This window comes from Neoarius graeffei, chromosome 1 (genome assembly GCF_027579695.1).
Source record: "Neoarius graeffei isolate fNeoGra1 chromosome 1, fNeoGra1.pri, whole genome shotgun sequence".
Taxonomy (NCBI): Eukaryota; Metazoa; Chordata; class Actinopteri; order Siluriformes; family Ariidae; genus Neoarius; species Neoarius graeffei.
Window position 1 is genome coordinate 83,929,662 of NC_083569.1, and position 133,097 is coordinate 84,062,758.

General features: G+C 45.2%; 3 protein-coding genes across 4 annotated transcripts; 2 read left to right on the forward strand and 1 right to left on the reverse strand.

Annotated features, from left to right (window-relative positions):
• Positions 1–3,152: 3,152 nt before the first annotated feature.
• LOC132885317 (copper chaperone for superoxide dismutase-like) lies at positions 3,153–107,206 on the reverse strand. Its single transcript, XM_060919855.1, has 7 exons — positions 107,187–107,206; positions 106,812–106,851; positions 105,531–105,603; positions 9,786–9,923; positions 9,408–9,582; positions 3,422–3,482; positions 3,153–3,161 (listed from the first exon to the last, which is right to left on the reverse strand). Exons 1-7 carry the CDS (start codon positions 107,204–107,206, stop codon positions 3,153–3,155), a joined length of 516 nt encoding a protein of 171 aa, XP_060775838.1.
• LOC132889171 (E3 ubiquitin-protein ligase TRIM21-like) lies at positions 44,429–51,717 on the forward strand. 2 transcript variants are annotated; one of them, XM_060925416.1, is made up of 9 exons: positions 44,429–44,536; positions 45,849–46,108; positions 46,754–46,838; positions 48,139–48,695; positions 49,274–49,369; positions 49,511–49,744; positions 49,841–50,003; positions 50,111–50,137; positions 50,880–51,717. In XM_060925416.1, exons 3-9 carry the CDS (start codon positions 46,775–46,777, stop codon positions 51,425–51,427), a joined length of 1,689 nt encoding a protein of 562 aa, XP_060781399.1. In that variant the 5' UTR covers positions 44,429–44,536; positions 45,849–46,108; positions 46,754–46,774; the 3' UTR covers positions 51,428–51,717. The 2 variants fall into 2 exon arrangements, with proteins under 2 accessions (XP_060781399.1, XP_060781408.1); XM_060925425.1 differs by having other exon boundaries at positions 45,849–46,093.
• On the forward strand, positions 65,563–83,440 carry LOC132889180 (E3 ubiquitin-protein ligase TRIM39-like). Its single transcript, XM_060925438.1, has 9 exons — positions 65,563–65,692; positions 68,804–68,881; positions 74,412–74,498; positions 80,237–80,793; positions 81,015–81,110; positions 81,242–81,475; positions 81,569–81,707; positions 81,819–81,845; positions 82,521–83,440. Exons 3-9 carry the CDS (start codon positions 74,480–74,482, stop codon positions 83,066–83,068), a joined length of 1,620 nt encoding a protein of 539 aa, XP_060781421.1. The 5' UTR covers positions 65,563–65,692; positions 68,804–68,881; positions 74,412–74,479; the 3' UTR covers positions 83,069–83,440.
• Positions 107,207–133,097: the final 25,891 nt, after the last annotated feature.

Here is a 133,097-nt window from a genome sequence, read left to right on the forward strand (position 1 = left end):
AAGGTTCTGTCTTGGGTCCACTGCTTTTTTCTCTATATATGTTACCTCTGGGTGATATTATTCATAAACATTGTATTAGTTTCCACTGTTATGCTGATGACACAAAGTTGTATGTCTCTGCAAAACCTGATGAGAGACACCAGCTTTATAGAATTGAGGAATGTGTTAAGGACACTAGACACTGGATGCTTATTAATTTCCTTCTGCTTAACTCTGACAAGACTGAAGTACTTGTACTAGGACCACATACAGCTAGAAGTAAGTTTTCTGATTACACAGTGACTCTGGATGGCCTTTCTGTTTCTTCACGTGCAGCAGTAAAAGACCTCGGAGTGATTATTGACCCCAGTCTTTCATTCAAAACTTACATTGACAACATCACCCGGATAGCTTTCTTTCATCTCAGAAATATTGCAAAGATAAGAAATTTAATGTCATTACATGATGCGGAAAACTAGTCCATGCTTTCGTTACCTCCAGGTTGGATTATTGTAATGCCTTACTGTCTGGATGTTCCAATAAGTGCATAAACAAGCTCCAGTTAGTTCAAAATGCAGCAGCAAGATTCCTTACTAGAACTAGAAAATATGACCACATCACGCCTGTCTTATCCACACTGCATTGGCTCCCAATCAAATTTTGTATTGATTATAAAATACTACTATTGACCTTTAAAGCACTAAATGGTCTCGCACCACAGTACCTGAGTGAACTTCTGCTCCTCTATGACCCACCACGCCTACTTAGATCAAAAGGTGCAGGCTATCTGCTGGTACCTCGTATAGTGAAGGCTACATCAGGAGGCAGAGCCTTTTCTTACAAAGCTCCACAGTTATGGAACAGCCTTCCAAGTAATGTTCGGGAATCAGACACAGTCTCAGCATTTAAGTCTAGGCTGAAAACATATCTGTTTAGTCAAGTCTTTTGTTAATGGTGTTTATGAGGTAAAGGAGTAGATCTGGAGGGCCCTCAGACATAGAGTGTTTTGGTAAACTGGGATGTATGGATGCTGTCAGTCGCCACTCGCTTGCTCACTCAAGTTTGTTGATGGTGTAGTGGCTGGCTGCTTTATGTCCCAGGGCTCCCTCATGCCTGTGTTACCTTCTGGCTCTCCCCTTTTAGTTATGCTGTCATAGTTAATTGCTGGAGTCCCTGCTTGTACTCAGTGCAATATGTATACTGTTCCTACTTATTCAGGTGACATTGAGCATACCTAACAACCTGCATTCCCCTGCCCCCAAAATCTGTCCCTCTGAGTTACATGGAGTCAACAGGAAATCTTTTGGTGGAGAGGGTGGAGACCTCGACTGGCTATCGTAGCCTGCAGGGAATCGGCCGTCAGACATTCCCAGTGAAATGTAACTGAATTGTCTTGGCCAGCCCTAAGGGTCCCATCTGCATCTCATCATTGCTGACGAGTGTGCTCCCATCACCCAATCAAGCATCCAGCCAGAGCAGGTCATGATATTTTTTAACCATATTAGTAACATGCCATTGTTGTGTATTATGCCTGATGTCAAGACTCTCGTCTCTGCAAGCCTACCACACAGATTTAATACTTGTGTCATTTTTAGGGCATACCTAACAACCTGTGTTTTCTCTCCCCCCCCATCTGTCCCTCTGAGTTACATGTTGGTCCTGGGATTGAGATGCTGGCCTCTTCTGCCCCTCGGACCTGCTTGATCCATCCTGGTGCCCTGTGTCTGGTCGGAGTTTTATCGCATCACTCCTGTGAAGGATGGCCTCATGAGGACAGTTGAGGGTTATACCTGGAGGATGCTCTGGACTCTTACAGTAATGCTTTTATGGCTGAGGACTACAGTTGACTTGCTAACTTTAGGACTGCAGTTGTCATGAACAGTTTTGCACTCAAGTTTCCATCAATGAAGAGTTTATAACATCAACGAAACTGTCTTCATGTTAAAACTGTTAATGTTATAATCATGCTGTCTGTTGTTGCCCAAATGAGGATGGGTTCCCTTTTGAGTCTGGTTCCTCTCGAGGTTTCTTGCTCATGTCGTCTGAGGGAGTTTTTCCTTGCCACCGTCGCCACAGGCTTGCTCATTGGGGATAGATTAGGGACAAAATTAGCTCATGTTTTAAGTTGTTCAAATTCTGTAAAGCTGCTTTGCGACAATGTTTATTGTTAAAAGCGCTATACAAATAAACTTGACTTGACAATACGTTCTTGATCTGCGCACAAAGCTCCACATATGCTTAACCCAAGAGAATTTATGGCAGGCACAAGAAAGTCAAGCCCGGCTGTATGACAGGGGCGCGCGCCTTAGGGAGTTCACTCTGGGAGACAAAGTGCTTGTGTTATTGCCCATGTTGAGCTCCAAATTAATCACCAAGTGGCAAGGGTCCTTCGAGGTCACACGGTGAAACGGGGACGGCAACTATGAGGTGAGGCAAATGGATGGGGCAGGGCTCTGCAAATATACCACCTCAACCTATTAAAACTTTGGAATGAGCATTATTAAGCCTATTAGAATGTTGACTCCCTGTGGCATTGGCATCATTAGTTCTGGAGAGGACGGAGCTGGGGCCAGAGTTAAAAACGACAAAAGCAACAACTCAAACCACTCCAGTCCCTTGTGGAGACCACCTCTCACCAGCCCAACTCACAGAGGTTGCCAAGTTGCAAGAGGAATTTTCCGATGTGTTCTCGCCCCTTCCCAGCCACACCCACCTACATTGAAACGCCCCCAGTAATGGTGGTGCATAGCCGCCCTTCCCACTTACCTAAACACACAAAAAAAGGTGGTTCAGGATTAACTCAAGGCCGTGCTCAACATGGGCATAATCAAGGAGTCACACAGTGACTGGAGCAGCCCAGTGGTCTTGGTACCCAAGATTGATGGGTCGGTCTGGTTTTGTGTGGACTACAGGAAAGTCAATACAATGTCTAATTTCAATGCATACCCAATGCCTCGCATTGTTGTGTTGCTCAATTGGTTAGGTGCTGCTTTCTTTTATTTGACACTGGATTTAATGAAGGGATATTGGCAGATCCCCTTGACTCCTCTATCCTGAGAGAAAACGTCCTTTTCCACACTGTTTGGATTACAACAATTTGTCACGCTTCCTTTTGGATTACTTGGGGCTCCTGCTACGTTCCAGTTGCTCATGGACAAGACTGTACTGTTGGTCTACTCCAACTGTAAAGTTTCAGCAAAATCCATCAAATGGTTTAGGAGGAGTTTCGCTTACAAGCCTGTCATATATTGCCATATGTAAGGAAATAAGTTGAATTTCTCTCCCCTTTGAAACATGATGGACAGGGTGATTCCTATATTAACACACACCAGCCCAAACTTTGTTAGCTAAGTGAACTGACTGAATGAGACTGAATATCCTGTAGGTGTCACATTATGCTCCAATATGATATCACTATTTCACTGAGCAAAAGTAAACATACCCTCTCTGTGTCCTGTGGGCCTCCATGCTGTTTCCCAAAAGGGTTGTAGTGCTCACCACAACTGTGTGTGTGTGTGTGTGTGTGTGTGTGTGTGAGAGAGAGAGAGATATTTTGAGATTTTTTGTTCTTTATTTACCATAAAGGTTATACAATTACAAATTAATGACTACAAAGGGGTAGAAGAATAAATAACTAAAATAAGTAGGTAAATAAATAAAACCATCTACAAAAGATGGCTAAAGTGCAACTCATCATTAGTTAAAAAGCATACTGCTTGCTTATAACACCACTTGGTTTCAAAGGATTCTAGATCCTGCATGAGTTTGTAAAAACGAAAATCAACTAAAAACCTAGACTTTAGCAGAGAAAAAAAACATCACTAAAACATTATCTCCAGGTTTACCCTCCATCTTGTTACTCCGGGTAAGGTAAATTGCCATTTTGGCCTCCCCCAGGATAAAATTAACCAGTTGGCATACATCCTGTCTGCGTTTCACATATTTAAAACCAAGAATAAAAGTCTCAGTGGAGAATTCTTCATTAAAACGATTAAACAAATTCTCTAAAACCATAAATAGTGGCTTTAATCTTGGACAGTGTAAAAAGGTATGAAATATTGACTCCCTCTGGAAACACAAGGGACATTCCTGACCAACATTATGATTTAAAACAGAGATAAAAGAATTCACCGCAATAGCCCCATGAAGTATTCTCCACTGTAAGTCACCCACTCTTTTAGGCAATGGTGGTTTATACAGTGCTCTCCATTCAGGTTTTACATTTTTGCTTAGTTTTAACACACCGCGCCAGGGTGTGTCAACTCTGTTTGAAAGGCACTTTTTGTTTAGCACCTTCACACAGACATTTTACAGCTGCTTCCCTGTAGCATCACACAAAGCAATCACAGGCAGATTAGATAAAGAATTATTCCCGTCAAGAACAAGTCCAAGTTTCAGCTCAGGAAAAGCATCAGATACATCTGGACATGCCTCTCCTGTGCAGTAGTCCCTGAGTAATTTCAACTCGTCTGTAGTGCAACAAGTATGCCATTTTTCCAGGAGTTTTGAGGCTACCCGGGTACATCTTAATCCTATTGAGGCAGAGAAGTTCTCAACATTCTTGAAATCCGCCCCTGCCCAGTTAATTACGTCCTTCATTGTTATGATCCTGGAGTCAAGTAGCCTCCTCTGAAAGGTGGGAAAGTGAGTTAGGGATATGTCCATTCTTGCACCCCCAACCACAGGTTCCTGTAGCAGCCAGTGTAAAGATACAGTTGGTCCCCGCCTTTGTACCTGGAAAAGACCCCAAATTCTTAAAAAAGCTCGATAGAAAGGAGGCATTTTAGAGCAATCAATGTTCTGTGGTGCAATTAAAAACAGTGATTTATCAAGCCCTAGTCCTGCACAAGTCCTTAAAACAGCACAGCTGAGGAGTTTCCAGGCAATGACAGTAGGCCCAGTGAGAAGTCTTTTCACGAACTGCAACCTCGGGAAATTAATGAGACCATGCCCCCCTTCATCCTTAGGTAAAAACAAGACAGGTTGTGGTACCCAGTGGTAATTGTCCCAAAAGAAATTCACCACCAAAGATTGGAGCTTGTTTAGAAGGTCTGGCAGAGGGTCTACACATGCAAGCCGATGCCACAAGGATGATGCCACCAAGTTGTTTATGATGAGGACACGCCCCCTGTACGACACCTTTGGCAGCAACCATCTCCATTTTTCTAGCCGCCCATTCACACATTCAACTACCCCCTCCCAATTTTTCTGCATTACATTTTCATTTCCCCAAAAGACACCCAAGTATTTAAATCCATCCTGCTTCCAACATAGCCCCTCCGGCAGCCTTGGTGCCCCCCCTCCCACTGACCTAGCAATAGAGCCTCACTCTTGGACCAGTTAACTTTAGCTGATGAAACAGTCCTAAAATCTTTAAGAATGTTAAAAGTTGTGTCTATGTCCCTACCTCCAGTAATTAGTAAAACTATGTCATCTGCATAGGCTGACAGACGAATAGGCAGAGTACAGCCAGGTAAAACCACACCACTTAGGGCACCTCTCAACTTGTGCAAAAGAGGCTCAATAGCTAATGAATATAGCATACCAGACAACGAGCAGCCTTGGTGCACACCCCTACCAACCTTGAAGGGAGCACTTAAACCACCATTGATTTTTAGTATACTCTCAACATCATTGTACAGAACCCAGATCATATTTACAAAACCCTCACTAAACCCAAAAGCAAGTAACGTGTCCCACAAATACTTGTGCTCCACTCTGTCAAAGGCTTTTTCTTGGTTTAAGGACACCAATCCTACGTCAATTCTCATAAGCTTAGACACATGTATTGTGTCACGAATTAAAGAAACATTGTCAAAAATAGATCTACTGGGAACACAATAGGTTTGGTCCGGATGGATGACCTGGTCCATTACCTTGGACAGTCTATTTGCCAAAACTTTAGACAGTAATTTAAAATCACTACACAGGAGTGACACAGGCCTCCAGCAGCGGATATTGGTGAGGTCGCCTTTTTTGGGGAGAAGAGTGAGGACTGCTCTACGGCAGCTCACCAGTAGGTGCCCCACTGTGAGACTGTCACTGAGCACAGCAAGTAAGTCTTCCCCTATTTCTGCCCAGAAGCACTTATAAAAGTCCACTGGAATGCCATTCAGGCCAGGAGCCTTTCCACACTCCATACCCTGAAGGGCTCTTTCAAGTTCCCCCAGTGTCAAGGGAGCGTCAAGCTCTGCAAGGGACTCAACTGAAACCTGAGGCAGGTCATGCAGAAAAAGGCCACTAGACCCCCCGTCCTTGAGTTCACTCCTGTATAGATCTTGATAGAACTGCACAGCTCTCTTCCGAATTCCACAGTCATCAGTCACTAAAATTCCAGATTCAGATTTTAATGAAAGGATGAATCTTTTCTGTCCGTTTTTCTTCTCCAGACTAAAAAAATATTTTGATGGGACATCCATCTGATCCACACTCCGAAACCTTGAACGGCCCAAAGCACCCTTAGCACTAATGCCTAACAACTCAGTTAGTGCATTCTTCTTTTTTGCCAGATTATTAATTATATCTTCATTCCCAGTAGAGTAAGCCAGCATCTGTATTTCTTTTAGTTCTCTATCCAATATTTCTATAGACTGGGTTCTGTCTCTCATGATGTTTTGACTATACTTTTTACACAATTGTTGAATTTGTAATTTACCAAAATCCCACAATTGCTGTAAAGAGATAAAAGATGTCTTACATTCTTTAAAGTCTGCCCAAAAAGTTTTAAACACTTCCTTAAAATATTTGTCATGAACAAGAGATGAATTAAAGTGCCAATAGGCACTTTTGGGCTTCACAGCTTTTAAACTAATATCACATAAAACCAGCCCATGATCAGAAAACCCCACAGGAATAATCACACAATTTCTAAAAATATTAAAATGATGTTTAAAAGAATAAAATCTATCAAGCCTAGCCATAGAAATCATATTGCCAAGAGTATGCATCCAGGCATACTGTCTCTGCCCCCTGTGAAAGGTTCTCCAGACATCACTTAAATCATGCATGTGGATGCACTGGATAAGTTTTCTGCATGACAGCATATGTGGCTCTGCATGATTTCTGTCCAGGTCACCTTCTGTGCAGTTAAAATCACCACCAACAAAAAGATATTCATCGCTGCTGCACCCAGTTACCATGGTAGATAATTTGTTCAGAAAAGTTACTCTCTCTGATGCATTTGTAGGAGCATACACACAAATGAAAATTAGAACGTGATTTTCAAAACGTGCTCTAACTTTAAATAGTCTTCCCGGTACTGCTTCCAAAATATCATAGGATATTGGAATGAAATTCTTCGCAAATAACACTGCCACACCACCACTACTAGAGGTGTTGTGACTTAGGAGAGAAAGCCCATTCCATTCTAGGGACCAATCTGCGGTATTTACAGGGTCACTGTGTGTCTCTTGTAGTAGGAGAACATCGAGACGCTTCACTCTAAGCAGTTCATAAATCTCCGCTCTTTTCACTGGGTCTCTTGCCCCATTCACATTCAGGGAGGCAATATGAACCACACTCATGATGAAACACAAAAAGATAAAAAACGACAACATATACCTAATCATTTTGCAAATGAGAGGCTTATTATTTACCATTAATGTCAGTTGTACTGCCCAAAAGAACGTTTAGTTTCGTGACAAACTTGCGTAAACGGTAAGACTCTTGTTTGGTAACAAGACCTTTCGCTACAAAAGATTTTGCCTTGGACATAAACTGTTCAACATCTGGAAAATGTTTATCAATCTGAACTTTTTTGGCATGCTTGGTCTGGGACAGGAACTTCTTAAAGTCATCTACAGTATACGACCGAGACGCATAGCCACTCGGGCGCATGCTGCAACTGACACTACAGTCGGAGTCAAACTCACTTTCTGTTTCATTCAACCTGGCTTTGCTGCGAACTTTGGCCGATTTATTTTTACTTGTATCATGAGACTGAGTACATCTCCTCTTGTTTCTGGCTCGGGGCACTTTAAAAGTGGGGTTTAATTCTTCTGCATCCATCTGAGAACTCTCATCTCCAGCGTCATTATCATCATTATTATCATCATCATCGTCTATATTAACTGGGGGAATTTCAACGTCTGGTGCTGTAGCAGGATCAGACAGAACGCTACCCTCCACGGGCTCATCCGTGGGCATGCTCTGAGGAGGAGAGAAAGGCTCCGGCGGGGGCACTTCTCTCTCCCCCTCTGCACAGCTCCCCACAGTGTTACCATCACCCATGGAATCATTCGCTTTAGCCGAATTCTCCCCTCCCTCCCTCGCCACCCCAATGCCACCGGTTGCAGGCTCCTCTCTCTGAGGACATGCCCGCACCAGGTGACCATTCTCCCCACAACCAAAGCACTTCATCAAACAAGAGGAAACGTATATAGAGTATACAAAACCCACTGTTACATTAAGAACCAAATCCAAATCACGACCATTGTTTAAAGTCATAGAGACAAAACGTCTAAAAGATACAACATGTTTTAGCTGCGGGGAACTAGTCGATATTGCTATTTTCCTAATAGGTGAAATCAGCTTGCCATAGCGAGAAAGGATTTCCATCAGGACCTCGTCCTTTACGAAAGGGGGGACATTGGAGATAATCACTTTCTTAGAAGGGGCCGCTAAAGGGAGCACTTGGGTGAATGCACCGTCAATTACAACACCATTTTCAACCATGGCGTTTGCCAGATCCACCGTCTCCAAAAACAAAACCACAGCACTATTCATCCGAGCAGCAGAAATTATTTTATCGTGTCCAACAACCTCCCCTACAGCCAAACTGCAATCTTGGACACTGGCGCTGGAGTTTATTTTAACCCCATGACGCCGCGTTAAAGACTCAAACTTTTCTCTGCCCGAGGCCGCCATGCTTCCAGCAAGGCAGGACCTCAGCAGGAAAAAAAAGCACACTCCACACAAACACCTAACGTTCAACAAATGCACACAATACAACACACAAACAAGGACAAAGACAAACAAAACATGAAAAAGAGTTAGAAAATGCGAGAAGGATCAGAGATCCCGGCACAGCGGCCACACTCAGCACCACTCACTCAAGCTCCGCCCGCTCACTCACACGCACGCGCAGAGAGAGAGAGAGAGAAGAGACAGGATGAGAGGTGAATTTGATTATCCTGATATGGAGATACAATATAAAATATGAAGCTATTACAGATATTTGAGAACTCGTTCTAATAGACAAAGTCTGATAGATATAAATATAAATAAATTATACACATCAAATGCATGATGACAGCAAGTAATGCGAAAGGTCTTAGAGCTACAATCTACAGTTACTTTGTTTCAGTGTGGAATAGACACTTCATCTCTGTCAGTTCATTTAACTTACTACTAACCAGAGTCAAATATAACACACCGCTTCTCACATTCATATTCTGATCTAGAGGGTGAAAGGTCTGAGGTCACTGTACCTCATGCAGTCATGTGTGAGGTCTCCGAGCTCATGAACGTGAAGGCCGTGAGCTCTGGGCTCTAAACCGTCAATCGTACCGTCAATCAAACAACAATCCTCGGACAGCTGCAGGAACCGGACCATGTCCTGCACTGGCCCCGCCCCACTCAGCATAGCCACGGCAGCGCCCAGATCTGAAACAAACACACATACAGATTAGGATTGAACCAACATTAGTGAAAGTTAAGATCTTGATTTCGTCAGGATTTCTGAAGAACTTCACTATATTCATTTATTCCGCACGACTCTTCACAAATCTAAATGAACTCCTGCTACTCTGAGGCTTCAGCTGCATGATGAGCTGCTGTTTGTGGTTAATAAGAGATGAGAGCTCAACCTGGTTCTGATCCCCTAATCCCCTTCAATACAGCTCTCCTGCCCGTGTTCTCAGTCAGACCCTGAACCTCTCGAGTGGAAAGTGACATCTCAAACAAAGTCTCCTCCCGAGCCAAGTCCACCTGCACCGACTGCACACCTGCAAAAACAGATAAAACCCTTTTTACATTCACATTTATTCAGTTGGTAAACACTTTCTTTGAATCCAAAGCAACTTTAAAGTAATGAAGAATGCAGCAGCACATGAAAAAAAAAAAGCCTCACCACAAAAAGGTCACAGAAAATTTGCTCCAGTCTTACTCAAGCTATACCAGCTGCTTATTAGGTTCTGCATTCACTATAAAATCCTGTTTAAGACCTGAATAGCTAAAGTTAAAATGTATTTTGCTAAACTCCTGAAACAGAGCAGCTTTCTCACATACTCTGTTCAGCTCAGGTTCCTAAGATCTGGAATAGTACTCCAGAGAAAATAAAAAATACTCTGTAGCTCTAAAGGTGTTTGAAGTAAATCCAGACTAAAATCTACTTATTTTTATTTTTTTTACATCCTTGGCCTTTCAGGTGGAATTGCCCTCATTTTGAACTACATTGTAGCATCAGCCACATAAAGTTTTGATTATTAATCAGTAGCGTAAAATAGTATCTATTGTCTAAGACACTTATTTATATTTTATATTAAAATGTCTATGTAAATTAATACATAGAAAGCCTGGCCAGGCGCTGAACGTTCTTCTGCCTTCACTTTAAGAGAAATTCAGGGCGAGCATGAGCCTAGGAAGTCTATAGGGTTCTTCCTTGTCACTCACCCTGTCACTGTCACACGCACACACCTTCTCACTCCCTATCCTATGGCTATAGTCCCTTTAAATCACGTGCTCGTTTTTTGAATGGAGAGGCAGAAAGAGGAATGAATGGGGGTAGATGGAAGCCGGTGTGCCAACATTTTGATATCCTCCAGAATTCTTTAATGGTCCGAAATAAATTGAATGCTACACTTTGATGGATCACTTTGTTCTTCTATGCCCTTTTTGAGGAATGTACTGTTGGACTTAAACCAAAATCTGAAGAGGTGAGATCGCTCCTTTTTTTTTCCTATTTTTGCTGGCGGGATTGTTTTTGGAAAGCACATGGGCGGTGCGCGGTTTTGGTTATACTGCTTATGCAGTGTTTGAACTAAAGACTCTGCCCTAAGGGCTATTCTCTCACTCTCTCTCTCTCACTTTGCACCATTACACAATAAATATTCACATTGAAAATATTTTGTAAGCGCGTTTCATGAACCAAGTTATAGAATTTGTTGACAACTCACATCGAGTTCGTTACAGTGGAGGCCCCAGTGAGGAAGAATGAACGCGCTTTCTTTCTAACTTTTAATTTTCATCTATCGCCTACTAATAGTCCTCTTTTTAGTCTTCCTTTTCTGTCTTTCATCACATATGGCAGAGCAGCTTGCTGAGGTGGCTTTAGAGCCATTACGTGAGCCATCTGAACAGAGAGGGTTAGACAGGCCGCCAATATCCCTTGATTCTGAAATGGCGCATCTAGTGCACCCTCTCGTTACCTTTAGAGAACAGGTAGATCACCTCACTGAATCCCTTGGTAGCCTGTATCTTGGTGAGGATGAGAGCAGAACTACAAACTCTAATATTGAAGGTGGGGAGGGTGATGATAATAATGAGGAAGAAGAAATTAATGATGATTGTGAAGATGAAACAAATGTTACCGTGTCTCAGGCATCTATCCACCAAGTGGAAATACACGAACTCAGAAGAGCACTTAATGAAATGAAAATTCGTTTGACTGATCTTGAAACACAAGTGTCTGAATCAAACACCAGTATCATCAACAGAGAAGCTTTATTGAGACAAATGGTTGACAATAAAATTGAGACAGTTAAAACTTTTGCTGTTAATATTGTCGCAAAACTGGAGGATGCAGTTGTGCACCGCTTACACAGACGTGACCATCAGTGGGAAGCTCAGCTGAGGCACGTAAAACTCACCAGCAAGCCCAAACTGTCTCCTGTGAATCAGACAGAAGGACAATCACCTGTGAGGTTTCAATATGACACTCAGAGCCCCTCTAGCTTTACTGGTGTAAGAACATCTAAGCTCCCCATTAAATTGAATTTTCCCGAATTTGGTGGTGACAGTGAAACAAAAGACCCCATGGCTTACATAGAGCTATGTAAAGAATTTCTGGATTTAAGACCCACACCAGACAATGAAATATTAGCCACACTGTCTTCTGTGCTGAAAGGTTCAGCCAAAAGCTGCCTCAGCTCCCTCCTTAAGACCAAACAGTCGGATGTTTTTCCTCCTCCCGTGGTTTTCCAGGTCCTCTGTCTTTTCCTCCAGGTATGTGAGCCGCTTTGTCGCTTTAGCCAGAGCCCTCTCCATCTTATCCAATGCGTCCTCTGTAGTGGCTATGTGGGCTTTGGCCTCCTCAACACGTCGTTCATTGGCTTTCACATCTCGTTTGATTTCACCTAGATTGTTCTCCATCACTGAGAGAGAGTTCGTCAGCTCCCCCACTTGGTTGTTGATTCCATCCAGCTTCGTGCTGAACTCCAAGCAGAGTGACTTCAGCTCAGTCAGCACTTCGGCTACATTCGCCATGTTGCTAGCTTCGGTGTTCTTGTCAGAAGATGCTGTCTTCGTGCTACATGAACTTGTTTTGCGAGCATTCGAGAAGATAACACACTCCTTTGCTGCTGGGGGTTTAGGCATTATTTATACTACAGTAAATAGTTGACCAGGTTCGCCAAAGTTTAGGGCTATTTTATGTGCGAAGCTGTACGGAGCCGTCACACTATGCTGCCATCTTGCCCAGGCTCTCTAGCGCCCCCCCGGCAATGTCATTTTCAGCACAATGGACTTGACATCCAGCTTCTACAATGTCCCCCTGCATGAAGCTGATAGGAAGTTCACTGCTTTTACCACTCCACTGGGGTTGTATGAATATAACTGTTTGCCTCAAGGCCTATGTAACAGTCCAGCATCCTTCATGAAGATGATGCTCAGTATCTTTGGTGACTTGAATTTTTCCAGCCTTCTATGTTACCTTGATGATCTGCTGTCTTTTGCACCGTCTGTCAATGAGGGGCTAGAGTGTCTGAGGACTGTTTTCAGTTGGCTGAGAGCCAACAACCTCAAGCTGTTACAGAAGAAGTGCTACTTCCTGAGGCAGTCAGTTAGGTTTTTGGGCCACATAGTGGACCGGAATGGAGTCTGTGTGGATGAGGAAAAGGTTGCTGTGATTTCATCCTTTGAGAAGACTGTGGAGCAACAAGTGTCGGCATTCCTACACTCAAAGGGAATCGATATTGATTGCAACAACGTTGAGGCCTGCCACATTCTACCCAGGAGAGACAAGGAGAAAACCGCCATCATCATGAGATTCATCAGCCGGAAACATAAAGCTACACTGTTGAAACAAGGAAGGAAACTGAAAGGTACAAACGTCTACATCAATGAGCACCTGACAAAACGCAATGATGACATTGCCAGAAAAGCACGACATCTGAAGAAAGAAAACAAAATTCAATTTACATGGATCACCAACTGCAAAGTATTAATCAAGCTGAATGGTACACCGGAGGAGGCGAGAGTTCTGGTCATACGAAACATCGAGGACTTGGACAAATACCAGTGATGCTATCGGAACTGTACGGTAATCAATACCGAAGTGCCACTACACCAAACCCAACCATGACACTGTAACGGTTCACTAGGGGTGGGTGGAGCACAGAGGATGGCAGGACAGAGATCAGGTTTGCAAAAAGGCTTTAGTGCCACACTTTTCAGTGAACAATACGATATTGACTAGACACCCAAACAGCCAGTGTCTAGTCTGGAGATGAGCTCCTCTGCTCTCGCTCTCCCTCCTTAAGTAGGGCGCGGTCACTGGGAAGACACACAAACACAGGTTAATTGCCATCAGGTGTAGTGATTCTGCCACTTACCTTTGTTAGAGTTTTGCTGGGATTCGAACCTGGTTCGTTGGTGTGATGATCCAGCAAACCCCCACTAGGCCACCAGGGGGATGACTCAAATGCAGAGGCGTGAGGCGGAAGTAGAAAAAGAATCAAAAAGGTTTATTTAAACTATATACACTATATACAGGGCAAAAGAAAAGACAAAAAAAAAAACCAAAGAGTATAATCCAAAAGAAAAGCAAAGTGCAAAAATACAAAAGCTAAGAAGATCAAAAAACACAGTACAAAGGAAACTGGAGATAAACATAACAGCACAAAGACTCCGTGACAAGAGGACTGAACTCAGGGGTATAAATACACAAACTAATTAAGGACACAGGTGAAGATAATTAGGCAATTAACACAAACACAAAACACAGGAACAGTGGCGGCCTCTAGAGGCCAAAATAAACACGACATGAAAAGGAAATAACAGCGGCCTCTAGAGGCCAAAACAGTCCTAGTCCTAACAGGACCCCCCCCTCTAGGAGCGTCTCCTGACGTTCCCAGGGCGATCCGGATGGGCCGAATGGAAGTCCCGACATAGTTCTTTATCAAGGACATCCCGAGCAGGAACCCAGCAGCGCTCCTCAGGACCATAGCCCTCCCAGTCCACCAGATATTGCAACCCGCCGCGGACCCGGCGGGAGTCAAGCAGGCGATTCACAGTGAACACAGTCTGCCCCTGGAAGATGCGGGGGGGTGGGGGGTTCCTAGGGGCAGGGGCATACGTAGACGTCAGTACGGGCCGTAACAGGGAAACATGGAAAGTGGGGTTGATCCTCAGAGTCCGGGGCAACTGGAGCCGGTAGGAGACAGGGTTCACCCTGCGCACCACCTTGAAGGGGCCAATGTAGCGAGGAGCAAGCTTGCGGTTCTCCACCCGCAGTGGAAGGTCCTTAGTGGACAGCCAAACACGCTGCCCAGGGCGGAAAGCGTGTGCAGGTCTTCTATGGCGGTTGGCCTGAGTCTGGTTGGTTCTGGAGGTCTGTATGAGGGTCTTCCTGACCTTGCTCCAGGTCTTGCGACACCGTCTCACATATTGGTTGACCGAGGGCACCCCCGCGTCCTCCTCCTGGTCCGGGAACAGAGGTGGCTGGAACCCGAATTGGCACTGGAATGGCAACAGCTTGGTGGCCGATGACTGCAGGGTGTTGTGGGCGTACTCCGCCCATGGCAGCCAGGTGCTCCACGATGTCGGGTTATCCATAGCCAGGCCTCGCAGGGTGGTTTCCAGGTCCTGGTTGAGCCTCTCCGTCTGACCATTGGACTGTGGGTGAAACCCAGAGGAGAGGCTGGCAGTGGCTCCGATGACCTTGCAGAACCCGTGCCACACTCGGGAGGAGAACTGGGGCCCTCGGTCTGAGACGATGTCCTGTGGAAGACCAAAGACTCGGAAGACATGATTAAACAAAAGTTTCGCAGTTTCAAGAGCAGAGGGGAGTTTGCACAGTGGTATGAAGCGGCAGGCCTTGGAGAATCTGTCAACTAAGACCAAAATGACCGTGTTACCTTGTGACTCAGGGAGACCCGTGATAAAGTCGACTGCCACGTGGGACCAGGGACGCCGGGGAATGGTCAGAGGATGCAGGAGACCCTGGGGACGCTGTCGTGGGTTCTTGGTTCTGGTGCAAACCTCACAGGACAGGACAAATGACCTTACTTCCTTCTCCATGTTAGGCCACCAGAAGCGTCTTTTCAGGAAGTCCAGGGTCCTCCGAGCTCCCGGGTGGGCGGTGAGAGGGGAAGAGTGACCCCACTGGAGAACCTTGGCCCGGGCTTGATGTGGGACGTACAAGAGGCCTGGTGGCCCCGTCCCAGGACCGGGGTCCTGGCGTTGGGCTCGTCGGACAGCCTCCTCAATACCCCAGCGGACAGGGGCCACAATCCGGGACACAGGGATAATAGGCCCGACTTCATTCTCCCTGTTAGTGGCAGAGAACAGTCTGGACAGTGCGTCAGGTTTGGTGTTCTTGGAGCCGGGGCGGTATGAGAGGGTGAAGTCAAACCGACTGAAAAACAGGGCCCACCTAGCCTGTCGAGGGTTCAGTCTCTTGGCTTGCTGGAGGTACTCCAGGTTCTTGTGGTCAGTCCAAACCAGGAATGGATGTTGTGCTCCCTCCAGCCAGTGCCTCCACTCCTCAAGGGCCAGTTTGACCGCTAGCAGTTCTCGATCCCCCACATCGTACCGGGACTCAGCAGGACTCAGGCGGTGGGAGAAGTAAGCGCAGGGGTGCAGCTTTCCTTCCGAACGTTGAGAGAGCACCGCGCCGACACCACTGTCCGAGGCGTCCACCTCCACGATGAATGGTTGGGAGGTGTCCGGGAGAACCAGAATGGGTGCCGTGCAGAAGCGGTCCTTGAGGTCTTTGAACGCCTTTTCTGCCTGAGGAGACCAGCCATAAGATCCACCTGTCCCTTTGGTGAGGTCTGACATGGGTGCTGCCACAGAACTGAAGTTCCTGATGAACTTGCGGTAGAAGTTAGCGAATCCTAAGAACCGCTGAACCTCCTTAACGGACTTGGGAGTAGGCCAATCCCGGACGGCCAGGGTCTTGGCAGGGTCCATTTGGAGTTGGCCTGTCCGTACAATAAATCCCAGAAAGGAGACCTCGGGAACATGAAATTCGCATTTCTGGGCCTTGGCGAACAGATTGTTCTGTAGCAGCCTCTGGAGAACCTGGCGGACATGGTGGCGGTGCTCCTGCACGGTCTTGGAAAAGATAAGGATGTCGTCGAGGTAGACAAAAATGTATAGGTTAATCATGTCCCTTAAGACGTCGTTGATTAGGGCCTGAAAAACAGCTGGTGCGTTGGTGAGTCCGAAGGGCATCACCTGGTATTCGTAGTGCCCAGACGGGGTGTTAAAGGCAGTCTTCCACTCGTCTCCCTGTCGGATACGGATGAGGTGGTATGCGTTCCGTAGGTCCAACTTGGTGAAGACGGTGGCGCCTTGGAGCAGGTCGAAAGCTGTGGACATCAGCGGAAGGGGATATCGGTTGCGCACAGTGATCTTATTCAGGCCCCTGTAATCAATACATGGTCGGAGCCCCCCATCCTTCTTGCCGACAAAGAAGAAGCCGGCTCCAGCAGGTGAAGTGGAGGGTCGAATAAACCCAGAGACCAGGGCATCTTTGAGGTATTCCTCCATGGCCTTGCGTTCTGGCTGAGAGAGTGAAAACAGTCTGCCACGAGGAGGGGTAGTCCCAGGGAGCAAGTCGATGGCACAGTCGTAGGCCCGGTGCGGAGGAAGAACGGCGGCCCTGCTCTTGCTGAATACCTCCTTGAGATCCCAGTACTCTGTGGGAACTTGAGATAACTCGGTGAGATCAGGGGGCTCGGCAGGAGACACAGGAGAGCTAGAGAGCAGACAAGAGGCATGGCATGCAGGGCCCCATTCCACAACCTGGCTTGTTACCCAGTCTATGCGAGGGTTGTGGCGAGTAAGCCAAGGAAGGCCTAGAATAACTGGGAACTCAGGTGAAGGAATCAGGTGCAGGGATATTTCTTCCTTGTGACCTTGAGACTGGAGGAAAACTGGAGAAGTAACTTGGGTGACTCTTCCATCACCTAACGCTTGGCCATCGAGGGCAGACACAGACAGTGGGACTTCAAGAGGTGCAGTCGGAATATTGATGCTTTAGGCGAAGTGAATATCCATAAAGTTCCCAGCCGCCCCTGAGTCTATCAAAGCTTGACAAGAGTGGACAGACTCACCCCAGGAGATGGAGACCGGGATGTAGATTCCTTGGCCAGGGAGTCCGGGAGAGAGGGTAGGCCCCGTCACAACCCTCCCTCGGCTGGACGGGGCGGTCCTTTTCCCAAGAGTTCGGGACATGATGCTCGGAAGTGACCAGGCTTGCCACAGTAGATGCAGCACTTGTCCCTCCTTCTGCGCTCCCTCTCAGATGCGGAGAGGCGAGTACGACCCACTTGCATGGGTTCTGGACAGTCACTGAAGGAGGTAGACGGTCTCCAGGTAGAGGTAGGGAGGCTGGGGGGGCTCAAGGCTTGGTGGCGTTCTCTCATCCTGTTGTCCAGACGAATAGCATGTGAGATGAGGGTTTCGAGGTCACTTGGGCATCCAATAGAGGCCAGACCGTCCTTGATGGGGTCAGACAGACCATGGTGGAAGGCTGACACCAGGGCAGTCTCGTTCCATCCACTTACTGCTGCGAGTGTTCGGAACGAGATGGCGTAATCTGCGACGCTTCCTCCTTGCCGGATGGACATGAGCTTTCGGGCTGCGTCGGTACTGATGTCTGCCTGATCGAAGACCCGAAGCATCTCTTCAGAAAACAGCTGGAAATCAAAGCACTCAGGTCCCTGTCTTTGCCAGATAGCAGTAGCCCAGGCTCGCGCCTTACCAGCTAATAAGGTGATCACAAAGGCAATCTTGCGGCGATCCGTAGTGTAGGTGGTAGGCTGAAGCTCAAAGGTGAGTTGACACTGGGTAAGGAACTCTCGGCACTCACTGTGCTTGCCGTCATACCTCTGTGGTGCAGGAAGGCTGGGTTCACGAGGTGAAGAAGGCAGCATTGCAGGAGGCACTGGAGCAGGAGTGGGAGCTGGATCAGGAGCAGGAACTGGATCAGGAGCAGGAGATGCAGGCAGAGATGTCAGCTGTGCCAGGGTTTTCCCAATTTGCTGAAGCAGTTCCTCGTGGTGAGCGAGGGCCTCACGTTGGCTGGTGAGCGTACGTCCATGAGCGTCCATGGTCGCTCCGAAGCGTGTCAAAGCTGCCATAATTCCCTGAAGGTTGGCCGGGTAGACAGTTGAAGCAGCCTCTGCTGAGTCGGTCATGACGGAGTCTTTCTGTTAGGGTTTTGCTGGGATTCGAACCTGGTTCGTTGGTGTGATGATCCAGCAAACCCCCACTAGGCCACCAGGGGGATGACTCAAATGCAGAGGTGTGAGGCGGAAGTAGAAAAAGAATCAAAAAGGTTTATTTAAACTATATACACTATATACAGGGCAAAAGAAAAGACAAAAAAAAAAAACAAAGAGTATAATCCAAAAGAAAAGCAAAGTGCAAAAATACAAAAGCTAAGAAGATCAAAAAACACAGTACAAAGGAAACTGGAGATAAACATAACAGCACAAAGACTCCGTGACAAGAGGACTGAACTCAGGGGTATAAATACACAAACTAATTAAGGACACAGGTGAAGATAATTAGGCAATTAACACAAACACAAAACACAGGAACAGTGGCGGCCTCTAGAGGCCAAAATAAACACGACATGAAAAGGAAATAACAGCGGCCTCTAGAGGCCAAAACAGTCCTAGTCCTAACAACCTTCCCTGACTCCGCCCTCCTGTCACAGACCGGCGCTTGTCCACACCCCTGCTGCCACTTACCCCGACTGCCCGACTCAGGCCGGGCGGCTGTCCGGCCTGCAGCCGACTCCCCCCCCCCCCCCCCCTTGACGGGAGAGGAAGTCCGCCACGACCATCTGCGCCCCCGGCCTGTGGACCACCTTAAAGTTGAAGGGTTGGAGTGCCAGATACCAACAGGTGATCCGCACGTTGGCATCCTTCATTCGGTGGAGCCACTGGAGGGGCGCGTGGTCCGAACAGAGGGTGAAAGGGCACCCCAGCAGGTAGTAACGGAGGGCAAGGACCGCCCACTTGATCGCCAGACACTCCTTCTCGATAGTGCTGTAGCGCCCCTCACGCACTGACAGCTTCCTGCTAATGTACAGGACGGGGCGGTCCTCCCCCTCCACCTCCTGGGACAAAACCGCCCCCAGCCCTCTGTCCGACACATCGGTCTGCAATGTAAAAGGGAGAGAAAAGTCAGGGGAGTGTAATAGTGGCCCCCCACACAGTGCAGCCTTTACCTCAGAGAAAGCCCGCTGGCATTGCTCCGTCCACTGGACCAGATCTGGTGCCCCCTTTTTAGTGAGATCAGTCAGCTGGCTGGTGACGTCCGAATAATTAGGTATAAACCTACGATAGTAGCCAGCCAGCCCCAGGAACTGTCTCACCCCCTTTTTGGTCTTGGGCCTCAGGCAGGCCGCAATTGCTGCTGTCTTGTTAATTTGGGGACGCACCTGCCCATTGCCCAAGTGGAAGCCCAGATACCGTACTTCCACCCGCCCAATCGCACACTTCTTTGGGTTGGCTGTGAGACCCGCTCGCCTCAGCGACTTAAGGATGGCCCTCAGGTGTTGTAAGTGCCGCTGCCAGTCATTACTATAAATGATGATATCGTCGAGGTATACGGCCGCATAGGTGGCATGGGGGCGGAGGACCCTGTCCATCAGCCGCTGAAACGTAGCAGGCGCCCCAAACAGCCCAAACGGAAGTGTGACGAATTGGTGCAAGCCGAACAGTGTGGAAAAGGCCGTTTTTTCCCGGGATAATGGAGTCAAGGGGATCTGCCAATAACCCTTTGTTAAATCCAGCGTCGAGTAAAAACGAGCCATGCCTAGCCGATCGAGCAACTCATCAATACGAGGCATTGGGTACGCATCAAATTTAGACACTGCGTTGACTTTTCTATAGTCCACACAGAACCGGACCGACCCGTCGGCCTTGGGTACCAAGACCACCGGGCTGCTCCAGTCACTGTGGGACTCCTCGACGATGCCCATTTCGAGCATGACCTCGAGTTCTTCCTGAACCACTTTTTTCTTGTGCTCGGGTAACCTGTAAGGGCAGCTACGCACTACCACCCCCGGGGGCATCTCAATGTGGTGCTCTATGAGGTTGGTGCGGCTGGGCAGGGGCGAGAACACGTCCGAAAACTCGGTCTGCAACTGGGCAACCTCCGCGAGTTGGATCGGGGAGAGGTGGTCTCCATAGGGGACCGGAGAGGTACACGATGCCAATGTTGCCTTTTGCACCTCCAGCCCCAGCTCCGCCTTCTCCGGAACCACCGACACCAACGCCACGGGGACCTCCTCGTACCAGAGTTTGAGTAGGTTGAGGTGGTAAATCTGTAGCGCCCTGCCCCTATCCATTCGCCTCACCTCATAGTCAACGTCCCCGACTCGCCGTGTGACCTCAAAGGGTCCTTGCCACTTGGCGACTAATTTGGAGCTCGATGTGGGCAACAGTACGAGTACTTTCTCTCCCGGTCCGGACTCCCTAAGGCGCGTACCCTTGTCGTACAGGCGGGTTTGTCGTTCTTGGGCCTGCCGCAAATTCTCCTGAGTTAGGTGCATGAGCGTGTGGAGTTTTGCGTGCAGGTCAATAACGTATTGGATTTCGTTTTTACTTGGTGAAGGTCCCTCCTCCCAATTTTCCCGCAGCATGTCTAGGATGCCGCGCGGCTTACGCCCGTATAACAATTTGAACGGGGAGAACCCCGTGGAGTCTTGGGGGACCTCTCGCACTGCAAAGAGCAAGGGTTCGAGCCATCTATCCCAATTATGTGCGTCCTCACTTACAAATTTTTTAATTATGTCCTTGAGGGTGCAGTTGAACCGTTCAACTAAACCATCCATTTGTGGGTGATACACGCTGGTGCGGATCGGCTTAATACCCAATAACCCATACAGTTCGTTCAGTGTACGTGACATAAACGAGGTGCCTTGGTCAGTCAAAATCTCTTTCGGGATTCCAACTCGGGAGATAACGCGGAAGAGTGCCTCCGCAATACTGCGTGCTGAGATATTGCGAAGAGGCACTGCTTCCAGGTATCGCGTTGCATAGTCCACTAGAACTAATATAAAGCGGTACCCTCGTGTTGACCGATCTAATGTCCCGACGAGATCCATCCCAATTCTTTCGAACGGGGTCTCGATTAACGGTAGAGGGCGCAAAGGCGCTTTTGGAATGGCCGCTGGATTCACTAACTGGCATTCGCGGCACGCCGTACACCACCTACAGACATCGCCGCGAATCCCTGGCCAATAGAACCGGGCCATTATTCGGGCCAGTGTTTTATCCTGCCCTAAGTGTCCAGCCATGGGATTAAAGTGAGCCGCCTGGAATACCAATTCCCGGCGGCTCTTTGGAATTAAAAGCTGCATGACTCGCTCTTTAGTTTGAGTGTCCTGCGTCACTCGGTATAACCTATCCTTCATAATCGCGAAGTAAGGGAAGGATGGGGTGGCGTTCGGCGGGAGCGTTTGACCATCGATTACTCTCACTTGGTCAAACGCATGCCTCAGAGTCTCGTCTCGCAACTGTTCTAATGGGAAATCTGTGAGGGATTCCCCAATAGAGAGAGGAGGAGCCAGCGGCTCCTCACTCTGATGCGGAGCTGACGTAGATGGCTCTGTGACAGCTGCTCCCGCCAACACGACACCAGGATCTCCCCTTATTAAACTACGGCAGGACCCACTCTTCACTAGGTGACTGATTAATTCCCCAAATCCCGGCCAATCAGTCCCCAAAATTAAAGCGTGGGTAAGGCGAGGATTAACCGCCGCCTTCACTATGGCTTTTTCCCCTCTGAAAAAAATGTGGACTGACACCAAAGGGTAGCAGTGAACATCCCCGTGCACACACAACACCTTCACCCCCTGTGCTCCCCCCAATGCCTCGTTTTGAACCAGGCTTTGGCGAATTGAGGTCTGATTACAACCAGAATCCACCAATGGCTGATATGTAGCCCCTTGGATACTCACTGGTATGCAATATGCTCCGGCCCGATCGAGGGCGGCCTCTGGCGCGTCGGGGATCCGAACCACCGCGCCCATTTCCATTGCCGTGCACTGCTGTTGAAGATGGCCCGGCTCCCCGCAGCACCAGCAAACCGGCCCGGGCTTTCCCTCTGCACCGGTGTTCTGGGGCTCACTCACCTGAGGTGGGGGAGAGACAGACACAGAAGGGAGAAACGGGAGGGCACCGCGGGTGTGGTGGGCCGGCTGGGGTGGCGCCAGCCCCCATCTCCGTGGTGGGGGAATGGGGCAAGGACGGGACACAGAAGGAGGGGAAGAAAGAGAGAGAGAAGAGGAGAGAAGAGAAGATGCCGTCTGCTGTCCTGCCGCCGGAACAGCCGCCAAATGATCCTCCGCCAGCTCGACTGCCTGATCCAGTGACGCCGGTCGGTGGCACTGGACCCACTCCGCGGTTCCTGCTGGTAGGCAAGCGATGAATTGTTCCAGCACCACCTGGTTGATGATCCCCTCGGCGTCGCGGTTGTCGGCCCTCAACCACCGCCAGCAGGTGTCCCGGAGCTGCTGGCCAAACGCGAACGGCCGGCCGACTTCCTCCAAGCGCAAAGCGCGGAAGCGCTGTTGCTCTGGCGTGCGCCCCACGTGCTGGAGGACGGCCCGGCGGAGGTCCGCGTAGGCCAGCCAGCAGTCGGCGGGGAGCTGTAGCGCGGCCAGGTGTGCCTCTCCCGTTAGGAGGGGGAGAAGGTGCGCCTCGCGCTGCTCCATCGGCCACCCCGAGGCTTCTGCGACTTGTTCGAATAACGTGATGAAAGCCTCGGGGTCATCCTGCGGACCCATCTTGGTAACGGTGAGGGGAGACGGGCCCGCAGCCGGAGCGCTGGTGGACCCCGCCGACGCGAGGAGGTGCCGGAACGCCTCGCGGCCTTCCTGCTGGGCCAGCACCAGGGCTTCGAATCGTCGCTCCTGTTCCTTCCGGAGATTGACGAGCGCCTGGTGCTGGCTTTGCTGGGCCGTGGCGAGGGCGTGGACCAGGTCGGCGAACGGGGAGGACTCCATGGGGCTGACCTGCTGGTGTTCCACTCTGATCCCGGGTTTTGGCACCACTGTAACGGTTCACTAGGGGTGGGTGGAGCACAGAGGACGGCAGGACAGAGATCAGGTTTGCAAAAAGGCTTTATTGCCACACTTTTCAGTGAACAATATGATATTGATTAGACACCCAAACAGCCAGCGTCTAGTCCGGAGATGAGCTCCTCTGCTCTCGCTCTCCCTCCTTAAGTAGGGCGCGGTCACTGGGAAGACACACAAACACAGGTTAATTGCCGTCAGGTGTAGTGATTCTGCCACTTACCTTCCCTGACTCTGCCCTCCTGTCACAGACCGGCGCTTGACCATGCCCCCGCTGCCACAGACACACACCGAAATAACTCTTTCATCCATTACCCGGAACACTACTCGGCTCACGCAAATGCTTGTTGATTATGAAAACCTGGAACTGAAACCACATGAATTCACTGACCATAAACTATTGGATACAGAAAATGACATAGACCCGGACAATAACTTTTTTCAACCATTAATGACAATTGCCACTATTACACAGAGGAACAGTACAATCAGTCCACTGAGGCTGTGGGAAATTTATCAATAATACACTTCAACAGCAGAAGCATGCACGCTAACTTCAAACACATCAAGAAATACTTAAGTCAGTTTACTCATCCATTCAACATAATTGCCATATCGGAGACCTGGATTGACCTGGAGAAAGGAGTGGATTTTGAACTGGCCTGATATGAATTTAATTATATAAATAGGAAAAATAAAGGCGGAGGAGGAGTGGCGGTGTATGTGGACTGTAATTTGAATTATAAGTTAATAGATGGCATGACAGCGGTGATTGATAACTTATTTGAATGTTTAACAATCAAAATTAATATTGAAAAAAGTAGAAATGTATTAATTAGCTGTATATACAGAGCGCCAGAAACTAGTATAGAGGCGTTTAAGGACTGAGTAGAAAAGACATTTACAGTAGATAATAAAAAAGTTATCTTCATTTGTGGGGATACTAATATTGATCTGTTGAACCCTAATAAGCACAGTATGACTGAGGAATTTATTAATACCATGTACAGTATGAGTCTTCACCCAAAAATTACCAGACCCCCCAGAATTACTGACCATAGTGCTACCTTAATAGATGATATATTTACCAATGATATAGATAATAACATTATAAGTGGAATATTAATCAATGATATTAGTGATCATCTACCAGTTTTTACAATTTATGACTGTAATCATAAGAGAAATGTGACAGACCATAAACTTAAGTATAGAAGAGTTAGGACTAAGGAGGCCATGTTTGCATTAAATAATGATTTATTAACACAAGACTGGGAATCAGTTTATATAGAGAATAGCATTGATGGAGCATATGATAACTTTTTAAGTATATTCAAATTATTATATGATAAAAATTGCGGCGGCACGGTGGTGTAGTGGTTAGCGCTGTCGCCTCACAGCAAGAAGGTCCTGGGTTCGAGCCCCGGGGCCGGCGAGGGCCTTTCTGTGTGGAGTTTGCATGTTCTCCCCGTGTCCGCGTGGGTTTCCTCCGGGTGCTCCGGTTTCCCCCACAGTCCAAAGACATGCAGGTTAGGTTAACTGGCGACTCTAAATTGACCGTAGGTGTGAATGTGAGTGTGAATGGTTGTCTGTGTCTATGTGTCAGCCCTGTGATGACCTGGCGACTTGTCCAGGGTGTACCCCGCCTTTCGCCCATAGTCAGCTGGGATGGGCTCCAGCTTGCCTGCGACCCTGTAGAAGGATAAAGCGGCTAGAGATAATGAGATGAGATGAGATAAAAATTGCCCACTGAAGCAATATAGTACTAAACAAAACTATAATGACCAACCTTGGATTACTAAGGGATTACAAAACGCCTATAAGAAGAAAAACACTCTATATAAAGAATTTATTAAATTAAGAACCAAAGAGGCAGAAAATAAATATAAAAAATATAAAAACAAGTTAACGAGTATCATAAGGAGATGTAGGAAGGATTATTATGGTAAATTAATATATAATAACAAAATAATATTAAAGGAATATGGAATATATTAAATAGTATTATTAAAGATGGCTCTGGACAAATACATTACCCTAAATACTTTAATGACAATGGTGTTGAAAATTATAACATGGATGTAGTTGCTAATAGTTTTAATAATTTTTTTTGTTAATGTTGGACCAAGATTAGCTCAAAATATCTCTGATCCAGTAACAAATGGTGATTGTATAGATAATATTATAAAGAGGAATTCTTGTTCTATGTTTCTTACACCATTCGATGAGAAGGAAATTATTGATATAGTTAATAAATGTAGTAATAAAATATCCACAGATTGTAATGATATTGAAATGAAACTAGTGAAAACTATTATTGGGGGGATTTCTAAACCATTAACATACATCTGTAACTTATCATTTCAAACCGGTACATTTCCAAGCAATATGAAAATAGCAAAAGTAATTCCATTGTATAAATCTGGGGACAAACACAACTTCACAAATTACAGACCTGTTTCTTTACTTCCTCAATTCTCCAAAATTCTTGAAAAACTATTCAATAACAGATTAGATAAATTCATTGAAAAATACAAACTACTCAGTGATAGTCAATATGGATTTAGAGCAAATAGATCAACAGAGATGGCACTAATGGAATCAACTGAAGAAATCAGTAACTCTATAGATGATAAGAAATATGTCGCTGGGATATTTTATTGATCTTCAAAAATCTTTTGATACTATTAATCATCTCATCTCATCTCATCATCTCTAGCTGCTTTATCCTGTTCTACAGGGTCGCAGGCAAGCTGGAGCCTATCCCAGCTGACTATGGGCGAAAGGCGGGGTACACCCTGGACAAGTCGCCAGGTCATCACAGGGCTGACACATAGACACAGACAACCATTCACACTCACATTCACACCTACGGTCAATTTAGAGTCACCAGTTAACCTAACCTGCATGTCTTTGGACTGTGGGGGAAACCGGAGCACCCGGAGGAAACCCACGCGGACACGGGGAGAACATGCAAACTCCACACAGAAAGGCCCTCGCCGGCCACGGGGCTCGAACCCAGACCTTCTTGCTGTGAGGCGACAGTGCTAACCACTACACCACCGTGCCACCACTATTAATCACGATATATTAATTAATAAGATGGAACACTATGGGATAAGGGGAGTTGTATTAAATTGGATAAAAAGTTATTTGAGCAACAGGACACAATTTGTGAAGTTGGGTGACTGTCTCAACTCATTTGAATATTGATTGTGGGGTCCCTCAGGGGTCAGTATTGGGTCCTAAACTGTTTATTCTTTATATAAATGATATGTGCAATGTAGCAAAGATATTTAAGATGGTATTATTTGCAGATGACACAAATATGTTTTGTTCTGGAACAAATTTACATGAGTTAGAAAACATAATCTCCTCAGAATTGTGCAGGTTAAAAAGTTGGTTTGATTGAAATAAATTATCATTAAATCTGTCTAAAACAAAAATCATGTTGATTAATAATTATAAAATAAATAGGGCAATAAATGTACAGGTAGATGGTGTTGATATTGAAAGAGTTTCTAATAATAAATTTCTTGGGGTAATAATAGATGATAGAATCATGGGCGCCACCAGGGGGGGAAAGGTTAGAACAATTCTAGGGGCCCAGCACTGCCATGGGGCCCTTTAAGGGGCTGATAATATGCTTTTAATGATTTTAATAAGACTTTTGAAATAACAACAATGCAATTTTCCATCTGGTAAAATGAGCTAATTGAACAAGGTTGTCTATTTCTTGAGTTCTTCAACATATTGTCATTTAACCCTCCCCCTTTTGCGAAATGGTACGGTCCAGTTCTGGTAGAAGTGCGATGCGTTAAATCTGTGTGCTGATCAGTGCAACGCTACTTGCTGCTGTGTCGTGGTGCAGCAGCCAGCCTGCCAGTAATGGAGTGCATACAGTCTCATCTCATCTCATTATCTCTAGCCGCTTTATCCTGTTCTACAGGGTCACAGGCAAGCTGGATCCTATCCCAGCTGACTACGGGCGAAAGGCGGGGTACACCCTGGACAAGTCGCCAGGTCATCACAGGGCTGACACATAGACACAGACAACCATTCACACTCACATTCACACCTACGGTCAATTTAGAGTCACCAGTTAACCTAACCTGCATGTCTTTGGACTGTGGGGGAAACCGGAGCACCCAGAGGAAACCCACACGGACACGGGGAGAACATGCAAACTCCGCACAGAAAGGCCCTTGCCGGCCACGGGGCTCGAACCCATAACCTTCTTGCTGTGAGGCGACAGTGCTAACCACTACACCACCGTGCCACCTGCGTACAGTCTATGATTGTTAAATATGAAGAGTGGCTGTCAAAAACGTAAAGAAAGGCAGCTGAAAGCTGAGAGGGACCGGAGAGGCAGGGAACTGGTCACTCAGTTTTTCCCAAAGAAAGGTAGCTAATCGCTCACATGTGTGTTCAAAATATTAGCGAATGGTAAATGAACAGTATGAACGTGGTTGGATTAGCCTATCAAGAGAACACTTTTACAGTTTGTACAGTGACATTTTTTCCATTTTAATAACTGAACTGACTTGTGTGATAAACAAGATGAAATATTACATTATGCTGGTGCTAATAACTAGTGCTAATAACCAGTTTCATAACTAATGGGGTGCCCTAAATATGCACAGATTCAGCCTCAGGGGGACCTCCGCCCTACCAAACCACTGAACCCCCCTTTGGAGAAGGAGGTAAGCAGCAATACAACCCATAAATGCTTTAGGATTGAAGTTTTTAATGAGCGAGTGCCATATACAGTTTGCTAGATTAAAGTGTTGCTAATAACGGACACCAGTCAAGTGTTTGACATGGTTACGTGTGTGGAATGTTACGCTCAAATTTCTGTCTAGACACACTTTGCTTTGAACATATTCCCTTTTTGCAGAACAGTACACACAGCTTTCTACCTAACACATAACAATCCATGGGATTTCCATAGGTATTTTGATGCTGGGTAGAAAACTTTTTCTATGATTTATTAGCAGTCACATCACACATTTCACTACCAATTGTCCTAGCACAAGAAGGCATGTGGCAAAATCTTGAATTTTCATTTGTGATTGTAAATGCACCAGAATTAGTCACTGACCAGTTTTCATCTAGTCCCTGGTAGGTTAATACATAAAATGTAATAACAAAGTCACAAACTCAAGGTCCATGGGCTATCAAAAGTCAAATAATGACAATAGTGCAATTGTGACAAGGGTGGGCAAAGTTGGGGGGCCCAAAATTATAATCTTTCATGGGGCCCAAAATTTCTGGCGGTGCCCCTGGATAGAATTAATTGGAAATCACATATAAAATACATACTAATGAAACTATCAAGAAGCATATCTGTGTTGAGTAAAGCTAAGCACGTCCTGGACTATAATTCACTCCACATTCTTTACTGCTCCCTGGTTTTACTGTACTTAAATTACTGCTCAGTGGTGTGGGGAAATACGTATAAATGTTCACTTCATGCAATAACTATACTTCAAAAAAGAGCTATAAGAATAATTCATAGTGCTGGTTACCGAGATCATACTAATTCACTATTCTTAAATTCAAAATGTTTAAAATTCAGGGATATTATAGAATATAAAACTGCCTTAGTAATGTATAAAGTAAGGAATTATAAAGTACCAAGGAATATCCAAATAATGTTCTCGGATAGAGAGGGGGGGCTATAATTTTAGGAGGAAATTGAAATTTAAAATTTGCAGTACTAGGACAACGTTAAAAATGTTCAGTATTTCTATTTGTGGAGTAAAGCTATGGAACAGTTTGAATGTGGAGCTCATGAAATGTACAACTATAAACCAGTTCAAAAAAAAGGTATAAGGAACAGATCTTTATAAGGTATATTATATAAAAAGTGAGTATTTTTTTTGTGTATATATATATATATATATATATATATATATATATATATATATATATATATATATATATATATATATAAAATCTCCTTCTCACCCCCGGCGGGGGAGGGGGGGTGGTATCCATGTCATCCTCAAGCTCGGGTCCTCTACCAGAGGCCTGGGAGTTTGAGGGTTCTGCGCAGTATCTTCGATGTTCCTAGGACTGCGCTCTTCTGGACTGAGGCTTCAGATGTTGTTCCTGGGATTTGCTGGAGCCACTCTCCCAGTTTGGGGGTTACTGCCCCAAGTGCCCCCACTACCACGGGGACCACGCAGCCCTTGACCTTCCACATCCGTTCCAGCTGCTCTTTCAACCCTTGATACTTCTCAAGTTTCTCATGTTCCTTCTTCCTGATGTTGGTGTCAGCTGGGATCGCCACATCTATCACCACCACCCTCTTCTGCTCTTTGTCCACCACCACTATGTCTGGTTGGTTAGCCAGGATCTGTTTGTCAGTCTGGAAGCTGAAGTCCCACAGAACCTTGGCCCTGTTGTTCTCAGCCACCTTCTGTGGTATGGCCCATTGGGACTTGGGTACTTCTATTCCATACTGGTTGCAGATGTTCCTGTATACTATCCTAGCCACTTGGTTGTGCCTCTCCATGTACGCTGATCCAGCTAGCATCTTACACCCTGCTACTATGTGCTGGACTGTTTCAGGGGCTTCTTTGCACAGTCTGCATCTTGGGTCTGATCTACTCTGGTAGATCCTGGCCTCTATGGCTCTTGTGCTTATGGCCTGTTCTTATGCTGCCATGATTAGTGCCTCTGTGCTGTCTGTCAGTCCTGCATTATCCAGCCACTGGTAGGATTTCTTGATATCAGCCACTTCCTCTATCTGACGGTGGTACATGCCATGTAGGGGTTTGTCCCTCCAGGTTGTCTGTTCCTCCTCCTCCTCCTCTGCACTCTCATCAGGGTTCTGCTGCCTGAGACATTCACTTAGCAATTCATCCTTTGGGGCCATCTTTCTGATGTATTCTCAGATTTTTGATGTTTCATCCTGGACCATGGTCTTGATGCTCACTAGCCCTCGGCCTCCCTCTTTCCGCTTAGTGTATAGTCTCAGGGTGCTGGACTTGGGGTGGAACCCTCCATGCATGGTGAGGAGCTTTCTAGTCTTGATATCTGTGGCTTCTATCTCCTCCTTTGGCCAGTTTATGATACCAGCGGGATATCTGATGACTGGTAGTGCGTACATGTTGATGGCTCGGACCTTGTTCTTACCATTCAGCTGACTTTTCAGGACCTGCCTTACTCTCTGGAGGTATTTGGCTGTGGTTGACTTCCTTGTGGCCTCTTCATGGTTTCCATTAGCCTGTGGGATGCCAAGGTACTTGTAGCTGTCTTGGATATCACCTATGTTGCCCTCTGGTAGGTCAATCCCCTCAGTCTGGACCATCTTGCCTCTCTTTGAGACCATCCGGCCACACTTGTCCAATCCGAATGACATCCCTATGTCATCGCTGTAGATCCGGGTGGTGTGGATCAGCGAGTCTATTTCTCGCTCATTCCTGGCATACAGCTTGATGTCATCCATGTAGAGCAGGTGGCTGATTGTTGCCCCACTATGGAATCGGTACCCGTAGCCGCTCTTCGTGATGATCTGACTGAGGGGGTTCAGGCCTATGGTGGTGAAAGCAGTGGTGATAGCGCATCTCCTTGGTATATGCCGCACTTGATGTTGACTTGGGCAATGGGTTTTGAGTTGGCCTCTAGGGTTGTCTTCCACATTTCCATTGAGTTCTGGATGGAGGTCCTTAGGTTCCTGTTGATCTTATACAGTTCCAGACATTCCAGTATCCATGTGTGTGGCATTGAGTCGTAGGCTTTCTTGTAGTCAATCCAGGTTGGTCTGTCTCTTCTTACAGTCTCGGGCGACTGTTCTATCGACCAGTAGCTGGTGCTTGGCTCCTCTGGTGTTACTGCCAATTACCTCGCTCCTCTGGTGTTACTGCCAGTTACCTCGCTCACGTATTGAGCCACATGCTTACTCATTTTTGCCGCAATGATGCCTGACAGGGCCTTCCATGTTGTGCAGAGACAGGTAATTGGCCGGTAGTTGGATGGGATGGGTCCCTTCTGGGGGTCCTTCATGATTAGGACTGTCCTGCCTTGGGTTAGCCATTCTGGGTGGGTCCCATCCCTCAGCAGCTGGTTCATCTGTGCACAGTTAGCTTCTTCAGCCAGTACATATGGATCATATCGGGGCCTGGTGCTGTCCAGCTCTTCATCTTTGACACTCTTCCTTGGACGTCTGCCATTGAGATGGTTACTGGTTCTTGTTCTGGGAGATTGCTGTGGTCAGCTCTTAGGTCCACTAACCATTGGACATCGGTGTTGTGTGATGCCTTTCTTTCCCATATGTCTTTCCAGTATTTTTCCACCTCAGCTCTTGGTGGGTCTGACCGGTTGTTGTTCCCCTGCCACTGAGAGTACACCTTGGCTGGTTCAGTGGAGAACAGCTTGTTTATTCTCCTGGCCTCTCCCTCCTTGATGTATCTCTTCAACCAGGTGGCCAGAGCTGTTAGTCGCTGTTTGGCAGTTTCGAGTGCCTCTGGTACTACTTCCTGGGTGCCCCTTTATTCACCATGTTCCCTTTCTGTAGTTCAGCTAGCCTCTAATCGTCTCTTACATGGTGGATACTGTTTGTTATGTCCCGAGCCCACCTTGTGTCCAAGCATCTCCATGATGTACTGTGTATCAGCTTGTTGGACTCAGTGATGGTTCTTGTGGAGATTGTCTTCAGAGCAGCATTCACATCTACTAGTAGATCTTCTGAAGGTACTTGGCAACTCAGCTTCGGTATTCGTCGGGGGCTCCAGGCTTCCAGTTGGGTCACGATCTTCCTTCTCGGGTCAGCAGCTCTTGTGTTGAGGCTGTTAGCTGTTGGGGCTTGGTACCCAATCTCTGGTTGTGGGGATGATGATGACATCTCCCCGCTGACCTGTCTTCCTGGCTCCCCCTTGCCATAGCATCGTTGTTGTATTTCATTAATCTCTAGTTGTGATTGTGATCTCTAGTTGTGATAGTTGTGACTCTAGCCGGTATGACTCTATCAGTTATGTCTTCACTCATTCCTGAGGTAGGCTGATATATCATGAGGGGTCTTGCCTAAGGACCCTTACTGGATGATGTTTTGCCCCGACTGGGATTCGAACCCCGATCTCCCACATCATAGTCAGTGAGCATTACCACTGTACTATCCAGCTGAATAATATATATATATATATATATATATGCATAATTGTATATAATATATAAGCATAATATGCATAATTATGATATGGGTGTCTGTGTACATATGGATGTGTATAGTTATAGGTATGTGTATATGTATGTACTGTATATATGTATTGTATGTGTGTATATATATGCATAACATAAGTATTTGTGTATATTTGATTTGGTCGATATTATACCATGTTGGTATGTCTTGGTATGTTGGTATGTTTTTTTTGTTGATTTTGCTTTCTTTTCTGTATATAGTTTATTATGGTGGAAAGTGACGTTTGATTAATGGTGGTATAGAGGGTTAGGATTTGATAAGTAATTTACTTCTTCCTAATCCTTTCTGAACATTATTATGTTATTGCCTTGTGGCTACGCTATTCTGTTTGTTTATGACGATGTTTTGATGATTGTATTTTTTATTTTAATTTTTTTTTTGTTTTTTTGTTTGTTTTTATATCTTCTTTACTGTTCGGAATAAATCAATCAATCAATCAATCAATCAATCAATCAATCAAAAAAGACTGATCTGATGGAATCAGATGGCTGTACACCGTCCCAGAAGAGGATAAGGTCATTTTTTGGGCATGGTCCTGTATTATCAACATTTCATTCCCAATTGTTCTTCCATCGCAAAGCCTCTGTTTAGTCTGACTGCAGGCAGCAAGCGTAGGGGCAGGACACAAAAGAATGGAAAAGGTGGCACGTTTTGCCAGCTAACTCCACAGGACTGGACGACAGCTTGTGATAATGCTTTTGCAGAGCTGAAGAATGCTTTGGTCAACTGTGTGGTTCTCGTCCATCCAGACTTTGACAAGCCTCTCCACCGATGCGTCTCTTAACGGCTTAGGCGCTGTTCTCTCACAAGTCCAAGATGGCGACGACAGAGCAAGGCCTGTGGTGTTTGCAAGTAAGTCACTCAGGCATAGCCAGGCCAACTACCCTGCACACAGACAAGAATTTTTAGCGTTGAAGTGGGCAGTGTGCGACAAGTTCAGTCATTGGCTCAAGGGCAACCAGTTCACAGTGTGGACGGGCAACAATCCCCTCACATACATCATGACAAAGCCAAAACTGGATGCTTGTGAACAGCACTGGGTGGCGAAGTTGGCCCCTTATAACATCAAGATCAAGCATGTCCCCGGCAGGTTGAACATTGTTGTTGATGCGTTGAGCAGAGACCCCTTTGTCAAGCTATTGAGCCAGCGCCTGCTTTCAGAGCCATACACAGAACTGCTTAAGTGTGCGAGTGATGTTGAGGATGGATTCATCCAGGATGTTTTCCATTTTACCAGCCAGCCCCAAGTGCTGACCTGTATGACTGGGTCTTCGGCCAGCTCTCATGCATCTCTCTCTGAGGATGAGGTGTCAACACTGCTTGGAAGTCACAGTGACTGGGAATCTGCTTCGCAGCTAAGGGCTATGTCTGTGGTGGAACACCTGTCCGATGTGATTCCTGTTGGCCAGCCTGCTCTGCCTGCCTTGTCACTACAGGAGCTGCAGTCTTACCAGTGGCGTGACCTGTCCATCGCAGCTGTCTTGCCTTATGTGGAGAGAAAACGGAGGCCATCTTTCCGTGAATGCTGTAAGGAAAGCCAGTCCACTCTACAGCTGTTGAGACACTGGGACAAGCTGACCCTTCAGAACGGTGTCCTGTATAGACTCTGTAAGGACCCCCTGACAAACCACAAGAGATTTCAGTATGTGCTGCCTGAAGCACTGAAATGTGATACTCTGGCTGGAGTCCATGATTATGCTGGTCATCAAGGTCAGGCCTGCACACTCCATCTGGCCTGCCAATGGTTCTTCTGGCATGACATGGAGAGGGAGGTCTGTGACTATGTCAAGAAGTGCGACAGGTGTGTACTGAGCCAGCTGCCCGAGCCCCGCTGGAGAGCATAAAAACCCACTGCTCCACTGGAATTAGTCTGCATTGACTTTTGGTCTGCAGAGGATCACAACAAGAAGTCTGTTGATGTTCTTGTAATCACAGACCATTTCACAAAGCTAGCCCAAGTGTTTCCCTGTCAGGACCAGGCAGCAAGAAAAGTAGCTAGGACACTGTGGGACAAGTCTATGGATTCCCTGAGTGCATCCATTCTGACCAGGGAACTAGCTTTGAGAGCGAGCTGATTACAGAACTTCTTCGACTTGCCGGTGTCTCCAAGTCTCACACCACCCCTTATCATCCTATGGGGAATGGTGGGACAGAGAGATTTAACAGGACTCTGGGTAGCATGCTCTGCTCTTTGCCACCTAGACAGAAACACAAGTGGCCTCAGATGGTCCAGACAATTACATTCGTTTACAACTGCACAGCCCATGAGACCACTGGCTTTGCTCCTTTTTATCTTATGTTTGGCCATGTCCCAAGGCTCCCAGTGGACTTGATGTTCCGCAGTGTTTTGTTGGATGACACAGTAAGTGACTATAAGTGACTCTGTTGAAAGAGCTCAAGTCTGCCATGTCTGTTGCTCAGAAACACACAGAGTCGGAGCAGAAACACCAGTCAGATCAGTACAACAAGAAGATCAAAGGTTAGCCATCAGTAGGAGACCGAGTGCTGGTGGCGAACAAGGCCTGCTGTGGTAAACGTAAACTAGCAGACAGGTGGGGAGATGCCATCTTTACAGTCGCTGCTGCCAAGCCAGTGCTCCATGTTTACAGGATTCGTGACAGCCATGGAAATGAGAAAGTAGTACATCGAAATCTGCTGTTGAGGGTCAACTTTCTCCCATTGAGTGAAAAGCTGGATGGAAGCTCAACAGATGACGATGAGGTGGATGCTGAGTCTGTCCAGAATGAGTCTCACCCTGTACATGCAGTTCTCAGTGATGTGGTGTCCGTTTTCCCCTTGGATGACACTATCTCTTCCCTGGATGCAGTTGTAGGAGCCCGTACCTCATCATGGGTCTCACAGCACTCAGACATTGCTACAGAGCTGACAGAAGATGTGACTGAAGATCCTGGCTTGGCTGACCCTCCCTCTGAGTCCCATCTTGAGCATGGTCTGACTGATGCTTCCAGTCACACTTCACCCAATATACCTACACAGCCACAAGCTCCTATTCCACACACTTCACACACACCACACGCACCTCACACTTCTAGATTTGGTTGAGTTATTAGGCCAGTTTGTAGGTTGATAGAATCTATGGTTCAGCTTTGGTCTGTTCTTAATGATGATTTCCCTGAGAGACATATCATCCATGTTTGAAAGAGAGTGTTTTTCATTGCTGTTTATTGACCTGGTTTATGAAATGGGTTATATAATGTAGTGGGTTCCTTTTGGGCATGCCTTATTTTCTTTGGTAACTTTCTATCTCTGTAGGCAGTAGGGCTTAGTCTATGGGGTGTATATGGCATCCCTGTTTTCCTGTAGAGAATTCTAAGACTTGACCAACCTTGGTTTTCTTTTAGCCTTGTAAGGAAGGCAGCTTTTAAAGCTGGAGAGTTTCTAATGGCCCGTATACAGAATGGATGTTTGCAGATCTTTGTGCCATTCTGAGGGGGTGAGTGTAACAGGTTAGAATAATCACCTATGTTTTAATGTATAATTGCACAATAGATCTAGTCTGTATTATAGTTTTCTTTTACTTGGTACACTGCTTTCAGGGTCCTGGTAGCTCCTCCCCCCCCCACCTTATCTGTTTCCATCCCCCCTTCCTCTTTCCTGTTTTGATATCCCTATGGATAGAGGTAGGTTGGGTGATATTAGCTGATAATCAATCTGATAAAATATTAATATTCAAAAGTGTCATCTGAGTTTAATTGCACTTATATTATCTGTATCTATTTTATGTACATTATTTTTGGGTTATTTTTGTGAGATGACTTTTCTAAGAGTACTGTTTATGTTTTTCTGTCTCGCCACATGTGGAGGCTAGCCCCACAGTGGATTCCAGCTATGTTTAGATAGGCAAGACTAGTTTAACTAGCTGTGGCACTATGCTTGTCTGGTTTTTGGCTGTTTTAGGAGTTGAAGGAGTACAACCCCGATTCCAAAAATGTTGGGACAAAGTACAAATTGTAAATAAAAACGGAATACAATGATGTGGAAGTTTCAAAATTCCATATTTTATTCAGAATAGAACATAGATGACAGATCAAATGTTTAAACTGAGAAAATGTATCATTTAAAGAGAAAATGTAGGTGATTTTAAATTTAATGACAACAACACATCTCAAAAAAAGTTGGGACAAGGCCATGTTTACCACTGTGAGACATCCCCTTTTCTCTTTACAAAGTCTATAAATGTCTGGGGACTGGGGAGACAAGTTTCTCAAGTTTAGGGATAGGAATGTTAACCCATTCTTGTCTAATGTAGGATTCTAGTTGCTCAACTGTCTTAGGTCTTTTTTGTCATATCTTCCGTTTTATGATGCGCCAAATGTTTTCTATGGGTGAAAGATCTGGACTGCAGGCTGGCCAGTTCAGTACCCGGACCCTTCTACGCAGCCATGATGCTGTAATTGATGCAGTATGTGGTTTGGCATCATCATGTTGGAAAATGCAAGGTCTTCCCTGAAAGAGACGTCGTCTGGATGGGAGCATATGTTGCTCTAGAACCTGGATATACCTTTCAGCATTGATGGTGTCTTTCCAGATGTGTAAGCTGCCCATGCCACACACACTAATGCACCCCCATACCATCAGAGATGCAGGCTTCTGAACTGAGCGCTGATAACAACTTGGGTCGTCCTTCTCCTCTTTAGTCCGAATGGCACGGCCTCCCTGATTTCCATAAAGAACTTCAAATTTTGATTTGTCTGACCACAGAACAGTTTTCCACTTTGCCACAGTCCATTTTAAATGAGCTTTGGCCCAGAGAAGACGTCTGCGCTTCTGGATCATGTTCAGATACAGCTTCTTCTTTTAACTATAGGGTTTTAGCTGGGAACGGCGGATGGCACGGTGAATTGTGTTCACAGATAATGTTCTCTGGAAATATTCATGAGCCCATTTTGTGATTTCCAATACAGAAGCATGCCTGGATGTGATGCAGTGCCATCTAAGGGCCCGAAGATCACGGCCACTCAGTATGGTTTTCTGGCCTTGACTCTTACGCAATTCTTCCAGATTCTCTGAATCTTTTGATGATATTATGCACTGTAGATGATGATATGTTCAAACTCTTTGCAATTTTACACTGTTGAACTCCTTTCTGATATTGCTCCACTATTTGTCGGCGTGGAATTAGGGGGATTGGTTATCCTCTTCCCATCTTTACTTCTGAGAGCCGCTGCCACTCCAAGATGCTCTTTTTATACCCAGTCATGTTAATGACCTATTGCCAACTGACCTAATGAGTTACAATTTGGTCCTCCAGCTGTTCCTTTTTTGTACCTTTAACTTTTCCAGCCTCTTATTGCCCCATCCCAACTTTTTTGAGATGTGTTGCTGTCATGAAATTTCAAATGAGCCAATATTTGGCATGAAATTTCAAAATGTCTCACTTTCAACATTTGATATTTTGTCTATGTTCTATTGTGAATACAATATCAGTTTTTGAGATTTGTAAATTATTGCATTCCATTTTTTTTTTTTTTACAATTTGTACTTTGTTGCAACTTTTTTGGAATCGGGCTTGTAGATGCATGGAGGACCAACGTTTTCATTTTGATTTGCTTATGTCTAGGTGTGCCATGTTGTTTTATTATTTCTTTAAAAACGTACTTTTTGTCTGTTTTTTGATATCCCTATGGATAGAGAAGTTGGAGGAGTAGATGCATGGAGGACCAACGTTTTCATTTTGATTTGCTTATGTACAGAAAAATAAAGCTTCAGTGCAGCACTCATTTTGGGTCATCATTTAAAACAACAACACAATGCAGAAGTTCACCCCCGGTTACACAAGCTGCCATTAATGTGTAAAAAAATTGACTCTGCAAAAAAGGCTGAAGCCACCATGGCATTAGCTATTGCTGAACACTGTTCCCTGCTGGCATGTGATCACATTGGGGAAGCATGTAAAGCTGCTTTCTCAGACTCCACTGCTGCTACTCACTTCAAAATGCACAGGACAAAGTGCATGGAAATGATTAATGGTGTTCTAGCACTATACTTTCTAAAGTTGGTTGCAGATGTGGGTGACCAGCGTTTCAGCTTCCTCCTCGATGAGTCTATGGTTGTGAAAAGGTACTTCAGTGACACCAAACACACAATTGTCTCAACATTTCTGGGGCTAGTTGAGTTGGAGGGAGGAGATGCCAGATCTATAGCCTGAGCTGTTGTGGCTTTCCTGGAGAAGTGTTGTCTTAAAAAAGAGAAACTCCTGGGGATAGGGACTGACAATGCCTCCATTATGATGGGGATTAACAATGGGGTTCATAAAGTGCTGAAGGAGGAGTATGGCCTTAAAGATCTGGTTCTTATTCGCTGTGTATGTCACTCTCTGCAGCTTGCTGTGAGCCATGCTTCAATGACACCATCCCCCATAGTGTGGAGTACTTGGTACGGGAGACTTATGGACCCTTTTCACGTGACGTCACGACAAACGCGGCCGCCATTTTGGACGTGTACTACCAGTAGTTTACCACAGCCAGCATTGAGGAACAGCAGCAAAGAAAGTGTTTATTTTCAGCAAGACTTCCATCATGCCACTATATTGTTGTGCACCTGGATGTAGTAACCATCAACAAACAAGGCAAGGGTTATCATTTTATCGGATCCCGGTAGATGCTGACCAACGGAGAAGATGGATAGCGGCATACCAGCGCTTGTGTAGTGACCACTTTGTTGGAGGTAAGACGAATAAAATTAGCCAGAAAAGGCATTACATTGCTGTTAACATTCTGTGGCAGCGAGTGTGTAACCAAATAGGCTAAAATAACCCATTGTAACTTCTGTTCTTCTGTAGTAGCTATTAGTTAGCATTGTGTTCCTTTACTGTTGGTAGACTGTAGGACAGATCAGAGGCAGTGTCCTACAAACAATGCTTAATTTGAGGGGGAGCAAGCCGGAGCGCGCTCCGGAACCTCGGGCGTTGGCTCCGGCAGCTATTTACACTGGATCCGGTGATCCGACACCTCTTTTGACTATGTAACAAAAAAAAAATAATAATAATAATTAAATAAAAAAATGCAAGTTTATTTAGTGTTAATGTCTGATTTTGATATTTGTTTTGTTGGTGATTTCTCTCATGAAACGACATCCACAAAATATCTGCAGATGAACTTAATTTGCAGTGTTATTACAAAACATGAATTGTGTTCACAGATAATGTTCTCTGGAAATATTCCAGAGCGCGCAGCGCCACGCCCCCTCCCCTCTCCTCTCCTCTCCTCTCCTCTTTTTTCCCGCACCGGAGCTGCTCATCCTCTGCGCTCCGGGACCTCCCACTTTACAAATTAAGCACTGCCTACAAATAAGTGTTCAAAATAAGAGGAACATGTATTTGTCTCTTAAATCCAGGCCATTCCCTGTAATCTGTAACAACGGTTGGAGAAAGTAATGGCAAATAGTGAGTGCACAAACCATAGAAGGGAAACTGTACACAGCGCCAGGGCAGTGTGATGGTATGTCTACTTTTAGATTGTGTTAACTTATCAATGAACACACTCGTCACTCGATGAGTTTCACGTCTTTACGACGGACACTTAAATGTGTGTTAGGTATTATTGTTGCAGTCTAAGCAGTCATTGTAGCAGCTAGATGAGTGAGAACCGAAAGAGTCTGTGCCATAAACCGTTATTTCTGTACAGCATTGCTAATGTGTCGTTACTGTTGTTATTTCTCCCTCTGCTCGCCCTGTAAATGCCCTACGTCGCTGGATAGCGAAGGTGTTTTCTGCATCTCGCTCCTTTTTCTTGTATGTTCTCCGTTTGTCGCCTTCCTCGCATTCAAACCAATTCGAGCTGAAGTCCACTACATGTCCAAAATGGTGGTCGCGTTTACGAAGGTCACGTGACTGAAAAGGGTCTATAACTGGTTTTCAGTGTCTCCAAAGCACAGGGAGGCCTACAAAGCACTATATGAAACCATCAACTGTGGGGAGAAACCCTTACAAATAACCAAGGTGTGTGCTACACGTTGGCTCTCCATTGAACCAGCGGTTTCACGCATTTTGGACTAGTGGGAGGCGCTTAAACTGCATTTCACAGTCACCAAATCCAATGAACACTGCTACATGGCTGAGGTTTTATACTCCATGTACAATGATCCTCAAAACATCTTGTATCTGACTTTTTTGAAGTCAGTGCTAGGTGAGGTACAGTTGGCCATCAAGGCTTTTGAGGGAGAGCAGGTAGATCCTCTTCAACTTCTTGACAGCTTGGTTAGCCTGATAAAGTCTGTGAGTAACAGGGTGCTGAATTCACTGGCAAATACTGATGTACTCAAAGAGCCAATTGATGGATACATCAGTCCCAAACCGTACCTTGGTTGCCTTTTTGAGTCAAAGGCAGCTGAGCTCCATCTTGTGCCTGAGGAGAAGGACAATGTCCGAAAGCGGTGTGTAGCCTTCACCATCTCCCTCACCATCTCCTTGAGGGTGAGATTGCCGGACAACATCGAAGCAGTACATGCCAGTTTTCAATGGAGAGGAAACTCTGAAGCACAATAAGAGCCTGGGAGAAATAAAAAAAAAAATAGCCAAGCTCCTTGGCTACTCTCCTGCACAGATAGACAAGATTGTCCAGCAATGGCATGTCATCCATCTTAGTAAGTGGAATAAAACAAAAAACACTGGGCTTCTGGAGTGAGATTTGGAAGTTCAGAGATGCAGCTGATATCAACCCGTTTCAGGAACTTGCCATGGCTGCTGTGTCTGTGTTGTCTTTGCCACACTCGAATGCTGAAGTCGAGAGATTATTCAGCCAGATGAGTGTGGTAAAAAGCAAACTTAGAAATCGGATGTCCTTGCAGACCCTTAACTCCATCCTGTATGTCCGATTTGGTCTGAAGCTGTCTGGTGAGGCTTGTTATGAGCACAAGCTGCCTGATGATGTTTTGCAGTTCTTTGGCACATCAGCTGCTTACTCATTTAAGTCAGCTTCCTCAGTTGCTGAACCTGCCATAGGAAGCCTTGACCATAATGAGGATGACCTACTCTTTCTGTGAGCCAGCACAGCTTGTGTGTGTGTGTGTGTGTGTGTGTGTGTGTGTGTGTGTGTGTGTGTGTGTGTGTGTGTGTGTGTGGAGGGAGGGTCTGAAAAAAAAAAAACAATGAATGTGAATTAGAGCCAGACTAGTTAGCATCATTTACTTACATTGCCATTGACAGTTTTTTTTTTCTATTGTCTTTTTGGTCCATTAAGATTGTTAATGTTGTCATGTTAAAATAGAAAAAAATGTTATGTGGAGCATAAACTTAAGACCCCCCCAAAAAAAAAAAAACCTAAGTAACTCTGCCAGAGTGTTTCTTTTGGGTCACTTTGCCAGTCCCAAGCCCAGATAAAGGAGGAGGGTTGGATGTAGAGCTAACAATTCCACCCCACATAAGTCTTTTGATTCTATTTGATATTCTAACCAGGGGCAGAGCTAAAGGGGGCGGGCGGGGCCATTGCCCCTGGGCCTTCCCCCTAGCCGTACAGGGTGGCCCTCCCAATAAATGTGCCTTACGCGATTTCATTGGAAATTCCTTGAAACCTAGAAGTTTTCACATGATTACAGACTAGTTGACCTATATATCTCTCATTTTTGCTACACATTCTGATCATGGTAAAAAAAAAATAAAAAAAAAAACCCTGTGAAATCAGGATAGTTGAGGCTTTTCTTAGATTCGAGATAACTGTGAACGCATCCGCTTCTGAACTGGAGGGCCGAATTATTAGCTGCATTGAAGGAAATGGCTTAGATCTCTCCAGATGCCGTGGACAGGGTTATGACAGCGCAGCGAACATGAGCAGAATTTATTCTGGTGTTCAAGTGAGAATAGCGGAGCGGGAGCCCCTTGCTTTGTACATGCGCTGTGTGGCTCATTGTCTGAATTTGGTACTGAATGATTCTGTCAAAACTATCCCAGAGATTAGACAGTTTTATAATGTGGTTGCCAACAGTGTTAAGAGATGGGCATTACCTGGCGACTTATTGAGCCCAGAGAGCAGGGACATAACCTTGAAACGCCTGTGCCCAACCCGCTGGTCCTCCCGCTACGATGCGCTTGTTGTGTTAAAGTACAGATATGGAGATGTCATTAAAGCTCTCGCTTACAAGTGAGAAAACGAATGAATGAGATGAGGCAGATGCATTTAAAAAGGCCATTACTAAATTTCAGTTCATATTTTTGACGAAATGCCATCTCAAAGTTACTGCAGGAGAAGACCATTGATCTCCTCAAAGCATCTGCATTATTGCAGAATGCTGTACCGTATGAACTCTACAGGAGCACAGGGAGCAGTTTGATGAGGCAAAGGGTTCCACTCTGGCATTGGCTGTGAAATGGGGCAGTCAAACGCAATTTGTAGCCACCAGGTTGAAAAAAGTGAAGCGCCACTTTGATCACCTTAGCGAAGATAGTCGGCTTCCCGATGCAGAACATTATTTTCGGGTGAATGTGTTCTATGCATGCCTTGATGTAATCATTCAGCAGCTGTCACAAAGGTTTGTCAGTTTAAATCGGACTGCTCATTTGTTTGAGGCTATTCATCCAATTACGCTCCAGCATGCCAAGGACGAGGAGCTATACGAAGTGGCCCATTGACTGTGTGATCACTACAGTCGGGATATTGACTCCAGCTTTCCTGGTCAACTAGTGTCATTTAGGGCTTGTTTCAAGGAGCAGATAGCAAGACACGCATCTGTGCTTAGCCTGGCCAGGTTGATGGTAGTAGATCATCCAGTAGTAACTTCTAAATTTAGTGAGGTGTGCAGGACCTTCTTGCTTTTTCTCACTCTCCCCGTCTCAGTTGCAACAGCAGAGCGCTCTTTTTCCAAATTAAAATTGATAAATTATCTCAGGAGCGCAATAGGTCAAGAGAGACTCTGTGGATTGGCCATTTTATCAATTGAGAATAAGCGAGCAAAAGCGCTTAACATCCCTCAAATAGTCGACGACTTTGCGGTGCTCAAGGCGGGTCGAATGCCTTTTTAATGATGAACGCAGGTTTCCGTGTTGGCTTTGAAGTTGAAGACGTGCTTACACAATAAGGGTGTATCATTTATGATTGCTGGATTTTGTTGTTGTTGTTTAATGTCTATTTGGAACATAAAAAATGAATGGAAAATACAGGCTATGTAGGCCTATAAATAAAAAATAAAATAATAATGATAAAATAAAACTTTGAGCAAGTTCTGTTCTAATATAGCCTGATTATATGCCGCAGGCCTTCTGTTTGTTTGCAATTTCGCCATGGCTAGGTCCAAAGGCTACGTTCTTAAAAACTGCTTGTGGCAGCGGGGGCATGGTCAAGCGTCGGTCTGTGAATGGAGGACGGAGTCAGGGAAGGTAAGTGGCAGAATCACTGCACCTGATGTGAGTTAACCTGTGTTTGTGTGTCTTCCCCAGTGACCGCGCCCTATAGAGGATGTGCAGTCACGTGACCCGTCCATGTTTACTCCGCCATATTGGACGGCTTCAGGATTGTTTACCTTGCGCGAGTGTAATGGATCCAGGGAGTAATCCCCAAGAAAATTCGGAAAATACCCCATCTACATCACGCGATTACTTGTCTAAGTTTGTTCAGCATCTTGAAGGTGACGTGAGGCAGCATTACGTGGAAAAGTGTTCCAGGTTGGGGATTGCAGATCCGTACAACTTGCCGCAATCCTTGCTCAGGGAAATTCGGAGCTGCGGTGCCGGCGATTTGCCCGATCTGGCCTACCACGACATTTACAATTTTCTCGTTAATCGTGAATCATGTTACACTGGCAAAGCCCTCAAAGCTTACAAGAGCCTGGAAGCTTATAAATATTTTGTTGCGGGATGGGTATCCCAACTATACCTCTGGAAGGTCCCGAAGAAGAATGTCTACTTGATAACCTCACGGGTAAGTGGCATTAAGATGTTTATCATAAAGAGACTATGCAGGACGTTTTATCGCTTATTTAGTAATTTTAATACAGAATTTACTCTGATGAAATTATTCAGACACTCCAACGCCCCCCTAAAGAAAAAAATCGGATCTGCGCGTTTCAGCCATGAAACGGCATCCGCCGTTTGCATCCCTGTTTAAACTCATAGGTTAACCGACGTTAACCGGCTAATGAGGCTCGGTGGTCGGTCAAGATTTTTTTTTAGTTTTCGCCATCCCTACTATGGATTGGCCTTTCAAAGGCATATATGAGCCAAAAAGATAAAACATTGTCATAGACTAGGCCAGGGTAGTAGGGCTAGGCATAGCCATTTTAAACGTTAGAGACTGTCTAGTTTCTAAGTATGCAGCTATCATTCAATCCAAAAATCAACTTAACAGATGTACTAGGAGTATTGAATTAGAAGATTACACCTACCTGATATGAAGTGTTCACTACAAATTCGGCTGGTAGAACTGGGGTTCCAGTTTTCTCTTCGCACAGCGGACACCCATTTTGCGCGTCTCTCCTCGTCTGTGGGGAATCTATAAAATGACAGGCCCTCCTTTTGGCCCTGTCTATTGGTACAACCAAATGCTGAACAAGATATAACCATTCTCGAAAGATCTACTCCCACACACTTGATAATTAGAACGGGTTCGTCTAAGTTCTATGCGTGACCTTGCCGTCCAAAATGGCGGATAAACAAATATCATGTGACCTCGTGACATCATGTGCAAATCCTCAATAAAAGGAGAGAGAGAGAGCAGAGAAAGGGGGCTCTCTCCCGACCCGAATGCATGTGAGAGAGTGAATAAGCTGAAAAGCTACATATAACTTTATTAGGCGATGACGTCATTTAGCGACTTATAGCGACTTTAAGGGAAGCCAATAGCGACTGTCCTTACTGAGGAGTTGGCAACACTGTTTCCACCCTCAACTTCATTCTTTTCTTACAACAGCACATTTTGCTGTATTTATGTGTTTTATATCACATTTATACCACAGTCATTTGCCAACAATTACAATTGCTTTAATTATTGATGAGTATGTGAGTGTTTTAATGCTGCAGTCAAAAGTCATCCTGAGGAGATTACACTGACTAGTGCTTCCAGTAAGGCATGTAGAGTTAATACATTAACTTTTCTCAATTTTACAGTCAGGTTAGGAGCATATTGTAGGACTTAAACATGGAAATAAAACACAACAAATAATTTGGCATGCTGGTCATTTTTGCATGTTAATCTGCAGGAGAAATAAACCACATTATTATTGTTTCCTGTGCAGTTTGAATGACTATAAATACACCTGAGGAGAGGTGAAGTTTTGGAGGTGGAGACAAACTGCAGTGTCATGAGGAACTGCCCTTTTATTAGTCATGACAAAGTGAACAAGGAAGTGACTAAAGTGAAAGCAGTTCTAGCTCCCTTCCAGAAGAAACCCTTATTTTCACATTAATTTCTGAAATTAACTGCAGGATTTTCACCGACTCTGAAATATAAACACAGACAATTCTTACTCCTTGAAAAGAGGCAAGTAAAATAAAGGTATGTTCTTCAGTGAAATGTTTTATAGTTCAGAGGTTTTGTCAGTGTGTGATTTTTCAGGATAAACTGTACATGTTAACAATGTCAGACAGAGACAGAGTCTCTAACACTGCTGAAACACTGACACTGAAATACAATCTGATTATTACAGGGTTTAAAAAAACTGTCTTTAATGATCAGCGATCACAGAAACAGCAAAACTGAAAAACAGGGTCACAGGTGTTTTATTACCTGCTCAAAAGTGGAGTGTTGAACTGATTCCAGCATCAACACTTTAATACAAGTTAAAATACAGTTATAGCTTACTTTATGCTTAATGACGAAATTTACTCAACTGTGTGAACTATGCAAAATGAACTGGATGAAGGGTGTGTGTGCGTGTTAGAAGTACAGGGGTGAGCACTAGGTGAAACATAAACACTAATACAAACACATCAGTCAGTGAGAAACTGTGAAATTCTGTGTTTATTACAATCTAATGAAGATGAGAATGTTTACGTGTGTTTTATATCACAGTCTAAATGCTTCCAGTGTCATTGCTGAGGTTTAACACTGCAGACAGGCCTGTGGAGTCAAACAGACTAATCAGTAACACCTCATACTGTTACATGTGTGAACTGAATGATGTGATTTATTACTGAAAAGGTTCAACACAGGAGGAAGAAAATGGCTGAATCTTCATCACCAGCAAAAGACAGAAGAAGGAGAAGCATGGAAAAACTACCTACATGTAAGTTATACAGCTTATACTTTTTTTCATTATTATTAAAGAGTTAAGCACTACTAAGTGAGTGTTATAACAACTAATTCACAAACCCTTGTGAATTAGTTGTTATAACTGCATGGTAGATGCGTGTCATGATTTAACGAAAGACTGTCATTGTTGTAAAATTTTGGCTGAAACTAATTTTCATGAAATGATCTCAATGAATGGTTGATTTTTTTTGTTGATGTCACAGTATTCAAATAAAAAATAACGTGTGATAATGCACAAACATCTTAGAAAGACATTTATTGACATTGTGTCAGCCCTGTGATGACCTGGCGACTTGTCCAGGGCGTACCCTGCCTCTCGCCCATAGTCAGCTGGGATAGGCTCCAGCTTGCCTGAGACCCTGTAGGACAGGATGAGCGGCTACAGATAATGGATGGATGGATGGAAGGATGGATGGACCTTGCCTGCCGATTTGGACTGTTTTCTGTTGTTTTTGTTTCATGCACTTCTTGTATAGCTCACACTGTATAATAATCAACATTTCTGCATTTACATCCGCCTCTCTCGTGCACATGACACACTGATCATGTGACCATGGAGGATTTTTCAGACTTTATTAATTACAAGTATTTAATTAAACATATATAATGAAATAATTCAATCATATCTAGTTAGATGTGAGAATAAATAATAGTAAACTAGAGTTAACATATCAATATAATATACTAATATATACTGTAATATATTAATAAACTCAAATGTGGTTATGGAATGTAATTATGAATCACGATCAGCACAAAAATGATAAAATTTGTGATTATGGCTTTAATTTTATGATTGTTACAAACATAATTTAATGGAACATCACACTTTTAAAGTTAAAATGCACAATGCAACAAAGAACAATGTATAATAATAAAAAAATAATAATAAATGCAATATATACAGCAAGGTACATAATTCTAGGACCACATTACAAATCTGTTGAATGAACAAAAACATTATTTAATTTAAAACTTGTGCAGTTTAACTTATGTTTAAGTGAGTTTACATGAAAAACTTTTCCATATCAGTTCAGGAAAATGAGTAGAATTTCTTATCCATTATATATATATATATATATATATATATATATATATATATATATATATATATATATATATATATATATACACACACACATACACACACAATTTAAATGCTATGGATAATATTAACAATATATAATTTTGAAAAAAAGTTGTATTTACTTTGTCAAATAAAAATCATAGAATAAACAGATGTTCCTGACATTAATTTTTTCTCCGAACCCTAGTTTCTGGTGACTCCAGCAGTCTCCTGTCTGAAGAGCAGCTGCTGTGTTCGATCTGTCTGGATGTGTTCACTGATCCAGTCACCACTCCATGTGGACACAACTTCTGTAAGAGCTGCCTTACACAGTGCTGGGAGAAGAGTCAACACTGTCACTGTCCATTATGTAAAGAGAAATTCACCAAGAAACCTGAACTGAAGATTAATACAACACTGAGAGAGGTTGCATATCTCTTCAAGAAGAAAAGTGGTCCTGACAAACCTCAGGTTCTTTGTGATGCCTGCACTGGAGAGAAGCTGAAGGCCCTGAAATCCTGTCTGGATTGTTGTGCAAGTTTATGTAAAACTCATCTAGAGTTTCATAGTAATATGCCCAAACTTAAGAAACACAAATTAATAAACCCTGTGGAGAACCTGGAGGACTACATATGCCAGAAACATGAGAGAGCTCTGGATGTGTTCTGTAGAGATGATCAGACGTGTGTGTGTCAGTTCTGCACTGAAGGAGACCACAAGAATCACAACACTGTTCCTATTGAGGAGGAGAGCAGAGAGAGGAAGGTGAGAAACAATGATTAACATCAACTTTGGACATTCTGATAGATAATGCAAAATCTCATCTCATCTCATTATCTCTAGCCGCTTTATCCTTCTACAGGGTCGCAGGCAAGCTGGAGCCTATCCCAGCTGACTACGGGCGAAAGGCGGGGTACACCCTGGACAAGTCGCCAGGTCATCACAGGGCTGACACATAGACACAGACAACCATTCACACTCACATTCACACCTACGGTCAATTTAGAGTCACCAGTTAACCTAACATGCATGTCTTTGGACTGTGGGGGAAACCGGAGCACCCAGAGGAAACCCACGCGGACACGGGGAGAACATGCAAACTCCGCACAGAAAGGCCCTCGCCGGCCACGGGGCTCGAACCCGGACCTTCTTGCTGTGAGGCGACAGCGCTAACCACTACACCACCGTGCCGCCATAATGCAAAATAATAATAATAATTTATAATAGATAAAATTTATTTAGACGGTGCATATGGAAAATTATGACAAGTCACTTTTTCACAAAACAGAAGGATGAATTTAATAAGCATAAGGTCAATGTTTTTTCTTCTGCTCTGTCCTCAGACTCAGCTGGGGAAAACACAGACAGATGTGCAACAGATGATTCAGGACCGACTGAAGAAGATCCAAGAGATCAAACACTCAGTAGAGCTCAGCAAAGTGTGTACAACATGACATGAGTTTATATCTTCTACATTCTGGAGTTTTCTTTTTATTCTGTAGAAATGAAGAAATTGCTGTTAAACAGTAGTTCACTATTCAGTGATATATGATGGAAATGAAAATGTGTTGCTCCTTTAGAGAAGCACAGAGAAAGAGAAAGCAGACAGTGTTGAAGTCTTCACTGCTCTGATTCGCTCCATTGAGAGAAGTCAGGCTGAGCTGCTCGAGGTGATGGAGGAGAAGCAGAGAGCAGCAGAGAGGCAGGCTGAAGGACTCATTAAAGAGCTGGAGCAGGAAATCACTGTGCTAAAGAGGAGAGACACTGAGCTGGAGCAGCTCTCACACACTGAGGAGCATCTCCACCTCCTACAGGTCAGTGTTCCTCTCTCTGCTCACTGGCAATGCAGAACATCACAGAACAACACTCACCATGCTGAGGGATTTCTCCTCTCTCCTGCTCTACTGTAGATTTACTCCTCCGTGTGCAGCCCCCCACACACCAAGAACTGGACTGAGATCAGGATTAACACTGATCTGAGTGGGGACACTGTGAAGACAGCTCTGTCTCAGCTTCAGCAGACTCTGAATAAGAAACTCACTACAACACTGAATGACAAGTTAACAGAAACAGGTGAGAAATTTTCAGAATGAACAATTTTTCAGACAAATCTAAAATGTTTTACACAAACCATCTGAAATCTAATGAAAGTGATGTTTTGTTGTAATTATTTTCCACAGAACTGAAGAGGATTCAGCAGTATGCAGGTACAGTGGGGTTTCTGTTTCTTCTCATATTAAAATGTACAGATCATCATTACACCACTGCATCATCAGACTTATTTTCATCTGTAAATCACTCCAGCTAAAAGGAAGTCTTAAAGAGTCTCTCATTATCCTCCTCACTACAGCTCCCTATTACTGCCTGCACTAAAGCCCTTCAACCCTTTTCTTCTTTAGAAACACTGATCTGCTTCTTACATTCCAGTCATAAAGTAATGCAGAAAATGTGTCTGTTTGGACAGAGATTAACTTTATTCTGTATTTTATAATCATGCAGTTAGAAAAGAATTTTTGAAAAATGCAGTTTGTCTCAATCATGGACATTAGAGTGACCTGGTTCTCTTCCAAAAGCTAAAACTTACCAGATATTTATCACTAGAGACACTCGCTGACCTGATATTGTTCATCAGGATCAAGTTTTTCTCAAATGTTTTTCTCTCACGCTCTGTGACTCTTTCTATGGATTTCCTGAAGAACAAAAATTACAAGCACAAATAAATCATGAAAGTAAAGTTTCGGAAGGAAAACATTTTATATTTCTCATCTTTGACAGGCTTCGACCATAAACTGTACAAGTTTTCTCTTTTTACAAGAGATCATTTAAAAATGTTGAATTATTTAATCTTCTACAAATTCTCTTATAAATCCGAATGAATCTGATCCACTGGATGATGATTTAATCTTTTTTACCTGCAAACTCACATCACACACTGTGTGTTTCTCTCAGTGGATGTGACTCTGGATCCTGATGCAGCAAATCCATATCTCATCCTGTCTGCTGATGGAAAACAAGTGAGATGTGGAGACAAGCGGCAGAAACTCCCTGATACACCACAGAGGTTTAATCAGCATCTCATTGTTGTGGGAAAGCAGAGTTTCTCCTCAGGGAGATTTTATTATGAGGTGCAGGTCAGAGGGAAAACTGCGTGGCGATTAGGAGTTGTGAGAGAGAACATTAACAGGAAGGGGGACATTACAGTGAAACCTCAGAATGGATTCTGGACTGTGGGACTGTGGAATGAGAATCAGTACTGGGCTAATGCTGGTCCCGCTGTCCCCCTCCCACTGAGACAGAAGGTGGAGACGGTGGGGGTGTTTGTGGATTATGACGAGGGTCTGGTCTCCTTTTATGATGTGAAATCCAGATCTCATATCTACTCTTTCACTGCTCAGTCTTTCACTGAGAAACTCTATCCATACTTCAATCCTTGTGATAATGATGGAGGTAAAAACACAGCCCCACTGACCATCTCTCCTGTATTTAAATCTGAATGAATTTTCACTTCACAGATTAAATCATCTATTAAATGGTGAGAATAAAAATAAATATTTTACTTTTTCTGGTGAATGTTAGAAATACATTTTCCCTTTTAAAGTGCTGTACAGTTTATTTTAATGCCTGGGGTGTGTTTTCTCATAAATAATTTGAATCCTACAGTCTGTTTTTTACACGTTATGATTGTGGAAGTTTGTCGTTCCGAATAAAATCTGAATAAAGCCGATTTACAGTTCACACTGAGATTTACTGCAGAATTGAACCTGATCAATAAAATGGATGAAGTTCAGCTGCTGATGTCTGTGTAGATAAAACCCAACACCACTGTGTTTCTCCTTCACACTTCATCACACACAGTCTTTTTTTTTTCATTTCGAGGTAAACATCTCAGGGTTAATCTGTTAGAAAATAAAATAAAATAAAAATGAAAGGTGTGTGTGTTATTCTGCTCTCTACTGGTGTATTTCTGCCTCTCATGAAGTTGAATTACAGTCTGAGCCACACTCAGTTGGGGGGCGGGGCTTTGTGTCTCTGAGCTGCGCATGTGCAAATTGGTGAGTCTTGGTGAACTCCCATATGTTCTATTTTCCCAGAGCAGCTCATTTCCCTGCTTCCACTGTTTTTAGTCTGCAAGTCATGTTGACGATTACTGCTGAATGTCTAACAAACTTCTTATACAGCTCACACCAGCAAGGGAAAAGTCTTTATAATAACGATTTTCTATGCTATGGAAAGTCCGCACTATAATGACAGTCATTATAGTGCGGACTTTCCATAGCATAGAAAATCGCCACGTTTCAATTTGTGTAACTGAACTTGTTTCATGTCACTGGTCATATAAACCTATGTAAACAGGAAAAACGTGGAAGAGTTTGGTCGCATCTAACTACAGCCCCAAAAAATACCATTGGCCATGCTGAGCCTAGCTACATTGCTAACAGGAGTGACAGCGCGTCTGACTGACTGGGAGGTCGCGCAAAGCTCGGAGAGGTACGGAGCAGCTCGTCTCAATTCAGATAAGAGCATATTTCATTATGGAAGTACGGTGGACTGTTCCTTTAAGTATCTCGGGATCTTGTTCACGAGTGAGTGAAGGATGGAGCGTAAGATCGACAGGCGGATCGGTGCAGCCTCCACAATGATGCAGTCACTTTACCGGTCCATCGTGGTGAAGAAGGAGCTGAGCCAAAAGGCGAAGCTCTCAATTTACCGGTCGATCTACGTTCCGACTCTCACCTATGGTCATGAGCTTTGGGTAACGACCGAAAGAAAAAGATCGCGGATACAAGCGGTCAAAATGAGTTTCCTTCACAGGGTGGCTGGGCGCTCCCTTAGAGATAGGGTGAGAAGCACAGTCACTCGGGAGGAGCTCGGAGTAGAGCCGCTGCTCCTCCACATCGAGAGGAATCAGCTGAGGTGGCTCGGGCATCTTTTTCGGATGCCTCCTGGACGCCTCCCTGGGGAGGTGTTCCAGGCATGTCCCCCCGGGAGGAGGCCCCGGGGAAGACCCAGGACATGCTGGAGGGTCTATGTCTCTCGGCTGGCCTGGGAACGCCTTGGTGTTCTTCCCGAGGAGCTGGCCGAGGTGTCTGGGGAAAGGGAAGTTTGGGCTTCCATGATTAGACTGCTGCCTCCGTGACCCGGTCCCAGATAAAGCGGAAGAAGATGAGACGAGAAGGGAGATGCTATGAGCTTGGCACTATCTTTAACAAATCTAGGTGATAATTGGTCTAAACTGGTAGCCTTGCTCGGATTTAAATTACCCAAGACTTTAAGTACTACATCCTTAGAGACCTCTGAAAGACAAAAATTATTGACAGGGGCATTCAGGTTACTGTAAAAATCCTTAACATATGACAAACCAAAATTACCAGCACTTGGTGGAAGCTTCTCGACTACAGTAGAAGCAATGGTGGTAAAAAATGTGTTAAAATGCTTGGCTGCAATGTTTTTATCAAAAATTATTTTATCATCTATATTAAGTCCAATAGTATCAGGCTTTGTTTTCATTTGCAATGACGTGCCGAGACTTTTTAATGTTTGCCACAGTTTTTTAGGTTGTTTTTTGAAGTCATCAACTTCACTAGCAATAAATTCTGATTTTGCCTTCTTTTTCTTATATTTGATTTGATTTTGAAAATAAATATATTTCTGATACCAACTGTGGTCTTTTTTTATTATTTATTCAAAGCTCGATCCCTCTGATTAAATGAAGTAACTCACCCATCATCCTAGAATCTGTGTTATGCTTAACACTTACACATCGTAAGGGGGCTATTTTATCTATTACTGCTAGAAATTTTGTTTTAAAGCCAATCCATGCCTCATACACTGTCCTACAAGCCAACACTTCTTGCCAAGCCACATTAGACAATGGTTCTTCAAATGACTCTTTGGTGTAATTTTTTAGTGACCAAAGCTGAATTTCCCTGTGTACATTAACAGGAGATTTTATGTTCGTGAGTACACTAAATCAACATATGGTCACTCACACCACAATCTACAACATTAGAAGCAACAATGTTAACAGGGTCAGAAACAATCATCAAATCTATAATAATTTAAGTATTTTTTGACACATCAACTCTAGTTGGACAATTAATCACCTGAGTAAGATCAAACGTGTTTAGAAAACGGTTGAGTGATTTGAACAGATTACTTTTGGAATTTTGAATGTCCACATTAACATCACCCATAATAATACATTCAGTGTCTGGAAAAGAATTGCATTCTAGGCATGATTGTTCAAAGAAGTTGTTCATCTGTTTAAGTGGACAATAGCACACTCCAAACAAAATTGGTTTTGTCTTAGGGAGATACAGTTCTGCCCACACTGTCTCCAATCCATTTGCGATGTCGGTTCGTGGGTTGAAAGCTACATCTGATCTGATGTACATACAGACGCCTCCCCCCTTTCAGTTGCAGTCCTGTCATACAATCACACATCCTTGTATTTCCACCTCTGCGTCATTGATAGTTGTATCGAGCCACGTCTTGGTTATGCCAATCACTACTATCTTGGTGTTCTCTGCAAGTATAGAGAGCTCATGAATTTTTGGTAGGAGGCTACGGGTATTCAAATGGATGAAGGTAAGCCCTTTAGTTTTTAAACACTCAAATTCAAGAGGATGTCCATCAGAAAGCGAAGCTACATCAAGCTCAGGGACATCATCTTCAAAAAATGACTCAGAAAACCTAAGGAGTGAACATGGGCCACAGATCCAGTCATCATCTGATTTATCAAGACGATAATATTCTGAGAGGGGCATATTCAAGCACCTACCGGTATGATGTGTCCACATGTCACAACTATCACACTGAAGGGCTGCTTGGTTGCTCTTGATATTCTTTTCACATATTCCACATAGAAATTCGACAGTTGTGATTTTAGTAGCTTGATCGAATGGACCTGCTTGAATCTGGACATCTCCTGACATGAGGATTAACAATACAAACAAATATAATCCAGATTTAACAGTTCTCTTCCATTCAGTTTGTTTACGTTTAGTCAGCCTGCGAAGGTCAAGGTGACTTCCTGTCAACATCAGTGTGCCTGCCAACCACTTTTTCATCCACTGTATCATCACTAAACGGTCATCTTCCTGCATTAGTACCCTTTCTCTGTGATTTATAAATCTATAAATAAATAATCTTTTACCGCTGAAGTAAATCTCAGTTGAGTTTTTTTTAAATAAACTCATTAAACTAATAAAAATAACTAGGAGAACAACTGGAAAACTTCCTAGCACCATCTTGGTAGCTTCCTAGCTCGTGTTACTATTCCAGAGCACTGCGTCTCACAAATCTATAACACAATACCTTCAATATACTAATTTGTCCGTAATATATCCGCTATGTCCAATTATTTAATACTCAATAGCTGATAACACTCTATACTCTAACATGGGCTCACACATGCACACTCACGCACACACTTGCAGTAACAGAAACCAGGGCCAGATTATGCGGTCACAGGCCCCTGGGCAGAAATGTTGGATGCCCCCCCCCAAAAAAAACCCTGGTGTAGCAGGTGGGTGTTTTTTATTGCAGCCTAATATGTCACAACAGAATGCTACCAGACAGAATAGTTCCAATTGCATATCAACAAAACTGAACTGTAATGTCAGTGCACTAGACAGAACACATAATTATTCTGATTTCAACCGGAAGCACTGCCCACTACTGGAAAACCATTAAGAACCATTGAAGTTAAACTCCTGAAAACCTTAGGCAGGCATATGAAAAATAAAACAAATTAAGCATTATATGCTAAAACCATCAAAGCTCTTAAAATGAAATACTTTAAGTAGGCCTATTTTAGTGTTTATGAACATTTATACAGTAGCCCTTGAATTGCTGAATGAAAATAATATATGAACTTAGAGAAATTGGAGGACTTTTTAAATGTTTTAGTGTCTGACAGCTTTCTCTGTTTCTGGCTGGCATCCTCCCTTGGCTCTCCTTTCTCCAATCAGGTCTCCGAGGCCTATGTAGGTACAGTTGCCACCTACTGTCTAAGAACTACAACTCCCAGCCAACTTCCGCATTGACCTACGTCACGCCTGGGCGGGATCACCTACATCACATCCTCCACGATTCCATAAAGGACCTGGAAATCCGCCATACTTTCTCTTTGGCGTCTGCAACTACATGGGAACAGACCTAAAAGGAGGCACTCGCTTATCGGACCGTCCGAAACCACGACTTCTTTCTTGCAAGATCCACGTTTCAGCACGTTTTCCTTTTTGTTTACCCTTGATCACGGTAGACTCCGGAAACACGCGATTTTTAACTCAGTCAAGTTACAACCGGTTTTCAGTTATTCCTTATGAGTACCGGTACGTACGAAACTGCAGCCCAAAGCAGTTTAATTTGTAGTTAAGAAGCGGCTGGATCCCTTCTAACTAGTGCACATTGTTTGACCAGAGTTTTCCTTCCCACGAGCTACGAAGCGTCGGACCAAGGATTCTCTGTTTCCCACAGAAGTCTTTACGAGCTCCTGTGAAACTCAGCCTCTCCAAGAATTCTCTGCTTCCTACAAAAGGGCGAGATATTGAAGTAAGACTTGGCATTTTGGGCAAAAGACAAGTCTTAGGAATTAGTTTATTTACTTGGTGTGAATTTAAACTCAGGGACTGTTTAAGTGTGCACACTGATTTTGTGTTTCTATCATTTGTTCTATTTTTGATCTCTCAATTGTTTAATAGATAGTTTTTGCATGCCCTCTTTCTTTCTAACACTTTAATTTCATTATTTACCCATATTTTGACCTCATCAAGATTTCAGTGAATTTGGTAATGTTATGAAGCTAGTGGGTTAGCTGCTACGGCTAACTCTTCTATCTTATTAGCATCCAGAGATAACTGTATTGTCTCCAAGGGACTGTTAGGCCTCACCACGTGGTCAAACACACCTCACCTAGCATCCCACGCTAGTTTCTTTTCTTGCTAGGCCATAGGCCTCACCACGTGGTCAAACACACCTCAGTTAGCATCCCACGCTAGCCTTTCTTTTGCTAGGCCATAGGCCTCATAACACACCTTAGCTAGCAACTAAAGCTAACTCTCTTGTTTACTCACCACATGGTCACCAGGCTTTTCACACACAAACACATGCTAGCTAGCCTTGCCTTAGCTAGCAAAACAAAGCTAATTCTTTTGTTTTACTTAGAAACACATGGTCAACTTCCCCCCACACATACACACACCTAGCCAGCATTCAAAGCTAACTCCTTCGTGGTAGCCCAGAAGGCTTTATACCCACACTACATGTTTCATGTTTAATTTCCTTTTAATACACAAACACACACACACATATACCTCACCGTTTGCTGAAGATTTCAACTGTTATTATTCATTTTTATCTTTGTCATAATAAATTCCATTATTATTGAAACTGTGTGTGATTATTTGTTTTCCTGATATTTTTGAAGTTGCCCAGATCTCAAAAGAATTGCAAGGTGCATATGAGTTATGTAATACGGTAAGTGATCATAATAATTTGGAACATACCATAATTTAGCTGTTTGATCATTTATTATTAAGCATCAAAATTAAAGGTATTATTTAATGAGATTGATCACTTAATTACTCATTGCACCTACACCTATCATTGTGTCTGTCTGGTTGTCTGTCTGTCTGATCTCCTCACTTCTGTCCTCTCTTTCCACTTGATCCTTAAGGCTAGCTCTCCTCTCCTTGTCTCTCCAGGGTATGTCTATGCAATGAATTGCAATACATTACACATAAAAGTAAATAGAAGTAGGCCTACCTTCAATAAAAATCTGTAACATTAAATGAGAAATAAAACAGTCAGAATTTATGTTTATGATTGTACTCCCTGATGCACCCGTTAGAAAGACTTCTTACGGGCTCTCCTATTAGCAAAGTCAGTTATAACTTCATTGAATTCCAAACTCCTGAGTAGTTCTGTCTCGATGGCCATGAGTGACAGCACGCTGAGGCGCTGTTGCATCTCTGTCATTCTAAGCTCATTTTTAATTCTGGCCAGACGTGAAAATGATCGTTCCCCTTCACAATTTGTCACAGGCAGCGTGATTGCAGCCCATGTTTCAAGATCACTTTAAGAAGCTTTTGAGGAGACTTATCCTGTTTGTTTTGTATGAAGCTTCTGAACTGGACTATTTCATTGGCCAAGTCCTCATCTAAATCAGATGGGTATGACATGCAGAGCACTTTTGCCTGTTCACAGATACTGGTCAAATCATCAGTTTCCATGTAGAGCACCTTAAATTTGTCAAAAATATTCCGATATGCGTCCATTCTGTGCCTCAGGCAGCTGACTAGTTTGTCAATTATGACATTGAATGTTGCTACCTGGTATTGCTCCTGGCCTGTCAGTGTTATTTAGTGTCGTGTGCTTTCATCAGAAAAAACTTTGCGCTTTTTGCTTCACTGCAGTTCATCTCTATATGACTGGCACACATCGGGAATGGTCTTTGCAGAGTTCTCAAAGAGGTCAAATTGGTCGCGAAGTGACATAACCCATGATCGCAAAGAGTCCAGAAGGCGGATAACCGTCATCAGATCCATGTCAACCCTTTGTAATGACTCACTTGTCACTTTCAATCTGCTTAAAATACAGTTCCAAAACTGCGCCATGAATGCCATGTCAAGACTGCCTAACTTTGAGCACAAAGCTCCTGCCTCATCCCGTGTTTTACGATTCTCACCCATGTCAGCTGACATGTTCCTAAGTATGGCCCTAATCTGTGCACAATTTTCACAAAATGCCTTGGATGCATCTGCACCAGAACTCCATCGAGTGGATGAAAGTGATTTCAGTGTCGAGTCTACCTTAATGTCCACGTTCTTGAAAAAACAGTTCCATCTATGAGTGGAAGCTGTGCAAAATGCGTACAAGGATTGTAAATAGATCAAAAAAACCTACTTGCAACTGGGCAGAAGTTTTCTACACTATTGAGTGAGTGTGCTGCACATGGTATGTAATGGATTAATGGATTTTTCTTTTTCAAATGAGCTTGTAGCCCATTATAACGCCCCGACATGTTACTGGCATTGTCGTAGGCCTGAGCTCGACAATTAGCGAGGTCTACGTTTAGACTATCAACCATAGCTAGTACAGTGTCAGCCAGACTTTCCCCTGTGTGACTCTCAATTGGCTCAAAGACAAGGAATCGTTTGACTATGCCACCCTCTTTACTGACAAACCTAAAGATGAAGGTCAGCTGGTCAGTGTGTGAGAGATCAGGAGTAGAATCCACAATCAGTGAGAAATACTTTGCCTTTCGTATCTCTGCAGCAATAGTGGCTTTCAGTTTTTCACCCATTTGCCGAATCAAGTCCTCGCACGTAGTGGAGGACAGGTAAGACACAATGCCCCTACCCTTCTGCCTGTATTTGCTGATATGCTCAGCCAAAAATGGATCAAATTTAGAAATGACCTCCAAAAAGCCTAAGAAATTGCCATTGTGTGGAGAGCCAAGTAACTTGTTATCCCCCCGAAAGGCTAGTCCACGTTCAGAGAGGAACTGGATCACTGTAATCACGCATTTCAAAATCTCTCGCCAATATCACTTTTCACTCTCTAGCTGGTGCACCAGTTTAGCATTTATGGCCCCCTTCCCACCAGTGACAGAACGCTGATACAACGTTAGCATGCATGCTGAATGCTGGCAACTTTTTTCATGGTCAAGCAGACACTCGGGGTGTTTCCAATCTGAAAACCCACTAACTAATTGATTCCTCTTTAGAGAGAACAGCATACATGGAAAGCAGAAGATGTTTCCCCTGGAAGGGGAGTACACTAACCACTGGAGAGTACATTCAAGGAGATCATTAGTGAGCGAGCAAACTCTACCTCCTAAGCCCACATCGCGGACTGACGTGGGATACTTTCTCCTTCGGTTCTGGAACACTGCAGGCCCTCTGTCAATCAGAACAGCGCGAGCCTCCTCAGTCATATTCCCCCATAGAGCCAGATCAGTTTCGGTGTACATCCATGTAGGTTGAGGCTGAGAGCAGCTATCGTTAGTGTAGCTGCATGGGTTAAGAGAATGGCCACGCGTCATACAGGTGTTTACTTGACTGTTTATTTTCTCAAACTTAAGAACCATCATAAACATTGTGACAACGTTAGCACCTTAACCTTGTGCAGAGTCCATCTCACTTTCCGAAGTAATGCACAGCAGTGCTAATAAGTCCTCAGTATCTGCCCCGCCCATTCCCCATAATCCTCTGGTCATTACATCAGCCCCACATCACTCGCATATAACCAATCAATTTCTTGCACAGAAATCATAAGTTTTTAACAACATGAAATAATTTCTTTTTATAAAACATACATGAAATCATATATTTTTAAAAACAAAATCACAAAAATAATGAATTCAAAACACATTATAAATGCAAGACTTAAATGACAACACTGTCTAGCAGACAGCTACACTCCCACCAATTACTATGATTTATGATACATTTCAGACAAATCTAGTAATTTCTTAATAACTACAAACATTAATAACCCATAACCCACTTAATTCTACAAGTGAATTTTAAAAATCAATGAAAACCAGAACATTTCATTATCATTTCATTTACTTTCTATGAGCACAGCTAATTTGTGAATGGGACACTCAAAGATTGATGGATTATTAACTCTTTGACCTTTTTTGTTCAAACTCCTATTTCCTATTTGTACCGAAGCCTTCCGTACCAGGCCATCTTTGTCTGTATACACCTCTATCACTTTTCCTAATCTCCACTCATTGCGAGGAATTCCTTCCTCTTTCACTATGACTATATCCCCAGGCTGTCTTAGTGCAATGTTTGCTAAGTACTCTTTACGCCATCTTCCCCAAAACTGCTCAGTAAAGTACTAAACTCTTCGTCATCTCTTCCTAACATACAGATCCTCTGCTACAAACTTTCCAGGGGGAGGAAGTGGAACAGTGGCCTTCATTGTAAGTAAACGATTCGGGGTAAGTGGTTCTAGAGCATTAGGATCATTAATGCTGTCAGTGGTTAGTGGACGGCTGTTCACAATTGACATTGCTTCGTAAAGAAAAGCTCTTAAAGAAAAATCATTCAAATGGCCAACACTCTGAGAAAGAACACTGCTTAAGACACTTATGATTCTAATTTGTCGCTCCCAAACTCCTTCCATATGGCTGGCGTTTGGGACATTCATCATGAACTCGCACTGCTTTTAAGCCAAGTAAGTGGCTAGTCTGTCTTTGTCAATTTCCATTAGGGCCTTTGTCAATTCATTTTTTGCCCCAACAAAATTAGTTCCTTGATCAGATACAATTTGTCTCACTGCACCACAAATACCAATAAAACATCATAAGGCATTTATGAAGGAATCTGTAGTTAAGTCTTCTAACATTTCTATATGAATTGCTCTTGATGACAGACAAGTAAAAATGAGACCGTATCTCTTATGCTCTGTACGACCCTGTTTGACATAAAATGGACCAAAACAGTCCATTCCGCAATAAGAGAATGGAGGAGACGGGTCGACACGGCAGTCAAGCAGATCAGCCATCTTTTATGTTTCTGTGGGTCTACAAACTTTCCTACATAAGACACACTGTTTGATGTGATTTGATACAACTTTGCTGCCACTGACAATCCAAAACCCATTTACTCTGATTTCATTCAGAGTTAGATCTCTACCCTGATGCTGCGTTTTTTCATGACAGTAGCTAGTCATGAGGCGAGTAATAACTCTGTCTTTAGGCAGAATTGCTGGATGCTTCACATCAATAGGCAAGTGAGCGTTTTTTAATCTCCCGCCCACCCGTAGAACACCATCTTGCAGCACTGAATTGAACTGGTATAATGGATGACTAGACAACAATTTGCCAATTTTAAGTAATTGTATTTCCTCTTTAAATGCATGACCTTGTGCCAGTTTTACAAGCGTTAGGCTTGCTTTTCTTCTCTCTTCAACCGTGACAGGGCCTGACATTTTTGTTCTTTTTGCTAGTCATTGGATTCGCATTACAGCGTTTAAGGCAGTGTTCCATTTTGAAAAGCGTTCAAGCCTATCCAGGAAATTTTCTTCTTTCTCAAGCTCTGTGTGTAAGACCTGTGTTGTCCTTACTTCCGGGTCTCCCATATGCTCCATGAGCTCTGGAGAAAACTTTGATGTAACTAATTCTCTTCTCCACAGGAACTCTGGTCCTTTTAGCCAGTTTGACTGTGTATGCTCCTTCACACTAAGGCCTCTGGAGGCACTATCTCTGAAGTCGAACTCGAGGGCTCTAATTACGCTAGCTGGTGTCAATGGTGGGAATTCTTTGACTGCTATGCGGTGGCACAGACCTGTCACCTCTGTTGACTGTGCACCTCATGATGAGCTTCCGACTATACTCCAGCCAAGGTCGGTTTTGATGGCATATGGCTCATCGTCCCTCCCTGTAATGACTCGTCGTGGTGCTAATGCCCTGGAACAGTCGTAGCCAATGAAAAGGCCCACCTCACAGTCCATCAACTCTGATATTTCAGGAGCAATTCCCTTCAGGTGATTCCATTGTTCAGCAATTTTTGGTGTAGGAATATGGGATCATTCAAGGGGGATAAAATCTCTGGTATAGGTAGGCGGCAAGTTAATCCAGCTTTCAGATGAAAATCCTCTAACTCTAAGGCCACTAGCTCTTGCACTGTGAACTATTGAATCCTTTCCCATCATAGTGGTCAGCTTCAATTTTACTGGTTCCAAACTTGCTCCCACCATTCGGCACATGCCTTGATCGACAAAGGTGTTACTACTCTGAGTATCAAGCAAAGCATATGCAAGTATCTTTTTCAGGAGCTTTTGTTGAGGAAATCCAGACCGGCACGATCATTGATGTGCTTCCATCATCACCTCTATTCACACAGCAGGAAAGGGAAGATGTATTCTCTTCAGCTTGCGCAACCTCTGGAGGTCTATCAGCTGCTGACCGGGCTTCGTGAAGTGGTGTTGGATGATGTTTCTTACATATTCTACAGGTGGCTTTTTCCTTACAGTCCTTTGAGTTGTGTCCCCTTTTAAGGCAGCCAAAACACAGACTATTATCAAATATGAATCGTCTCTTGTCCTCTGTAGGCTTCCTGGCAAACACCTGGCATTTGTGGATAGAATGCCCTTCTCCGCAGCATATGCATTCGATAGAATTTGTGGGTGTACTAAACACATTCTCCTGAGAACTGCTCTCTACGACACTATTTGTTGTTTTTATGTCTGTAATGAATGTGTTAGCCTTTGGGCGCTTAACATCTCTAGATGTCTTTTCTTCCACAGATTTTAAGGCGTTGAACGAGGTCATAGGGTTACAGGCAATTTCTGCTTCTTGTGCCATAAACTCAGCAAACTCTTTAAAGGCAGGATATTCCTTTTCTTGACGTAATTGCTTTGTAACATAACGATTCCAACGAGATGTAATCCAATCTAGAAGTTTTTGGAGCATTTTCTGATTTGCCTCGCAATCATTAAGCACCTCTAGTCCCTTCACATGTGGCATTGCACTGCTACATGCTGACAAGAAATCACTGAATTGTCTTAACTTCACTGAATCTCTAAAACCTATTTTAGGCCAGTTATTCAGTTTTTCTCTAAATGCACGCTGTATTACAAAGGGATGACCATAGCGAGTATTTAGCATCTCCCATGCTTGGTCATAAGCTTCAGCGTCCCTTCTAAAGAAAGTCCCTTCCAATACAGATCGTGCCTCGCCACCAACGTACTTTTGCAGATAAAATAGTTTGTCGGCTGGATTGGTGCATCGTTTCTCAATCAATGTTTTAAAGCTTGTGCTCCACTCTAAGAAGTTGAGTGGATCTCCTGAGAAAACGCAGGGTTCAGGAGCAGGAAGTCTAGTAAGTACCATTGAATCGTATATAGCTTGTATTAAGAGTGTATCATTTTTGACTGTGTTTGTTTGTTCGTCCTTTATAGTTTTAGGTAGGGTTACACGATTGCTAGTTCCCTCCAAAGGTGCTCCTCTATCTTGACAATGGGCCTCAATCTCTTCAGCTTCAGAGTATAGACCCTTTTCAGTCACGTGACCTTCGTAAACGCGACCACCATTTTGGACATGTAGCGGACTTCGGCTCGAATTGGTTTGAATGCGAGGAAGGCGACAAACGGAGAACATACAAGAAAAAGGAGCGAGATGCAGAAAACACCTTCGCTATCCAGCGACGTAGGGCATTTACAGGGCGAGCAGAGGGAGAAATAACAGTAACGACACATTAGCAACGCCGTACAGAAATAACGGTTTATGGCACAGACCCTTTCGGTTCTCCTCATCTAGCTGCTACAATGACTGCTTAGACTGCAACAATAATACCTAACACACATTTATGTATCCGTCGTAAAGACGTGAAACTCGTCGAGTGACGAGTGTGTTCATTGATAAGCTAACACGATCTAAAAGTAGACATACCATCACACTGCCCTGGCGCTGTGTACAGTTTACCTTCTATGGTTTGTGCACTCACTATTTGCCATTACTTTCTCCAACCGCTGTTAGAGATTACAGGGAACGGCCTGGATTTAAGAGACAAATACATGTTCCTCTTATTTTGAACACTTAGCCCATGTTTACATTAGCCCGTATCAGCGGATCATCAGATTAACGTTTTTAAAAGCGATTAGTGTGCACACAGCAGCACCAATACACGATTCGTCTGCACACAGCAACACCAATACACGGATACGCTCGGCTCCGCAGGCATCCTGCGCTCCAAATCACTCCGCCCTGAACAGCGAGTGCCCTCTGGAGGGTGCGCACTCCGGCCCTGCGCAGCTCACACAGCGCGCGAGTGAAATGCACAAGCCACGATTCGGGACTGAGCCGCTGTGTGTGTGATCCCAGCGCAGATCACTTACCACTCGCAAGTGGAAGGATGGCAAGCCTAAAGACAATCGTTTTTTTTTTTTTGTTACATAGTCAAGAGAGGTGTCGGATCACTGGATCCAGTGTAAATAGCTGCTGGAGCCAACGCCCGAGGTTCCGGAGCGCACTCCGGCTTGCTCCCCCTCAAATTAAGCGCTGTTTGTAGGACACTGCCTCTGATCTGTCCTACAGTCTACCAACAGCAAAGGAGCACAACGCTAGCTAATGTCGTTAACTAATAGCTACTACAGAAGAACAAAGAGGTTACAATGGGTTATTTTAGCCTATTTGGTTACACACTCGCCGCCACAGAATGTTAACAGCAATGTAATGCCTTTTCTGGCTAATTTTATTCGTCTTACCTCCAACAAAGTGGTCACTACACAAGCGCTGGTATGCCGAGGGCTGACAATCTGTTAATGGCCGCTATCCATCTTCTCCGTCGGGATCCGATAAAATGATAAACCTTGCCTTGTTTGTTGATGGTTACTACATCCAGGTGCACAACAATATAGTGGCATGATGGAAGTCTTGCTGAAAATAAACACTTTCTTTGCTGCCGTTCCTCAATGCTGGCTGTGGTAAACTACTGGTAGTACATGTCCAAAATGGCGGCCGCGTTTGTCGTGACGTCACGTGAAAAGGGTCCATAAATACACCTGAGGAGAGGTGAAGTTATGGAGGTGGAGACAAACTGCAGTGTCATGAGGAACTGCCTTTTTATCAGTCACTATAAAGTGAACAAGGAAGTGACTAAAGTGAAAGCAGTTCTAGCTCACATCCAGAAGAAACACTTATTTTCACATTAATTTCTGAAATTAACTGCAGGATCTTCACTGACTCTCAAATATAAATGCAGACAATTCTCACTCCCTGAAAAGAGGCAAGTAAAATAAAGGTATGTTCTTCAGTGAATGTTTTATAGTTCAGAGGTCTTGTCAGTGTGTGATTTTTTTTTAGGATAAACTGTACATGTTAACAATGTCAGACAGAGACAGAGTCTCTCACACACTGCTGAAATACTGACACTGAAATACATGCTGATTATTACAGGGTTTAAAAAAAAACTCTAATGATCAGTGATCACAGAAACAGCAAAAGTGAAAAACAGGGTCACAGGTGTTTTATTACCTGCTCAAAAGTGGAGTGTTGAACTGATTCCAGCATAAACACTTTAATACGAGCTAAAATACAGTTCTAGCTTACTTTATGCTTAATGACGAAATTTACTCGTGTGTGAGCTACACTAAATGAACTGGATGAAAGGTGTGTGTGTGTGTGTACAGATGTGAGCACTGGGTAAAAAACACTTTGGGTGGTAAAAGAGAGCAACTGGACTTGCTTGAAGATTCTTGAAGATGTTTCACCTCTCGTCCGAAAGGCTTCTTCAGTTCTGTCTGACTAAGGCCCTGTCCACACGGCAACGGATTCAGGTGACTCCGATACAATTGCTTATCGTTTAGGCCTGGCGTCCACACGGCACCGGTGTTTTGGGTGCCCAAAACGCAATCTTTTTGAGAACGGGTTCCAGAGTGGAAAGATCTGGCAACGTTGCCGTTGCGAAGTCGTCTGGATGAGTAGAACGGATTTGTTTACAATGACGTCACAACCACATGACTGTCAGCGCTTCACGCTGGGTAGAAGTGTAACGAACTCAATGCGAGTTGTCAACAAATCCTATAACTTGGTTCATGAAACGCGCTTACAAAATATTTTCACTGTAAATATTTATTGTGTAATGGTGCAAAGTGAGAGAGAGAGAGAGAAAATAGCCCTTAGGGCAGAGTCAATCCCGCCAGCAAAAATAGGGAAAAAAAGGAGCGATCTCACCTCTTCAGATGTTGGTTTAAGTCCTACAATACATTCCTCAAAAAGGGCGTAGAAGAACAAATTAATCCATCAACGTGTAGCATTCAATTTATTCCGGACCATTAAAGACGCCGCCTTCCGCGTAGAATCATACGTCATCCTCGCCGCCATATTGGATAGGTCAAAGCAGAGAATAAAGATGCCTCATTCATGTGCTGCGTTTAACTGTACCAACAGGTTTACCGTCAAAACGAGATCACATGGGATTACCTTTCACAGGTGAGACTGGAAAAATACTTTTCATTGTATTTGGTCATTATAACGTAATTTTACGAACAGATTTTCCTGACTTTGTGGCTAATATGAAGTCTCGCGCATAATAGTTTATGCGCATGCGTCCTTACTTCTTCTATTGTTCTGGTGTCTCCGAAGGGACCGTCTTACAGCGCCCCTAGAGGTGTGGCATGTGTATTGCATCGTTTTCAGCAAGCGTTGCGTTGCCATATGGACCTGATATTTTACTGATCGTTGCCCATTTGGACGCGATATTTTTTTAAATAACATCTCATTGCCGTTGTCATGTGGATGTAGCCTAATAGTCAGTAATAGGTGTGAATAGTAATAGAGGTGAACTTTTTTGGTTATCAAGTGTTAGAACTATTGATCTTTTTGCATAGAAACACCCCCACATATGCTCTACAAGGTGATTATCAGGTATTTATCCTCTCAGGGATGAAAAGCAATCCTAAGGTGTCGTTGAGTCATCCTGTTGGTGTGGGTCACTGGGGGCTGGGTGTGAACAGCCTCGAGAGTCGTTGGGGTGATCAATGGATTGCTGGTTCTCTCTGTCCTCCTGTGAGTCACTGAAAACAGCTGGGTTTTGGTGTGCATTCAGTTGTCTGGGAAGTGTGCCAAGGACTGCATTGTAGGTGGCTGATAAATTATGTCTTAGGTGGGGTTTACATTAGACCATATCAGCGGATCATCAGATTAACGTTTTTAAAACGATTAGCGTGCACACAGCAACACTAATACACGATTCGCGTGCACACAGCAACACCAATACACGGATACGCTCAGCTCCGCAGGCATCCTGCGCTCCAAATCACTCCGCCCTGAACAGCGAGTGCCCTCTGGAGGGTGCGCACTCCGGCCCTGCGCAGCTCACAGAGCGCGCGAGTGGAGTGCACGAGCAATGATTTGGGACTGAGCCGCTGTGTGTGTGATCCCAGTGCATATCACTTACCACTTGCAAGTGGAAGGATGGCAAGCCTAAAGACAATCATAACTACACAATGGGCAGTATTTGCATCAGTATTTGCAGTATTTTCATACTTTTATACTCTTTAATGAAAGGTGATACAAGGCGGAAGTCCGCGCCATTTTTCAGCAGTCGCGTCACATGACCAACGCCAGCGAATCAGGAAGGTGGATGTCACAGTGACGTTGTCCAATGACGACGCCAGCTAGAGCTCAGCACAGCGTATCCGCGTATCTTCGTATTCTCAATGTTTACACAGCACCGGACCAGACACGATCTAGATTGAATACGTGGACCCTGGCGGATTCCCGTTTCCCGGCGTTTCCAGGCGTTTTAATGTAAACGGACAGTGCATCCGCGAAGAAAACGAGATAGATACGGTCTAATGTAAACTTGGCCTTAGACCCCCACCTCTGTTCAGTGATGGCCATTCCAGGTTGACAAAAAATGGCTTCTTTAACGCCTCGCTCATACCAACAATCCTCTGACTAAAATGCGTATGTTGCAATCCTGAAATGAGTGTCCTTTGTTGTTAAGCTGAAGATAGACATAGTCCTCAGGCCAGGACTCTGCTGTCTATCTTCATCTTAACAACAAAGGACACTCATTTCAGGATTGCAATGTACGCATTTTAGCCAGAGAGGATCGTTGGTATGAGCAAGGAGTTAAAGAAGCCATTTTTTCAGACAGAACTGAAGAAGCCTTTCGGATGAGAGGTGAAACGTCTTCAAGAATCTTCAAGCAAGTCCAGTTGCTCTCTTTTACCACCCACAGTTTACGATGACCTGGATGACTGAGAATCTTCACAGACAAACAAACACTTCTAGAACTGTTATGTTTCCTATCCGTGGTGGCCACCTAAATAAAATGCATACTAAACATTGGCTACCCCTTTTGGTGGCATATGTGTATCTTTCTCTGTTACCTGTTAATTAATAGGTCAGAAGCACCTGGTCCATGGTGGGAGGAGCCTATATGAACCTGCTTGACACCATTCCAGAGGCAAGGCAAGGCAAGGCAAGTTTATTTATATAGCACAATTCATACACAGTGGCAGTTCAATGTGCTTTACAGAAGTAAAAGCAAAACAGTAAACAATAGAAAATAAAATTACATAAAATAAATGGGGAAGAAAATTAATAAGAACTAAACAATAGTAGAAATAAAATAATAAAATGAGATAAAAGTTCAATTTAAAAAAAACAGCAGAATAAAATAGAATAAAAGTTAAGTAAAATTTAAAACATGGAGAGACTGTAAAAGTAAAGAGTTTAAAACATGTAGAGATGGCAATATTAATAATTTAGCAGAAAGCATCTGAAAACAGCTTGGTCTTTAGTCTAGATTTGAAGCTGCCAACAGCAGGAGCATTTTTGATGTCCTCTGGGAGTTGGTTCCATAGCTGTACTGCATAGTAGCTAAAAGCTGCTTCACCACACTTTGTTTTAACAACAGGTTTTAACAGTAAATTTTTCTGCTGCGATCTGGTAGATCTGATTGGGTTAGGCCGCTGCAACATATCAGAGAGGTAATTGGGCCCTGTACCATTTAGAGATTTGTACACCAGCAGCAATGCTTTAAAGTCAATTCTGTAGCTTACTGGAAGCCAGTGAAGGGACCTTAGAATTGGAGTAATGTGTTTGTTATTTTTGTTCGTGTGAGAACCCTAGCTGCTGCATTTTGAACCAGCTGAAGTCGTTTGACGGGGTTTTTTTTGGCAGGCCTGTGAAAAGGCCATTGCAGTAATCAACCCTACTAGAGATGAAGGCATGTATAAGTTTTTCCAGATCATTTTTTGACATAAGTCCTCTTAGTTTGGAAATGTTTTTTAGGTGATAAAATGCTGTTTTAGTGATTGCTTTCATATGCCTCTCAAAGTTTAGCTCGCTGTCAATGAAAACACCAAGATTTTTAACCATTTCTTTTGTTTTAATCCCCTTTGTGTCAAGAATAGTGGTAATCCTGAGTCTTTCATCTTTTTTTCCAAATAGAATTACTTCTGTTTTATCTGTGTTCAGCTGAAGGAAATTTTGTGACATCCAGTTGTTGATTTGATCGATACACTGGTAGAGACATTCAAGGGGGGCATAATCATTAGGTGATAGAGCAAGATAAATTTGGGCATCATCTGCATAGCAGTGATATAAAATTGAATTGTTCTTGATAATTTGCCCAAGTGAGAGCATATAAAGGTTGAATAGTAATGGTCCAAGAATCGACCCCTGGGGGACACCACAGGTCAAAGACATTGACGCTGAGGTACAATTTCCCATGGTAACAAAGAAGCTTCTATCTTTTAAGTATGATTTTAACCAATTGATAACTTTACCAGTCAACCCAACCCAATGTTCAAGTCGATATAGCAGTATGTTGTGATCAGCAGTATCAAAAGCTGCACTGAGGTCCAGTAATACCAGGACCGATGTTTTGCCTGCATCAGTATTAAGACGTATGTCATTTATAACTTTAATCAGCGCTGTTTCAGTGCTATGATTGGCATGAAATCCTGATTGAAAGTTATCAAAACAGCTGTTTGATATCAAGAAGGCAGTTAATTGATTGAAGACAATTTTTTCAAGGATTTTCCCGATGAATGGTAGATTTGATATTGGCCTGTAGTTATTTAATACTGAAGCATCCAGATTATTCTTTTTAAGTAGGGGCTTTACAACGGCTTTTTTCAAGAACACAGGAACAATGCCAGTCTCTAGGGATGTACAGTGGTGCTTGAAAGTTTGTGAACCCTTTAGAATTTTCTATATTTCTGCAAAAATATGACCTAAAACATCATCAGATTTTCACACAAGTCTTAAAAGTAGAAAAAGAGAACCCAGTTAAACAAATGAGACAAAAATATTATACTTGGTCATTTATTTATTGAGGAAAATGATCCAATATTACATATCTGTGAGTGGCAAAAGTATGTGAACCTCTAGGATTAGCAGTTAATTTGAAAGTGAAATTAGAGTCCGGTGTTTTCAATCAATGGGATAACAATCAGGTGTGAGTGGGCACCCTGTTTTATTTAAAGAACAGGGATCTATCAAAGTCTGATCTTCACAACACATGTTTGTGGAAGTGTATCATGGCACGAACAAAGGAGATTTCTGAGGACCTCAGAAAAAGTGTTGTTGATGCTCATCAGGCTGGAAAAGGTTACAAAACCATCTCTAAAGAGTTTGGACTCCAATCCACAGTCAGACAGATTGTGTTCAAATGGAGGAAATTCAAGACCATTGTTACCCTCCGTAGGAGTGGTCGACTAACAAAGATCACTCCAAGAGCAAGGCGTGTAATAGTCGACAAGGTCACAAAGGACCCCAGGGTAACTTCTAAGCAACTGAAGGCCTGTCTCACACTAGCTAATGAGAATGTTCATGAGTCCACCATCCAGAGAACACTGAACAACAATGGTGTGCATGGCAGGGTTGCAAGGAGAAAGAGACTGCTCTCCAAAAAGAATGTTGCTGCTCGTCTGCAGTTTGCTAAAGATCATGTGGACAAGCCAGAAGGCTATTGGAAAAATGTTTTGTGGATGGATGAGACCAAAATAGAACATTTTGGTTTAAATGAGAAGCATTATGTTTGGAGAAAGGAAAACACTGCATTCCAGCATAAGAACCTTATCCCATCTGTGAAACATGGTGGTGGTAGTATCATTGTTTGGGCCTGTTTTGCTGCATCTGGGCCAGGACGGCTCGCCATTATTGGTGAAACAATGAATTCTGAATTATACCAGCGAATTCTAAAGGAAAATGTCAGGACATCTGTCCATGAACTGAATCTCAAGAGAAGGTGGGTCATGCAGCAAGACAACGACCCTAAGCACACAAGTCGTTCTACCAAAGAATGGTTAAAGAAGAATAAAGTTAATGTTTTGGAATGGCCAAGTCAAAGTCCTGACCTTAATCCAATGGAAATGTTGTGGAAGGACCTGAAGCGAACAGTTCATGTGAGGAAACCCACCAACATCCCAGAGTTGAAGCTGTTCTGTACGGAGAAACGGGCTAAAATTCCTCCAAGTCGGTGTGCAGGACTGATCAACAATTACCGCAAACGTTTAGTTGCAGTTATTGCTGCACAAGGGGGTCACACCAGATACTGAAAGCAAAGGTTCACATACTTTTGCCACTCACAGATATGCAATGTTTGATCATTTTCCTCAATAAATAAATGACCAAGTCTAATATTTTTGTCTCATTTGTTTAACTGGGTTCTCTTTATCTACTTTTAGGACTTGTGTGAAAATCTGATGATGTTTTACGTCATATTTATGCAGAAATATAGAGAATTCTAAAGGGTTCACAAACTTTCAAGCACCACTGTATTTATGATTTGAAGCACATCTGTAATTATAAGATGTAGAACAGACTTAAAAAAGTTGGTGAGCAGAATGTCCAATTCAGATGTTGAGGAACTGAGATTTTGTACAGTTTTTTCAAGAGTCTCATAATCAATTAAACAAAATTCTGACATTGTGTTGAAGTTATCTGTCTGTGTCACTGGTGATTGCAGTTTTTCAATTATTTGCAACTGAGATATATTATGAGCAATATTATGTTGTATTTTATCAATTTTACCTTTAAAGGAACAGTCCACCGTACTTCCATAATGCAATATGCTCTTATCTGAATTGAGACGAGCTGCTCCATACCTCTCCGAGCTTTGCGCGACCTCCCAGTCAGTCAGACACAGTCAGACGCGCTGTCACTCCTGTTAGCAATGTAGCTAGTCTCAGCATGGCCAATGGTATTTTTTGGGGCTGTAGTTAGATGCGACCAAACTCTTCCACGTTTTTCCTGTTTGCATAGGTTTATATGACCAGTGACATGAAACAAGTTCAGTTACACAAATTGAAACGTGGTGATTTTCTATGCTATGGAAAGTCCGCACTATAATGACAGGCGTACTAACACCTTCTGCGCGCTTCGACAGCGCATTGATATCTGAGCTCCGTATCAATGCGCTGTTGAAGCGCGCAGAAGGTGTTAGTACGCCTGTCATTATAGTGCGGACTTTCCATCGCATAGAAAATCGCTACGTTTCAATTTGTGTAACTGAACTTTTTTCATATCACTGGTCATATAAACTTACGTAAACAGGAAAAACGTGGAAGAGTTTGGTCGCAACTAACTACAGCCCCAAAAAATACCATTGGCCATGCTGAGCCTAGCTACATTGCTAACAGGAGTGACAGCGCGTCTGACTGCGTCTGACTGACTGGGAGGTTGCGCAAAGCTCGGAGAGGTACGGAGCAGCTCGTTTCAATTCAGATAAGAGCATATTTCATTATGGAAGTACGGTGGACTGTTCCTTTAAAGAAGGATGCAAACTCATTGCATTTATTAACCGAGAGAAGTTCAGGTGCTAATTGTGGTGGGGGATTTGTTAGCTTCTCTACTGTTGAAAATAGCACACGGGCATTGTTCATATTCCTGCTGATGATGTTGGAGAAGAAAGACTGTCTTGCTTTACGAATTTCATAATTATATTTACAAAGCATCTCTTTATGGATTTGATAATGGATGTGAAGTTTAGTTTTGCGCCATTTTCTTTCAGTCTTTCTACATTCTCTCTTTAACAGTTTAACAGCTGGGTATTGCTTCCATGGTGCTTTCTGCTTATCATTGACTCTTTTGATTTTGAATGTAGCAATATCATCCATAATTTGGGTCATATTTAAATTAAAAATTTCCAGTAAATCATCTACAGAGTCTGACATTTTGGTTGAGATCCGAGAGAGAGCGTGCTCAAAGAGAACACGTGTTGTCGTTTATGACTCTTCTACTCATAGTCATTGAGCTGTTCTGAATGTGAGGAGACATAGAAACATTAGAGAAAACACAAAAATGATCAGATAAGGCCAGGTCAACAACAGTAGTAGAAACAGTAAGACCCTTTGTGATGACGAGGTCAAGGGTATGACCATGAGAGTGGGTCGGCCCCTGTACATATTGTACTAGGTTGAAGTTGTCAATAAGTGCAAGTAGTTCATTGGCATAGGTGTTTTCAGGATTATCTACATGCAAGTTAAAATCCCCAGATATAATAAGACAGTCAAACTCTAAGCAAATGACTAACAGTCATTTGAGGAGACACGCTTTGGTGTTCTCATCCATACTGGTCCAACCGTGCCTCATGTGACTGTGCCCCGTTTTGCTCAAGCCGACCGTCTCCTGTTTTTGTGTTAATTTTAGTTCTTTCAATAATAATAAACCCTATACTTCAGCCGTTTTGTTGTGCATCTCCCGCTTTATGTTATGAGCTTGTGCTGGGCTCTAACAAGAACCATATCAGTCAGTGAGAAACTGTGAATGATCCAGTTCCTGAGCTGAGAGCTGTGAGAATGATCAGTGAAATTCTGTGTTCATTACAATCGAATGAAGATGAGAATGTTTACGTATGTTTTATATCACAGTCTAAATGCTTCCAGTGTCATTACTGAGGTTTAACACTGCAGTCAGGCCTGTGGAGTCAAACAGACTAATCAGTAACACCTCATACTGTTACATGTGTGAACTGAATTATGTGATTTCTTACTGAAAAGGCTTAAAACACAGAGGAAGAAAATAGCTGAATCTTCAACACTGGCAAAAAAACAGAAGAAGGACCGGCATGGATCAAACACCTTCATGTAAGTTATACAGCTTATATATATATTTTTCATTATTATTAAATAGTTAAGCACTAGTAAGTCAGTGTCATAACACATAATTCACAAGGGCTTGAACTGCATGTAGATGCACATTGTCGTGTTATCCAATAACTGCGTGGAGTCCGACTGTAAAGCGTGAATGTTTATTTCATAGTGTGTCTCTCCCTACTACACACAGGCAGCCTGACTGACCTAACTCTAACTGCCTCACGTTCCAACTCTGACGTCATCATCTCGCGCTCCGTAGTTGTACACAAAACAGTTACACCACATCTTCCCTTTTTAGAATCAATGGGTAGACTACCATTGATTCAGCAGGACCTTAGGGGATTATTCTGCCCCTGTGGCTGGAAGGTCTGCTCCTATCTGAGTCATTCACACTCCCAACAGACACACAGCAATTTAACCTTACTTTGGAACAGGAAATTATAAAATACAATACCAAACATCTTGTACTGTCTATGCTCTTCTAACTCTGAAACTTGGAACATTTACATTCAAACACTGCAATAATAAAAATAGCTCAATCACATATAAAACACATTTTTGTCTTCCTTGTGTGTGTGTGTGTGTGTGTGTGTGTGTGTGTGTGTGTGTGTGTGTGTGTGTGTGATTGTCTCAGTCTCTGTAAAGTCTGTGATAAGCAGAATCACAAGTTGAACCGGGTCGGTCTTACCACAGCTCTCCCAGACCTGGTTCTGACCGTGGGAGTAGATGGTGGTTCTGGAACATTCTGCTGCAGTGGTGCTGCTGCAGGTCGTTCTGGAACCCCTACTGGAATCTGCTCGGCTGCACCACTGTTGCTTTGCTCTGGTGAAGGCTGCATGGCGATGAGATGGCGACGGTTTCGCCTGATGATCCCATGGGGACCCTCCACCAGATATGAGCGAGGGGTGGTGTGACTTCCGATGACAGCTCCAGATGCTTTTTGGTCTGTGACCCACACGTCCTGCCCAGGAGTGAGGCTGTTGAGGTCCCGTGCACGGTGTCGCAGATTGTAGCGCTGTGCATCTCTCCTCTTCCTCTCCTCCTCCTTCCGAAGAACAGCGCCTCCATCAGGAAGAGCAGGCTCCAAAAGTGCAGGCAGAATAGGCACAGTGGTGCGAAGTCTCCTCCCCATGAGAAGTTGCGCTGGGCTATATCCATTTTGCAGTGGAGTAGACCTGTATGCAAGCAAGGCGAGGTACGGATCGTCAGACTTCTTCAGGAGTCCCTTCACGGTCTGTACTGCCCGCTCAGCTTCAGCATTTCCCTGGGGGTATTTTGGACTACTGGTCACATGGCAAAACCCATAGGACTCAGAAAAGTCAGCAAAGTCGGCTCCTGAGAACTGTGGCCCGTTATCGGTGACCAGTGTCTCACAGATCCCGTGACGTGCAAAAATGGACTTGAGGTGATTGATCACATCTTTGGACGTTGTGTGGGTCAGCAGTGCGATTTCCACATACCTTGATGCGTAGTCCACCACTAGCAGGTAGGTCTTGCTCTCTAGGACGAACAAATCTGCTCCACACATTTGCCATGGTCGGCCTGGATACGGCGTTGGCATCAGCGGCTCCCTGTGGTTCTGTCTCTCCTGGCAGCATGCCCGGCAGCTCAGAACCACCTCGTTCAGCTGCTGGCTCAGCCCCGGCCACCATACTGACTGTTGCGCCCTCTCTCTGCACTTGACCACACCTTGATGACCTTCGTGCAACTTGACAAGAACATCATTTCTCATCGTTGAGGGGATAACAAGTCTTTGTCCTTTTAACAGTAGACCATCTTGAACTGTGAGGAGAGCGCGTTCAGGCCAGTACAGCTTGAGTGCAGGTTCGTTGGTGCCGTGGGCTGGCCATCCCTCTGTACACAGCTGCATCACACGTGCACACACGCTGTCCCTCTGCAGCTCGCCCCGCAGTTCAGCTAGGTAAACGGTGCTCGCAGGTAGGTTCTCCATCACCATGTCTACGTAGATATTCGTGTCTTCAAACAGCTCTTTTTCAGCTGGTGTCTCTGCCCTCTCAACTGGCACCCGTGACAGTGTATCTGCCGTCCACAGACTTTTCCCTGCCACATGTGATATGGAGTAGGAATAGCGCATCAGACGCATTCTGAAACGCTGGATCCGAGGAGGTAGGGCATCTAGAGCTTGAGAACCCAGGAGACTCAAGAGAGGCTTATGATCCGTCTCCAGCTGGAAGTGTTTTCCAATCAGGAAGTTGCGGAACCTCTCGCAGGCCCATGTCAGTCCCAATGCCTCCTTTTCCACTTGCGCATATCTCTGTTCGGTTGGAGTGAGAGACCGCGACATGTAGGCTATTGGCCTCCACTCTTCGTCCCACCTTTGTAGTAGCACTCCTCCTAGCCCATATGATGATGCGTCTGCTGAGACCTTGCATTCTCTGTTAGGATCATACATGGCTAGCACGGGTGGCGACGTCAGTGCGTTCTTCAGATCCTGAAAAGCTTTGGCCTGCTCGATGCCCCACATCCAGCAGTTCTTTTTCGACAGGAGATCTCGCAGGGGTTTGTCCCTCTCCGCCAGCTGTGGAATGAACTTGCCCAGCTGGTTCACCATGCCGAGAAAGGATCTTACTTTGCTCACTGTTGTCGGTTCCTGCATCCTCTGTACAGCCTCTGTCTTTCCTGTATCTGGGCGGATACCGCTGGCAGAGACCATGTGGCCTAGAAAGCTCACCTCTGACTTTGACAGGTCACACTTTTCAATGTTCAGGGTGATGCCCGCCTTTTGGATCTTCTCCAGCACGGCATGCAGGTGCTCGTCATGCTCCGCCTGTGTATGCCCCCACACCAGCACATCATCTATGTGGCACACCACGCCCTCAAGCCCTTCTATGACCTCCGTCACCATTCTGTTCTGGAAGTGCTCGGGAGCTGATGCTATGCCAAAAGGAAGCCTCTTGAAGAAAAAGCGTCCGAAGGGTGTGATGAACGTTGTCAGTTTCGCTGAATCATGTGTTAGGGGAATTTGCCAAAACCCCATATTCGCATCCAGCTTACTAAAAATTCTGGCTCCAGCCAGCATTCCCAGTGTCTCCTCCACCGATGGCAGGATAAACTTCTCCCGACGTACTGACTCATTCAGTTTGGTGAGATCAACGCATATGCGTACAGCACCCGTCTTCTTTGGCACCACCACGATACCAGCGCACCAGTCTGTTGGTTCCTCAATTCTGCATATCACCCCGAGGTCTTCCATGCGGGACAGTTCCTGCTTGACTTTGTCCATCAGTGGCAATGGGATCCTCCTAGGTGTTTTGAGTGAGAATGGTTGAGCCCCTGGTTTCAGCTTTATGGCGTATGGCTGACGCAATTCTCCAAGTCCACTGCATAGTCTTGGGTAGGTTTGTTTTAATGTCTCCACATTAACACTGTCAAGACGTGCAACCAGCCCCAGCCTACAGCTTATGGATCTTCCCAGCAAGGCAGTGTGCAGGTTACGTACAACATATACATCCTCCATCTCCGCTTTCCCAACTTTCCTCAGCAGCAGCCTGGCGACGCCCACGACATCCAGTGGACTCCTACCTGGTCCCAGGAGTGGCTTTGTTGCTTTTCTGAGAGTTGGCGGATTGTTCTTGTATATCTCCAGGAACACAGCATGTGGCAGGACGGTGACATCAGCACCTGTGTCGATTTTAAATGTCACATAACTGTCATGGATGCCTATGCTGACTGTCCAGGGTTCACCATCTGCCGTGATGCTGCCGAGGAAGATTGCATCGTCCTCCTCTCCTTCAACTTCATGCACAGATTTTGGTGCTCTGCACACTCTGTAGTGACCCTTTTTGCCACATGCATGGCATTTGCTTTCATTTGCAGGACAATCTCGTGCAGGATGAGATGGAGAACTGCCACATTTGTGACACTGCGCTGCTTTCCCTTTGCTATACTGGGCACCGTGAGGCTTGTGTACATGCCGAGGTTTGTCTTTAACAGGCTTGCTGGTCTTGAGCATTCTGACCCTATCCACAGACTTAGCATCACTTGCCTGTGCTTTGGTGTCACCCCGCAGTGAAACTTGCTGCTTTTTCACCTCCTCGCTTTGGCGCGCCATTCTAACAGCTTTATCCAACGTAAGTTCTGCGTCCAGCTGCATGCGTTCGGACAGCGCCTTATCTAACAGTCCAACAACGAGTCTGTCTCGGATAAGCTCATCATGAAGCACACCGTAGCTGCAATGTTCTGCTAGCGCATATAATGCAGTAACAAAAGAGTCTACTGGCTCTCCTTCTCTCTGCTTGCGCATGTTGAACTTAGCCCATTCATAAATTACATTTTTCTTGACCACAAAAAAACCTTGGAAGCCATCACGTACCCCTTTGTAGGTGCCTTTCTGAGTAGTCGTTAGAGTTAGCCCACGTAAGATGTCGTCCGCTTCGTCCCCCATGCAGTATATCAATGTATTAACTTGATTCTCTTCAGAGCTTGCATTAAGATTACTTGCCATGCGGAATCTTTCAAATCTCCGGATCCATTTATCCCACTCTTGCGGCTTTGAAAAGTCGAAGGACTCAGGTGGCTGGATATTAAATGTAGCGCAAGGTCCCGTTGATGCTGCCGTTAGCCGTCGACCACTGCTGCTATCCCCTTCTCCGTCACTCATTTTGCCCTTCTCTTTCTTTCCGTCGCACGTGTAAAATGGTCCTTTTTCCGGGGCTTCTCCCTTACGCTTAACTACAGGACTTCTGACACCATGTCGTGTTATCCAATAACTGCGTGGAGTCCGACTGTAAAGCGTGAATGTTTATTTCATAGTGTGTCTCTCCCTACTACACACAGGCAGCCTGACTGACCTAACTCTAACTGCCTCACGTTCCAACTCTGACGTCATCATCTCGCGCTCCGTAGTTGTACACAAAACAGTTACACCACACACGTCATGATTTCATGAAAGATTTCATGTCGTTGTTGTAAAATTTTGGCTGAAACTAATTTTTATTCCATGATCTCAATGAATGGTTGTTTTTTTTTGTTGTTGATTTATGTCACAGTATTCAAATTAAAATAAAACTTGTGTGATAACGCACAAACATCTTAGAAAGACGTTTAATGACACTGATCATGTGAGCCTGGAGGATTTTTCAGACTTTAATTACAAGTATATATTTTAATAAATAATGAAATAATTCAATCATATGCAGTTAAATGTGATAATAAATAAATAAATAAATAAATAATAGTAAACTAGAGTTTATATATCAATGTAATATCATAATATATTAATACACTAAAACGTGATTATGGAATGTAATTATGAATCATGATCAGCACAAAGAATGACACTTTTAAAGTAAAAAATGCACAATGCAACACAGAATATATAATAATAATAATAATAATAATAATAATAATAATAATAATAATAATAATATACAGTGAGGTACATAATTCTGGGACCACATTAAAAAATATGGGGAATGAACATAGAGATTATTTAATTTAATAATGGTGCAGTTTAATTTATGTTTAATTCAATTTACATGAAAAAAAAACTTTTCCATATCAGTTCAGGAAAATGAAAAGAAATTCTGGTCCATGATTTGTACACCTACATTACATATGCAGTGTATAGAGAGAAATTTGAAAATAACTACAGTATGTATAATTTGAACAATGTATCATTTTGAAAAAAAAAGTTGTATTTACTTTGTCAAATAAAAATCACAGAATAAACAGATGTTCCTGACATTTTTTTTTTCTCTGAACCCTAGTTTCTGGTGACTCCAGCAGTCTCGTGTCTGAAGAGCAGCTGTTGTGTTCGATCTGTCTGGATGTGTTCACTGATCCAGTCACCACTCCATGTGGACACAACTTCTGTAAGAGCTGCCTTACACAGTGCTGGAAGAAGAGTCAACATTGTTACTGTCCATTATGTCAAGAAAAATTCACCAAGAAACCTGAACTGAAGATTAATACAACACTGAGAGAGGTTGCAGATCTCTTCAAGAAGAAACGTGGTCCTGACAAACCTGAGGTTCTGTGTGATGCCTGCACTGGAGAGAAGCTGAAGGCCCTGAAATCCTGTCTGGATTGTTCTGCAAGTTTGTGTAAAACTCATCTAGACCTTCATAATTATGTGCCCAAACTTAAGAAACACAAATTAATAAACCCTGTGGAGAACCTGGAGGACTACATATGCCAGAAACATGAGAGACCTCTGGATATGTTCTGTAGAGATGATCAGACGTGTGTGTGTCAGTTCTGCACTGAAGGAGAACACAAGAATCACAACACTGTTCCTATCGAGGAGGAGAGCAGAGAGAGGAAGGTGAGAAACACACTAATTTATACAGTGGTAGATGAGATTGGAAAGTTTTTAGTTCAAATTCCAAAAGCAATTCCAAGTTGTTAATAATAATAATAATAATAATACAGAAAAAAATTATTAGACCATGTATATGGAAAATTATGACAAGTCACTTTTCACAAAACAGACAGACAAATTTAATAAGCAGAAGGTCAGTTGTTTTTCTTCTGCTCTGTTCTCAGACTCAGCTGGGGAAAACACAGACAGATGTGCAGCAGATGATTCAGGACCGACTGAAGAAGATCCAAAAGATCAAACACTCAGTAGAGCTCAGCAAAGTGTGTCCAACTTTATGTTTTCTACATTCAGGAGTTTTCTATTTATTCTGTAGAAATGAAGAAATTGCTATTAAACAGTAGTTCACTATTCAGTGATATATGATGGAAGTAAAAATGTGTTGCTCCTTTAGAGAAGCACAGAGAAAGAGAAAGCAGACAGTGTTGAAGTCTTCACTGCTCTGATTCACTCCATTGAGAGAAGTCAGGCTGAGCTGCTCAAGGTGATGGAGGAGAAGCAGACAGCAGCAGAGAGGCAGGCTGAAGGACTCATTAAAGAGCTGGAGCAGGAACTCACTGTGCTAAAGAGGAGAGACACTGAGCTGGAGCAGCTCTCACACACTGAGGAGCATCTCCACCTCCTACAGGTCAGTGTTCCTCTCTCTGCTCACTGGCAATGCAGAACATCACAGAACACTCACCATGCTGAGGGATTTCTCCTCTCTCCTGCTCTACTGTAGATTTACTCCTCCATGTGCAGCCCTCCACACACCAAGAACTGGACTGAGATCAGTATTAACACTGATCTGAGTGGGGACACTGTGAGGACAGCTCTGTCTCAGCTTCAGCAGACTCTGAACGAGAAGTTAACGGAAACTGGTTTGACACTTTCAGAATGAACTTTTTTCCAGACATAAATCTAAAATGTGTTTTACACAAACCATCTGAAATCTAATGAAAGTGATGTTTTGTTGTAATTATTTTCCACAGAACTGAAGAGGATTCAGCAGTATGCAGGTACAGTGAGGTTTCTGTTTCCTCTCATATTAAAATGTACAGATCATCATTACACCACTGCATCATCAGACTTATTTTCATCTGTAGATCTCTCCAGCTAAAAGGAAGTCTTAAAGAGTCTCGCATTATCCTCCTCACTACAGCTCCCTATTACTGCCTGCACTAAAGCCCTTCAACCATTTTCTTCTTTAGAAACACTGATCTGCTTCTTACATTCCAGTCATAAAGTAATGCAGGAAATATGAAAAATGCAGTTTGTCTCAATCATGGACATTAGAGTGGCGTGTTCTCTTCCAAAAGCTAAAACTTACCAGATATTTATCACTAGAGACACTCGCTGACCTTATATTGTTCATCAGGATCAAGTTTTTCTCAAATGTTTTTCTCTTACGGTCTGTGACTCTTTCTATGGATTTCCTGAAGAACAAAAATTACAAACACAAAAAATCATGAAAGTAAAGTTTCAGAAGGAAAACATTTTATATTTCTCATCTTTAACAAGCTCCAACCATAAACTATACAAGTTTTCTCTTTTTACAAGAGATCATTTAAAAATGTTGAATTATTTAATCTTCTACAAATCCTCTTATAAATCCAAATGAATCTGATCCACTGGATGATGATTTTATCTTTTTTACCTGCAAACTCACATCACACTTTGTGTGTTTCTCTCAGTGAATGTGAATCTGGATCCTGATACAGCAAATCCATTTCTTATCCTGTCTGCTGATGGAAAACAAGTGAGAGATGGAGACGAGGAGCAGGATCTCCCTGATACACCACAGAGGTTTAATCAGCATCTTGGTGTTGTGGGAAAGCAGAGTTTCTCCTCAGGGAGATTTTATTATGAGGTGCAGGTCAGAGGGAAAACTGAGTGGAGATTAGGAGTTGTGAGAGAGAACATTAACAGGAAGGGGGACAGCACACGGAAACCTCAGGATGGATTCTGGACTGTGGGACTGTGGAAAGAGAATCAGTACTGGGCTAATGCTGATCTCCGTGTCCCCCTCCCACTGAGAGAGAAGGTGGAGACGGTGGGGGTGTTTGTGGATTATGACGAGGGTCTGGTCTCCTTTTATGATGTGAAGTCCAGATCTCATATCTACTCTTTCACTGCTCAGTCTTTCACTGAGAAACTCTATCCATTCTTCAGTCCTTGTGATAATGATGGAGGTAAAAACGCAGCTCCACTGATCATCTCTCCTGTATTTAAATCTGAATGAATTTTCACCTCACAGATTTAATGATCTATTAAATGATGAGAAGAAAAAGAAACAGTTTACTTTTTCTGGTGAATGTTAGAAATACATTTTCCCTTTTAAAGTGCTGTACAGTTTATTTTAATGCCTGGGGTTTGTTTTTTATAAACAAATAATTTGAATCCTACAGTCTGTTTTTTATGATTGTGGAAGTTTGTCATTACAAATCAAATCTGAATAAAGCTTATTTACAATTCACACTGAGATTTACTGCAGAATTGAATCTGATCAATAAAATGGACGAAGTTCAGCTGCTGATGTCTGTGTAGATAAAACCGAACACCACTGAGTTTCTCCATCAGACTTCATCAAACAAAAATACTTTTTTTTTTTTATTTAGAGGTAAACATCTCAGGGTTATTCTGTTAGAAAATAAAATTAAATTAAAAATGAAAAGGGTGTGTGTGTGTGTTATCCTGCTCTCTACTGGTGCATTTCTGCCTCTCATGAAGTTGAATTACAGTCCGAGCCATGCTCAGTTGGGGGGCGGGGCTTTGTGTCTCTGAGCTGTGCATGCGCAAATTGGTGAGTCTTGGTGAACTCCCATATGTTCTATTTTCCCAGAGCAGTTCATTTCCCTGCTTCCACTGTTTTTAGTCTGCAAGTCTCATCTCATCTCATTATCTCTAGCCGCTTTATCCTGTTCTACAGGGTCGCAGGCAAGCTGGAGCCTATCCCAGCTGACTACGGGCAAAAGGCGGGGTACACCCTGGACAAGTTGCCAGGTCATCGCAGGGCTGACACATAGACACAGACAACCATTCACACTCACATTCACACCCACGGTCAATTTAGAGTCACCAGTTAACCTAACCTGCATGTCTTTGGACTGTGGGGGAAACCGGAGCACCCGGAAGAAACCCACGCAGACACGGGGAGAACATGCAAACTCCGCACAGAAAGGCCCTCACCAGCCACGGGGCTTGAACCCGGACCTTCTTGCTGTGAGGCGACAGCGCTAACCACTACACCATCGTACCGCCCTAGTCTGCAAGTCATTTTAACGATTACTGCTGAATGTCTAACAAACTTTTTATACAGCTCACACCAGCAAGGGAAAAGTCAAATCAAATTTGTTTGTAGAGCGCTTTTAACAATAGACATTGTCCTAAAGCAGCTTTAGAGAATTTGAATGACTGAAAACATGAGCTAATTTTATCCCTAATCTGTCCCCAATGGGCAAGACTGTGGTGACGGTGGCAAGGAAAAACTCCCTCAGACAACATGAGGAAGAAACCTCGAGAGGAACCAGACTCAAAAGGGAACCCATCCTCATTTGGGGAACAACAGACAACATGACAAAAATATTAACAGTTTTAACATGAAGTCAGTTTCGTTGATGTTATTACTCTTCATTCATGGAAATTTGAGTGCAAGACTGTTCATGACAACTGCAGTCCTAAAGTTAGCAAGTCAACTGTAGTCCTCAGCCATAAAAGCATTACTGTAAGTGTCCAGCGCGTCTTCCCAGTATGACTTTCAACTGTCCATATGGGGCTGTCCTCCACAGGAGCAATGTGACAAGACTCCAACCAGGCATAGGGCATCAGGATGGATCAGGCAGGTCCAAGGAGCAGAAGAGGTCAGCATCTCGATCTCAGGATTAACATGTAACTCAGAGGGACAGATGGGGGGGGGAACCAGGTTGTTAGGTATGCCCACTGTCACCTGAATAAGTAGGAACAGTATACATATTGCACTGAGTACAAGCAGGGACTCCGGCAACTAACTATGACAGCATAACTAAAAGGGGAGAGCCAGAAGGTGACACAGGCATGAGGGAGCCCTGGGATATAAAGCAGCCAGCCACTACACCATCAACAAACTCAAGTGAGCAAGCGAGTGGGGGACTGACAGCATCCATACATCCCAGTTTACCAAAACACACTATGCCTGAGGACCCTCCAGATCTACACCTTTACCTCATGAACACCATTAACAAAAGGCTTGACTAAACCGATATGTTTTCAGCCTAGACTTAAATGCTGACACTGTGTCTGATTCCCGAACACTACTTGGAAGGCTGTTCCATAACTGTGGGGCTTTGTAAGAAAAGGCTCTGCCCCCTGATGTAGCCTTCACTATACGAGGTACCAGCAGCTAGCCTGCACCTTTTGATCTAAGTAGGCGTGGTGGGTCATAAAGGACCAGAAGTTCACTCAGGTACTGTGGTTCCGAGACCATTCGGTTCTTTAAAGGTTAATAGTAGTATTTTATAATCAATACGAAATTTGATTGGGAGCCAATGCAGTGTGGATAAGACGGGGTGATGTAGTCATATTTTCTCTTTCTAGAAATGACTCTTGCTGCTGCATTTTGAACTAACTGGAGCTTGTTTATGCACTTATTGGAACATCCAGAGAGGAAGGAATTACAATAATCCAACCTGGAGGTAACAAAAGCATGAACTAGTTTTTCTGTGTCATGTAGTGATATTAAATTTCTTATCTTAGCAATATTTCTGAGATGAAAGAAAGCTATCTGGGTAAAGCTATCTGAGTTTCGAATGAAAGACTGGGGTCAGTTATCACTCCAAGGTCTTTTACTGCTGCACATGAAGAAACAGAGAGGCCATCCAGAGTTACTACAGTATGTAATCAGAAAACTTACTTCTAGCTGTATGTAGTCTTGGTACAAGTACTTCAGTCTTGTCAGAGTTAAGCAGAAGGAATTTAATAAGCATCCAGTGTCTAATGTCCTTTACACATTCCTCAATTCTATTAAGATGGTGTCTCTCATCAGGTTTTGCAGAAACGTACAACTGTGTGTCATCAGCATAACAGTGGAAACTAATATCATGCTGATGATTAATATCACCCAGAGGTAATGTATATAAAGAAAAAAATCAGTGGACCCAAGACAGAACCTTGTGGAACACCAAACTTTACCTCAGTATGTCTAGAAAAATCACCATTTACATCAACATACTGATAGAGATAAGTTAAATAAGACCTGAGCCAGGACAGGGCTGTTCCCTTAACTCCCACAACATTTTCTAGTCTATCCAGAAGAATGGAATGATCAATGGTATCAGATGCTGCACTAAGGTCAAGCAACACAAGCAGTGAGACACAGTCCTGATCAGAAGCCAACAGTAGGTAATTTACGACTTTAACCAGAGGTCTGTCTGTGCTATGATGAGGTCTAAATCCTGACTGATACATTTCATGGATGCTATTCCTATGTAAATATGAGCATAACTGCTGTGCCACAGCTTTTTCAAGGTTTGAGGTTTTCAATATCAAAGTTTGATATTGGCTGACAATTGGACAGCTGACAGAGATCAAGGTCAGGTTTTTTAATCCGGGGTTTGATAACTGCTAGTTTAAAGGATTTGGGTACATAGCCAATCGTAAGAGAATAATTTATTATTTTTAGAAGCGGTTCAGTTACTTCAGGTATTATCTGTTTGAATAGACATGTAGGTAAGGGATCTAGTACACAAGTTGAGGCTTTTGATACAGAGATTAATGAAAGTAATTCGATTTCTCTAAGGGGAGTAAAGCATTCTAATTGCCGATCTGATACAGTTATATTGTTAACTACAGGGTCACTTACATTGTCTGACCTTAAATTAGTAGTTTTTTTTTTAAATTTGGATATTTTCAATTTTTTCATTAAAAAAAATTCATGAAGTCGTTGCTACTACATACTGCAGGTGTGCATGTGTCTATGGACCCTTTTCACGTGACGTCACGACAAACGCGGCCGCCATTTTGGACATGTACTACCAGTAGTTTACCACAACCAGCATTGAGGAACGGCAGCAAAGAAAGTGTTTATTTTCAGCAAGACTTCATCATGCCACTATATTGTTGTGCACCTGGATGTAGTAACCATCAACAAACAAGGCAAGGGTTATCATTTTATCGGATCCCGACGGAGAAGATGGATAGCGGCCATTAACAGATTGTCAGCCCTCGGCATACCAGCGCTTGTGTAGTGACCACTTTGTTGGAGGTAAGACGAATAAAATTAGCCAGAAAAGGCATTACATTGCTGTTAACATTCTGTGGCGGCGAGTGTGTAACCAAATAGGCTAAAATAACCCATTGTAACCTCTTTGTTCTTCTGTAGTAGCTGTTAGCTAACGACATTAGCTAGCGTTGTGTTCCTTTGCTGTTGGTAGACTGTAGGACAGATCAGAGGCAGTGTCCTACAAACAGCGCTTAATTTGAGGGGGAGCAAGCCGGAGCGCGCTCCGGAACCTCGGGCGTTGGCTCCGGCAGCTATTTACACTGGATCCAGTGATCCGACACCTCTCTTGACTATGTAACAAAAAAAAAAAAAAACGATTGTCTTTAGGCTTGCCATCCTTCCACTTGCGAGTGGTAAGTGATGTGCGCTGGGATCACACACACAGCGGCTCAGTCCCGAATCGTGGCTCGTGCACTTCACTCGCGCGCTGTGTGAGCTGCGCAGGGCCAGAGTGCGCACCCTCCAGAGGGCACTCGCTGTTCAGGGCGGAGTGATTTGGAGCGCAGGATGCCTGCGGAGCCGAGCGTATCCGTGTATTGGTGTTGCTGTGTGCAGACGAATCGTGTATTGGTGCTGCTGTGTGCACACTAATCGCTTTTAAAAACGTTAATCTGATGATCCGCTGATACGGTCTAATGTAAACATGGGCTAAGTGTTCAAAATAAGAGGAACATGTATTTGTCTCTTAAATCCAGGCCGTTCCCTGTAATCTGTAACACTGGGTTGGAGAAAGTAATGGCAAATAGTGAGTGCACAAACCATAGAAGGTAAACTGTACACAGCGCCAGGGCAGTGTGATGGTATGTCTACTTTTAGATTGTGTTAGCTTATCAATGAACACACTCGTCACTCGACGAGTTTCACGTCTTTACGACGGATACTTAAATGTGTGTTCGGTATTATTGTTGCAGTCTAAGCAGTCATTGTAGCAGCTAGATGAGCGAGAACCGAAAGGGTCTGTGCCATAAACCGTTATTTCTGTACGGCGTTGCTAATGTGTCGTTACTGTTGTTATTTCTCCCTCTGCTCGCCCTGTAAATGCCCTACGTCGCTGGATAGCGAAGGTGTTTTCTGCATCTCGCTCCTTTTTCTTGTATGTTCTCCGTTTGTCGCCTTCCTCGCATTCAAACCAATTCGAGCCGAAGTCTGCTACATGTCCAAAATGGTGGTCGCGTTTACGGAGGTCACGTGACTGAAAAGGGTCTATAGTGGACTTATTCCTGGTTAATTTTGCTACAGTATTAAATAGGAATCTAGGATTATTTTTGTTATCTTCTATTAGGGAGGAGAGATATGTTGATTGAGCAGCTCTAAGAGCTTTTCTATACTTCAGGAAGCTCTCGTACCACGCTAATTTGAACGCTACCAATTTTGTTTGACGCCATTTACATTCCAATTTTCAAGTGGTCTGTTTTAAAGTGCAATTGTCATCATTATACCAGGGTGCTAACTTTTTTCTCTCTGATCATTGTCCTTTTAAGAGGAGCTACATTATCTAAAGTGTAGCGCAGGGGTGGCCAACCAGTTGGAGACCAAGAGCCACATTTTTTACTGTATTACCGCAAAGAGCCACATCATACACATGGGCACACGAACATCACCCATCTCTTCCTCTCTCTCTCACACACACACACACACACACACACACACACACACACACTCTGCTCAGCCAGATTAATAGTAAATGTCACACACCAACATATTTACTCCTACAGTACTAAGACCACAGGCTGAGGCCAGTCATTTTTAACAATGAACATTGTGTGCACTTACTATGCATGCTGCTTAGTGGGACTCATGGCATTACCAAAAAAAAGCCACACCATGCACATGAACATCGCCCCCCTCTCTCTCTCTCTCTCTCTCTCTCTCACACAGACGCACACGCTCACGCACCTCTGCTCAGCCAGATTAATAGTAAATGTCACATGCCAACATGAGAGAAATTTACTCCTTCAGTCAGTACTAATACCACAGGCCAGTCATTTACAGCAATCAATATTGTGTGCACTTACTATGCATGTTGCTTAGTGGGACTTCTGACATTCCTTGCCTTGAACAATCCTCTTCAAATCTGGCTTGTATTCCGTCGTTGCCACTCGAAGCAGTTCTTTCACATGGGTGTCAGTCAGAACAGAACGATGCTTTGACTTCACGTTTCATGGTAGAGAACACAGACTCGCAGACGTATGTTGACCCAAACATTGACAGTATCTTAAGCGCAGCCCGTTTCACATTCGGGTATTTTTCCAATGGCACACTTTTCCAAAACTCAATGGTGCCTTCCCTCAAAACAGGTTTCAGTTGGTCTTCCTCACGAAGATCGATCATCTCCAACTCAGCCGCAGCCTCATCTGTGACAAGCAGGGCTTTCAAACAGTCCGTCTCCGCATCGAATGGGTCGACGAGGAACGTAATCTGTGGCCTTTTCAGTTGTATATCACGGAACCGGGTTACAAAGCTTTCGTGCAGGTTTTCAATTAGTGTTGCATATCTGGCTCCTTGCTTATTCAGGGAGGCGGGAAGCTTTGAAATGAGCTAATGACGACTGACATATAAGGCAGAATGGCTTGCCATTACGTTCAACAAAAAAGTATAAACTCTCCTACTCTGTTAAAAATGTCCTATGTTCGTCTTCATATTTTAGTTTTGCTGTGCATTTTTTCATTGCCATTTTGAGAGGCTACTTGACACAAGATACACCTTGCCCAAAAACTTAGCGATAAAGGCTACGTTCACACTGCAGGCTGAAGTGACTCAAATCCGATCTTTTCGCCCATATGTGACCTGTATCCGATCTTTTATTGACAATATGAACGACACAGATCCGATTTTTTCAAATCCGACCCAGGCCGTTTGGATATGTGGTCCTAATTCCGATTCCTATCCGCTCTTTTCATATGCGACTTCAGTCTGAACCGCCAGGTCGCATTCATCCGACTTACACGTCATCAGCAAGTCACAAACGTCACTATTCTGCGCTGAAGTAGGCGGCGGGTCTCTCAAAAAAGTTACAACAACATGGCGCATAATCACGGGCGCAGATAGAGGGTGGGACGAGTCATATTTAAATTCACCTCGTTCGGTCCCCCCCACTTATAGGGAGGAAAAAACGTCTATGCTGTCTTTCTTTGCATAAGGCAAACCTCACGGAAAAATCAAAAGACTAATTACCATTCGGTTTATTGAGGTGCACAGCAGTGTATACATAGTTGCAACAACTCACATAAAACAAAACAAAGACTGATATTCGGTTGGTTGAGCTGCGCAGACTGCACAGGTTGCGAGCTCGAGCTTGGTTGCTATGGTTACTAACAACAAGTTTGACAGGCATATCGGGGTTGGGGTTGGTTTGCTGGCAGCTTTGTCCCCCTCAGTTTTTTGTCCCCCCCAGTTCAAAAAACGTATCTGCGCCCCTGCGCATGACATCAATGCGAGGGACGCTTCGGGCTGTGAAGGTTCTGAATCTTCTCAATGGAAGGACGCAGAGGTTAGGGAGCTGATTTCCATTTGGGGGGATGCAGCTATTCAAGCTAGATTGGATGAGTCATACCGCAACCGGGCGGTTTTACTTCCGTAAACACTGGCCATGCTCACTGCGTGTGACGTCGTCGTATCCTGCAGTGCGCATGCGGAACACTTTTAGGTCGCTTTTCGTTCATACTGAGGATCACATACAAGTCGCATATATTTGTTAATGTGAACGACCTCACAAAAAAATCGGAATTGAGCATTAAGCCTTGCAGTGTGAACGTAGCGTATCTCACGCACATGCGCATTTGACATGACCTGAAAATACCGTAACATACCCAAGCAAAGCGAAGATGCATTTGACGAAAATACCATACTGAAACCAAGCAAAGCGCACACGCACATAAAAAAAAAAAACACAAACTTTGATATGAACGTAAGAGCCGCATGACACCGGGCAAAGAGCCGCATGCGGCTCGCGAGCCGCGGGTTGGCCACCCCCGGTGTAGCGGAACGTTGACTCTAAGCATTCAGTTGCCTGATCGAGTTCTGCAGGGGCTGACAGTGACCCAGTCAAAGTTGATAACTCTGGGAGATCATTTATAAAGCTCTGTGCAGTAGTTGACATGAAAGTACATTTAATACAGTAGTATGGTGAGGTGCATATATTATTACTCAGACATATTTTGAATGAAATGAGATAATGATCTGCAATAACTTCAGACTGTGGAAGTATGACTATATTTTCTACGTTTAGCCCAAATATTAGTATTAGATCGAAGGTGTGACCACCATTATGGGTCGGTCCTATGACATTCTGATTAATCCCTACTGAATCTAAAATGGACACAAACGCTGTTTTCAAAGGGTCTTCTGGGTTATCGAAGTGAATATTAAAATCTCCGATAACTAAAGCTTTGTCTAAGGAAATAACCGGGTCTGAGATAAAATCTGCAAATTCAGAAAGAAACTCAGAATATGGCCCCGGGTGCCTGTAAATAATAAGTAACTGAATTACCTGGGTAGACTTGTTTTCCGAGGCTACATACATTATATGTGTATGAAGAACTTCAAATGAATTAAATTTATAACCAGGTTTGTGTGTTACACCTAGATAATCGTTATAAATAACCGCGATGCCTCCTCCTCTGCCAGTTAGACGAGGCTGGTGTATATAACTGTATCCAGGAGGACTAGCTTCATTTAATGCTATATATTTATTTGGCTTAATCCATGTTTCAGTTAAACAAAGTACATTAAACTCCTGATCAGTAATAAGTTCATTAACCATTAGTGCTTTAGATGTAAGAGATCTAATATTTAATAGCTCCACCTTTAGATCAAAGGTGCTGGCAGCAGCTGTACAGTTAGTATGACGTAATTTTATATTGATTAGGTTACTGGAACAAACACTCTGAGTATTTTTACTTTTTTGTTTAGCTCGGGGAACAGACACAGTCTCGATGTAGTGGACCCTGAGTGATGACTCTGTGCAGCTAGCAGACAGTCGGCTTAGCCTGCCCGTCTACTCCCTGGCCTTGGCTCTGGATTGTCAGAAATTAACTAGACCTGTTCTGAGACTATGACCTATGCTGCAAGAAATGAGAGCAGCAACTTCCTGAGTGGGATGGATACCATTCCGCCCTAACAGACCAGCAGTGCCCTCAAAATTAGCCCAATTATCTATAAAGCCCACACTGTTTCAGAGCACCACCTGGACAACCAGCAGTTCAGTGACCATAACCTGCTGTAAGCTACATCGCCACGCCGCATTGGGATGGGGCCAGAGCATACTACAGCATCAGACATTGCCTTCACTAATTTAAACACCTCTACAAAGTTACTCTTAGTAACCTCAGACTGATGAAGGCATACATCATTAGCTCCTGCATGGACAACTATCTTTGAGAACCTGTGCTTGCCTAGGACCCTAAGATTACCTGCTATGTCCGGCGCACTGGCTCCTGACTAGAGCTGACTAAAGCTGCTGGTGCCCCTAAAAGTCTTTATAATAATGACATTAACAGAATTTAAATACACACACACACAGAATGAATGAATGAATGAATGAATGAATGAAAAGTACAAACAGGAATCAGATGTTCCTGATGTTAAACTTGAATATTTATAGAGTTGAATTTTGCAGACTGAATCTGACTGGTTGAATCTGAACACTGAAATCAGTAACATGAATGAAGATTTCTGAAGATCTTAAAACTGAATTATTCTGTCTGAATTTGTGATCACTGAAAAAATATATTTGAATCCCGATATTTGATTTTTTTTAAATCTGAATTTTAAAACATGAATCTCGGAACACTGAAAAAGACAACATGAATTTCAAGGATGTTAATTCAAAATAAATAAATACAGATGTGGCTTTCAGCTGTATCTATTTCAATATTATGAATGTAATAGTCTTTAATTTTCACTATTAAGAATTCAGTGGCTTTTAAAGTTACATTTTTTATTTAAATCTTTGTCACTATTTTTAGGTCAAGGTTTATTTATTCATTTTTAAAGCACAAATATAAAGTTTTACAGTCCAAACATTCATATGAAAGTCAAAGAGCACAAACTCCCACCCAACCATTCTCATCCCTTCACAAAACAGGCATACAAATACATCACAGGCACACAAATCACAAGCAAGGACATCTTAAACATTAACGGAGAGCAAAAAAATAAAAACAAAGCAAAAAAACTGTAAAGAATAAATACACACCCAAAAATATTTTAAAAAAAAAGGGACACTGGTGGCCAGATCCTTGGTGGTTGTCTGCATAACAATCAGTTATGGTGTATTTGTGATAACATCATAACAAAAGAGTAATAGACCCCTTCGCATGTTTGTAAACAAACCAACCGTTGCCAGGATGCGCGCGCAGCCTGGACTCAGAAACAATGGTGCTGCCCATAGACCAGCATTATGAGCTGTCAGATTATGCAAAACAATTGTCGTTACAAGATCAAGAATGCTACATAAATAAGTTAACTCTAACAAGTGGACATCGCCTACCGGATCCATATTTAATTAAAGAGTGGACGGACGATGTTAGTAAGTTCCCTGGTATACAACGGCCAGATATATACTCGTACCTTATTGACAAGACTTCGGTGTACACCCACGAAAAACTTCGTGCCTACAAGTCTTTAGACGCATATTATGTTATGTGCGGGCATGTACAGAACGTGTTTTACACTGAAATTGATGATGCTAACAATATTCATTACATTGCGTAACTATGACCCAGCTAATCAGACAAACGTTACCAAAGTATTTTGCTACATCAATAAATGAAGACTAGAAAGAATAAAAAAGAAAGATTTAATAAATAGCCTGATCTTACCTGTGATGAAGTGGGCGCTGCAAACCCGTGCATTTTTGATGGTGCTTTCATCCCAGTCTACACGTTTGATGGCTTGTAGCCATAGACGTCGGCGATTTTTTTGGAATGGGTGAGATCCTGCTGGAATTCTGTACATTTTAACCCCATCACTGCTACGATTCTGACACCCGACAACACAACAACTAGGCATTTCTTCCAAATATTTCTTCTCGTTTCTACCGTCGCTGAGTCTTTTTTGGGTACAGGCTGCACACGCAATTTCCTCTTACGTATGAATGACGTTTACTGCGAAGGGGTCTATAGAGGCCCTAAAGTGAAGAATAGGAAGACTTTACAGTACCATTGAGGAGAATAGATATATATCCTAAGTACTAGGCTGGTATAGAAGGAGAACAGTTAAAAGTTGGTGGGTTGGAAAGTAGTCTTAAACATACTAGATCATGGGAGTGTTTGTAAGTCAGTATTCTGTAAAAGGACTCCAGTGCTTGAAGAATCTACTTGTGTCCCCACATAGAGTAAATTTGACTTTCTCTAATTTTAAGAAAAACATGAGGTCTTCCAACCAAACAGATAGAAGAGGAGGCTGTGGTGACTTCCAGTTACCGTAAGTAGAATTATACACCTAGCCAATAGGGTGGCGAAGGGCACAGCATTTGCATGGGTCTTGCTGAGGACATGTGGGCTGGGTGAAACACCAAATATGGCTACAAGAGGGCATGGTTCCAGAATGATTCCTAATATTTCTGGGAGGATTTTAAAGATGGAATTCCAGTAATATTCAAGTTTGGGGCATAACGCAAACATACGAGTCAAGTGGCAAGGTGTGCCTCCACACTTCAAACAGGTGTCCTCAATGTCAGGGTATATTTTTGATAGCCTTGAACTCAACAGATGCAATCTTTGCACAATTTTAAATTGAATCAAGCCCAAACGGGCACATGATGAAGAATGACGTATTCTGTTAATGGCTCTCTCCCAGAAATCTTCCTCAAACTCTATGCCCAGCTCCTGCTCCCAGACAGCACAGCTTTTAGAGCAGTGCTCTGTGTTAAATGACAGAAGACCTTGATAAATTTGGGAAACAAGTGACCTCTGATTGGGTTTGAGTTTAAAGAAATCTTCCCATGACTGCTTAGAGGGTAGAGAGGGGAAGTCAGAAAAAATATTTAAGACACAATGCCTAATTTGAAAATATCTAAATAATGTGTTTTGGGCAAATCATGTGAAGCTGATAGATCTGTGAAGCTACCAAAAACTCTGCTTGTGTATAATTCGTTGAACGTCTGTATGCCATTTCTCTCCCACAAGCGAAATGCAGGGTCTAAAAGAGAAGGTGGAAAAAGATGATTGCGGGTTATAGGCATAAGAGTAGAGGGAGAGTATGACTTAAAATGGCACCTAAATTGATGATAAATTTTCAAGGAGGTACAGATAATTTGGTTATCTGTGTAACGAGAGGGAGATGTCGGGAGTGATGAGAAGAGAAGAGCAGGAAGAGAGGATGACACACAAGACCTCAACTCAAGTTGGCACCACAGGGTTTGGGGGTTATGTACCCAAAACAGAAATTTATGGATATTTGCTGCTCAGTAATAATACATAAAATTTGGCAATGAGAGTTCTCCACTGAGTGAGCACTGCTGCAAGAGGGACTTCCTAATCCTAGGAGTCTTTCCTCCCCGTATTAAGAAAATGACAGCTTGATCAATAGATTTAAAATATGATTTTGGCAAAAATAAAGGAATGCATTGAAAAAGATATAGAAATTTTGGAAGAATGTTCATCTTAACTGCATTAATTTTACCAGGCATAGACAGGGGCAGATTACGCCACCTCTGGAAAGCAGCCCTCATATGGCTAAGTAGGGGGGTAAAATTTGCATCTAATAAAGCAGACAGTGTACGAGTAACAGTTATTCCCAAGTACTTGATGCTACAGTTATTCAGATGAAATGGTAGGTCAGACTGAGAAAGCAAGAGAGCCTTTGAGTTTATAGGGAGACATTCACTCTTTTGTAGATTGAGCTTGTACCCAGAAAAAGAGCCAAAGTTTTGTAATAAAGACAGAATTTTGGGTAGTTGAGAAAGAGGATCAGTAACGTACAAAAGCAAGTCATCTGCATACAACACAAGCCTGTATTCAATGCCCCTATGGGTTATCCCCAGGAATGAGGGTGAATTTCTGATAGCTATAGAGAAGGGCTCCATAGCAATGGCAAAAAGCTCAGTTAATGCTCTGAACAGCTATTTTAAAACTCTCATATCTATTTTTAGGGATATTAGCAGTTACCTCCTCTTGAACTAGTGGAGTAAACCGTTTTTCGGTTAATTTCCTAGCTATGAGAGTCATATTGTGGTCTGATACTCCAGTGAGCATGTTGAAAGTTTTGATGATCCTCTCTGGTTTATTACTAAATATTAGGTCTATTTGAGTTTGGGATGAATTTGTTACTCTAGTGGGCCCATTTACTAACTGAGTGAGATCAGAAACATTGGCAATCTGTTTAAGCATTTTCCTTGATGATTTCTCCTCCCAATTTATATTAAAATCTCCCATGATTATCACATCTTTGTTGAGATTGCACTCCTTTAAAATTATTTCAAGGTTTTCATAAAAGGAATTTTTAGAGGAAGGGGGCGATATAGTGCTGTGGCAGTGGGGGCGTGGCCAAGCGGCGGTCTGTGACCAGAGGGTGGAGTCAGGGAAGGTAAGTGTCAGAATCACTACACCTGAGGTTGATTAATGTGTTTGTGTGTCTTCCCCAGTGACGGCACCCTATTTAAGGAAGAGAGCGAGAGCAGAAAGGGGTCGCTCCCCAACCAGACGACTGGTGTGTGTGTGTGTGTGTGTGTGTGTGTATATATCAAAGTATAGTTAAGGATGAAAAGCTATAATAAACGTGTTTGTGAACTCAGTTCTGGCTTGCCGTCCTTCTGTGCTCCCCCCACCCATCCGAGTTGCTACAGTGGTGCTGAAACCCGGGACGGAGCGCAGGAGAAAACAGCCCCATGGAGTCCTCCCCCTTTGCCGAGCTGGTCCACGCCCTCGCCACAGCCCAGCAAAGCCAGCACCAGGCACTAGTCACCCTCTGGAGGGAACAGAAACAGCGGTTCGAGGCACTGGTGCTGGCTTAGCAGGAAGAGTGACAGGCGTTCCGGCACCTCCTCGCGTCAGCGGGGTCCACCGCCGCGGGACCGTCCCCCTTCACCCTGACAAAGATGGGCCCGCAGGACGACCCCGAGGCCTTCCTCACGCTCTTTGAACAGGCTGCAGAGACCTCGGGGTGGCTGATGGAACAGCGCGCGGTGCGCCTCCCCCCCCTGCTAACGGGAGAGGCGCAGCTGGCCGCGCTACAGCTCCCCGCCGACCGCCGGCTGGCCTATGCGGACCTTCGCCAGGCCGTCCTCCAGCATGTGGGATGCACCCCCGAGCAACAACGGCAGCGCTTCTACACTTTGCGCTTGGAGGAAGTCGGCTGGCCGTTCGCGTTTGGCCAGCAACTCTGGGACGCCTGCGGGCGGTGGTTGAGGGCCGACAACCGCGACGCCGAGGGGATCATCGACCAGGTGGCGCTGGAGCAGTTCATTGTGCGTCTACCAGCCGGAGCTGCAGAGTAGGGTCCAGTGCCACCGCCCGGCGTTGCTGGATCAGGCAATCGAGCTAGCGGAGGACCCGACGGCAGGACAGCAGACAACCTCTTCTCCTCTCTCTCTCTCCTTCTCCCTCTCCTCCTGTGTCTCGTCCTCGCCCCGTTCCCCCACTGCGGAGGTGGGGGCCGGCCCCACCCCAGCCAGCCCGCTGCACCCGCGGTGCCCTCCCGTCTCTCCCGTCTGTGTCTGTCTCTCCCCCCCCTCAGGTGAGTGAGCCCCAGAGCACCAGTGCAGAGAGGAAGCCCGGGCCGGTTTGCTGGCGCTGCAGGGAGCCGGGCGACCTCCAACAGCAGTGCTCGGTAATGGAGGTGGGCGCGGAGGTTCGGATCCCCGACGAGCCAGGAGCCGCCCTCGATCGGGCCGGAGCGTATTGCATACCGGTGAGTATCCAAGGGGATACATATCAGGCGTTGGTGGATTCAGGTTGTAATCAGACCTCAATCCACCAAAACCTGGTGCAAGACGAGGCATTGGGGGGAGCACAATTGGTGAAGGTGTTGTGTGTTCACAGGGATGTTCACAGCTACCCTTTAGTGTCAGTCCACATTTTTTTTTTGAGGGGAAAAATTTATAGTGAAGGCAGCGGCTAATCCTCACCTTACCCACTCAATAATTTTGGGGACGGATTGGCCGGGACTTGGGGAATTAATGAATCACCTAGTGAAGAGTGGGTCCTGCCATAGTTTAATAAGGGGAGGTCCCGGTGTCACATTGGCAGGAGCAGCTGTCATAGAGCCGTCTACGTCAGCTCCGCGTCAGAGTGAGGAGCTGCCGGCCCCTCCTCTCTCTCTTGGGGAATCCCTCGCGGATTTTCTATTAGAGCAGTCGCGAGACGAGACTCTGCGGCATGCATTTGACCAAGTGAGAGTAATCGATGGTCAAATGCTCCAGCCAAACGCCACCCCGTCCTTCCCCTACTTCGCGATTATGAAGGATAGATTATACCGAGTGCTGCAGGACACTCAAACTAAAGAGCAAGTCACGCAGCTTTTGATTCCGAAGAGCCGCTGGGAATTGGTATTCCAGGCGGCTCACTTTAATCCCATGGCTGGACACTTAGGGCAGGATAAAACACTAGCCCGAATAATGGCCCAGTTCTATTGGCCAGGGATTCGCGGCGATGTCCGTACGTGGTGTACGGCGTGCCGCGAATGCCAGTTAGTAAATCCAGCAGCCATTCCAAAAGCGCCTTTGTGCCCTCTCCCATTAATTGAGACCCCGTTCGAAAGAATTGGGATGGATCTCGTCGGGCCATTAGATCGGTCAACACAAGGGTACCGCTTTATATAGTTCTGGTGGACTATGCAACACGATACCCGGAAACAGTGCCTCTTCGCAATATCTCAGCATGCAGTATTGCGGAGGCGCTCTTCCGCATTATCTCCCGAGTTGGAATCCCGAAAGAGATTCTGACTGATCAAGGCATCGCGTTTATGTCACGTACACTAAAGGAACTGTATAGGTTGTTGGGTATTAAGCCGATCCGCACCAGCGTTTATCACCCACAAACAGACGGTTTAGTTGAACAGTTCAATCGCACCCTCAAAAATATAATTAAAAAATTCGTAAGTGAGGACGCACATAATTGGGATAAGTGGCTCGAACCCTTGTTGTTTTCAGTGCAAGAGGTCCCCCAAGCCTCCACAGAGTTCTCCCCGTTTGAATTGTTATATGGGTGTAAGCCACGCGGCATTCTAGATGTGCTGCGGGAAAATTGGGAGAAGGGAACTTCACCGAGTAAAAATGAAATCCAATACGTTATTGACCTGCACGCAAAACTCCACACACTCACCCACCTAACACAGGAGAATTTGCAGCAGGCCCAAGAACGACAAACCCGCCTGTACGACAAGGGTATGCGCCTCAGGGAGTTCGCACCGGGAGATAAAGTGCTCGTACTGTTGCCCAAATCGAGCTCCAAATTAGTCGCCAAGTGGCAAGGACCCTTTGAGGTCACACGGCGAGTCGGGGACATTGACTATGAGGTGAGGCGAACGGACAGGGGTGGGGCATTACAAGTTTACCACCTCAATCTGCTCAAACTCTGGAACGAGGAGGTCCCCGTGGCATTGGTGTCAGTGGTTCCGGAGAAGGCGGAGCTGGAGCCGGAGGTTCAAAAGGGAACATTGGCATCGCGTACCTCTCCGGTCCCCTGTGGAGACCACCTCTTCCCGACCCAACTCACGGAGGTTGCCCAGTTACAGACCGAGTTTTCAGACGTATTCTCGCCCCTGCCCGGCCGCACCAACCTCATAGAGCACCACATTGAGACGCCCCCGGGGGTGGTAGTGCGTAGCCGCCCTTACAGGCTACCCGAACACAAGAAAAAAGTGGTTCGGGAAGAATTCGAGGCCATGCTCGAAATGGGCATCGTCGAGGAGTCCCACAGTGACTGGAGCAGCCCGGTGGTCTTGGTACCCAAGGCCGACAGGTCGGTCCGGTTCTGTGTGGACTATAGGAAAGTCAACGCGGTGTCTAAATTCGATGCGTACCCAATGTCTCGTATTGATGAGTTGCTCAATCGGCTAGGCACAGCTCACTTTTACTCGACACTGGATTTAACAAAGGGTTATTGGCAGATCCCCTTGACTCCATTATCCCGAGAAAAAACGGCCTTTTCCACACTGTTCGGCTTATACCAGTTCGTCACACTTCCTTTTGGGCTGTTTGGGGCGCCCGCGATGTTTCAGCGGATGATTGATAGGGTCCTCCGCCCCCACGCCACCTATGCTGCCGCGTACCTTGACGACATCATTATTTATAGTAATGACTGGACGCGGCATCTACAACACCTGAGGGCCGTCCTTAGGTCGCTGAGGCGGGTGGGTCTCGCAGCCAACCCGAAGAAGTGTGCGATTGGGCGGGTGGAAGTATGGTATCTGGGCTTCCACTTGGGCAATGGGCAGGTGCGTCCCCAAATTAACAAGACTGCAGTGATTGCGGCCTGCCCGAGGCCCAAGACCAAAAAGGGGGTGAGACAGTTCCTGGGGCTGGCTGGCTACTATCGTAGGTTTATACCTAATTATTCGGACGTCACCAGCCCGCTGACTGATCTCACTAAAAAGGGGGTACCAGATCCGGTCCAGTGGATGGAGCAATGCCAGTGGGCTTTTTCTGAAGTAAAGGCTGCACTGTGTAGGGGGCCACTGCTACACTCCCCTGACGTTTCTCTCCCTTTTATATTGCAGACAGACATGTCGGACAGAGGGCTGGGGGCTGTTTTGTCCCAGGAGGTGGAGGATGGCCCAGTACTATATATTAGTCGAAAGCTGTCGGTGCGTGAGGAGCGCTACAGCACCATAGAGAAGGAGTGCCTGGCCATCAAGTGGGCAGTCCTCGCCCTCCGTTACTACCTGCTGGGGCGCCCTTTCACCCTCTGTTCGGACCATGCGCCCCTCCAGTGGCTCCACCGCATGAAAGATGCCAACGCGTGGATCACCCATTGGTATCTGGCACTCCAACCCTTTAACTTCAAGGTGGTCCACAGGCCGGGGGCGCAGATGGTCGTGGCAGACTTCCTCTCCCGTCGGGGGGGGGGGGGGGGGTCAGCTGCGGGCCGGACGGCTGCCCGGCTTGAGTCAGGCGGTGGGGGTACAGGTATGTGGCAGTGGGGGCATGGCCAATCGTCAGTCTGTGACCGGAGGGTGGAGTCGGGGAAGGTAAGTGGCAGAATCACTACACCTGAGGTTGATTAATGTTTGTATGTCTTCCCCAGTGACGGCGCCCTATTTAAGGAAGAGAGCGAGAGCAGAAAGGGGTCGCTCCCCAACCAGACGACTGGTGCGTGTGTGTATATATCAAAATATAGTTAAGGCTGAAAAGCTATAATAAACGTGTTTGTGAACTCAGTTCTGGCCTGCCGTCCTTCTGTGCTCCCCCCACCCATCCGAGTTGCTACAAGTGCAATCAAAGAGAATGACATATTTGAGGAGAGAGTAAAATTTAGCCCAATGCATTCCAGCTGTTCACTGCATGACCATGAAATTTCATGACATTGAATACAAATATTAAAACTCCACCACCTTTAGAACCCACTCTATCTTTCCTGAAGACATTGTAACCTGGAACATCTACGGATGCAGGTGAGTTTTTACTGAGCCACGTTTCAGTTAAACACAAGAAGTCTAGGTTGGAGTCTAATAAAAGATGGTGAATTTCATCAGCTTTTGAGTTAAGGCTTCTAACATTCAGATGACCACCCAAGATACCCTTGGGTTTTGATTTGGGATCCCAGATGATTCTGGAGTGGTTGACAGTGTGGAAAAGTTTCCATTTCCGGTTTTTGTAGATCGCAGGATTTAGACACTTCACACGCGTGGTTCCCTTCAGCATGGATGGAATATTTTAATTACATTTTTTGTCTATGGTGGTACTCGGATTTGGAACAGAGGTTTTATTAGAACCGCATGAGTGAATCAGTGCGGTGCAAGCAGTCAATGCGCCAGCAATATCATTGCTAGGCCGCGTACTGTCTCGCCGACCTGCCCTCACTGGGGTCTCATGACCAGAGGTGCATCGTTGGCTGAGCTGATTGCAGTGGAGATCGGCTCCATTCGAGCAAGGCCCCGAAGTCCCAGCTGTGGAGGTCTCCAGACAGGCCTCAGAAATCTGGGCAGGCACTCCGCATCCAACAACACCCAGGGGGCAAAGGCGATGACCAAGGTTAGTTTGTTGATCCACTGATATTTGATAACAACATAAAGTGCGTACCTGTACAACTGGAGAATTGCATTAGTAGTTTGTAGTCGTAATTCCCTCTTTGAAGGTTTGATCAGCACTGACCATCCGTCACAACTCTCCGGGTTTGTTTCTGTCGAGTCCCAAAAATCGTCAGATTAAATCAACAACTCGACTCTGCTGCACGCTTTTCCCATCCACATGTGTTCCATATCAGGGATCCCAGCAGTAATTGAAAAAAATAGAGGAATGTAAGAAACTATCACCGGGCGGCACAGTGGTGTAGGCTAGTGGTTAGCGCTGTCGCCTCACAGCAAGAAGGTCCGGGTTCGAGCCCCGTGGCCGGCAAGGGCCTTTCTGTGCGGAGTTTGCATGTTCTCCCCGTGTCCGTTTCCTCCGGTTTCCCCCACAGTCCAAAGACATGCAGGTTAGGTTAACTGGTGACTCTAAATTGACCGTAGGTGTGAATGTGAGTGTGAATGGTTGTCTGTGTCTATGTGTCAGCCCTGTGATGACCTGGCGACTTGTCCAGGGTGTACCCCGCCTTTCGCCCGTAGTCAGCTGGGATAGGCTCCAGCTTGCCTGCGACCCTGTAGAAGGATAAAGCGGCTAGAGATAATGAGATGAGAAACTATCAGCAGGGGTCAAGGGGGCTGCCTGAAGCTGTTGAGATTTTAACATTTAAAGATGCTATAGAACACATTTTTTACATAGATTTAACATAGAAAAGCAACAGAATTTAACCATAATGTGTATCTATTTGATGCCATATTTTGTAATCAATGACATAAGTGGCAAAAAAAAATTATAAAAATTAGACGAAAATGTAGCTTTGAAGAATATACTTGCCTAAATATTCCACTTTTGTTATAACAATAGTATCCATAGTTCATCTCATTTGTTTATTTTTTTTTGTTTCAAGTTAATGTCAAAACTAGTCTAATATAAGCCACATTCATTTTTCAAAAATCATGAATATGAGCAGAAATCAATGATTCAGTAATATTAGATATATACATATGTACAGCAAATACTGGAGATATTTGATTTAAACCTCTCTTTTTGAAAGGTTTCACTGCAAAGGAATTTAATGCTCTTTTCTGGGGTGCAAACGTCTTTCCTCCAGTTTTCTCTGCTTTTGTTTCTCTGATCTTTCCTTCTGCTTTTCTGATGTTCCTGCAGTACTCTGAATTAAGTTCAACGCATTAGAAACAAAAGCACGAACGGAGTTAAAACATGTTTTCTAGCAAATGGGCACAGCCATATTGTTTTCTTGTTCTATCGCGTACAGTCTCGCGGTCAGTGTTGTCAGATACTCCTGACGTTTTCCAGCCCAAAATATGTTCAAAACCCGCCAAAATGCACTTGAAACCCCCCAACTGGGCGGAGAACCGCGCAATCTGGCAACACTGCTCGCGGTATTTACATCAATTTAACTTCCGAGTGTTCCTGAATGTCAACGAGAACAAACGAAGCCAACGAAAACATCGCTAAACAAGCAAACCAAATCAGAATGTATTCTGCTGGTCATTTTACTTAAACATATTTTTAATGGATATACAAGAGATTAAAAAAAAAAACACTTTCGCTAGAAAATAGCGGAATTCCACTAAATAGCAGACGTCTGGGATCCCTGCCATATGTAGAAGAACATATGTAGAAGAACTGGTGTCCTGTATTGTGGATTATTTGACTGGCAGACCACAATATGTGCACTTGCAGTGCTGTGTGACGGACAGAGTGATCAGCAACACCGGGGCTCCGCAAGGGACTGTCCTTTCTCCTTTCCTTTTCACTCTCCACACCACTGATTTCAACTACTGCACGGAGACCTGCCACCTCCAGAAATTTTCTGATGACGCTGCAGTGGTTGGACTGGTGGTGATGAGAGCGAGTACAGGACGGTGGTGGACAACTTTGTCACGTGGAGCAGGAAGAACCACCTACAGCTCAACGTGATGAAGACGAAAGAACTGGTGGTTGATCTGAAGAGAATCAGGGCTCCAGTGAACCCTATTAACATCCAAGGGGTCAGTGTGGACGTGGTGGAGGAATAGAAGTACCTGGGGATGTACTTGGATAATAAACTGGACTGGTCCAAAAACGTGGACATGGTATACAAAAAGGGCCAGCGCCGTCTCTATTTTCTGAGATGGCTGAGGTCCTTCAACATCTGACGCGGTACGCGGTGGTCCGGATCACCGTATTTTCCATACAAAACGAGGGCATTAATTAATTATTTTTCCTGGATTGTGGTCCGGTTCACCGTATGCTGTATTATATTACGATATAAATAAAAACTTACCAAAATCATACTGTGTTTGTCATTTAATACGAGTTTTTTTACAAAGTCGTACATCATTTGTTATTTTTTCTCAAACCGGAAGAGAAATGCATGCGTAAAACACACGCGCAATAAAAGATACCAGTTCTAACGCATGTAAAAAAGCGGGAGCTGCCACGAGGGAAGTGAAAAATAATTTTACCAACTTTCGTCATTATGTCTCAGGGTGGTTATGAACAGCTTCTAAGGAATAAGAAAAAATGTGCTAGAGACTACAAAGCAACAGAAGAAAGGGCAAAGGAAAGAATTTATTCTAAATTAGGGGAAGAAGTAGCTGAAAATTTAAAATTTATTTGTCTTCTGAACTTGGTGGTCCGGACCACACCTGAAAACGGCGTGGTCCGGACCACAACGGTAGTCCGGACCACCGCGTACCGCGTCATCTGCCGAATGATGCTACAGATGTTCTATGAGTCTGTGGTGGCCAGTGCCATCCTGTACGCTGTCATCTGCTGGGGCAGCGGCTCGAAGGTGAAGGACAATAACAGACTCAATAAGATCATCAGGAAGGCCGGCCATGTTGTAGGCATGGAAATGGACTCTCTGACAGTGGCGCTGGAGGACACTATCCAAAATAAAAACAATCTTAGACTGTCCTTCCCACCCTCTACATGAGGAGCTGATCAGCCACAGGAGCACATTCAGTAAATGGCTGATTCTTCCACACTGCACATCTGAGAGACAAAGGAAATCATTCCTACCTGTTGCAGTCAAGCTGTACAATGCCACTGTATAACTGTGGTACACTGTCTTACCCTGTATCCTTAAATCAGGTGCAATATATGTATATAGGAATCGTTGTATATAAAATCACTTCATTTTGCTTTTACTTAAATTTATTTTATTTATTCTTTTTTTCAGACGATTTTATTTTCTATTTTTAGACATGTTTATTTCTCTGATTCGGGAGCTTGTAGCAAATTTGAATGTGAATATTTACTCCTTCATTAACTCACCGGGCTGTTTTTCAAGTGCATCTTTTACGGCCCATACACAGCTCTCACAGCTCATCTGCACCGCAAACTCCAACTGAAAACAGGGAGACAGTTAAAAATCACAAACTTTATTTCATTTGTTAATCAGCTAGTAAACTACACAGTACCTTGCATAAGTATTCATCCCCTTTAGATTCCCCCACATTTTCTAAATGCTACATCCTGAACTGAAACGAACATTATTGGGAATGTCACGAATATAAACAAAATATTGAAGTGGAGAGGTGAAAAAAATCAATATAGTTTGCAAAAATATTTACAAATAAAAATAGGAAAAGTTGTGACTGCGTAAGTATTCACCCCATTTCTGTGAAACACTGAAATGAATTGAGGTGCCATCCAAAGTCACATAATGAGTAGAATGGAGTTCAGAAATGTCACATGAGCTCAGTATAAATCCACCTGTTCCTGTTAGAGAACAGACCTAAATAAACAGCATTATGAAGAACAAAGAGCTTTAAAAACTGGGACAAATCAGGCAGAACCCTGACTCTGACTAGAGGAGACATTCCACCTAATGGTAGTGACAGGGTACACGGTCATTAGGAAAGGTACCAAAGTGTACTTTTCCATGGTGCTGTTGTGGTACCACCAAGCGTACATCTTTTGTACCTTTAGCTTTAACATGCATCATTTACCTGGAAACATGACTAAAGTGTAGCTTTAAAATAATTTAAGGAACAGAATTTGACCTTTACTAGCTTTACAATAAAAGCTAATCCACTCTTGATTTTACCTTTATTTGGTACCATTATGTCTCACAGTGTGAGGAGGACGTTAGTCAGAGAAACAACCAAGAGGCCATTGAACATCAAGGTTAAAGTTTCCTGGAGTAACAAATGGCCCCCTACTGGACATGTAGTGCACTACACAGGGTGCAGAAAACATTGCTTAGTTCCCTATGAAGTGAACATATGGAGGGAAGACGGTGCTATTGAGGTTTCAGCCATAGAAAAGACAGCTCGTTATAGCTAAAATAACATTCATGATCCAAAATACAAACACTAAAGGTCTAACATTGAAGTGCAAAATGAAGTATGATATTTATAGCAAAAGGCATTAAAGTGTACAGAGAACAAATAATCTATAGAGCAGGAGATGATGAGCAAAGTGACTCTTATATAAGTTGAGTAAAGAGGAGTGTGAGTTATTCCTGCACTGTAAATCTACACACTGCACATTAACAAGCTCATTACTGCACAGCATTTTATCATTCAGATACAGCAAGAGGAAAGAGCTCACTTTAGCAACTCCATTTGTTTGAATTTCTACAGACTTCCGCCTTTCAAAATAAGAGTCTTATTCCACTGCTGAAGAAAAAAAAAATACACCTCAATAAAAGTCTCCCTGAACATGTAAACCACAAGAAACAAGCATGCTGTTCTCTGAAAATAATCAGCCACTGGGTGGTGTGATGTGTCCTGGTGTGAAGTGGAGTTAGTGTTTCCACCCTCAACTTCATTCTTTTCTTACAACACCACGTTTTGCTGTATTTATGTGTTTTATATCACATTTATACCACAGTCATTTGCCAACAATTACAATTGCTTTATTTATTGATGAGTATGTGAGTGTTTTTAATGCTGCAGTCAAAAGTCATCCTGAGATTACACTGACTCGTGCTTCCAGTAAGGCATGTAGTCAAGTCAACTTTATTGTCAAATATGCTGTACATGCTCGACATACAGCACAGATGAAATTACAGTCCTCTCTGACCCACGGTGCAAACAGGCAATGCAATAAATAAAAAATAGAATAATTGAAATAAACAATACAAACAGTATAACCACTCTAGATAAGAACTGGACATAGACTAAACACTCAAATAAAAATAGAATAATTGAAATAAACAATACAAACAGTATAACCACTCTAGATAAGAACTGGACATAGACGAAATATTCATAAATAAAAAATAGAATAATTGAAATAAAGAAACACAAACAGTATTGTTAGAACCTGTGTCTGTCTCAGTTCAGATGCGTTGACGTAAGAGCGCTCTGGAGCAGGGTTAAAACAAACCACACGAGTTAAATCAATCTGGTTTATTCAAGCACTGCTCAACGATACACAGAAAGAGCAGGGTTTATATACATCAGAAGCTTGCGTGACAAGATAAGTAAGGGGCTCGGGGGCACAAGGTCAACTCGCCAGATAAGGAGTCGTTTTTATTATACATGAAAGAGCAGACCATACACCCCCTAGAACAGGAGGAACCAGGAATGTGGTTTCAGCGAAACTAGAAGGTACAGAGAAAATAAAAGAGTATGTTCTCGCGATTATGCACGTTTACCAGGGTGTGAAAGGGTCATAAAGCTCAGGACAGCTATGCACGAGAACACACACAATCTTACAATCCCCTCTTTTATACTTTGTTTACAGAGTATAACTACAGTTTAGACTCTAACGTATTGACAGACATAACAAGACTGATTAGTATGTTGTTTAGCAGTCCAATTGGCAAATCGCCAAAAAACGTTGTCCTCGTGGCTGGCTTGAGCGGGATTCCCTGCTCCAAGCGCTAAGACCAATACCAGAAGGAAAGTCATACTGGTCACTGACTTTGTTCTTTCTGTGTCCACAGGATGTAGATAGTTGAAGGTAGCCCAGGCTCACGTGTCTTCCAGATTCCTCAGTTCAGAAGTCTGCGGGACGCACCGACCATCCCCTCTTTGTAGATCAGCCGAAACCGGATCACTCCGGATGCTGGAAAGGGGATCCCTGAAAAGGCCGTCAGCTATTGTCACAGCAACTTTCTGAAACACAAAAACCTGTTAAGCATCAACAATATAGATTTCTATTACATTGGAGCCTTCTTTATTCGACTGGCATGAATCCACTGTGGAAAAAGGTCAGTTAGTACAGCCGTTCGAGTTACAGCGAGCACATCCGTGGGTTCACTGTAGGGCGGTTCCTCTAGAGGAGTGCCTAATTTAGCGAATTTCTTTACCAACACTTTATCCCCTACCTCAAAGGGGTGAGTGGGTGCCTCAGGAATGGGAGGCTTTTTGGAATTTAGTCTCGTCCAGTATTCATCAAGTACCCGCATGAGACCCACGGCGTACTCACTGAGATGTACATCAAGATCACTCGTTCCTATAGCCTGCATACCTCTGCGCCAGGGTGTAGGAAAAGGCCGGCCCATCACGAGCTCGTACGGAGACAGGTTGTCGAGGGCCACTTGAGCGGTCATTCGCATGTCAGCGAGGACTAAGGGTAAAATTTGTACCCAGTTTTTAGTGCCGGTTTCTTGCATTGCCTTGCGCAGCTTACCCTTGATTGTTCTATTTGCGCGCTCCACAATGCCGGAGGATTGTGGATGGTACGGGATGTGGAAACGCCAATGGATCTTTAAGTCTTTACACAGTTCTTGTGTCACCTTAGAGGTGAACGGCGTACCTTTGTCAGAGTCTATCCCTACCGGGAGACCATAACGCGGAATGATTTCTTGCATCAATTTGTTTACCGCCGTGCGAGCGTCTTCTTTCCCGCAAGGGAAAGCCTCCACCCATCGTGAAAATTTGTCGACCATGACCAAAAGATACTTAAAGGGGCCCTGCTTTGGCATGTGAGTGAAGTCAATCTGCCATTCCTGGAACGGCGTGTCAGGTATGGGAAGGTGCTGATGTACCGCGCCTGGTTTAGATGGATTATTCTGGGCGCACGTTAAACATCTGTCTAGAATGTGATGTACATCGGTGTGTATTTTGTCGATGCAAAATATTTTGGATAAATCCTCCACTACCCCCCTTCGTCCGCGGTGAGTGGGACCATGAAACTCGCGGACGAGGAAAGGAGTGCAATGTCTAGGCAAACAAAGGCGGCCCTGAGCATCGATCCGAACGCCGTCAGACGGCTGCGCGCCGCATGAGTCCCAGAAATGGTTGTCTGAGGCCGAAGCGGAGGCCTGGAGGGAGATCAAGTCAATGTCCGGAAGAACGGCACTAATCATGCGACTGGATGAGACCAGGGAGAGAGTAAGCGAAGGCGGAAAAACACCGGAGGCAGCCGCGGCTTTGGCAATGCGATCGGCGAGAGAGTTTCCCCTGATCTCAAAAGAGTCCCCAATACAATGAGCACGAGTCTTAACAATGGCTAAAGAGCGCGGGAGAAGACAGGCGGTGATTAAATCAGTAACAAGCGAAGAATGAGAAATGGGCTTACCGTCTGCAGTGGTGAACCCACGCGAAGCCCAAATCCGACCAAAGTCGTGAGCAACGCCGAAAGCGTAACGTGAATCAGTGTAGATAGTGACGTCTGTGTCCTGGGCAATAACACATGCACGGGTTAGAGCGTATAGTTCGGCAGCCTGAGCCGAGGAGAAAGGGAGAGAAAAAGCTTCAACAGTTTCATCAGGAAGGCGGCACACAGAATAACCACACACGAAAACGCCGTCAGAGGGGCGTGAGCACGAGCCGTCCACAAACAGCGAATCACCTGAAAGTAACGGGGTGGAGCGTAAGTCGGGGCGGATACTTGTCTCGAAAAGAATGCTAGAAATGCAGTCGTGTGTTTCAGAAGGAAGAAAATCATCCTGTGAATTGAGGAGGCGCTGAAGCGCGTGCGCGAGAGAATCAAAAGAGGAGGAGGGCTTAACAGTAAGGTTTTCGGTGGCCAAAAGAATAGACTCGTATCCAGAGCGACGCTGCGCAGATAAATGCTGGGTACTGAGGTTCTTTAAAACGTGCACTACATCATGTGAGGTGTGGAGAACGAGCGGGTGAGACAAAACCAGCCGTTCAGCGTCCGTGACCATGACAGCACATGCAGCCACCGCCCTGAGGCAAGCAGGGAGGCCCTGTGCCACAGAATCAAGAGTTTTAGAGAGGAACGCACAAGGCCGCATACCCCCCCCGTGCTCCTGCGCCAAAACCCCAGACGCAGTTCCCTGCTGGTTGCACACATATAAATGAAACGGCAAACGGTAATTCGGAAGTCCGAGAGCAGGGGCCGAGCATAAAGCCTGTTTCAAGGCCCTGAAGGCCGTCAGCATCTCATCAGACCACACCAGGGGCTGAGTCAAAGGGTCCGAGTGCAGAATTGCAGAGCGCAGACACTTGTCATAGGTGGAACAGTCAGGAATCCACTGGCGGCAGTAATTGATAAGTCCCAGAAAAGCCATGAGGGCGTGTTTGGTGGCAGGCACCTGAGTGTCTAGGATGACCTGCACACGCTCGGGGCTGAGCCTGCGGGAGCCCTGGGAGAGATCGTGACCCAGATATCGAACAGTGGGGAGGCAGAACTGAAGCTTAGTTCGTGAGACCTTGAAACCTTCTTGCGCCAGAAGAGAGAGGAGAGCGAGTGTGGCTTTAGCGCAAAGGTCCTCGTCCTCCGCCGTTACCAGAAGATCATCCGCGTATTGGAGCACGGAGGAGCCCGAGGGGAGGCACAAACCGGCCAAGGCGTCCCTCACTACGGCTGTGAAGACCGCAGGAGAATCAACATACCCTTGAGGTAACCTGGTCCAGGTGTACTGCTTACCCCTATGCGTAAAAGCAAACAGGGGCTGTGTCTCACAGCCCACAGGGACGCTGAAAAAGGCAGAACAGAGGTCAATCACAGAGAAAAACGCATGTTCACACGGAATCGAGGCCATAAGAGAGGGAACGTCTGGAACTAATGGGGCGACTGGGATAATTAACTCATTAATCTTACGCAAGTCCTGGGTGAAACGCCACGTGCCGTTGGGCTTCTGCACCGGGTTCACTGGGGTGTTATAAGGGCTGACACAGGGAACAACCACACCTTGCTCTAGGAGAGAACACAGAACATCATCAATGCCAGACAGTTTAGCTGGGGAAAGGGGGTACTGTTTTACATATACTGGCGAAGAGTGTTTAATGACCGCCTCGTAAGGGGTACAGTTAACAAAGCCCACCTCGTCCTTATGTTCCGCCCAAAGAGAAGCTGGGAGGTCAGAAAGAGAGGGTGTGAGGTGGGTAACGGCACAAGCAGCATTGAGAAGGTTATGGGGGAGAGAAAGAGAGGTGAGGGCAAGAGCAGCCGACGAGGTTTCGTCTGGTATGTCAACAACCATGTGTGAGCCACTAAAAGAAATAGAGAGCCCTAGGAGGCTCATGAGGTCCCGTCCAAGCAGGTTAAAAGGGCAATCAGGCATGCAAACAAAGGAGTGAGAAAACTTCAGTAAAGGATCAAGGGCACAAGTAACAGAAAGGGGGGGCGTGCAACTGGAATGGAAAGGAACCCCTTCTATTCCCACAGAGCTTACAGACCGTGTAGATAAAGGACCCGCATATTCCCTCCCCACTGAGGACATGGTAGCCCCGGTGTCGAGTAAAAAAGGATATTCAGTCCCTGCCAGGCATAAAACAATAGTGGGAAGATCTTCGTTAAGAGGGGAGCTGAATAAAAGATTTAACATAGCAACGGTCGGGGTTTCATCGCTCTGAGGGCAGCCCTATGGGCGGGCAGGATCTCTCTGCCCTGTGGGGCTTGAACCGGCGCGCATGACGGGTTTCTCGCGTTCCTGCTCATCTCGCTGTTTCGCATGACATTCTCTTATCCAGTGCCCCTCTTTTCCACAATAGTGGCACTTTCCATTTCTCCTCCCTCCCCCGCCGCGCGGTCCCGTTCGGCGACCCCTCTCCTGTCGTCCCTCCGCTCGTCCGCCCGGCACGACGGATAAACATGCTTTATTCGTTTTACAGTCTAAAAGACCATCGCTCTCCAGCGTGCGCACCCGCTCCCCGGCCTGACGGAGGACCAGATTATTCCGGTCACTCCAGTGATGTTTTAAAACGCTCTGTATTTCGGGGCGACAATTAGACAGAAAGGTGGACAAGAACATTGGGTTCGGGTTTGCCAAATCAAGTTCAAGACCTCCCAAATGTTGCCAAACTTCCCCAAAGCGCTTCCAGAAAGCCGACGTCAGCTCAGAACGCTCCTGTTTGCAATTAGTGACCTGTGACAGGTCTCTATTTGCTTGTTTTAAGGCGAGCAGGTATCGCGTCAATTGCTCACGAAGCTGCTGCAGCGCGTCCGGCGTGTCTTTCCAAAAGAAGGTAGACACGGTGCGCTGGCGAGGGCGACCGTTTTCCCCTACCGGAGGCAATTCCTCCTTAACATTAACAGCAATATCGTTGACGGGGCGGAGGACCTGTACGTTTTCTAACAGGGCCGTCTCATCGTATGCGCCTCCTAATTTATTCTGCAGAATAAACCGGTAGTCGGCTCCCGTTAGCTGACAGTTACGAGAAACATTAATTAACTGATCAACAAAAAGCAAGGGCTTATCGGGTGACGGAAGAAGCGAGATGATGTCCTTAAGAGCCGACGGGGACGGAGGAGTTATATCAATACCACTGCGCTTTGCAACCCATACACAAGCAGCGTTTTGTGGCGGATAAGGACGCGAGCCGGCGTCTGGACCCACACCATCGGGATTATCCCAATCGTCATCATCAGTGTCATCATCGGTATCGTCACTACTTTCTTCGTCTTTGCCGTTCTTGGCTGATGCAGGCGCACCCTTTATCCCTCCGGGACGCTGCCCTCTGTCAACCGTGGGGGGGGGGCACGCAGACACAGCAGCCAGGGACGGATAAATTTTAGGAATCGTTTTTGCAGCTGACGGCGATTTACCAGTAATTTTTCCAGCCTTACTATAAGGTGGAGGTTTACTATCTAACGAGGCTGGAGGAGCAGAAGGAGATTTAGATTTTCCTAGCGCCGCCTCCTCCGTTTCCTTGGTGACGGGTGCAGCCCGAGGCTTCGGGATGGATTTCAGGACTGAACGGGGAGTATAAGCCTGTTTAAAATTATCCCAAATCTTCTTCATATCATACCATTTGGCATATCCTTCCCGCATATACGGGCGATCCCATCCGGGGTCCCCTAATCCCTCATAAATCATGCGATGGGCCGATGCAAGATAACCAGGATCGAAAGTACCTCGGCGAGGATATGAAGGAATTTGAGGGTTGGCCTCGGTCCAACCTGCCAAATTATCGAGCCAAGGAGAAACATAATAAGCGAAACCGCACCTAGTCATCCATTCGGCCGGGGTTTCCCCTGGCGCAGGCTTAGGGAACGAGCTTCCCATCGTACAATGACAACAAACGGATCTGAAGAGGAACAGACAACAAATATAGTACAAATTTGTATAGCGCGCTCTTCCTGGACTCGAACCAGGGAAAACTGTCCTCCGTAGGACACTACGAAACTACTGCCAACCAGGTAGTCAATCAAACATGTCTTACCTGATTGAGAGTATCACGTCGGGGTCACCAAATTGTTAGAACCTGTGTCTGTCTCAGTTCAGATGCGTTGACGTAAGAGCGCTCTGGAGCAGGGTTAAAACAAACCACACGAGTTAAATCAATCTGGTTTATTCAAGCACTGCTCAACGATACACAGAAAGAGCAGGGTTTATATACATCAGAAGCTTGCGTGACAAGATAAGTAAGGGGCTCGGGGGCACAAGGTCAACTCGCCAGATAAGGAGTCGTTTTTATTATACATGAAAGAGCAGACCATACACCCCCTAGAACAGGAGGAACCAGGAATGTGGTTTCAGCGAAACTAGAAGGTACAGAGAAAATAAAAGAGTATGTTCTCGCGATTATGCACGTTTACCAGGGTGTGAAAGGGTCATAAAGCTCAGGACAGCTATGCACGAGAACACACACAATCTTACAAGTATAAACACTCGATAAGAACTAGACATAGACTAAACACTCAGATAAAAATAGAATAATTGAAATAAACAATACAAACAGTATAAACACTCTAGATAAGAACTAGACAGACTAACACTCAAATAAAAATAGAATAATTGAAATAAACAACACAAACAGTATAAACACTCGATAAGAACTAGACATAGACTAAACACTCAGATAAAAATAGAATAATTGAAATAAACAATACAAACAGTATAAACACTCTAGATAAGAACTAGACAGACTAACACTCAAATAAAAATAGAATAATTGAAATAAACAACACAAACAGTATAAATACTCTAGAAAGAACTAGACATAGACTAAACACTCATACGTACACACACACACACACACACACACACACATACATATACATACTAGGGGTGGGCAAAAATATCGATATGGCGATATATCGCGATACTTTGTCTTCCGATTCAATATCGATACTCAAAATTTGAATATCGATATTTTTTCAAATAATAAATCATGTTTCAGACGGGTTGTAAATCCAGTACGACTTCCGCACCTCCGCTCCGCGAGGTGTCGCTGTGCCGCTACCTCGCTGCAAGGCACTCTTCATCTTCTCTTTTTTCCCCGGCGGTTGCAGTGAGGAAAAAAACAAGCAAGCATGGCTGTTAATGTAACAGCCACCGAACTTTAAGGCAGATGTTTGGACTTACTTTGGATTCCAAAGGAAAGGAGAAAAAAAAACAGTGAGCTGGACAAAGAGTACGCACTTTGCAAAACCCGTTTCGCTCAATTAGATATTCAGGTAACACAACAAACTTGCGAACTTAGCACGACACCACCCCGACATACCGGTATTAGCTCAGCCGGAGCCACCGAAACCCGACCCGAAGCAAACTACACTGGACAGCACCAAAGTCCTCCCATCTACTTCAGTGATGTGTGACTTACTGTAACTGTGAACTTAATTTTGTCATTTAAGGCCAAAGGCAAGAAGCTGCACTTTATTTTGCATTTTCAATTTTAGTGTGTGTGAAGCACAAGTTAAATGTTCTCGGGTATATGTTCTCAAGTTTACAAAGAACAAATTGATATTAGTGTTAGCACTGAAATGTATGTGCAGTCTGCAGTGCAAGTTTTAAGTTTTCATAAAACAATTTGATTCTGCTTGTTAAGCAGCACTGATGTGTCCATGCTTACAGAAAAGTTGATAATACTAGCACAGAAATGGGAATTTTCTGTATGTTGTAGTGAAGCAACTCTTGGTTTTGCCAGCAGTGGAATAGAGACAAATATATGTCTGGCAAGAGTGTGTAGTTATGTATGTGAAATGTAATTTTACAGTGGTCAATAAATTCTGATTTTCTTCAGTGACACAGATATCGTGATGTGGTTGAAATTTCTTGCAATATATCGATTATCGCTGAATCGCTGTACCGTGATATTATCGTTATCATGGGCAAAATATCGCCATAGTATCGTATCGACAGGTATCTGGTGATACCCAGCCCTAATATATACATACATACACACACATAAATTGAAGCAAATAAACAAACAGTCAAGGGCACTTGCGGTATAGCTGGTAAACATGAGATAAGCAGAATAAACAATAAACTAATTAATGTAGAATTAATACATTAACTTTTCTCAATTTTACAGTCAGGTTAGGAGCATATTATAGGACTTGAACATAGAAATAAACACAACAAATAATTTGGCATGTTGGTCATTTTTGCACGTTCGTCTGCAGGAGAAATAAACCACATTATTATTGTTTCCTGTGCAGTTTGAATGACTATAAATACACCTGAGGAGAGGAGAAGTTATGGAGGTGGAAACAAACTGCAGTGCCATGAGGAACTGCCCTTTTTTTTAGTCACTACAAAGTGAACAAGGAAGTGATTAAAGTGAAAGCAGTTCTAGCTCACACCCTTATTTTCACATTAATTTCTGAAATTAACTGCAGGATCTTCACGGACTCTGAAATATAAACACAGACAATTCTCACTCCCTGAAAAGAGGCGAGTAAAATAAAGGTATGTTCTTCAGTGAATGTTTTATAGTTCAGAGGTTTTGTCAGTGTGTGATTTTTCAGGATAAACTGTACATGCTAACAATGTCAGACAGAGTCTCTAACACACTGCTGAAATACTGACACTGAAATACAAGCTGATTATTACAGGGTTGAAAAAAATTTCCTTTAATGATCAGTGATCACAGAAACAGCAAAACTGAAAAACAGGGTCACAGGTGTTTTATTACCTGCTCAAAAGTGGAGTGTTGAACTGATTCCAGAATAAACACTTTAATACAAGTTAAAATATTGTTATAGCTTACTTTATGCTTAATAGCGAAATTTACCCAAGCGTGTGAATTAAGTTGAATTAAATTTCTGTGTGTGTGTGTGTGTGTGTGTGTGTGTGTGTGTGTGTGTTAGAGGTACAGATGTGAGCACTGAGTAAAACAAACACTAATAGAATCCAAATTCCATAAATTTGGGACACTGCGTAAAACTTAAGTAAAAAAAACAGAATATGATGATTTGCAAATCATGGAAACCCTATATTTAATTGAAAAGAATATAAACACAATATATCAAATGTTGAAACCGAAATTTTATTGTTTTTTCAAAAATATTTACTCGTTTTGAATTTGATGTCAGCAACACATTTCAAAAAGTTGGGACAGGGGCCGCAAAAGACTGAAAAAGTTGTGTAATTCTTTAAAAAAAACTAATTAGGTTAATTGGCAAAAGGTCAGTAGCATGAATGGGTATAAAAAAGCACCCCAGAGAGGCGGAGTCTCTCAGAAGTAAAGATGGGGAGGGGTTCACCACTCTGTGAAAGACTGGGCAAACAGTACAACAATTTAAGAATAATGTAAAATTGCAAAGAATTTGGGGATTACATTATCTTTGGTATATAATATCATGAAAAGATTCAGAGAATCTAGAGAAATCTCTGTATGCAAGAGACAAGGCTGAAAACTGACTGTGGCAGCGGGGGCGTGGTAAAGCGCCAGTTTGTGACAGGAGGGCGGAGTCAGGGAAGGTAAGTGGCAGAATCACTACACCTGACTGCAATTAACCTGTGTTTGTGTGTGTCTTCCCAGTGACCGCGCACTATTTAGGGAAGGAGAGAGGAGAGCAGAAAAGCTCATCGCCGGACAAGACCCCGGTCTGTGTCTCTATTATGCAAATAAACATTGTTAAGGCTGAAAAGTGTGGCAATAAAAAGCATATACGAACCTGATCTCTGTCCTGCCGTCCTCTGTGCTCCACCCACACCTATCAAACCGCTACAGTGGTGCCGAAACCCGGGAAAATCAAAGTGGAGCACCAGCCAATCAGCCCCATGGAGTCCTCCCCGTTCGCTGACCTGGTCCACACCCTCGCCACGGCCCAGCAAAGCCAGCACCAGGCGCTCGTCACCCTCCGGAAGGAACAAGAGCGACACTTCGAGGCCCTGGTGCTGGCCCAGCAGGAAGAACGAGAGGCATTCCGGCACCTCCTCGCGTCGGCGGGGTCCACCAGCGCTCCGGCCACGGGCCCGTCTCCCCTCACCGTCACCAAGACGGGTCCGCAGGATGACCCCGAGGCTTTCATCACGCTATTCGAACAAGTCGCAGAAGTCTCGGGGTGGCCGATGGAGCAGCACGCGGCGCGCCTCCTCCCCCTCCTAACGGGAGAGGCAAAGCTGGCCGCGCTACAGCTCCCCACCGACCGCCGGCTGGCCTATGCAGACCTCCGCCGGGCCGTCCTCCAGCACGTGGGGCGCACCCCAGAGCAACAGCGCCAGCGCTTCCGCGCTTTGCGCTTGGAGGAAGTCGGCCGGCCATTCGCGTTTGACCAGCAGCTCTGGGATGCCTGCTGGCAGTGGTTGAGGGCCGACAACCGCGACGCCGAGGGGATCATTGACCAGGTGGTGCTGGAACAATTCATTGCTCGCTTGCCAGCAGGAACCGCAGAGTGGGTCCAGTGCCACCGCCCGGCGTCGCTGGATCAGGCAGTCGAGCTGGCGGAGGACCATTTGGCGGCTGTTCCGGCGGCAGGACAGCAGACGGCGTCTTCTCTTCTCTCTCTCTCCCCCTCCTTCTGTGTCCCATCCTCGCCTCATTCCCCCACCGCGGAGGCGGGGGCCGGCACCACCCCAGCCGGCCCGCCGCACCTGCGGTGCCCTCCCGTTTCTCCCTTCTGTGTCTGTCTCTCCCCCCCCTCAGGTGAGTGAGCCCCAGAACACCGGTGCAGAGGGAAAGCCCGGGTCAGTTTGCTGGCGCTGCGGGGAGCCGGGCCACCTTCAACAGCAGTGCACGCCGATGGAAGTGGGCGCGGTGGTTCGGATCCCCGACGCACCAGAGGCCACCCTCGATCAGGCCAGAGTGTATCGCATACCGGTGAGTATCCAAGGGGATACATATCAGGTGTTGGTGGATTCTGGTTGTAATCAGACCTCAATTCGCCAAAGCCTGGTGCAAAACGAGGCATTGGGGGGAGCACAGGGGGTGAAGGTGTTGTGTGTGCATGGGGATATTCACAGCTACCCTTTGGTGTTGGTCCACATTTTTTTCAGAGGGGAAAAAGTTATAGTGAAGGCGGAGGTTAATCCTCGCCTTACCCACTCTTTAATTTTGGGGACTGATTGGCTGGGATTTCGGGATTTGATGACACACTTAGTCAAGAGTGGGTCCTGCCATTTAACAGGGAGAGGTCCCGGTGTCGCTTTGGCGGGAGCAGCTGTCACAGAGCCGTCTATGTCATCTCCGCGTCAGAGTGAGGAACCGCCGGCCCCTCCTCTCTCTCTTGGGGAATCCCTCGCCGATTTCCCATTAGAGCAGTCACAAGACGAGACTCTGCGACATGCGTTTGACCAAGTGAGAGTAATCGATGGTCAAACGCTCCAGCCGAATGCCACCCCATCCTTCCCCTACTTCACGATTATGAAGGATAGGTTATACCGAGTGACGCAGGACACTCAGACTAAAGAGCGAGTCACGCAACTTTTAATTCCAAAGAGCCGCCGGGAATTGGTATTCCAGGCGGCTCATTTTAATCCCATGGCTGGACACCTAGGGCAGGATAAGACACTAGCCTGAATAATGGCCCGATTCTATTGGCCGGGGATTCGTGGCGATGTCCGTAGGTGGTGTACGGCATGCCGTGAATGCCAGTTAGTAAATCCGGCAGCCATTCCAAAGGCGCCTTTGCGCCCCCTCCCATTAATCGAGACCCTGTTTGAGAGAATTGGGATGGATCTCATTGGGCCATTAGATCGGTCAGCACGAGGGTACCGCTTTATATTAGTCCTGGTGGACTATGCAACGCGATACCCGGAAGCAGTGCCTCTGTGCAATATCTCAGCACGCAGTATTGCGGAGGCACTCTTCCGCGTTATGTCCCGAGTTGGAATCCCGAAAGAGATTCTGACTGATCATAGCACCACATTTATGTCACGGACACTGCGCGAACTGTATGGGTTATTGGGGATTAAGCCGATCCGCACCAGCATGTATCACCCACAAACGGACGGTTTAGTGGAACGGTTCAATTGCACCCTCAAAAATATCATTAAAAAATTCCTAAGTGAGGACGCACGTAATTGGGATCAGTGGCTCGAGCCCTTGTTGTTCTAAGTGCGAGAGGCCCCCCAAGCCTCCACGGGGTTCTCCCCGTTCGAATTATTATATGGGCGTAAGCCGCGCGGCATCCTAGACGTGCTGCGGGAAAATTGGGAGGAGGGACCTTCACAAAGTAAGAACGAAATTCAATACGTTATAGACCTGCGCGCAAAACTCCACACGCTCACCCACCTAACCCAGGAGAATTTGAGGCAGGCCCAAGAACGGCAAGCCCACCTGTACAACAAGGGTACGCACCTTAGGGAGTTCACACCGGGAGATAAAGTACTCGTACTGTTGCCCACTTCGAGCTCCAAATTGATCGCCAAGTGGCAAGGGCCCTTTGAGGTCACACAGCGAGTCGGGGACGTCGACTATGAGGTGAGCTGAACGGACAGGGGTGGGGCACTACAAATTTATCACCTCAACCTGCTTAAACTCTGGAATGAGTAGGTCCCCGTGGCGTTGGTGTCGGTGGTTCCGGAGAAGGCGGAGCTGGGGCCGGAGGTTCAAAAAGGGGCATTGGCATCACACACCTCTCCCGTCCCCTGTGGAGACCACCTCTCCCTGACCCAACTCACAGAGGTCGCCCAGTTGCAGACCGAGTTTTCGGATGTGTTCTCGCCCCTGCCTGGTCGCACTAACCTCATAGAGCACCACATAGAGATGCCCCCGGGGGTAGTAGTGCGTAGCTACCCTTACAGGCTGCCGGAACACAAATAAAAGGTGGTTCGGGAAGAACTTGAGACCATGCTCGAAATGGGCATCGTCGAGGAGTCCCACAGTGACTGGAGCAGCCCGGTGGTCTTGGTACCCAAGGCCGACGGGTCGGTCCAGTTCTGTGTGGACTATAGAAAAGTCAACGCGGTGTCTAAATTCAATGCGTATCCGATGCCTCGTATTGATGAGTTGCTCGATTGACTCGGCACTGCTCGCTTTTATTCGACGCTGGATTTGACGAAGGGATATTGGCAGATCCCCTTGACTCCACTATCCCGAGAAAAAACGGCCTTTTCCACACCGTTTGGTTTACACCAATTCATCACCCTTCCGTTTGGGCTGTTTGGGGCGCCCGCTACGTTTCAGTGGCTGATGGACAGAGTCCTCCGCCCTCACGCCACTTATGCGGCCGCCTATCTAGATGACATCATCATCTATAGTAATGACTGGCAGAGGCACCTCGAACATCTGAGGGCCGTCCTTAAGTCGCTGAGACGAGCGAGGCTCACAGCCAACCCAAAGAAGTGTGCGATTGGGCAGGTGGAAGTACGATATCTGGGCTTCCACTTGGGCAACGGGCAGGTGCATCCCCAAATTAATAAGACGGCAGTGATTGCGGCCTGCCCGAGGCCCAAGACCAAAAAGGGGGTGAGACAGTTCCTGGGGCTGGCTGGCTATTACCATAGGTTTATACCTAATTATTCGGACGTCACCAGCCCGCTGACTGATCTCACTAAAAGGGGGCACCAGATCTGGTCCAGTGGATGGAGCAATGCCAGCGGGCTTTTTCTGAGGTGAAGGCTGCACTGTGTGGGGGGCCACTTTTACACTCCCCTGACTTTTCTCTCCCCTTTGTGTTGCAGACCGATGCATCGGACAGAGGGCTGAGGGCAGTTTTGTCCCAGGAGGTGGAGGGGGAGGACCGCCCCATCCTGTACATTAGCAGGAAGCTGTCAGTGCGTGAGGGGCGCTACAGCACGATCGAGAAAGAGTGTCTGGCGATTAAGTGGGCGGTCCTCGCCCTCCGTTACTACCTGCTGGGGTGCCCTTTCACCCTCTGTTCGGACCACGAGCCCCTCCAGTGGCTCCACCGCATGAAAGATGCCAACGCACGGATCACCCGTTGGTATCTGGCACTCCAACCCTTCAATTTTAAGGTGATCCACAGGCCGGGGGTACAGATGGTCGTGGCGGACTTCCTCTCCCGCCGGGGGGGGGGTCGGCTGCGGGCCGGACGGCGGGTATGTGGGGGTATGTGGCAGCGGGGGCGTGGTCAAGCGCCGGTCTGTGACAGGAGGGCGGAGTCAGGGAAGGTAAGTGGCAGAATCACTACACCTGACTGCAATTAACCTGTGTTTGTGTGTGTCTTCCCAGTGACCGCGCGCTATTTAGGGAAGGAGAGCAGAGAGCAGAAAAGCTCATCGACGGACAAGACTCCAGTCTGTGTCTCTATTATGCAAATAAACATTGTTAAGGCTGAAAAGTGTGGCAATAAAAAGCATATACGAACCTGATCCCTGTCCTGCCATCCTCTGTGCTCCACCCACGCCTATCGAACCGCTACACTGACATTGGATGCCTGTGATCTTCAGGCCCTCAGGAGACACTACATTAAAAGCAGACAAGTGTCTGTAGTGGAAATCACTGTATGGGCTCAGAACACTTCAGAAAACCATCGTCTGTGAAAACAGTTAATTACTGCATCCACAAATGCAGGTTAAAACCAGATATAAACAATATCCAGAAACACCGCCCCCTTCTCTGGGCCCAAGGTCTTTTACAATGGACTGAGGTGAAGTGGAAAATTGTCCCAAAGTCTGACAAATCAAAAGTAGAAATTCTTTTTAGAAATCATGGACACCATATCCTCCAGGCTAAAGAGGAGAGGGACCATCCGGCTTGTTATCAGTGCACAGTTAAAATATCAACATCTGTGACTGTATGAGGGTGCATTAGTGCACATGACATGGCTAGCTTGTACATCTTAAAAGGCATCATTACTGCTGAATGATATATACACGTTTCAGAGCAATATGCTACCATCCGGACAAAGTCTTTTTTCAGGGAAGGCCTTCCTTCTTTCAACAAAACAATGCCAAACTGCTTTCCGCACATATTAAAACTGCATGGCTCCATTGTAAAAAAGGGTGCTAAACTGGCCTGCCTGCAGTTCAGACCTGTCTCCCATTTAAAGCATTTGCCGCATTATGAAGCGTAAAATATGACAAACAAGACCCCGAACTGTTGAGCAACTGAAATTGTATATCAGGCAAGAATGGGACGACATTTTTCTTTCAAAACTACAGCAATTGGTCTCCTCAGTTCCCAAACATTTACAGCAGGGGTGTCAAACCTGATCCATAAAGGGCCGTGTGGCTGCAGGTTTTCATTCCAGCCATGCAGCAGCACACCTGACTTGGCTCATTCAATCAACTGAACTGTCTTCACACAGTCAAATACTTGCAGCCACACCCACCCTTGATTAAAGGGTGGGTGTGTCAGTTGATTGAATAAGCCAAATCAGGGTGCTGCTGCATGGCTGGAATGAAAACCTGCAGCCACACGGCCCTTTATGGATCAGGTTTGACACCCCTGATTTACAGAGTGCTGCTAAAAGTAGAGGTGATGCAGCAGTGGTAACATGCCCCTGTCCAAACTTTTTTGAAAAATGTTGCTGACATTGACATCAGCTTCTAAATGAGAATATATTTTTCAAAAAACAATAAAATTTCTCAGTTTCAACATTTGAAATGTTGTCTTTGTCATATTTTCTATGAAATATAGGGTTTCCATGATTGCCAAATCATCATGTTCTGCATTTTATTTACATTTTACACAGTGTCCCAAATTTATGGAATTGGGGTTATACAAACATATCAGTCAGTGCGAAACTGTGAATGATCCAGTTCCTGAGCTGAGAGCTGTGAGAATGATCAGTGAAATCCTGTGTTTATGACAATCGAATGAAGATGAGAATGTTTACGTGTGTTTTATATCACAGTCTAAATGCTTCCAGTGTCATTGCTGAGGTTTAACACTGCAGACAGGCCTGTGGAGTCAAACAGACTAATCAGTAACACCTCATACTGTTACATGTGTTAACCGAATATGATTTCTTACTGAAAAGGTTCAAAACACAGAGGGAGAAAATGGCTGAATCTTCATCACCAACAAAAGACAGAATAAAGAGGAGCATGGAAAAACCACCTTCATGTAAGTTATTCAGCTTAAACATTTTTTTTTTCATTCTTATTAAATAGTTAAGCACTAGTAAGTCAGTGTCACTCACAAGGGCTTGAACTGCATGGTAAATTCGCTCCATGAATTAATGAAAGACTGTCATTATTATACAATTTTGTCTGAACATCTTAGAAAGCCATTTATTGACACGGATCATGTGACCTTGCAGGATTTTTCAGACTTTTATTAATTACAAGTTTATATTTAAATATATAATGAAGCAATTCAATCATAAGATATGTAGTTAAATGTGACAATAAATAATAGTGAACTAGAGTTTATATATTAATATACTCATATATCTTGTAATATATTAATACACTAAAACATTGTTATGGAATGTAATGATGAATCATGATCAGCACAAATTATGATAAAATTGTTGTGATTAGGCTTTAATTTAATGATTGTTACAGACTCAATTTAATGGAACATCATACTTTTAATGTTACAAATGCACAATGCATCACAGAACAAGCTATAATAAGAAAGAAAGAAAGAAAGAAAGAAAGAAAGAAAGAAAGAAAGATACATTGAGGCCCAAAATCCGGGAACATGTTTAAAGGTGTCATTGCATCATTTTTTCATTAATTGTGCAGTGGTCTCTAGTATGAATGAATGCCCTGTGAGCTGGTTTTGGTGAAAAAAAATGCTGTGGTGCTCCTGTTTCAGTTTGGTGAAGGAGTGGGTGGGGAGAGAACGACAGGATTTCAGCTCTTATCATGAATATTCATGACATGTAAACATATCGCTTCTGATTGGCTAACAGCACTGTGACGCTCCCTCCAGTGGGTTATGGGCGAGGCCATGAATACCAATTTTCGAAGTGACGTAAGTTTGTAGGGCTTTTTCTGATTCGCTCGTTTTTCCATCTATTTTCTTTCATAAGCTAATACAGGGAATGGGGGTAGAAGAACATTTTCACGTGCAGCATGCATATGCAACTCGGAGTGAACTATGGTATTTCAAAAAGAGCAAGTATTAAACGGTTTGTCGTGGAATCTCATCTCATCTCATTATCTCTAGCCGCTTTATCCTTCCACAGGGTCGCAGGCAAGCTGGAGCCTATCCCAGCTGACTACGGGCGAAAGGCGGGGTACACCCTGGACAAGTCGCCAGGTCATCACAGGGCCCACACATAAACACAAAGAACCATTCACACTCACGGTCAATTTGTAACGAACTCGATACGAGCCGTTAACAAATCTTATAACTTAATGCATGAAACGCGCTTACAACATATTTCCAATGTGAATATTTTATTGTATGATGGTGCATAGTGAGAAAGAGTGAGAGAATAGCCTTCAGGGCAGAGTCTTTAGTCCAATCACTGCGTAAGCAGTATAACAAAAACCGCGCACCGTCCGTGCGCTTTCCAAAAACAAAACAATCCTCGCCAGCAAAAAAAATAGGAAACAAAAAAGGAGCGATCTCACCTCTTCAGATGTGGGTTTAAGTCTGTCTGTACCTTCCTCAAAAAGGGCGAAGAAGAAAAAAAATAATCCTTAAGCGTGTAGCAGTCAATCTATTTCGAAGCATTGAAGAATACTGAAGGATGTCAGAATGTACGTGCGCCGGCTTCCATCTACCTTCATTCATTCCTCTTTCCGCTTCCCCATTCAAAAAACGAGCACGTGATTTAAAGGGTCTAAGGCCATAGGACAGGGAGCGAGGAGGTGTGTGCGTGTGTCACTGACAGGGTGAGTGACAGAGAAGAACCCTATGGACCCTTTTCAGTCACGTGACCTTCGTAAACGCGACCGCCATTTTGGACATGTAGTGGACTTCGGCTCAAATTGGTTTGAATGCGAGGAAGGCGACAAACATAAAAGAAAAAGGAGCGAGATGCAGAAAACTGTATTTACTAGTTTACTGTAATTATGATCTGGCAGCTATTTACACCGGATCCAGTGTAAATAGCTGCCGGAGCCAACGTCCGGCCGGGCCGCGAGCGAGCGCGCGCCGGCTCCGCGGCCGCAGGCTCCGGCCGGGCCGCGAGCGAGCGCGCGCCGGCTCTGCGGCCGCCGGCTCCGGCCGGGCCGCGAGCGAGCGCGAGCCGGCTCCGCGGCAGCCGGCTCCGGCCGGGCCGCGAGCGAGCGCGCGCCGGCTCCGCGGCCGCCGGCTCCGGCCGGGCCGCGAGCGAGCGCGCTCTGGAACCTCGGACGTTGGCTCCGGCGGCTATTTACACTGGATCCGGTGTAAATAGCTGCCAGATCATAATTACAGTAAACTAGAATGGAATGTTAACAGCAATGTAATGCCTTTTCTGGCTAATTTTATTCGTCTTACCTCCAACAAAGTGGTCACTACACAAGCGCTGGTATGCCGCTATCCATCTTCTCCGTCGGTCAGCATCTACCAGGATCCGATAAAATGATAACCCTTGCCTTGTTTGTTGATGGTTACTACATCCAGGTGCACAACAACATAGTGGCATGATGGAAGTCTTGCTGAAAATAAACACTTTCTTTGCTGCTGTTCCTCAATGCTGGCTGTGGTAAACTACTGGTAGTACATGTCCCAAATGGCGGCCGCGTTTGTCATGACGTCACGTGAAAAGGGTCCATAGACTTCCTAGGCTCACGCTCGCCCTGAATTTCTCTTAAAGTGAGGCTTTCTATGTCTTACTTTACATAGACGTTTTAATACGAAATATAAAGTGTCTTAGACATAGATACTATTTTATGCTACTGATAAATAAAACTTTATGTGGCTGATGCTACATAGTTCCCCCTCCCCCCAGACTGGATATGTCAAGAGGAGGACCAAAGTAGGGTTTAAGATTCACCACGTTCACATTGTCAGTGGACTTGTCAGGGAACTGAACCTTGTAATTTAGGACTCCCAATTTCTTCTTTACAATGCATGGTCCCGTCCACTTTGGTGCCAGTTTGGCTGAGAATCCTTTTACAGCATCAGATAGTGGATGGGCTTTGACCCACACCATGTCCCCTTCAAAAAGTTCCATGTTTCTCCTTTTTAAGTTGTAATATTTAGCTTGTTTGTCCTGTGCTCTTTTTACATTGGCAGCCACTTGTTTCGACAGTTCCAGCTGTCTTTCCAGGAGAGAGTGTTGCGAGGAGGTTGGAGGCAGAGCCTTTGACAAAAGTTGGTCAAGAGGACCTTTGAGACTACGTCCCAGATGCAGCATGGCTGGTGCAAAACAAGTGGACTCTTGCCATGAAGAGTTGATGGCGAACCGGAACTCATGTACCCACTGGTCCCAGTTGTTATGTTTTTCCCCCACATAGGAGGCTATCATGGTTTTGAGTGTTCGGTTGACCCGCTCAGTCTGGTTCGTTTGTGGATGATAGCTTGTGGTGAACTTATTTATCACTCCCCATGATTTGCAGGCAGCTTTCAAGAGGTAACTGGTAAACTGGCTCCCCCTGCCGGATAGAAGATATTTTGGTGTACCCCACCTGGTGAATATCTCTTCTGTGAGAATCCTCACTAGCTTTGGGGTCCGGCTATCACGCACAGGGAACAGCTCTGTCCATTTGGAGTAATAATCCACAAGGACCACCAAGTAGCACTTACCCTTGCGGCTGCGAGGAAATGGGCCCATGATGTCAATACCCATCATTTCACCAACCTCAAACACTTGGGTCGATTGCAGCAGACCACTGGGTTTAGAATTGGAAGGCTTATGTTGCTGGCAGACAGTGCACTCTCTGATGTAGGCCCAGGTGTCTTTGTGGATATCGGGCCACCAAGCAACCTCTAGGATGTGCCGGAGGGTCTTCAGGCGCCCAAAGTGTCCGCCTAAAGGATTGTCATGGTAATACTGCAAGAAAGTGGACTGCAGCTCCTTTGGGACAACTAGCTGGAATTTGTGCCCATCCCATGCAATTGGCACTTGCCTGTAAAGCAGCCCCTGCCGGTCAACAAAGGTGATGCGGCTAGGAGAAACAGAGTCAGAGGAAGACATCTGCCCACGGACCCCTGCGATGTAAGTGTCTGTGGCAGCGGGGGCGTGGTCAAGCGCCGGTCTGTGACAGGAGGGCGGAGTCAGGGAAGGTAAGTGGCAGAATCACGACACCTGAGAACAATTAACCTGTGTTTGTGTGTGTCTTCCCAGTGACCGCGCCCTATTTAAGGAGGGAGAGTGAGAGCAGAGGGGTGATCTCCGGACTAGATGCTGGCTGTGTGTGTGTGTCTAGGCAATATAACATTGTTCACTGAAAAGTGTGGCAATAAAGCCGTCTTGCAAACCTGATCTCTGTCCTGCCGTCCTCAGTGCTCCACCCACACGTAGGGAGTCTTACAGTGGTGCCGAAACCCGGGAAGTGGAGCACCAAATCAGCAGCCCCATGGAATCCTCCCCGTTCGCCGATCTGGTCCACGCCCTCGCCACGGCTCAGCAAAGCCAGCACCAGGCACTCGTCACGCTCCGAAAGGAGCAGGAGCAGCGCTTCGAAGCCCTGGTGCTGGCCCAGCAGGAAGACCGCGAGGCGTTCCGGCATCTCCTCGCGTCGGCGGGGTCCACCAGTGCTCCGGCCGCGGGCCCGTCTCCCCTCATCGTCACCAAGATGGGCCCGCAGGACGTCCCCGAGGCGTTCATCACGTTGTTCGAACAGGTCGCCGAAGCCTCGGGGTGGCCGATGGAGCAGCGCGCGGCGCGCCTCCTCCCCCTACTCACGGGAGAGGCACAGCTGGCCGCGCTACAGCTCCCCGCCGACCGCCGGCTGGCCTACGCGGACCTCCGCCGGGCCGTCCTCCAGCGCGTGGGGCGCACCCCAGAGCAACAGCGCCAGCGCTTCCGCGCGCTGCGACTGGAGGAAGTTGGCCGGCCGTTCGCGTTCGGCCAGCAGCTCCGGGACGCCTGCTGGCGGTGGCTGAGGGCCAACCATCGCGACGCCGAGGGAATCGTCGACCAGGTGGTACTGGAACAGTTCGTCGCCCGCTTACCAGACGGAACCGCGGAGTGGGTCCAGTGCCACCGCCCGGCGTCGCTGGATCAGGCAGTCGAGCTGGCGGAGGATCATCTGGCGGCTGTCCCGGCGGCAGGACAGCAGATGGCATCGTCTCTTCTCTCCTCTTCTCTCTCTCTCTCCCCCTCCTCCTGTGTCCCGTCCTCGCCCCATTCCCCCACCGCGGAGGCGGGGGCCGGCTCCACCCCAGCCGGCCCGCCGCACCCGCGGTGCCCTCCCGTTTCTCCCTTCTGTGTCTGTCTCTCCCCCACCTCAGGTGAGTGAGCCCCAGGTCACCGGTGCAGAGGGAAAGCCCGGGCCGGTTTGCTGGCGCTGCGGGGAGCCGGGCCACCTTCATCAGCAGTGCACAGCAATGGAAGTGGGCGCGGTGGTTCGGATCCCCGACGCGCCAGAGGCCGCCCTCGATCGGGCCGGAGCGTATCGCATACCGGTGAGTATCCAAGGGGCTACATATCAGGCGTTGGTGGATTCTGGTTGTAATCAGACCTCAATTCGCCAAAGCCTGGTTCAAAACGAGGCATTGGGGGGAGCACAAGGGGTGAAGGTGTTATGTGTGCACGGGGATGTTCACAGCTACCCTTTGGTGTCGGTCCACATTATTTTCAGAGGGGAAAAATTTATAGTGAAGGCGGCGGTTAATCCTCGCCTTACCCACTCGTTAATTCTGGGGACTGATTGGCCGGGATTTCGGGGTTTAATGACACGCCTAGTAGAGAGTGGGTCCTGCCATTTGACAGGGGGAGGTCCCGGTGTCACTTTAGCGGGAGCAGCTGTCACAGAGCCGTCTACGTCATCTCCGCGTCAGAGTGAGGAGCCGCCGGCTCCTCCTCTCTCTATTGGGGAATCCCTCGCGGATTTCCCATTAGAGCAGTCGCGAGACGAGACTCTGCGGCATGCGTTTGACCAAGTGAGAGTAATCGATGGTCAAACGCTCCAGCCGAACGCCACCCCGTCCTTCCCCTACTTCGCGATTATGAAGGATAGATTATACCGAGTGACGCAGGACACTCAAACTAAAGAGCGAGTCACGCAGCTTTTAATTCCGAAAAGCCGCTGGGAATTGGTATTCCAGGCGGCTCACTTTAATCCCATGGCTGGACACTTGGGGCAGGATAAAACACTAGCCCGAATAATGGCCCGATTCTATTGGCCGGGGATTCGCGGCGATGTCCGTAGGTGGTGTACGGCATGCCGCGAATGCCAGTTAGTAAACCCAGCGGCCATTCCAAAAGCGCCTTTGCGCCCTCTACCGTTAATCGAGACCCCGTTTGAGAGAATCGGGATGGATCTCGTCGGGCCATTAGATCGGTCAGCACGAGGGTACCGCTTTATATTAGTTCTGGTGGACTATGCAACGCGATACCCGGAAGCCGTGCCTCTGCGCAATATCTCAGCACGCAGTATTGCAGAGGCACTCTTCCGCGTCATCTCCCGAGTTGGAATCCCGAAAGAGATTCTGACTGATCAAGGCACTACGTTTATGTCACGAACACTGCGCGAACTATATGGGTTATTGGGGATTAAGCCGATCCGCACCAGCGTGTATCACCCACAAACGGACGGTTTGGTAGAACGATTCAACCGCACCCTCAAAAATATTATTAAAAAATTCGTAAGTGAGGACGCACGTAATTGGGATAAGCGGCTCGAACCCTTGCTGTTCTCAGTGCGAGAGGTCCCCCAAGCCTCCACGGGGTTCTCCCCGTTCGAATTATTATATGGGCGTAAGCCGCGCGGCATCCTAGACGTGCTGCGGGAAAATTGGGAGGAGGGACCTTCACAAAGTAAGAATGAAATTCAGTACGTTATGGACCTGCGCGCAAAACTCCACACGCTCACCCACCTAACTCAGGAGAATTTGTGGCAGGCCCAGGAACGGCAAGCCCGCCTGTACAACAAGGGTACGCGCCTTAGAGAGTTCACTCTGGGAGATAAGGTACTCGTACTGTTGCCCACGTCGAGCTCCAAATTGATCGCCAAGTGGCAAGGACCCTTTGAGGTCACACGGCGAGTCGGGGATGTCGACTATGAGGTGAGGCGAACGGACAGGGGTGGGGCGCTACAGATTTACCACCTCAATCTGCTTAAACTCTGGAACGAGGAGGTCCCCGTGGCGTTGGTGTCGGTAGTTCCGGAGAAGGCGGAGCTGGGGCTGGAGGTTCAAAAAGGAACATTGGCATCACGTACCTCTCCGGTCCCCTGTGGAGACCACCTCTCCCTGACCCAACTCACGGAGGTCGCCCAGTTGCAGACCGAGTTTTCAGATGTGTTCTCGCCCCTGCCCGGTCGCACTAACCTCATAGAGCACCACATAGAGACACCCCCGGGGGTGGTAGTGCGTAGCCGCCCTTACAGGCTACCCGAACACAAAAAAAAAAGGTGGTTCGGGAAGAACTTCAGACCATGCTCGAAATGGGCATCGTCGAGGAGTCCCACAGTGACTGGAGCAGCCCGGTGGTCTTGGTACCCAAGGCCGACGGGTCGGTCCGGTTCTGTGTGGACTATAGAAAAGTCAACACGGTGTCTAAATTTGACGCGTACCCAATGCCTCGTATTGATGAGCTGCTCGATCGACTCGGCACTGCTCGATTTTATTCGACACTGGATTTGATGAAGGGATATTGGCAGATCCCCTTGACTCCACTATCCCGAGAAAAAACGGCCTTTTCCACACCGTTTGGTTTACACTAATTCGTCACCCTTCCGTTTGGGCAGTTTGGGGCGCCCGCGACATTTCAGCGGCTGATGGACAGAGTCCTCCGCCCTCACGCCATGTATGCGGCAGCATATTTAGATGACATCATCATCTATAGCAATGACTGGCAGCGGCACCTCGAACATTTGAGGGCCGTCCTTAGGTCGCTGAGGCGAGCGGGGCTCACAGCCAACCCAAAGAAGTGTGCGATTGGGCGGGTGGAAGTACGGTACCTGGGCTTCCACTTGGGCAATGGGCAGGTGCGTCCCCAAATTAATAAGACGGCAGCAATTGCGGCCTGCCCGAGGCCCAAGACCAAAAAGGGGGTGAGACAGTTCCTGGGGCTGGCTGGCTATTATCGTAGGTTTATACCTAATTATTTGGACGTCACCAGCCCGCTGACTGATCTCACTAAAAAGGGGGCACCAGATCCGGTCCAGTGGACGGAGCAGTGCCAGCGGGCTTTCTCAGAGGTAAAGGCTGCACTGTGTGGGGGGCCACTTCTACACTCCCCTGACTTTTCTCTCCCCTTTGTGTTGCAGACCGATGCGTCGGACAGAGGGCTGGGGGCGGTTTTGTCCCAGGAGGTGGAGGGGGAGGACCGCCCTGTCCTGTATATCAGCAGGAAGCTGTCGGTGCGTGAGGGGCGCTACAGCACCATTGAGAAAGAGTGTCTGGCCATCAAGTGGGCGGTTCTCGCCCTCCGGTACTACCTACTGGGGCGCCCTTTCACCCTCTGTTCGGACCACGCGCCCCTCCAGTGGCTCCACCACATGAAAGATGCCAACGCGCGGATCACCCGTTGGTATCTGGCGCTCCAACCCTTTAATTTCAAGGTGGTCCACAGGCCGGGGGCGCAGATGGTCGTGGCGGACTTCCTCTCCCGTCAAGGGGGGGGAGTCGGCTGCAGGCCGGACGGCCGCCCGGCCTGAGTCGGGCGGTGGGGGTATGTGGCAGCGGGGGCGTGGTCAAGCGCCGGTCTGTGACAGGAGGGCGGAGTCAGGGAAGGTAAGTGGCAGAATCACGACACCTGAGAACAATTAACCTGTGTTTGTGTGTGTCTTCCCAGTGACCGCGCCCTATTTAAGGAGGGAGAGTGAGAGCAGAGGGGTGATCTCCGGACTAGACGCTGGCTGTGTGTGTGTGTCTAGGCAATATAACGTTGTTCACTGAAAAGTGTGGCAATAAAGCCGTCTTGCAAACCTGATCTCTGTCCTGCCGTCCTCAGTGCTCCACCCACACGTAGGGAGTCTTACAGTGTCTCTTCCTTGAGCAGCAGAAATTTCATCCAGGGAGTTGGGCAGATCAACAACCACTTTTGTGGAGGCAGCACATATAGCAAGGCGTGGTGTCGTCATGGTGGTATTATCAGCGGACATTGGACTCCGTGACAAGGCATCGGGAACAACATTTAATGTACCCTTTCTGTAATGCACAGTAAAGATGAAGGGCTGGAGTCTCAGTGCCCAGCGTATGAGGCGTGAAGAAGTTTTGGGGGTGTTAAAGACCCAAGACAGGGCTGCATGGTCTGTCACCACTTCAAATTGGACTCCTTCAAGGAAGTGTTGCCATTTCTCCACAGCCCATACAACAGCCAAACACTCTTTTTCAGATGTAGAGTAGTTTCTCTCAGCCCCATTCAATAGGCGGGAAGCAAAGGCAATAGCGTGTT

Excerpts from the sequence above, each read along its gene's own strand:
- LOC132889171 (XM_060925416.1), top strand. The coding sequence starts at position 46,775 with ATGGCTGAATCTTCATCACCAGCAAAAGACAGAAGAAGGAGAAGCATG. Across the intron at positions 48,696-49,273 it reads AGGAGAGCAGAGAGAGGAAG|ACTCAGCTGGGGAAAACACA; the intron begins GTGAGAAACAAT and ends CTCTGTCCTCAG. Across the intron at positions 50,138-50,879 it reads GAGGATTCAGCAGTATGCAG|TGGATGTGACTCTGGATCCT; the intron begins GTACAGTGGGGT and ends TGTTTCTCTCAG.
- LOC132889180 (XM_060925438.1), top strand. Across the intron at positions 80,794-81,014 it reads AGGAGAGCAGAGAGAGGAAG|ACTCAGCTGGGGAAAACACA; the intron begins GTGAGAAACACA and ends CTCTGTTCTCAG. Across the intron at positions 81,708-81,818 it reads CGAGAAGTTAACGGAAACTG|AACTGAAGAGGATTCAGCAG; the intron begins GTTTGACACTTT and ends TATTTTCCACAG.
- LOC132885317 (XM_060919855.1), bottom strand. The coding sequence starts at position 107,206 with ATGCCTTACTGGAAGCACGA. Across the intron at positions 105,604-106,811 it reads AAACAAATGGAGTTGCTAAA|TTGGAGTTTGCGGTGCAGAT; the intron begins GTGAGCTCTTTC and ends CCCTGTTTTCAG. Across the intron at positions 9,924-105,530 it reads TGCACTTGAAAAACAGCCCG|GTGTGCAGTCGGTGCAGGTG; the intron begins GTGAGTTAATGA and ends CTGTTTTTGCAG.